Source organism: Bos indicus, chromosome 23, assembly GCF_029378745.1.
Source record: "Bos indicus isolate NIAB-ARS_2022 breed Sahiwal x Tharparkar chromosome 23, NIAB-ARS_B.indTharparkar_mat_pri_1.0, whole genome shotgun sequence".
Classification (NCBI taxonomy): Eukaryota; Metazoa; Chordata; class Mammalia; order Artiodactyla; family Bovidae; genus Bos; species Bos indicus.
Window position 1 is genome coordinate 23,393,218 of NC_091782.1, and position 114,077 is coordinate 23,507,294.

A 114,077-nucleotide genomic window follows, 5' to 3' on the forward strand; every position below is an offset into this window, starting at 1 on the left:
CATAATGTAATTCTGTATACACTTATAAATGTGAATATACAACACAAAATAATGACTCCCAAAATGTGGTTGTTTTATGGAATGTTAAAATGAATATTTGTCATTTTGGAGATATCTAATATGCAAACATTTTTTCTGTTTGAGGGGGATCTCAAAGTAGAGGTGGGATTCCATCTCTCATTTAAAAAAAAGGAAAAAACTGTCCTTCCCAGCCCTCTGGAAGTTGGGCATGGGTGTCAGACATAACCTTAGGCAGTACAAGTCCCAGCTGAATTTCTGAACCTTGAGAAAGTAATACAAAAAACTTCCGAGGAAATTAAGATCTCAGGTCATGTATGGATGTGAGAGTTGGACTGTGAAGAAGGCTGAGCACCAAAGAATTGATGCTTTTGAACTGTGGTGTTGAAGAAGACTCTTGAGAGTCCCTCGGACTGCAAGGAGATCCAACCAGTCCATTCTGAAGGAGATCAGCCCTGGGATTTCTTTGGAAGGAATGATGCTAAAGCTGAAACTCCAGTACTTTGGCCACCTCATGTGAAGAGTTGACTCACTGGAAAAGACTCTGATGCTGGGAGGGATTGGGGGCAGGAGGAGAAGGGGACGACAGAGGATGAGATGGCTGGATGGCTTCACTGATTCGATGGACATGAGTCTCAGTGAACTCCGGAAGTTGGTGATGGACAGGGAGGCCTGGCATGCTGCGATTTATGAGGTCGCAAAGAGTCGGACACAACTGAGCGACTGATCTGATCTGAAGACACTGGAAAAGAGAATCTACAATATATGAGAAGAATTGTACACCATTATCAACTAGCCTAACATCTGAAAATCAATCAGTGTAATACACCATATCAGTACAATAAAGGACAAAAGCCACATGATCATCCCAACAGTTGCATAATAGGAGTATTTCACAAAATCCAATACCACCTCATTAAAAAAAAAAAAAAACACTCCACAAACTAGGAATGGAAGGAAACTATATCAAGCTGATAAATGGAATCATGAAAAAACTGACCTAACCATGAAAGACTTAATTCCTTTCCCCTAAGAATCAGAAATAAGATGAAGATGTGCACTCTGGCCACTTCTATTCAACATCATACTGAGATTGTAGCCATGGTAAGTAGGCAAGAAAAATTAAATAAAGGGGAACAAGATTGGAAAAAAAAAAAAAACTGTCCCCTTTTCAAATAACATGATATTGCATATGTTGTTGTTCAGCAGCTAAGCAGGGTCTAACTCTTTGCAACCCCATGGACTGCAGCTCACTGGGCTCCTCTGTTCTCTACCATCTCTCAGAGTTTGCTCAAACTCATGCCCATTGAGTTGGGCATCTAACCATCTAACCATCTCATCCTCTGCCACCCCTTCTCCTTTTCTCTTCTATCTTTCCCAGCATCAGGGTTTTTCCAATGAGTCAGCTCTTCCCATCATGTGGCCAAAGTATTGGAGCTTCAGCTTCAGCATCAGTCCTTTCAGTGAATACTCAGGGTTGATTTCCTTTAGGACTGACTGGTTTGACCTCCTTGCAGTCCAAGGAACTCTCCAGCACCACAATTTGAAAGCATCAATTCTTCAGCACTCAGCTTTCTTTATGGTTCAACTCTCACATCCACATATAACTATGGAAATGACCATAGCTTTGTCTATGCAGATATTGTCAGCAAATCGATGTCTTTGTTTTTTAATGTGTTGTCCAGGTTTATCATAGCTTTCCTTCCAAGGAGCAAGTATCTTTTAATCTCATGTCCGTAGTCACCAATCCCAAAGATTTTGGGGCCCAAGAAAATAAAATCTGTCACTGCTTCCACTTTTTCTACTATTTGCCATTAAGTGATGGGACCAGATCTTAGATTTTGGAATGTTGAGTCTTAAGCCAGCTTTTTCACTCTCCTCTTTCACTTTCATCAAAAGGCTCTTTAGTTCTTCTTCACTTTCTGCCATAAGGGTGGTGTCATCTGCATATCTGAGGTTATTGACATCCTAGAGGTCAGTCCAGTGACAGCAGAACAAAGAATGCTCCTATGTGCAGGATGAAATTTTGGTTTTGACATAGTTTCAAATTTTGGTCCACTTTCTTAGTCTATTTCTTCAGTCCTCCCTGAAATCCAGTGATCTGTATTACCCTCTCAGTCAATCCCATGTAGGCAGAATTGGTGTCTATTTTTTGGTAACCAAGAATCCTGACTGGTACTGGTATTATTGCTGTTTACTTTTCCTCCTCTCCTAATGATTTTTGCTTAAGAAAGGAAAAGTCTTTATAATTCCTAAAATAAATACATATTTTTAACCATTTCTAAGTGCTACTGCTCTCCCAATGTTTAATTCATCTTCATAATTTAACCATATAACTTAATAATAACCTTAGAAGACACATATTGTTAATCCTATTTTTATATGTGATAAAAGTGTTAGTCACTCAGCCACGTCTGATTCTTTGCAACCTCATAAACTGTAGGCCACCAGGCTCCTCTGTCCATGGAATTCTCCAGGCAAGAATACTGGAGTGGGCAGCCTTTCCCTTCTCCATGGAATCTTCCTGACCCAGGGGTCAAACCTGGGCGTCCTGCATTGCAGGCAGATTCTTTACCATCTGAGTTAAAAGAAGTTAAATGATTGTCTAAGAGAGGATAGACCTCAGATGGAAATCTAGATCTGCTGAGCATGGACCCTGAGCAAGTTCTACTATAATAAGCTGTTTCCTTGATTTCCTGTCCTCAAAGCACAGGAAGTGTGTCAGCTTGCCTCTCCCTAAGGAGAATGGCACTGAGGTCAAGTAGAACCCACACTAAACAACATAAAAACTCAACAGTTAAAGAAATAGTTACATGAATTACTTACATGCAGTCAATGGAATAGGAAGCAGTCATCAACAGCTATGTTTTCAAAAGTATTTAATGACATGACAATATTAGTTGAAAATTTCAGAATAAACACTGTCAGAAACAAATCCAACTGCGATATATAGACATGCATGTGTCTCTTTATATATGTGTTATGTATTAGACAGATATAAAGTGCTAAACATTAATAGCAGAAAGATAAGAAGGGAAAACAGTATACATTTTGAGAAGAAATAGGAGTAGTAGGAGGTAGGCAATTATAAAGACAATAAATAGCTCCAATCTTGGGCCTTGAAACTACTGGAGCCATGCAGTGTCATCGTGCGATACTCACCAAAAACCTATTGTGTGCTCAAGTTCCTGAGAAAGCCAAACCTTTCCTTTCAGGGTCGGAGATTCCCATCACTTTTGAATTGCCTCTGGCTTCTCCAAATAGCTTCTGGCTTCTCCAAATAGCCAGATCCTCCTATAGCTTCCTGAATGCTGACCTCTTCTGGCCATTTTTGATATTGCACCTCTTCCCTTGGAGACACTTAACCGTCGAGATAGCAATCAACCTGTTGTCTCTTCACATGACGCAGATGAACTGAGACGACCAGAGGTGCCTGAGAGGCTAACGCTGCTAGAGACCCACCACCAATAATCCTCAGTGTCCTTAGTATCAGTCTTGCCAATATCCAAATCCAAGTTCACCATGCACAGGCATTCTCAAGAGCTCGTTCATCACCTAGCTGTGGGCACTGGAGGCTTCTCTGCTGTAGACATTTTTAGACTCAGGGAGTTTTTTTCCAGACAGGGTTTCCATCACTGATTTGAATTTTCTCACTCTCATCTGTGTTCCCTGGTTTTGTGCCTTTCTGTTCTCATCTCTGTCCCCTTTCTGCCTAATTGAACAGCACAGCTGGCTTTGATCATTATGAGTCTCCACACCAGATGAATTTGGCAGCAATATCAGTTATGAGAGAAGGAAGGCTGGGCCCTTGGATGACTGAAATTCCATCTGTCACTCCAGGGAGCTCTCAATGTAAGGGGGCTATGTCCTAACATCTAAAAGGAGGCTCCAAAGGTCTTCAGCTGTGGTGGGAAACAGAACCTTGCATTGGTCAGTCCTTATGGACATCACTCCACTACCAAGCAATTTCATGGGTAATAACACTATTGTAGCCACTAATGGCCAGCCAGCTTTCTTGCCAGCAACACAACCAGCCCAATACAATCACTTGATAAGGGCATTTGTCAGTCATACCAGCAGTATTTTCTCTTCATGCTGAGAGTTAATAGCTGGCTAGGATAGAATTAGAAAGCAAAGCTTTAACAGTGAAAACTATCCAACTGGTAAAATGCATCTGATGCCATTTATATTATGGTCATAGCCTGACAAACAATTTTGGATGGATTATTTTAGGTAGCACAGATATTCCGTGATTGCCTTGGGATTTTCTAAGGGTCACTCCCTTAGAAAGCGTGTACACGATTTTTGAGCATTCCTGAGCAAATTTATGGCCAGTCTTTCTGAATTTAAATTGTGATACAGCCCATTTAATGACAAACATTTCACCCCAGGAGTGAGAAAGAGGAGAAGGGAGAAGTGGAGAAGAAACAGGCATCAACATAATGAAGCAAGTGTGGGGCTGTTTAAGCAAGAAGCTGTGAAGCTTTGTGTTTCCAGTCTTGAGAGTCACAGTTGGAAGCACTGTCCTCGATCATGGTGTCCATTTCCACTGAATCTTTGTATCTTGCCTACGGCATGTCTGCTTTCAATTTAAGTCTAGTTTATTTCAGGCCTCTGGCCTGTGGAGTCCTGCTAATGACAGGGTTGTATAATCTGAACAATCTTTGTTTTCCTGGGGTGCAATTTCTTTGCCTTTGCAAGGAGCCTGGGAACACAAGTACCCATTATGCAAAAACATGTGATAAAGAGAAATATAATTATAATCAAACAGGAAGTATTTAAGAACCTAAACTTTCACAGATACAGAGAACAAACTAGTGGTTACCAGTGGGGAGCAGGAGGGGCAATACAGGATAGAGAATTCAGAGGTACAATTATTGTGTATAAAATAAGCCACCAAGGAGACTTCCCTGGTGGTTCAGTGGCTGAGACAGGGGTGTGGATTTAATCCCTAGGGCAGAAACTAGATCCCAGGTGCTGCACTAAGACCCATTGCAGCCAAAAATATAAATATTAAAAAAAAAATAAGCCACCAAGGATACATTGTACAGTACAAGAATTATCACCAATATTTTATAATAACTATAAATGGAATATAACCTTCAAAAATTGTGAATCACAATGTTATACACTTGGAATTTATATAACATTATATATCAATTATACCTCAATAAAAAAGTTTTTGAAAAAGAACCTAAACTTGGTCTTGGCACTATCAAAGATACAAGAGAAATATATCTTGGGTGAAATGTGTTTGGTGCAAGAAACAGAATATGCAGCTAAAACGGGTTTAATAGGTCAGAACAGTTATTCTTCCCCATAATGAAAGTCCTGGAGGCCAGGCAGTTCCAGGGTCAGTGTGGTCACTCGTCAATATAATAAGAGACCTGTGTTCCATACAGCTTTCCACTGTGCCACCCTTAAATTACTGACTCTCATTTTTGACATTTCTCCTTGGAGTGGCAGGATAACCATCAGAGATCCAGGCAGAAAACCGGAAATTTTATTTCCATGCATTTCTTGCAATCAGAGAGTTAAATATTGCCCAGGAACCACAGAGCTGATCTCCATTCAGGTCTTCAGTTCAGTTCAGTTCAGTTCAGTCGCTCAGTCGTGTCTGACTCTTTGTGACCCCATGAACCGCAGCACGCCAGGCCTCCCTGTCCATCACCAACTCCCAGAGTTTACCCAAACCCATGTCCATCAAGTCAGTGATGCCATCCAACCATCTCACCCTCTTTCATCCCCTTCTCCTCCTGCCCTCAATCTTTCCTAGCATCAGGGTCTTTTCCAATGAGTTAGCTCTTCACATAAGGTGGCCAAAGTATTGGAGTTTCAGCTTCAACATCAGTCCTTCCAATGAACACCCAGGACTGGTCTCCTTTAGGATGGACTGGTTGGATCTCCTTGCAGTCCAAGGGACTCTCAAGAGTCTTCTCCAACACCACAGTTCAAAAGCATCAATTCTTCGGTGCTCAGCCTTCTTCACAGTCCAATTCTCACATCCATACACGACCACAGGAAAAACCATAGCCTTGACTAGACGGAACTTTGTTGGCAAAGTAATGTCTCTGCTTTTCAATATGCTATCTAGGTTGGTCATAACTTTCCTTCCAAGGAGTAAGCATCTTTTAATTTCATGGCTGCAATCACCATCTGCAGTGATTTTGGAGCCCCCAAAAATAAAATCTGATACTGTTTCCACTTCTCCCCATCTATTTCCCATGAAGTGATGGGACCGGATGCCATGATCTTAGTTTTCTGAATGTTGAGTTTAAGCCAACTTTGTCACTCTCCTCCTTAATCAAGGCCTCTATAAATTTGGAAGACTCTGATAGATGCGTGTGAAGATCTACTTATCTTGCATTCTTCCAAGACAAGTCTCATATGTAAGTTCCTTACCTTATTAAAACTGCCACCTACCAATCTGAAGTGATCTACCTCTTTCTGCATTCTCTCTTTGCCCTCTGTGTATAAGAGCCAATTTCAGATTTCACCCACCAAGTTCCCAAGGTTGCAAACCAACATTATCTGACCTTCAAATAAATAAAGCAAATCCAGATTTGGGATCATGCGAACTCTGCCTTGCACATGGCCTTTCAAAAAATATTTCAGGGACCAGCCCTCCAACTGGCATTTAGTATTTTGTACAAGAGTGATGGCTTATTGTATATAAAGGTGAGAATTGTTGAGCAACGTGTACAGTTCATGGAGAATAAAAGCAGCCTTTTCAGAAGCTAATAAAAGGCCATCTGGAAACACCCTTCAACACTGATGTTACATTTCATTTTTTAATGCACTAGAGATTGCATGGAAAATTAGGTTTTGTGAAAGCTAGCATAGTGGCATGTTGTTGCCTTTCCCTCAAACTTTGTCACTTATATTCATAATATTGTTTCTAAACTGACAAGGAGACAAATCAAATCCAATTTTAGAACCTACTTCAGTTTAGTTGCTGTAGATTTCTATATATCACAAATCCACAGCTTGGAAACAGACTAAATAAATATCATAGCTTATGTAACAATGTCTTTTGATATCTTTAGTAGTCAAGATGAAGTAGAAAATCTGATTTTTTTTCCTTCCAGTCTTAATGAATGAAAAATTGTGTCCATTGTCTTCTTGGACAACCCACACTGTGCTTTCTCCCTCTCCCTGAAGAAAGTAAAACTGACATTCTTCAGTGTTTACTTTGAGACCTGTATTCATATACAAAACATTCAAAGAGGGCATTAAAGTATACAGAAAACTGAGGCTCAGCAGGACGAGTAGATGAAGTTACCTACCACCGGACATCGGGAACGACAATAAACTAGAACCTGGGTCAGTCTAATGTCCAAGTCCATGTTCTTTCCGCAGCTGGACATGATTAACTGAGCGTGATCTGAGACTACCTCCTGGGTACACAATCATAAAAGCCTCAAGAGGGTGTGTGTGTGTGTGTGTGTGTGTGTGTGTGTGTGTGTGTGTGTGTGATGGAATATTACTCAGTCATTAAAAAGGAATGAAATAATGCCATTTGCAGCAACATGGACAGACCTAAAGGTGACCATATGAAGTGCAGTAAGTCAGACAGAGAAATACAAATATTATATGATATCACTTATATGTGGAATCTAAAAAAATCATACAAGTGAATTTACAAAACAGAAATAGACAGACATAGAAAATAAACTTGTGATTACCAAAGGGGATGAGGGGAGGGATAAATTAGGAATTTGGGATTAACATATACATACTACTATATATTAGAGAAGGAAATGGCAACTCACTCCAGTGTTCTTGCCTGAAAAATCTCATGGACAGAGGAGCTAGTGGGCTACTGTTCATGAGATCACAAAGAATCAGGCACAACTGGGTGACTAAGCACAAGCACTGTACTATATATAAAGTAAATAAACTTTATATAGTATTAAGTAAATAAACTTTATATAGTATAAAGTAAATAAACTTTTTTATACTATATATAAAGTAAATAAACAATTAAGGACCTACTGTGTAACACAGGGACTATCTTCAATATCTTACAGTAACCTATAAGGGCTTCCCTGACAACTCAGTTGGTAAAGAATCTGCCTGTAATGCAGGAGACCCTGGTTTGATTCCTGGATTGGGAAGATCTGCTGGAGAAGGGAAAGGCTACCCACTCCAGTATTCTTGGGCTTCCCTTGTGGCTCAGCTGGTAAAGAATTCACCTGCAGTACAGGAGACCTGGGTTCGATCTCTGGGTTGGGAAGATCTCCTAGAGAAGGAAAAGGCTACCCACTCCAGTATTCTGGCCTAGAGAATTCCATGGACTGTATAGTCCATGGGGTTGCAAAAAGTCGGACACAGCTGAGCAACTTTCACTTTCACTTTCTTTCAGTAACCTTTAATGGAAAAAAATCTGAAAAAGAATTTATGTACACACACACACACACACACACACACACATATATATATAATCAGTTTACACCAGAAACTAACACAACATTGTCTGTCAACTACAGTTCAAAAAAAAGTAAATACTTTTTTTTTTAAATGCCACACATCTAGAGAAGCCCTTTGGTCATCAGAAGGAAAAGAAAAAAAGAAATGCATTTTCATATTGGAATCTGAATCTTAGAAACTGAGGACCCCAGATGGTGACCTCTGCCCTGGTGCCACCCCTCCCCAGCCCAAGTCCCCAGAGTGGGGTTGGGGAGCGCTTTCCCAGGCTCTAGTGGAGTCGCTGACTGCATCTGAGACAGAAAGACAAGAGCACAGATATTTGGGGAAAGCACCAGAAAAGATCGTGGGCAAAAGAGGCCTTGCAAGCTAAAGAATAAAGACGCTGGGGGGCTTGAGTCTCAGAGGAGGGAAAAACAGGCTTAAAAGATTAACTTTATCTCTGTTACACTAATGAGTATACCTAGCTGCCCCAAGACAAAAAGCTCAACCATAGATTTTAACCTTATCTCTTCCTGTGCTTTCTTGCAGAAAATTCTCCTGCATTTCTTTCCCCTCACAGAAGCACTCCCCATTCCTGATAGCCACCCTGGAGGCCCTTGAGGCTGATCAAAGAAGTATGATGATTTCTGGAAATTACCAGTGACTATGAGACAAATCCTTCCATGTGTTATAAAAGCAACTTGCCCTAAGGAGCTGGCACTTCTCTTCCCCCTGCTTTCTTCTCCCTTGTGCACAGGCTATCTCTTTTAATAAAATTCTGTGCTTGTATAAGAGCCTTGTGGAAGATTCTCATTTCTACCGTATTGCTGTCCAGGAATCTGGCAAGGTTTGAGCAACACAGGGAGGGATGCTCCAGGTTGGCAGGATAGGCTACAAAGATTCAGAAGTCCCCGCCGGCCCGCCTGGGACGGAGTGCCCAGATATGGGAAGGCGAGCTAAAGATTCCAAAAGGCAGCGGGAATCGAAGATGGAAAAGAGGGGAGACCAGGAGATGGAGAAGATGGCAGGCAGGTGGAATCTGGAAGGTGCCAGAAGTCGGAGCCAAAAGCGTGGAAGGCGCAGGGGCGGGGTGAGAGAGCTTCGGGGCTAGTGGCAGGAACCCCAACCCAGCTCACTCTCCTCAATCAGTCTTTTGAGCTGCGATGGCCCCGGGGAGAACACCAGGACATGGGTACAGCCTATTTTAGAGTCTCCTCCAGGCCTCCCGCACTACAGGTGGGGATTCCGGAAGCCCCGAGACGCGGTGGCCACGCCGGGTCTGTTTCCACCTGGCGGGGCGGGGCACTTCGATTCCCGCGCTTTTTCTGGAACCACGTGGAGAGCTCTACTTAGGGGCCCAGTGGAGACCCACACGGCCCTGACCTAACGTCCCGGGGCACACAAGGTCAAAGGAGCTTAGATTCTGTTCTCTTATCATCACCCATTTCCCAGGGACCCTGAAGAGACTGCAGGCACACCCAAGCTGCTCAATGTGTACTACTGAATCAAAAAAATTTTTTTAAACAGAAAGCTTTATACCCATCAGTACCCACAATTAGTTTGCTTCCACATTACCTGCACGTAGGTCAATACCATTTAGTGGACCCTCAGCAAAGATAAGAAGTACAAGAGGTTTTTTCACCCTTGTGTGTGCACGCACACACGTACACACACACACACACACGTATGCATGCACACATACATGTTAAAAATACTCAAACTATTTAATGAAAATAAAGAGTTTGACAGAGGAAATGTGTCTATATTGAGGAGATGTACATACAGCATTCTCTAGCATACATATTTTCTTTCTCTATGGAACACACAGTTCTTGTTGACATTCTCTTTAGGAAAGCATCCTTTTGGACATATATATGTTGGGGTCTCCTGGTTCTTGAATAAAATTTGGCCTCAGCAAACCCATTGGGAATAGTGGAATAGCAAAGTGGATGAGAGCGTAAGTTATACACAGGTAACTGAAAAAACAAAACAAAAAACTTTGCCAATTTCCCATTGTCTAGGGGAACCAATTGCAAGAATGTGGCTTGGGAATTCCCTGGTGGTCCAGTGATTAAGACTGCATTTTCACTGCTCCAAGCCTGAGTTTATTCTCTGGTGGAGACTGAGATTGAATTTGAAAAAAAAAAAAGGATGTGCCTCAATTTTCCCTTCTTCTCTGTCTACTCCCCGCATTCTACTACCCACACAAATACCCATTTTACTCTTAGTTTCTTTATAATCTCTCCCAGATCAAAATGCATGTGTGTAAAAGCATCTAATATGAATTATCAACACATTTCCCAGAGTTATTTACAGTTATTCTCAGTTCTAACTAGAATTAAAGATGTGGCCTACTTTTATAGGCATTTCTAGCACTACTAACCATGCAAGAAAGTGTATTTGGGGGTGGCATCTGTGAAATCATACTAGTTGATTATTTCTTCTCTTGGTCTACAAAGTAATTGTCCAACTGAATAGTGACTTTGATGAGAGTCAGAAATTTTGTGTTCTCAGACAAATGACGTGAGATCTCCTTGACATCATGCAGTTACAATCTTCCTATTAGTTTGTCTCCTGCAAACTGGCTACCATCTCCTTGAGAAGAGCCACGTCATATGTAGACATTATTTTTATTTCCAAGAGCTAGAACTGAGGCTAGCATAAAGTATAATAATTACTATAGAAAAACACTCATTGGTGTTTCACTGTGAGCTGCACAGTTCAAAGCACATTACGCGTATTATCTCATTTAATCCTTAAGACAAACATTTGACATGGGCTTTGCCATTATCGCCCCTTCAGGGTGGAAAACAGCAATACCAAGTATGCAAGGCTATGAAAACTCATGGCTACAAAGAAGCCTCTCCCTGGAGTTGGGCAGTGCCACAACCCATGCAGAATTAGTAGCAGTCTTCTCAGTCAATGCTTTCAGAAACAAATACAATGGTCAACTGAATATTAGGCTTTCGAGGATTGACCACAAGATGGCAGAGTAGAAAGACATGAGCTGACTCCTTACAAAAACACCAAAATCACAACCAACTGCTGAACAACCATCAACAACAACAAAAACCTGCCGGAACCTACCAAAAAAATACCCTACATCCAAAGACGACGAAGAAGCCACAAGACAATAGGAGGGGTGCTGCTGCTGCTGCTGCTGCTAAGTCGCTTCAGTCGTGTCCGACTCTGTGCGACCCCATAGACGGCAGCCCACCAGGCTCCCCCGTCCCTGGGATTCTCCAGGCAAGAACACTGGAGTGGGTTGCCATTTCCTTCTCCAATGCATGAAGGTGAAAAGTGAAAGTGAAGTTGCTCAGTCGTGTCCGACTCTTCACGACCCCATAGGACTGCAGCCTATCAGGCTCCTCCAGTCACAATAAAATGAATACAGAGGATCAGATGGCTGGATGGCATCACTGACTCGATGGACGTGAGTCTGAGTGAACTCCAGGAGTTGGTGATGGACAGGGAGGCCTGGCGTGCTGCGATTCATGGGGTCGCAAAGAGTCAGACACGACTGAGCGACTGATCTGATCTGACCTGATCTGATCAGATGTATTGGCAATTTTGAAGAATATTTTTAGAGGTCTTGATGCCTTGAACCAAAGAACATGTTATAGACAAAGACAGCCATCTGCTTAGTGTCCTTCAAAACTTATTGTCCAGGTAACCATTTAATCTGACAGAAAATTGTCACTAGCATTGCTCTGATGACCATATGGTCTAATGAGAATGAGAAAACTAAAGGAGACTAATAGGACAGGCTGTTTGAAGTAAAGATAGGCCAGAAAACCTGAGAATATCATCAGTTACTCTACTACACACTCGAGGCTATTTTAGTGCTTGATTATTTCACAGAAAATCTTGCACATTTTTTTTAAAGTAATATCATATTAGAACAATTGAAAGTCAACCAATAGAACCATACATTACACAAATTCACAGCATTTATCCAAATTGATATTTTGTCCATGATCTCAGAATCAAAAGGATATTCGAATAATCCTGAGAGAAGTTATTAAAGTCTGCATTTCTCTTTTTTAAAGGAATTTGTATACTCTGTTGTGTGTGAATGCTGTTATTATCATCACTCTCCTATCTCATGGTAAATAGTAAGAGAAGGTCAATATAACAATAAGAGGTTTGAATGCAGAGGGAGGAAACAGGTCATGAAGAATTAGTAACTTAAAATGAGTTAGTGTGAATTAGGGATGGATTTACTGAATAGAAGTCAATAATAATCTCATATTCAAGGTCGTATTCTAGCTTCTACTAATGAACTAATCATGTTAGCACAAATGCAGCACAGTTCATAAACGATCACCAACATTTAGTTTTATCACAGATCTCAATCACCAAGGATGACATTAGGTGTATCTAAATAGATAATCAAAGAGATTTTCTGAGAGTGTTTATAGCACCTATGGGTTGCCAGAATGGGCATCATTTCAAATATTGTTTCAGAGAAATAGAATAACCCTGAACTTAGGGAGACACCTACAGGCACAGTTGATAAAATAAAATAAAAAGGAGGATCCGAGAGTCAGAAAACAATATTTAATCAGGAAAACCAAAATAATCTTCTTTGAAAATACTTTTGAATGCTGAGAACATTTTTTATAATAAGCACAAATTAGACAAGAATATCTTAGTAACAAATGTGTGTATATATATTATCTCTCAACTTCAGGCTAGTTATAAAAATCAAACTTTGTCAAATGGTCTAAAGCATGGTCCATAATTGTTGAAAATGGGTCAGGATTTATTGATTGGTAGAAATAACATTAGTTGCTGTCATCATCATCATCTTCATCATTTTTATTGAGTATCTATCAAATAGCAACAAGTTTATTTAGGTATTCCTCACTTTGGTAAGTTTTTTCCCCTATTTAAAATAAAAATAATTCTGGTAGAACAAACATGGTCTATGCTAGCATATTTACGCTTTAACATAGGCTTCCCTGGTGGCTCAGTCAGTAAAGAATCCACCTGCAATGCTGGAGACATGGGTTCAATCCCTGGGTTGGGAAAATTCTCTGGAGAAGGAAAAGGCAACCACGCCAGTATTCTTGCCTGGGAAATCCCATGGAGAGGAGTCTAGTGGGCAATAGTTCACGGGATCGCAGAGTCAGATATGACTTACCAACTAAACCACCAGCCACCAGGACCTGTTTTTTAAAAAGGATTGTTTAATAGTATAAAGTGGATAGGAATGTACAGATACTAGTGGAGGGTGGTAGTTACATCTAACATAGTCTTGTCTGTGAATATAGAACTGTTAACAACCCTCCCCCCTACCTCCATTACAAAACTCCCCACTCCCTGAAACAGAAATCAGAGGGGGAATTCATCCTTTGTTCATGTTACTTTATCTCTCCTGATTCCATGCAGGTTTTAATCAGAAAGTTTGAAGGTTTCCTCTTCAAACCTCTCCTCCGCTTGATATTACTACTATAATATTTATATAACACAAATTTCCATTAAATTGCAGGGAAAGAATTTAGACATCATTCTAAAGCCCGACACACTTCCAAAGAAAGAAAAGCTTCTAAAGCTCTGATATTGACCCAAAAAATCATTAGAAAACAAATCCTATAATTCAACCTTTTCCTAATGTTGACATTAGGTCTGTGTATCCAGTTGTGAAATCATTGCACATTAAAAAAGAGCCCACAAAAGAACAACTAAAATGAGTGATGGAACAGCAGATTCCACACAGCAAATACCTAAGGATCAAGAGCCTACCTTTTTTTTTTTTTAGATAAAAGTCAGATTCTGTCAATTCAATATTCCAATATAAGATCATAGCCTCTCCATCTTTCCCATCTCCAAACAGCACCTAAGCAGATAAGCTTAGATACTTAGAATTTCTCTGGTATATTATTGTAACAGTCTCTTATCTCCAGTCTTACCTCCATTAAAAGGCATCCTTCACACAGCTGCTGTGCTAAAATTCAAATCTCATCAGATTATTTCCCTGGTAAAAATCCTTATATGATTATCTTTATCTTCAGGATAAAGTCTGAAACCCTTAACTGTACAAGCCGCTGTATGAGTTCAGCCCCTGCCTATCTTTCCAGTTGCATGCCTTAGCATTCATTCCTTTTAAAATAATAACCCTAACATTTATAAAACAGATGCCATATGCCAGGGTTATCCTAAATATTTTTAATGGTGGTAAAAACATACCACATAAGCACTTCCCAGGTAGCACTAGCGGTAAAGATCCCACCTATCAATGTGGGTTTGATCCCGGGGCTGGGAAGATCCCCTGGAGGAGGGCATGGCAACCCACTCCAGTATTCCTGCCTGGAAAACCCCAGGGAGAGAGGAGCCTGGTGGGCTACAGCCCATAGGGTCACAGAGTTGGACATGACTGAAGCAACTTAGCATGCAGCACACATACACAATATAAAGTTTACCATGTTAACCATTTTTAAGCATATATTTCTGTGGCTTTAAATACATTTATATTGTGCAATTATCACAATTCATCTCTGGAACTTTTTTATCTTCCCTAACTGAACCTCTATACTCATTAAACATTAATTCCCCATTCCCTGTTCTCTCCAGGCCCTAGCAAGTACCATTCTACTTTCTGGCTGTATGTATTTGACTCTTCTAGGTATAATACCTCATATAAGTGAAATTGGGCTTCCCAGGTGGCGCTAGTGGTAAAGAACCTGCCTGCCAATGCAGGAGATATAAGAGACACAGGTTCAATCCCTGGGTCGGGAAGATCCCTTGAAAGAGGGCATGGCAACCCACTCCAGTATTCTTGCCTGGAGAATCCCATGGACAGGGGAGCCTGGCAGGCTATAGTCCATAGAGTTGCAAAGATTTGGACAGGACTGAAGTGATTTAGCATGCATGCATACGTAAATGAAATCATTCAATATTTGTCCTTTTGTGACTGAAGTATTTCATTTAGCATAATGTTTTCAAGATTCATCTGCTATGTGTCAGAATTCCCTTTTTAAGGTTGAATAGTATTCTATTGTATGTATTTATCACATTTTGCTTATTCATTCATCTGTCAGTGGTCACTTGGTTGCTTCTACCTTTTGGCTCCTGTAAATAATGCTGCCATGAACATTAATACACACATATTAATGTACAAGTATCTGTTTGAGTCCCTGCTCTGAATTCTTTTGGATATATACCCAGAAGCAGAACTGCTGGGTGATATGGTAATTCTGTTTAATTTTTTTGAGCACTGTCATCTTCGATGGTGGTGGTTAGTTGCTAAGTTGTGTCTAACTCTTAGCAACCCCATGGACTGTAGCCCAACAGGCTCCTCTGTCCATGGGATTCTCCAGGCAAAAATACTGGAGTGATCTGCCATTTCCTCCTCCATAGTAGCTGCATAATTGTGCATCTCCCTCAGCAGTGTCAAAGAGCTCTGTGATAGTTAATTTTACATGTTAACTCAATGTGGTACCCAGATTAAACATTACTTCTAGGTGTGTCTGTGAGTGTGTTTCTAGATAAGATTAGCATTTGAGTTAGTGGACTTGGCAAAGTAGACTGCCCTCCCCAATGTGAGTAAGCACCATGAAATCTGCTAAAGGCCTGAACAAAAACAAAAGGTAGGGAAAGAAGGAATTCACCACTTTTTTCCCATCTTACTAATTTGAGCTGAGACATTGCATACACAATAGCCCTTCTACACTCTTAGCTCATATCATCATTCTGGAGGAAGTCATCCTAAGAGCCTAAGAACTTTCATTTTAGATCAAGAAGATCCACTCTCCTGGGTCTTAAGCCAAGCCCAGAAATAACAGGGTCACATGTTCATGTCTAAGATAAAAGCAAAGTCACCTAAAGAATTTCTGCCATTTCTTTTCTGCCTCCCCATTCCAACTTTGGGTCTGACTTAATACCTGTATCAAAGTAATTCTGGTAGAATTTGACTGAGGGCCACAATCACAATATATTCCCATCATAAATATTCCTACTATTTTTGCCAAGAATAGGTATAATTACTGTATTTACATATGGATTATATATTCTGGTTTTTAAGTCAGTTAAAACTAAATTAAAGAATATGACTAGTCAAGGCTATGGTTTTTCCAGTAGTCATGTATGCATGTGAGAGTTGGACTATAAAGAAAGCTGAGCGCCCAAGAATTGATGCTTTTGAACTGTGGTGTTGAGTAGACTCTTACGAGTCCCTTGGAGTGCAAGGAGATCCAACCAGTCCATCCTAAAGGAGATCAGTCCTGGGTGTTCACTGGAAGGACTGATGTTGAAGCTGAAACTCCAATACTTTGGCCACCTGATGTGAAGTGCTGACTCCTTGGAAAAGACCCTGATGCTAGGAAAGATTGAAGGTGGGAGGAGAAGGGGATGACAGAGGATGAGATGGTTGGATGGCATCACCGACTCAATGGACATGAGTCTGGGTGGACTCCGGGAGTTGGTGATGGACAGGGAGGCCCGGCATGCTGCGGTTCATGGGGTCGCAAAGAGTCGGACATGACTCAGCGACTAAACTGAACTACACTGAAAGAATAGGACTAGTCAGATTGCTTCAGGTATTGTTTAATTCTTAAAATAGAAAGTAAGCAGATTTATAAGAAATATTCCAAAGAAATATCACAACTGTTAAAAATAATACCTTTCTTTCAAGTGTCTGACAAAGTACTCAGCATGTATTACAGAGTTTTTAAGGATAATTTTAATTTTTAAAATTAAAATGAAACTATACACATACACATAGCATGACAGCATTCTTATAAGTCAGGTATTTTCATGTAAAGCTTTCAGGAAAGCACATATTAGGTGTTGAATAATTTGAAGAACATGGCCTCTTTGATCATTACTGAAAGAATAGATCAGAAAAAAGCTAACCCCAAAACAGGATGTTATATAGACTGTTGCTTCTTTTCCAAACACTTTTCAATATCATCAAGCACTTGAACGGCAGCCTTTGGAATTCGAGTCCCAGGACCAAATACATTGGAAACACCAACTTCAAACAGAAATTCATAATCCTGTTGAAAGAATTTATTTTATTAATAGAAGAGACAATATTTCTATTTCAAGAAAGTGAAACAAAAGGACAATGAATGCTGTCCTTTCTTCTTTATCCTCAGTGCCTCAAACTTTGTTATGTGATACACTACTGGCATTTGGGGCTGAAAAATCCTCCATGACTGGGCCTGCCTAACCCTGACCCTTACCCTCCAAGACATTAAAAGAATAAAAGACATTCTGCTCATTTTCCAAAACCTCAGTGTTTTGTTCGTGGTGGGAAGCTGCATGGTCCACCAGGTGAAAACTTCTGGACCCTACACCATATTACCTTACCTAAATTTTTACCACTTGCCATTATTTGTGTTAAATTCAGTATCACATTATAGGTTCAGATTTACAAGGCTACTTATTTCCTCCAAGGTGCTTTGTCTGCAGTTAGGGAATGGCAGTACTTTGAATTTGGCTTCATGCTGGAATTAGATTTTCTATAAATGAAAATTGTTGTTGTTGTTCAGTCACTCAGCTGTGTCCAACTCTTTGTGACCCCATGGGCTGCAGCACGTCAGGCTTCCCTATCCTTGACTATCTCCTGGAGTTTGTTCAAACTCATGTTAACTCATTTGAAAAAAATTCTCTGTTGTTGTTGCTGCTGTTTGTTTGTTTTAAAGACAAAGTTTGAGTGAAAAGATTCCCAGGGCACAAGTACTGTTCCAGGCTTTAGACTGTTTCAACATCAGAGTATTTGTAGCTATAATATCAAGTTGAGGAGATGCTTTAAAGCCCCAATCCTCATTCACTAGGGTGATCATATTTCCAGGACATCCTGGCTTGTGCTTTCTATTGCAATACCTTTTTTCCATGAGTTTTTTTTCTGTTGTTTTTTGTGGTTTTTTTTTTAGCTATAATGGACATTAGTTTCAGGTGTACAATCTAATGATTCAGTATGTGCATACACTGTAAGATGATCACCGTGGTAGATCTAGTTAACATCTATTACCATAAATAAGTAAAAAAATTTTGTGTGTGCACATATGAGTTCAGAACTTTTAAGATTTACTGAAAACCGTGTAACACTGTGAGCTCTTAGTAACTCTCTTCGTTTCTTAGTACTATGTCCTTAAGCGTTTCCCTGGTGGCTCAGTGGTAAAGAATCTCTCTGCCAATGCAAGAGACGTGGGTTCAATCCCTGGGTTGGGAAGATCTCTTGGAGAAGGAAATGGCAACCCACTCCAGTATTCCTGCCTGAGAAATCTCATGGACAGAGGAGCCTGGAAGTCTAAAGTCATGGGGTAGCAAAAGAATCGGACGCTACCTAGCAACCAAACAACAACAATGTCCTTAGTCCTTGGTCTCTAAGTTACTACTTAGTTACATACTACTTTCTTAGTAACTTTCAAATATGCAGTACAGTACTATTAACCCGAAGAAGGAAGTGGCACCCCACTCCAGTGCTCTTGCCTGGAAAATCCCATGAACGGAGGAGCCTGGAAGGCTGTAGTCCACGGGGTCGCTGAGGGTCGGACACGACTGAGCGACTTCACTTTCACTTTTCACTTTCACGCATTGGAGAAGGAAATGGCAACCCACTCCAGTGCTCTTGCCTGGAGAATCCCAGGGACGGGGAGCCTGGTGGGCTGCCGTCTATGGGGTCGCACAGAGTCGGACACGACTGAAGTGACTTAGTAGTACTATTAACCATGGTCACCACACTGTACATATATTCCCAGAACTTATTTATTTTATAACTGAAAGTCTGTAATTTTGGCCCCCTTTGCTCGTTTCACCCACCCTCTACCTGCTGCCTCTAGCAACTGTTCTTTCATATAAGATCATGCCGTATTTGTATTTCTCTGTCTGACTTATTTGACTTAGTATAAAGCCCTCAAGGTCCACCCACGTTGTCATAAATGGCAAGAATTCTTTTATGGCTGAATGATATTCCTCTGTGTATGTGTATGTGTCACATTTTCTTTACTTATTCATCCACTGATGGACATTTAGGTTATTTCCATGTCTTGGCTACTGTAAATAATGCTGCTATGAACATGGGAGGGGGTGAATATATATCAAGCTAGTGTTTTTGTTTTCTTCAGATAAATATCCAGCATTAGGATTGCTGGATCATATGTAGCTCTATTTTTAACTTTTTGAAAAATCTCTGTACTGTTCACCATAGTGGCTGCACCAATTTACATTCCCACCAACAGTGCATAAGAGTTCCCTTTTCTACATATCCTTGACAACACCTGTTATTTCTTGTCTTTTTTATGACAGCTATTCTAATAGATATGAGGTGATATCTCATTGTGGTTTTGATTTGCACATCCTTGATAATTAGTAATGCTGAGCATCTTTTCATGTACCTGTTGACCATTTGTCTTCTTTGAAAAAATGTCTATTCAGATTCTCTGCCCAGTTTTTAATTGAATTATTTGTTTTTGCAACACCCTTTTCAGTAGTATCCATTTTTCATTCTCAAAATTGATCACATGAGATGATAGATTACATGGTCATGCCAATTATCCCCTAACTACTTCTTTTCTGTCTCTATTATTTCCTTGTAATATTCTTATAATACTATAAGTCTGCATTGGCACTTTACATGTCTTATTGCTATAAGCTCCACAATGGCAATGGTTAAATCATTTTGATTAACAGCCATACATTAGTGCTCTCTAATTTAAAAGCTAAGAGACTTTCAGCTGAATAATAGCAACATTTTATATATTTACTGAAAACAAGTAATGAGAAAAATGCATGGGTGTTAACTGATATCATTATATTAAAAAAAGATGCCCATATTAACACACAAGTGTGTCATTATAAAAAATGATCCTTCGTCTTTAAACTCAAGAGGAAAAAGCATGGCAAACACCTACAGATGTTCTGCTACTGCTGCTGCTAAGTCGCGTCAGTCGTGTCCAACTCTGTGTGACCCCATAGACAGCAGCCCGCTAAGGCTCCTCTGTCCCTGGGATTCTCCAGGCAAGAATAATGGAGTGAGTTGCCATTTCCTTCTCCAATGCATGAAAGTGGAAAGTGAAAGGGAAGTCGCTCGGTTGTGCCCGACTCTTATCGACCTCATGGACTGCAGCCTACCAGGCTCCTCTGTCCATGGGATTTTCCAGGCAAGAGTACTGGAGTGAGGTGCCATTACCTTCTCCACAGATGTTCTAGGTAATTTAAATATCCAGAGACTTCTATGATATATACGTCTTGAAAGTGTCAGCCCCTTGTATTACAGGCCTGCATTTCTTCTCAATTTGTTTTTTTTAACATCAAAAACGTTTTGTATTTGGGGTATAACCAATTAAGAATGTTGTGGTAGCTTCAGATGAATAGCAAAGGGACTCAGCCATGCATATACATATATCCATTCTCCCCCCAAACCCCTACCATCCAGGCTGGCATAAATTTGTATTTCAATGCCACTACTTTGTACTGCCTAATTATTTTGAGTCTTACATTTTAATATCATGCCTAAGAGCTTAGGTATTAATATTATGGGCTCTAAAACTGCAATACAGATCAAGTGTTCCATAGTCAGACAGTAATAAAGAATTAAAGCCCTTTATATTCTCAAATAATAAACTATACTTATCAAAATAAGAGGCAAAGGTGCTAACAAAAATAGTTTTGTGTTGACTAATAAAAATTAAATAGTCACTCAGTCGTATCTGACTCTGTGACCCCATGGACTGTACCCACCAGGCTCGTCTGTCCATGGAATTCTCAAGAATACTAGAGAGGGTAGGCATTCTCTTCTCCAGAAATACTAGAGTGGGTAGGCATTCTCTTCTCCAGGGGATCTTCCCCATCCAGGGACTAAACCTGGGTGGGTCTCCTGCACTGGAGGCAGATCCTTTACCATCTGAGCCACCAGGGAACAAAATCACTTTTGTGGTGACTATACCACATTAAGTACTGTGTTGTTAGAAAGAAGTAATATACAGCTGGGTTGCCAGTCCCACATTATAACCAACCTCACAAGCTCATACATATGTATTTTCTCATTTCATAAGTAGTATATACATTCATTATTTTATATTCTGAATTGTAACAGAAGGAGAAAAACTGAAAACATGGGCACAAGGTCACACTTCACTGACAGATTCCTGCTATATAATAGTGGGGTCTTTGTAGTACGTATGGTCATTTACTTAGGAGCAATCTCATTTATAGTTCTTGTAACTCAATATTTTTTCCATTCTCGGTAAAAACACAATTTGATATCATTAAAAACTGGATTGGAAATAGACCCAGGTTATATCTTAACTATTTTAACTGATTGGTAAGGTCATATATTTGGGTCGGGAAGATCCCCTGGAAAAGGGATAGGCTACCCACTCCAGTATTCACAGGCTTCCCTGGTGACTCAGATGGTGAAGAAATCTACCTGCAATGTGGGAGACCTGGGTTTGATCCCTGGGTTGGGAAGATCCCCGGAAGGAGGACATGGCAACTCACTCCAGTATTCTTGCCTGGAGAATCCCCATGGACAGAGGAGTCTGGTGGGCTACAGTCCATTGGGTCACAAAGAGTGGGACATGACTAAGCAACGAAGACCTCACAGCACAAGGTCATATATGGACAGAGTCCCTGTCTCCTTAATAAATTAATTAACATTATTGTTACCTAGCATCCATTTATCTTTTCCTAAGAGGATCCACATTCTTGTTCTAGAATCCACATCTCCATTCAGCCATAATTTTCAGGACAGGCTGATTCCATTTATTTCTGAATTAGGTGTTTTTGGCTCTCAGAAAACTATATCCCAATTGAATTAGCTTCATGAAAAGGGGGGTTTTATAGGACCATGTAACTGATACAGTGCTAAGTTAGGGCAGCATTCAGGGATGGGGATGTGGAGGAAAAGAACAAGGTAGCAACTCTGAAACAACAGAAGCTAGTGCTACAGACTGATCAACTAAGGGACTGACTCCACTGCCAGGACGAGGGGTGTTCACTCCTTCCCTGGGGAGGGCTGATATCCTCACTGTGTGTTCACCATTCTTCTCTATTCCCAGTTGTGAGATGTTATTACTTTCAGCCTGTTCCTTTTCCATCGGTGCTTACTGAATATGAAGAAGACAGATCTCTATCTAGGTGACTAATTTGTAGGGAGGCAACTCTCTCATAGAAGCATTATATATTATTAAATTATGCATACTGAGGGCTTCCCAGGTGATGCTAGTGGTGAAGAACCCGCCTGCCAATGCAGGTAGACCTAAGAGACGCAGGTTCGATCCCTGGGTCGGGAAGATTCCCTGAAGGAGGTAATGGCAACCACTCCAGTGTTCTTGCCTAGAGAATCCCATAGACAGAGGACGGACTACAGTCCATGGGGTCACAAAGAGTTGGACACGACTGAAGCAACTTAGCATGCATGCATGCATACTGAATTATAATACAGTCTAAAGAGAAAACAACATTGACCACTTTTATAGAATTTACTTAGTAGAAGCACTAGGAAATAATTTGGTTCAAATTTGGCTCTAACTCTGCAACACATTTTTAGAGAAAATATACAGTAAATTAAATAATTACATACAAACTACTGTTACTCAGCAGTCCCAGTACAGTACCAGAAAATGTAGGAGATGAAAATACCTGCGGTGGTATCACTCCCCCACACATGACAAGAATATCTGGCCGTCCAAGGGCGTTGAGTTCCTTGATGAGCTCAGGAACTAGGGTCTTGTGCCCAGCAGCGAGGGTGCTCACACCCACAGTGTGCACATCTGCATCCACAGCCTGCTGGGCCACCTCCCGGGGAGTCTGAACAGTTACAAAGTAAAGACGCAAATCATTATTAATCCCAAAAAGTGTTTCTAAAGTGTTACAACTACTTCGGTGGACATTCCAAAATTGTGCTCATTAAAAATCTTGATGTGAAGATAACTTCATATTTCACCATTCTCAAATACCACCTCATCCCATTGTTGTATAAACACCAGTGCTGTGTCTGCTTCCAGCTCTACCATTTACCAGTTAAGCTATATCAAGATGAAGTTCCCTGCAAAATCTTTAAGATAAAGGGGAGATATAGGCAAACTATATTATCTCGTCATCATAATTTTTTAAAAAATACATCTGTTGTCTTCATTACCAACATTAAAGAGAGGTAACATGTGATAGGATCTAAAGAATTAAAGACTGAACTTAAAATGCAACATAAAGAAGTGAACGTTAGGATTAAAACTGAATGAGAAGACAGAAGATGGTGGACTACGAAGCATCAGGACCTTGTTCTCCCATGGAAATATGAAATTAATGGTAATATATGGAGCAAAATAGGGCTTCCCTGGTGGCTCAGAGAGTAAAAGAATCTGCCTGCAATGCAGGAGATGCACATTCAATCCCTGGGTCAGGAAGATCTCCTGGAGAAGGGAATGGCTACTCACTCTAGTATTCTTGCCTGAAGAATTCCATGGACAGAGGAGCCAGGCAAGCTACAGTCCATGGGGTCAAAAAGAGTCAGACGCATCTGAGCAACTGACAATCTCATTTTCACTTCATGGAGCAAAATAACAGGAACTGTAGACATTAGTTAAGGAGCTATAGCAACCAGGGAAGTGCATAAACAAGAGAAGGGATGGTTCAGGTGAGGCCATGTCTCTTATTTATTATCTTAGTTTACTACTGGGATATAAAATTATAAAGGATGTTTTCAAACATTCAATTATGAATTAACAAAGATCATATCTCCTTTGTTATGAGTTCATCACATTGCTTTGATAATGTACATGAATTTAAATCATTTCATATTAAAAAAAAGTATCTACATGTCTCTCATGGTACATATAATGTAAATCAAGACAATTGGGAAGGATAAGGCCATCTGAGAAACCACTGCATAATTATAAGCAGAAAAAATACTATAAAAATTTGTGAATTTTCTTGGAGTTTGGCAAGATTTTAAGACTCGTAGTTTTAGTGCAAAAACAAACGATTCTATACTCATGAATGGAACTACATTTAAGAAGATCCCAAGGAAAGTCATATAGTGGTAAAACCTTGAGTCTGCAAAAAATATTAACATGAAATTAAAACCTTTTAAAAATGTGCATATTCTTGCTATTCATTTCTTAAAGATAAGGCATTTAATTTAAGCATGATTTGTTACTCATATCATCCATGCTTCCAAAATTTATTAGATTAAAACTCCATTTGAATAATTCAGTTCCATGCCTTATGTTTATATAAGTCAAACTGGAAATTATCAAATGTTGCAATTTTAAAAACATCAAATCTATTATTTTTATTAAATCAGTCATCAGAGTACTACATGATTGTACCTTCAGCCACAGATAACTATAACTATTTTTAAAAATGATGCAGAATTATGGTAACAAAGCTGATGGTACTAAAAGACAAATTAAATTTTTAGAGATGGTATTTAATGGGGAAATGAACTTTCAATTATTTGTAAAATTCCTTTAGGTTCCAATGGCTGACAACAATTTTTAAAAATTATTTTATTTTATGAAAAAAACATTTCCTAAAAGCTAACCACTAAATATTTGCATTATATTTGATCGCTATTTAAAATAAGCAAACAAACTAAAGCAAAGAGATAGCAAATTGTGAGTAAGAAAGTAGAATGGAAAAGTATTCAACTTAGAAGACTGAAAGCAAACTAAATACATTGTATACGATTCATTTAATCTTAAATATAGTTGAGATTCTTAACAAAACTCACCTTAAATGTGTGAGACTCTAAACACATTTACATATTTATCTAGCAATACAGTTTAAGAACACATACCCAGAAGTCTGGGCTAACTCTTTATTGTGAGAATTTTTCCTAGCTTTTCTGAGTAATATCTTAAAATCCCAAATGGGAAACTCTAATGGGAGACTTAAAGGCTGGGTCTCTTGAGTAAGGTGCATTTCTTTCCCAGTAAAAATTCAATGAATACTCTGTAGTCTTCATTCCAGTTGGCCTATCTGCAGCATATAACAACAGGACTTGAAACTCCTCCCAACAGTTTTCAATACCTGAAAAAGAGGACCAATATCCACATCAAAACCAAGATCAGCAAATCCTGTAGCAATAACTTTGGCTCCTCTATCATGTCCATCTTGTCCCATTTTTGCCACAAGAAGACGAGGTCTGCGACCTTCACGTTCCATGAACTTCTCAACCCTAAGGAACATTTTAAAATATATTTTAAGGCTTAAGAGTCCTAAAAAAAAAAAAAGAAAAGACAGTTTAGTGTTAGCAGGTGTGAGTATCACTTCTAGAAAGAAACCTTCAGGACAGGAAGTCAGTAAAGAAATAGCATCACAGACCTTCAAGATTATGATGTTGTAGAAGAGTTATATTTAAGGGGCTAGCAAATAAAAATGAGAATAAAGGCATTAGATACCAAAAAATTAAATAAAATAAAATATAACAGTTATATAATAATTGCCCAAAGGTAAGATATAAAACTATAATTTATTTTCAGCGTATCTTTCAAGTTTATATAAAAACAACTAATCTGTTTATTCATATTTTATTAATATCTTGTTTTACATCAAGAACTCAATTAAAGCCTGAGTATGTTTACCATCTCCCACCCTAGAAGAAAATTTGAAAGACTCTAAGCCTGTAACACTGAGAACATCACAGTGAAGCAATATGAGAAAACAACTTTACAACTTCTTAAGACAGTCTCCAGAGTACAATATGCAGAAATAGTAAAATATTAACTAAAAAACGCCTTCAGAATTATTTATACATATACTTGACTCACTAGCTGTTTTGGACTGTCCATATCTCACTTACCACTCACAAGTGTGAACTCCTCCAAGTGGCCTCAATGTGATATGTTATGATAATGTATAATCAAAATAGTTTCTTGCTTAAGTCAATAAATGTACACCCCAGATGAAAAAGCACTAAGAAACAAATTTACTTTTGTTAAAAGAAAAAAACACGTGCCATTTTGATGACTTTCACCTTGGTTGTTCTGATATTTACCTCATATATGAGTAGAGACATAATTGTGGAAAATTTATTACAGAGGTTGAGAAAACCAATCATCAGAAAGGTACTACTCACACTACAGAAACATGATCAATTTATATTAATTCATATTTCCAACTCATGTTGGACCATGTTACTTACTATCAGTTCAGTAATGACTGATTTTAACTTATTCATAGATGGCAACCAAATATTTACTTTCAAATAGGAAAAGTAAAGATTTTATAATTATTTGAGTGATTAAACAATATAAATAAAATTTAAGCAAATATAAAAGTGTACCATCTTAAGGAGATTGAAATCTAAGTCCCTGGAGGATGTGAAGCAATATCAACATTAAACAAACATTTGCTTTAAATGAGAAACTCTTAAAGGGGACTATGGTCAAAGTTTCAAAATATTATTATAGTAAAGCTACAGATTAAGGAGCAAAGTATAAGTCAAATACCAATATTTTCCAGTTGTATGTGAGAAAATTAAGCCCACAGTAGGTACATGAGGATTGTGTTAACAGAAAAGATGACATTCTAGTTTAAGAAATCTCACACATTACCTTTTGATAGCAAATGCTATCTCTTTACTTTCTCCAAATTCCTGGCGATAGGCTCCACTCACCATACGGTCATTAGCTTTATGTTCACCAAATACCTTTTTCATGGCATATGTGATTTCTCCAACTGTACATCTAAAATATTAAATGGAGGTTCTGATAACATCACTATTTGGGATATAATATTTATCTTAATATTCAATATACTTAGACATATTTTATTACCTCTGTCAAAAATAGGCTGTCAAAAACCTAAATCTGAATGCTCTTTACCGCATTCATGACTGCATCTTTCCTCAGAATACTTATTTAAAAAAAATACTCTGGATGCCTTTATACAATGTGATCTCTTTCAACATTTGTCAACTGAAAAATGACCAAATGACCTAAAAACTACTAATAGACAAGTATCTAAAGATTACTGAGCAATTCAGTGCTTAGCAATATAAATAGGCAAAGAGCAATATTCCCAGTGAGATTTTTTTGACAAAAAGTAAATCTTTTATTAATAGCATATTCCATTTTTGTTTATTAATTCATTCAACATGTACTGAGTACCTAATATGGGGCAAGCACTGGCAAGTGCTAGGATATAGTGATAAATACAACCAAAAAAAAAAAAAAAAACGCTGGATGGCATCACTGACTCGATGGACGTGAGTCTGAGTGAACTCCGGGAGTTGGTGATGGACAGGGAGGCCTGGCGTGCTGCGATTCATGGGGTCGCAGAGAGTTGAACATGACTGAGCGACTGAAATGACTGACTGACTGACTAACTGACTGACCCTTGCAGAGCATATCATCCAGTCAGAATATACACACAGTACACTAACAAACAAATAAATTAATTTTATATGGTAATAAGTACTATGAAGACATTAAAATAGGAAAAATAGAATGAGGTGCTTGGGAAAGCTGTTTTAAAGCAGTTGAAGACATGAAGATACAGCTTTTGAACTAAGATCTAAATGATGAGAAAGAGAAACTCAAGGGAACATAAGAGGGAAAAGTGTTTGAAAAAGGAAATGCCAAATGAATGACTCTGAGAAGTAGGAAAATATATTTTATGGGCTAAAAATAGAAAGAAGGTAATTGGGGACACTAATAAAGGAAGCAGGATAAGACAAGGTCAGAGAAGTAGGCAAGAGTTACATTCAGCCGTCTTACAAGTCATAGTAAGATTAGGTTTTAATTTAAAAGAAATGGGAGAACATTGAAGGATTTTAAGCAGAGAAGTCTTCTTATTTCTTTTAAGAAATTAAAACTGAAAAACAAACAAAAAAGTAACATACTATTCATTCTATCCCTTAAGCAGCTGAAACAACTTAAAAGTTCATTATATTAATTATATTAAGCAATAAACAATAAAAGCAAAACCAATTTCTTTAGTGACTTTATCATATATTGGGAGAAAAGATTTTGCGGGTCACTTGCTTTTCTGCATGTTCTATAAGGCAAAGATGTCTACATAGTACATAGCTCAGAAAGAAAGAGATACTGTCCACCTTTGACAAAGGGCAGGTTTGCTTACTGTGAGCATAATAATGTCTTCCTATACTTGAGAGAACATCAAATTTGAACCTGTAAATCAGTGATATTACAAGAGCTTCAAATGTCCTGAGCCACAGGGAAATACAGCTATTAATATACTCCATGCAAAATGGATGAATGTTTTTAAAGCACAGATATTTAAAAAAAAAAAAAAAAACAAGAATTAATTTTATTTTGGTTTCCAATTATTTTCTTTGAGGTTCACATGGTTTATAGAATCAATCTCTTATTTAAGACTGATTCTGAAAAACTAAACTGGTCAACTTTTAGTATTTGGAAAACTTCCAACTTATATATCCTTTACCTTGCTCGAGTTGCATCTACAGCAAGAGCGAGAATATTCCCATCTCCACTGGCAGCACATGCAGTCAGAGCATCCAGACACCGTTCAGCCAAAGCCTGATCCCTACTGGATTTGACCTTACAGAAACAGGTAAGGAAAGGGACAGTTTGTGTGATTATAAAATAAAATAGAGATCAGATTATACACACACACACACACACACACACACATATACACATATATATACACACACGTTTCATATGGAAACTGTTCCAAAATCCTAACTTTAAAAGCAAAAGAAAAAAAAGAGAAAGAGATAACATATATCCTACATTTGGTATTCATTTCATTTATTCACTCCTTCAACGTTTAAGAACTTCCTAAAGTAATGCCAAATTCTGTCTAACACTGATAATTCAGAAACAAGCAGGGCAATAATAAACAATAGTGCTGACCCTCCCAAGTACTTAAGAGATCAAACTTAGAAATATCTTAGTTATATAATACTTTATTAGCTCTGGACCCAACCACATGCCTAAACAAAGTTACCTAAAATTCAACTTTTTAAAAGTTTTCACATCTGTATGAGTCTAAAATATGATGCTGCTTAAGTATGCAGGTCAGGAAGCAACAGTTAGAACTGGACATGGAACAACAGACTGGTTCCAAATAGGAAAAGGAGTTCGTCAAGGCTGTATATTGTCACCCTGTTTATTTCACTTATATGCAGAGTACATCATGAGAGACGCTGGACTGGAAGAAACACAAGCGGGAATCAAGATTGCCAGGAGAAATATCAATAACCTCAGATATGCAGATGACACCACCCTTATGGCAGAAAGTGAAGAGGAACTCAAAAGCCTCTTGATGAAAGTGAAAGTGGAGAGTGAAAAAGTTGGCTTAAGGCTCAACATTCAGAAAACGAAGATCATGGCATCCGGTCCCACCACTTCATGGGAAATAGATGGGGAAACAGTGGAAACAGTGTCAGACTTTATTTTTCTGGGCTCCAAAATCACTACAGATGGTGACTGCAGCCATGAAATTAAAAGACGCTTACTCCTTGGAAGGAAAGTTATGCCCAACCTAGATGGCATATTCGAAAGCAGAGACATTACTTTGCCAACAAAGGTCCGCCTAGTCAAGGCTATGGTTTTTCCTGTGGTCATGTATGGATATGAGAGTTGGACTGTGAAGAAGGCTGAGCACCGAAGAATTGATGCTTTTGCACTGTGGTGTTGGAGAAGACTCTTGAGAGTCCCTTGGACTGCAAGGAGATCCAACCAGTCCATTCTGAAGGAGATCAGCCCTGGGATTTCTTTGGAAGGAATGATGCTAAAGCTGAAACTCCAGTACTTTGGCCACCTCATGCGAAGAGTTGACTCACTGGAAAAGACTCTGATGCTGGGAGGGATTGGGGGCAGGAGGAGAAGGGGACGACAGAGGATGAGATGGCTGGATGGCATCACTGACTCGATGGACGTGAGTCTGAGTGAACTCTGGGAGTTGGTGATGGACAGGGAGGCCTGGCGTGCTGCGATTCATGGGGTCGCAAAGAGCTGGACACGACTGAGCGACTGATCTGATCTGATCTGAAGATGCCACTAAAATTTTAACATATTTATAAGCAGAGGGGGATTAGGAAATTCATATTAAAGGCAAAGAACAAACCACATCCATTATCATTACTGAATTTCTCTCTTATCTAAAAATAAGTTATATTATCATTTATGGTAACTGTGTGCCCTCAAGCTGTAAGTTTAAGAAAGTTTAAGTAAAAGAGAGGAAACAAGGAGTTTTCCAAATATAATAAATATTGAGACTTTTGTGGTCACTAGAAATATAATGCTACATCCTAAATAAAACTCTTTTTAAAAAAAGGCAAAAATGTGGGAGAGGAACAATAAACTCCTGAATGAGGGTATAAAAAGAAATAATATCATTAAACATCTGCCATTAACTCTAATAGAAAAAACAAATGGAAGATGAATGTTGTGCATATACTCTAACTGGACAAAGTCTATTAGATTCTTAAAAGAATACTTAAACTAAGGGGGGGAAAGTCCTATCTTAATCACAAGGATAGTAAACAGAGAAAATCATTAAGGAACTTCAACTTTCCCACCTTAGAAATAGCAGTGATTACTAAAGCCAGAGATTATGAGACAAAGTAGCTCCATATAATAGAAATATATAGTTACAACAATAAGAATTAATATGTTTTATCTATTTTAGTACTTTGTATACTTTGGTTCCTCTCAGTAAGAAACTGGAAATAAAAAATTATACCAGTACTCTAGTTTCAATCAAAATAAACATCTTTCATTCTAAATTATATCTTACTGAAACACTATTCAAATATATTTGAATTAAAAAAAAAATGAAAGCAAATAATTATTTCATAGTAGTATCAGGAACACAAAAATAAATTACAGTGAGAAGACCTGGGTTCAAACATGGACTCTGAATTCAATCTTGTTTTCAACTTTGAGCTCAAATCAATAAATTATTGATTTGTTATTATTATGGAGCAGTTTCTAATAAGAACATACAAGTTTCACAGAGGCAGACATTATGATTAAAAGGGTGAATGTTTAATATCAACAGACTTAGATTTGAGTCTTGCTTAATTATTTATCCTGAGCAAGTTTCTCAATCTCCCTTATCTTTAGTTCCTTTCTCTCTAAAATGTTGGGAAATAATACATACCTCACATGGTTGTTGTAACAATAGAGCAGGACACATGAGGGCTTGGACAGCGCCCAGCATACCAAAAAAAACACTCAAATATGATACCTGTTATTACCTTCTTAAGTTTTTCAATCTGCTTATTACGCACTGAAGTATTATCAATTGCCAAAACATCCACAGATTCTTCTTTTTCCAACTGGTACTTATTTACTCCAACAATTACTTCAGAACCTGTCAATTTCCCAGAGGAAAATAATATGTATATTCTATTCACAAATAATTGTCTAACAGTAATGCTCTGATCACCACATACTTTTCTTATAAGTTTGATATTTTTAAGTAGTATTCTTAACTCCTAATAGACATCAATAAAGATCAGCAAATACCAATATGGAATAGGGGTAGAAGGGGAAAAGACAAGTATATATCAAAATATCTGAAAGGGAGGGCTTTTATTATTCTCTCAAACTTTCCCAGAGCTTCTGATAAACTCTCTTCTAACACTACAAAATTAAGACAGTAGCAGCAGCTACCATCTAAGATTTATAAGGTAGAAGACAAATGTGCAAGAGCTTTTCTGGTAGTTTAATTCCCTTACAGCCAACCACTTTTAAACAACAACAACAAAAAAGCCTTTAAAAATTCATAAATGATAAACTAGAATTACAAACTCTGCTTTATAATGCCTCCAAATATACTTTATACATGTTTTCCCATGTGTATCCAGGCATGCAAAAATACAACACAGAGATAGATACATATAGATTCATGAGAAACATTTTATCCAAGTTTCACTTATCCATAACTTTTGTTCTATTAACTATATGCGCTATCTTCAAATAGAAATTAATATTTCTTTTTAAATACTTCATTTCACATAAAACCTTTTCTACTTTGTCTTACCAGAATCTATTCTAGCTTGTCTTCGGGCAGCACATTCTTCAATTCGAAGCTTAGGTATTCCCTCCGCTACAGCTTTGGCCATTCCACCCATCTCCTCAATTTCATTAATGAGCTAATAAGAAAAATACATTAATAAAATTAGAAGAGAATATGAAAATATTTTAATAAATAGTACAAACATGTTATGCTATGTAAATACTAAAGTTAATAAAATTATAAATTATTTTAGTGGTAAATTTAATGTTTCTTGAGAAAAGAAGTAATAAGAGCATTGATTAGAAATTCTGCAGAGCTAACAATATTGTGTGATAGGTGGCTCAGACGGTAAAGAGTCTGTCTACAATCCAGGAGACCTGGGTTTAATCTCTGGGCCGGGAAGATTCCCTGGAGAAGGAAATGGCAACTCACTCTAGTACTCTTGCCTAGAAAATCACATGGATGGAGTAGCCTGGTGCAGGCTACTCCATCCATGGGGTCGCAAAGAGTCAGACATGACTGAGCGACTTCACTTCAGAAGAGCGTAAACCTTAAAAAGTTCTCATTACAAGCAAAACTATCTGTAACTATGTGTAGTAATGGATGTTAACCAAACTTATTCAGATAATTTTTTAACAATATATACAAATATTAAATCCTTACACTGTACACTTTAAACTAACACAATGTAAATATGCAAATTACATCAATTAAAAAGGACATTCTGTGTTTAAAATCATTTAAAAAGACAACAGAAGGGGAGAGACGACCTAAGATGGCGGAGGACGGGGAGGCCACTTGCTCCCCCACAAATTCATCAAAAGATCATTTGAACGCTGAGCAACTTCCACAGAACAACTTCTGAATGCTGGCAGAGGACACCAGGCACCCAGAAAGGCAGCCTGTTCTCTTCGAAAGGAGGCAGGACAAAATATAAAGGACAAAAAGTGAGACAAGAGTTAGGGACAGAGACCCGTCCTGGGGAGGTGGCGTGAAGGAGAAATTTCCAAACAGTAAGAAACTCTCTCACAGGTGGGTCTGTGGGGAGTTTTGGAATCTCAGAGGGCAACATAACAGGGAGAAGAAAAAAAAAGCCCACAGAATACACGCCTAACCGCAACTGCCAGTGGAGAAGTAGCCCAGACACTTGTATCTGCCACCAGCAAGTGGGGGCTGGACAGGGAGGCATGGGCTGCATAATTGGTGCTTAGGTTAAGGACAGGACATGAATGCCCTGAGGACAATCTGAGGGAGCTAACATGAGATAGCAACCCAAACTGTGGGATAGCCAGAGAGGAAAAAAAAAGAGAACTTTACTGCAAAAGGCTCTAACGTGCAGACTGGCCCGTTCACACAGCAAAGGATTGAGCGAATACCAAAGGATAGCTAGTCGGCTGCATACAGGCCCCTATCCCTTGCCGGAGGCAGAGAGGCAGGCCTGTGACAGCCTGAACCAAAAGGCAAGGGGCTGCTGCAATCTCGGCCCCAGAGACCGGCATTCTCCACCAAACTGTGAGCAGGCTCCCAGCTGCTAACCACATCTTCCTGGGATCCTGGAACAGTTGACATCGGCCAGGAGGGTCACAGCCTGAGATCAGCTCCCCAGGGAGACACCCGGCACACCTGAGATAATGCTCTCGTGGCGCACCCAGGAAACCAAGCAGCCAAGACCAGGGAGATGATTAAGACGCACAGCCCACCTGGGACAGTGCACTCACCAAGCACCTGGTCGCCTGATCTGCTCAGACCTGGGAAGGGCACAAAACGCATGCCTAACCAAGTCTGTGCACTTGCAGAGTACCCCAGAACCTGAGCAGCTTAGCCCTGGGAAGCACACACTGCCTTGAGCTGGAGCAAACCCAGTGTGGTCCATCCACAGCAAGCACTCCCCACACATGCCAGCGATGTCTGTTTGCAGTACCCTGCCTCCCCATAACACAACTGAACAAGTGAGCCTAAACAAGTGACCACCTTTGCACCCTTGTGTCAGGATGGAATTTAGACACTGAAGAAACTTGCAAACAGAGGAAGCCAAAATAAACAAGAGGGAACCACTCTGAAGTGACAGGTGAAACAGATTAAAACCCTGTCATTAACATTTACTAAGCACTGGAGGCAGCCTATAGAACTTGAGAACAAGTACAAGCTGGAACAAGGAACTATCTGAAACTGAAATGACCCCACACTGCTCTCAACAGCTCCAAAGAAATTCCTAGATATATTTTTACTATGATCACTTTTTAATTTTTTTAATTAAGTTATTAATTACTCCTCTAATTTTCATTTTTATAACCTACAATTACCTTGCAAAAAAATAAAAAGACCCTATTTTTAAAGCAAATTTCATATATATATATTTTATAACGATTGGTTTTGTATTTTTAATATGTATTTTTGAGAATCTAACCTCTACTCTAGAGTTTTAATCTTTGCTTTTTGGTATTTGTTATCAGTTTTGTACCTTTAAGAATCTAATCCTCAAAAAAAAAAAAGAATCTAATCTTCAGTACCCATTTTCACTTAGGGGTGTGATTACTGGCTTGATTGCTCTCTCCCCTTTTAACTCTACACCTTTTCTCCCCCAGGTCACCTCTATCTCCTCCGTTCCCCTTCTCTTCTCTACTTAACTCCATGAATCTCTCTAGGTGTTCTGGGCTGTGGAGAACACTTAGGGAACTGCTTACTGGCTAGATTGCTCTCTCCTCTTTTGACTCCCCCTTTCTCCTCCAGATCACCTCCATCTCCCTCCTCCCTCTTCTCTTCTCTATGTAACTCTGTGAATCTCTCCAGGTGCTCCAGACTGTGGAGAACACTTAGGGAACTGATTATTGGCTAGCTTGCTCTCTCCCCTTTTGACTCCCCCTTTCTCCTCCTGGTCACCTCTATCTCCCTCCTCCCTCCTCTCTTCTCCACGTAGCTCTGTGAATCTCTCTGGGTGTCCCTCACTGTGGAGAATTGTTTCACCATCAACGAAGATGTTTTATCATCTAGGATGTTTTATCATGTGCTGTATGGATAGAGACATCTTGAGGCTACTGTAAGAATAAGACTGAAAGCCAGAGGCAGGAGGCTTAAATCCAAAACTGACAACATCAGAGAACTTCCGACTCCAGGGAATACTAATAGACAAGAACTCACCCAAAAGCCTCCATACCTACACTGAAACCAAACTCCACCCAAGAGCCAACAATTCCAGAGCAAGACATACCACACTAATTCTCCAGCAATGCAGGAACATAGCCCTGAGCATTAATATACAGGCTGCCCAAAGTCACACCAAACCCATAGACACTCCAAAACTCACTACTGGACACTTCATTGCACTTCAGAGAGAAGAGATCCAGCTCCACCCACCAGAACACAGACACAAGCTCTCCTAACCAGGAAACCTTGACAAGCCACTAGTCCAACCCCACCCACAGGGAGCAGGCTCCACAATAAAAAGGAACCACACACTTCCAGCCTACAGAAAGGGCACCGCAAACACAGCAATCTAAACAAAATGAAAAGGCAGAGAAATATTCAGCAGGTAAAGGAACATGACAACTGCCCACCAAACCAAACCAAAGAGGAGACAGGGAGTCTACCTGAAAAATAATTCAGAATAATGATAGTAAAGATGATGGAAAGTCTTGAAAACAAAATGGAGTTACAGATAAACAGACTAGAGACAAGGATTGAGAAGATGCAAGAAATGTTTAACAAGGACCTAGAAGAAATAAAGAAGAGTCAATTGATAAGGAATAATGCAATAACTGAGATCAAAAGCAGTCTGGCGGGAACCAACAGTAGAATAACTGAGGCAGAAGATAGGATAAGTGAGGTGGAAGATACAATGTTGGAAATAAATGAAGGAGAGAGGGAAAAAGAAAAGAAGAATTAAAAGAAGTGAGAACAACCTCAGAGACCTCTGGGACAATGTTAAATGCCCCAGTATTCGAATCATAGGAGTCCCAGAAGAAATAGACAAAAAGAAAGGGCATGAGAAAATACCTGAGGAGATAATAGTTGAAAATGTCCCTAAAATGGCGAAGGAAATAGCCACCTAAGTCCAAGAAACCCATAGAGTCCCAAACAGGATAAACCCAAGGTGAAGCACCCCAAGACACACATTAATCAAACTAACGAAGATCAAACAGAAAGAGCAAATATTAAAAGCAGCAAAGGAAAAAAGCACAATAACACACAAGAGGATCCCCATAAGGATAACAGCTGATCTCTCAATAGAAACTCTTCAGGCCATAAGGGAATGGCAGGACATATTTAAAGTAATGAAAGAGAAAAATCTACAACCCAGATTACTATACTCAGCAATGATCCCATTCAAATATAAAGGAGAAATCAAAAGCTTTACAGACAAGCAAAAGCTGAGAGAATGCAGCACCACCAAACCAATTCTTCAACAAATGCTAAAGGACCTTCTCTAGACAGAAAACACAGAAAAGGATAAACTTGAACCCAAAACAACAAAGTAAATGGCAATGGGATCTACTTATCAATAATTACCTTGAACGTAAATGGGTTGAATGCCCCAACCAAAAGACAAAGACTGGCTGAATGGATACAAAAACAAGACCCCTATATATGCTGTCTACAAGAGACCCACCTGAAACCAAGGGACACATACAGACTGAAAGTGAAGGGCTGGAAAAAGATATTTAATGCAAATGGAGACCAAAAGAAAGCAGGAGTAGCAATACTCATATCAGATAAAACAGACTTTGAAATAAAGGCCATGAAAAGAAGGACACTACATAATGATCAAAGGATCAATCCAAGAAGATATAACAATTATAAATATATATGCATCCAACATAGGAGTACCTCAATATGTAAGGCAAATGTTAACAAGTATGAAAGAGGAAATTAACAGTAACACAATAATAATGGGAGACTATATCCCACTCACACTGAAGGATAGATCAACCAAACATAAAATGAGCAAGGAAACATAAACTTTAAATGATATAATGGGCCAGTTAGACCTAATTGATATCTATAGGACATTTCACCCCAAAACAATAAATTTCACCTTTTTCTCAAGTACACACAAAACATTCTCCAGTATAGACCACATCCTGGCCTATAAATCTAGCCTTGGTAAATTCAAAAAAATTGAAATCATTTCAAGCATCTTTTCTGATCACAATGTGGTAAGATTAGATATCAACTACAGGAAAAAAAAAAAAAAAACTATTAAAAATACAAACATATGGAGGCTAAACAACATGCTTCTGAATAACCAATAAATCACGGAAGAAATAAAAAAGGAAATCAAAATATGCATAGAAACAAACAAAAATGAAAACACGGCAACCCAAAACCTATGGGATTCAGTAAAAGCAGTGCTAAGGGGAAGGTTCATGGCAATACAAGCTTACTTCAAGAAACAAAAGAAAAATCAAATAAATAACCTAACTTTACACCTAAAGCAAATAGAAAAAGAAGAAATGAAGAACCCCAGGGTTAGTAGAAGGAAAGGAATCATAAAAATTAGAGCAGAAATAAATGAAAAAGAAACAAAGGAGGCTTTAGCAAAAATCAACAAAACTAAAAGCTGGTTCTTTGAAAAGATAAATAAAATAAACAAACCATTAGCCAGATTCATCAAGAAACAAAGGGAGAAGAATCAAATCAACAAAATTAGAAATGAAAATGGAGAAATCACAACAGACAACACAGAAATACAAAGGATCCTAAGAGACTACTATCACAACTATATGCCAATAAAATGGACAACTTGGAAGAAATGGACGAATTCTTAGAAAAGTAAAACCTTCCAAAACTGAACCAGGAAGAAACAGAAAATCTTAACAGACCCATCACAAATACGGAAATTGAAACTAATCAAAAATCTTCCAACAAACAAAAGCCCAGGACCAGATGGCTTCACAGGTGAATTCTACCAAAAATTTAAAGAAGAGCTAACACCCATCCTACTTAAACTCTTCCAGAAAATTGCAGAGAAAGATGAACTCCCAAACTCATTCTATGAGGCCACCATCACCCTAATACCAAAATCAGAAAAGATGCCACAAAAAAAGAAAACTATAGGCCAATATCACTGACGAAGATAGATGCAAAAATCCTCAACAAAATTCTAGCAAATAGAATCCAACAACATATTAAAAAGATCATACATCATGACCAAGTGGGCTTTATCCCAGGGATGCAAGGTTTCTTCAATATTTGCAAATCAATCAATGTGATACACCACATTAACAAATTGAAAGATAAAAACCATATGATTATCTCAATATATGCAGAGAAAGCCTTTGACAAAATTCAATACCCATTTATGATACAAAAAACTCTTCAGAAAGCAGGCATAGAAGGAACATACCTCAACATAATAAAAGCCATATATGATAAACCACAGCAAATATTATCCACAATGGTGAAAAACTGAAAGCATTTCCCCTCAAGTCAGGAACAAGACAAGGGTGCCCACTTTCACTACTATTCAACACAGTTTTGGAAGTCCTAGCTATAGCAATCAGAGAAGAAAAAGAAATAAAAGGAATCCAGATGGAAAAAAAAGAAGTAAAACTCTGTTTGCAGATGACATGATCCTCTACATAGAAAATCCTAAAGACACCACCAGAAAATTACTAGAGATAATCAATGAATATAGTAAAGTTGCAGGATATGAAATTAATACACAGAAATCCCTTGCACTCCTATACACTAACAATGAAAAAACAGAAAGAGAAATTAAGGAAACAATCCCATTCACCATTGCAATAAAAAGAATAAAATACTTAGGAATAAACCTACCTAAAGAAACAAAAGACCTATATATAAAAAACTACAAAACACTGATGAAAGAAATCAAAGATGACACAAATAGATGGAGAAATATACCATGTTCATGGATCAGAAGAATCAACATAATGAAAACGAGCATACTATCCAAAGCAATCTATCGATTCAGTGCAATCCCTATCAAGCTACCAATGGTATTTTTCACAGAACTAGAACAAATAATTTCACAATTTGTATGGAAATACAAAAAAAAATCTCAAATAGCCAAAGCAATTTTGAGAATGAAGAATGGAACTGGAGGAATCAACCTGCCTGACTTCAGGCTCTACTACAAAGCCACAGTCATCAAGATAGTATGGTACTGGCACAAAGACAGAAATATAGACCAATGGAACAAAATAGAAAGCCCAGAAATAAATCCACGCACCTATGGACACCTTATCTTTGACAAAGGAAGCAAAAACATACAATGGAGAAAAGATAATCTCTTTAACAAGTGGTGCTGGGAAAACTGGTCAACCACCTGTAAAAGAATGAAACTAGAACACTTTCTAACACCATACACAAAAATTAACTCAAAATGTTAAGTTAATTAACACAAAAATTAACTTAAAGACCTAAATGTAAGACCAGAAACTATAAAACTCCTAGAAGAAAACATAGGCAAAACACTCTCTGACATAAATCACAGGAAGATCCTCTATGACCCACCTCCCAAAGTAATGAAAATAAACGCAAAAATAAACAAATGAGACCTAATTAAACTTAAAAGCTTTTGCATAATGAAGGAAACTATAAGCAAGGTGAAAAGACAGCCTTCAGAATGGGAGAAAATAATAGCAAATGAAGCAACTGACAAGAACTAATCGCAAAAGCAGCTCATGCAGCTCAATACCAGAAAAATAAATGACCCAATCAAAAAATGGGCCAAAGAACTAAACAGATATTTGTCCAAAGAAGACATATAGATGGCTAACAAACACATGAAAAGATGCTCAACATCATTCCTTATCAGAGAAATGCAAATCAAAACCACAATGAGGTACCATCTCATGCCAGTCAGCAATGGCTGCTATCAAAGTCTACAAACAATAAACACTGGAGAGGGTGTGGAGAAAAGGGAACCCTCTTACACTGTTGGTGAGAATGCAAACTAGTACAGCCACTATGGAGAACAGTGTGGAGATTCCTTAAAAAACTGCAAACAGAACTGCCATACAACCCAGCCATCCTACTGCTGGGCATACACACTGAGGAAACCAGAACTGAAAGAGACACGTATACCCCAATGTTCATCGCAGCAATGTTTACAATAGCTAGGACATGGAAGCCAGACACGCCTGAAGCAACTTAGCATCAGCAGCAGCAGCAGCAGGACACGGAAGCAACCTAGATGTCCATCGGCAGACAAATGGTTAAGAAATCTGTGGTACATATACAAAATGGAATATTACTCAGCTATTAAAAAGAATGCATGTGAATCAGTTCTAATGAGGTGGATAAAACTGGAGCCTATTATACAGAGTGAAGTAAGTCAGAAAGAAAAACACCAATACAGTATTAGCATATACATATATGATATTTAGAAAGATGGTAACAATAACCCTATACGTGAGACAGCAAAAGAGACACAGATATAAAGAACAGACTTTTGGACCTTTTGGGAGAAGGAGAGGGTGGGATGATTTGAGAGAATAACATTGAAACATGTATATTACCATACGTGAAATAGATGACCAGTCCAAGTTTGATGTGTGAAACAGGGTACTCAAAGCTGGTGCACTGGGACAACCCAGAGAGATGGGATGGGGAAGGAGATGGGAGGGGGTTTAGGATGGGGACACATGTACAACAGTGGCTGAGTCATGTCAATGTATGGCAAAAACCACCACAATATTGTAATTAGCCTTCAATTAAAATAAATTAATTAATTTAAAAAACCAAAACAAAAACAAAATCAAGAAAACAACAAAACAAAAAAGACAACAAAGAACTAACAAGTCCATTTTGGAAAACACAACACCTCTCACTTGTTTTAGAAGCCAACTAAAGATAACACTAACTGTGTAGTCTTTAATTTTAGTTATATAAATAAAATCTCCTTGGTTACATAAATAAAGACTCTAAAAAACAATTTCAAAATGCCATTTTATTTTTGATTTGAGAAATAGAGTAATGATACAACTCTATCTTTACTGACATCAAGAAACATCTACACCTTCAATCACAGCCTCATATATACATGAGATAGTAGAAGATGGATGGTGGAATGGGATATGACTTTTCAGAAAGGAGCAAGGTCAAACTGGCTTTCCCCTGACGAATTTAAGAAAGAGAAACCTACACTAGATTCAACAGAAGCCGAGAATCTTTTAGGAAGCTAAAAAGATGGAAACTACTTGAGAGTTTGTAACTACCTTTTCCGTTTCTGTCAGGAAAACCAAAACTTACTAGACTAGAGAAGCACTGGACTGTGAAACCTCAAGTGCCGGAAGAGGCAAGGATAAGATGTGTATGAAACGAAACCCTGCATTCTGAATAAAACTCAAACAAAACGGTGCACTGAGGAAACAGTGACAACACAGGATATATGAGAAGACTCCAAAAGATATAATTATCCTCAGAAAAAGAAGAAGAGATTCTGTATTAATGAAACAAATAGTATGATATGCAAGCAGAAAAAGCAGGATATAAAAGTGACCTCTTAGAAATTAAAAACATATGTGAATTTTAAAGTATGTAAGTAGAAAGATAAAGCTGAGGACTCTTAAAAAAAAAAAAAAAAAAACAGGAAAAAACCCCTCAAAGATGCATTATAAGAATGTCAGAACATGATCTCTAAAGTTCTAAAAAAGAGAAACCACAGAAAAATGACAGGAAAGAAATTACCAAAGAAATAATATATGACAATTTCCCAGAGCCAAGAAAACATGAAAAAGCGGCCAGGTGAAAAAATGTCCACCAAAGGTCAAGGACAATGTAGGGAAAAATACACATACCAAAGATATATCAATACAAAAATAAAGAAGAGATCCTAAAGCTTTCAGAAAGAAAGAGCCTGGGTGAGAATGACATCAGATTTCTGAGCAGAAATACTGGAAGCTGGAATAAAAAGTAGGTGAAAACTTACATATTTGCTTACAAACTCTCAAATGAAAAATTCCAAACCCAGACTATCAAATATGAAAGTAGAATAAAGACATTTCAAGCGTCCAAAGTTTCAAATAATTCATTTCCCATGCACCATTTTTAGGAGGTTCTCATAAGATGTGCTTCAGAACAACAAGGGATAATCAACAAAGAGACAGGACTCAGGATACAGATTCAACATAGCAGAGGTGAAAAGAATTCCCAGAGTAATGACAAAGGGAAGTCCAAGGATAGTAATGGTCCAGAGAGAAACCAGTCTAAATTGAATGAGAATTTAGGGGGCTTCAGGAAGGTTTTACACTGAGATATAATTATAATACATGAGTACTATGGTATGATGGGAAAGAAGGGGCAAGATCCAGCTAAAATACCACACCACCACACTAGCAGAGCAATAGATAAGGTCTAAAACGGACTGAGTCAGGACAAACAGTACACACGTGTAATTTTAAAATATGGAGACAGAAACAAACAAAAAATGTAGCTCACTCAAGGAAGCATGAAAACAAGCAAGTGGAGGACGAAGGACTGCTTATTTTATTATAGCCTTTTAACCTTAGTTGTTTTTATAACTCTTTGAATAATATAAATAAAAATATATTTTTAAATTAAATTTCAGTTCTAAATAAAGTCAAATCTAAAATTCCCCTTTTCTCTCACTTTATAAATTCTGATACAAATCTATAAATGATCTCATTTATAAATCAAAAATCTATAAATCTTCATAAATCTGTAAATCTTGACAGCAAAGTTTCAAAGAGGAGAAACTCACCTTCAAGGCAGCATCATAAATATCATTTGTGAGAGATTCCATCATATATGAACCTCCCCAAGGATCAGCCACTTTGGGAATCCCAGATTCTTCTTGAATAATGATTTGTGTGTTCCTGGCAATTCGAGCACTTTTCACAGTTGGCAAACCCAGGGCTTCATCAAAAGAATTTGTGTGCAAAGACTGAGTACCTCCAAACACTGCTGCCATTGCTTCTATTGTGGTACGAATGATGTTATTGTAAGGGTCCTAAAACATTTAGTAAAAAGCAAAACAAGCCAATTGATATATACTGCAGCTGTAAATGATGATACGATTAGGAGTGCCTGATGCATACTTTCTTTGCCAAAATCTGCCTTAGTCTTCAGACTATCAAATAAACAAATAAGGAAACAAACTAGACTTAGAATTAAGAGCCCAGGTGCCTAGTCTGTGCTTAAGCAATAAAACATTGCCTCTTATAATCATTTGAAATACTAAATATTTGTTGTGCTTATTTTTTATCACCTAAATAATCTTCTATATGAGCATCATGAATGCAATACATTGTCTACTTAGATTATTAATATCCTTCATCTCATAATTCACTATTTCCTAATTACCTTAAGTATCTACTCTAATGAGGTGGCCAAAACTGGTGATGATTTATTAATAAAACAGATAAAGAATGGACTATGAGACAGGAAATATGACTTCTAGTTTATTCTGTTCCTAACTGTGATCTTGGCAAGTCACTAGACCTTTCTGAACTTTAGTTTGCTGCTGCTGCTGCTAAGTCTCTTCAGTCGTGTCCGACTCTGTGCGACCCCATAGACAGCAGCCCACCAGGCTCCCCCGTCCCTGGGATTCTCCAGGCAAGAACACTGGAGTGGGTTGCCATTTCCTTCTCCAACGCATGAAAGTGAAAAGTGAAAGGGAAGTCACTCAGTCGTGTCCGACTCTTCACGACCCCATGGACTGCAGCCTACCAGGCTCCTCCGCCCATGGGATTTTCCAGGCAAGAGGACTGGAGTGGGTTGCCATTGCCTTCTCCAGAACTTTAGTTTACTTAGCTGTAAAAATGAGGGGATTAAGCAAAAAAGATTACTGAAATTCCTTCCAAAACTGAAATCTGTATTTTTCCATTTATAAGTACCTGAAGTCATATGTAATATGGATACTTCTAGTTTTTATTTGCTTTTAAATGTATAAAAGCAATGTAACTTTAAAGTTATAACTTATTTTTGATATATCAAAATAATTCAATATATTAAGAAAATGCATGTTAAAAAGATCACCACTATATAATTTTTTAATTAAGTGAAATGAAAATAGATTATCCAAGTGACAATAGTTTTTAAGTGGTTTATTTGCATGGATGCTTACTTAAACATATAACACATACATAAAAAGTATGTATAACACCAACTTTAATGAGGAAGTTTTGTGTTAAGAATTTTAATCATTAAAATTACTTAAGATGATATTAAATTATAACTGTACTTCTTCCTCATCATCACTTATTTTTTACTGTTAAAAAAGTAAAACACACAGCCATACAAGCTAAGATTTAAATGATTTTATATTGTTAACCACTAGAGGGAGCAAATTTTATTATAATTTGTATAAAACATTAAATATGCATTATGCTTCAGAAAAACTCAGAGAAGGCAATGGCACACCACTCCAGCACTCTTGCCTGGAAAATCCCATGAACGGAGGAGCCTGGTAGGCTGCAGTCCATGGGGTGATGAAGAGTTGGACACTACTGAGTGATTTCACTTTCACTTTCATGCATTGGAGAAGGAAATGGCAACCTACTCCAGTGTTCTTGCCTGGAGAATCCCAGGGACGGGGGAGCCTGGTGGGCTGCCGTCTATGGGGTCGCACAGAGTTGGACACGACTGAAACGACTTAGCAGCAGCAGCAGCATGATGTCTGCACAGGGAGGTGTCACCTTCTCAACTTTAGTCAGACACTTAACAAATTGTGACCAGTTTTTAGTTACTGCACTTTTTTTATTTAGCTAGCTGTGCTGGGTCTTATGGAGAAGGCAATGGCACCCCACTCCAGTATTCTTGCCTGGAAAATCATGGACAGAGGACCCTGGTAGGCTGCAGTCCATGGGGTTGCTAAGAGTTGGACACAACTGAGCGACTTCACTTTCACTTCAGAACAATTGTGATTTTCAAATATTAGCAGAAAAGTTCTTAAATGCATTTCTTGCCTAGGCCAAGTTGCTTAGAAGAAAATAAATGACTTCTTAAAATTCATACATACTTGCTCAGTAAGTGACCATCCTGACGTCTGACAATGTGCTCTTAGGAGAAGAGATTTAGAGTTTTTAGGCTGAAACATTTTCTCTATTAAGTGAGCCCAGAGTCTTCTCCCAGCTCTCATTTTTGCTATTTCCATATAAAAGTTCATTCCAATTCCCCAGAAGAAAGACAACCTAAAATAGTAATGTTAAGTCCAAAATCTGATTATAAAATGGAAAATAAAACTAAATGCATCACACAGACATACACAAAAGCTCAGATTTTAATTTCAAATAACTTAATTTGAATTAAAATCAAAGCATATATACTTCAATAACCTTAAACCTATAATAGAAGACTTGTCTTTTAAAAGAAAAAAGACAAATCTGTCTTGAAAATTATATTTACATTTTTGAATTATTTTTCAAAATGTGTCAGTTAATTATTTTCAGAATAGCAGAGAACGAAATTCCTCTAATTTACAAAGAAGTATGGCACCCCACTCCAGTACTTTTGCCTAGAAAATCCCATGGACGGACGAGCCTGGTAGGCTGCAGTCCATGGGGTCTCGAAGAGTAGGACACGACTGAGCGACTTCACTTTCACTTTTCACTTTCATGTACTGGAGAAGGCAATGGCACCCCGATCCAGTACTCTTGCCTGGAGAATCCCAGGGACGGGGAAGGCTGGTGGGCTGCTGTCTATGGGGTCACACAGAGTCGGACACGACTGAAGCGACTTAGCAGCAGCAGCAGCATGGTCAAGCTTAACTCTGCATTTTATTAATAATTATAAAGACTACTGGCTTATTCCCTAAAAGAATCTGGTATATTTATACACACAAATTCATTTTATCAATATATTTTGCTATACACTCATAAAATAGTCCTATAAACTTTTTAACGTTGAGGTAATATTTGAGTTTAATTTACTCACCTTGGTGCAAATTCATCAATGGTCAAGCCAGCTTGGAGTCCAGTTCTGCAGTACTCCAAACCATCTGCTATAGTATAGGCCAGTTCCAGAATGGCATCAGCCCCTGCTTCCTGCATATGGTATCCACTAATTGAAATTGAATTAAATTTTGGCATGTGCTATATAAAATAATAAAAAACACAACTTTAAATAAAAATATAAAAAAGGTTCTATTAAATTTATTTTGTATGAGACAATACTACTTGAAAATGATGTTCAATTCAGATATAATATTAACTGAAAATATTTAATGTTTAGTTACATTCATTTTTCAATTTAAATGGCTCATCCAATGAACCACAAAGGACTACATGTACCTGTTTTATTTCCTAGTGAAAAGGAATCATCAACCATTGATCAGCACCAAAAGTTAAACATTGAATTAGTTGGCTGAGATTAGGAATGTAACCTTTGGCTCAAGAACTGAATGATAACATCTTTAATTAGAAATTGATGCCTCTGACCTCATATGAGGTCCTAAGACTTCAAGTCTTTGGGCATATGTGCTGAAGATGTATAAATTTAATTATTGTTAACTAGTTATTAATTATCCGAACATGAATAAGTACACAGTGGGGGGAAAAAAGAAAACGATTCAGTGCTAGTACTGTATGTGAAAACTAAACAGGAAAAACGCATGACTTAAAATTCAAAGATTTCAGTTTGATTTACTATGACATTTAATGCTTAGGATATCTCAGACAGGTTCCTTCTATCACAATCACTAATCCACTATTCCCCTAAAATGTCATGTTAGATAGGGTACATATCACACAGGACCTGCAGAACCAAAAAAAAAAACAAAAACTATTATCCTTCCAAGAATTAATCAAAAATAAATAATAAATACTAAATCACAGACACTCATTACAGTGGGTTCAGAATATGAACTCAAGTCAGAGTACTCAAATTCTAGTCATATCACTTAACTAGCCAGGGGACTGTAAGCTAGTTTCTCAACCTTGTTATCCTGTGCCTTCCCAAAGTATAAAACAGATATCATAATTCTACCTTTCTCATGGAGTTGTAGGATTAAAAGAAATGACTCACCAAAACCACTTAGTATTATGCCTATATATAAAGTATTGAAAAAAAAGTTAGTTGTTGGTATGGTATGGATTATCTGTATTTTATACTTGCAAATACTTTTTATAACCAACAGCTCTTGAAAAAACGTTCATCACAAAGTAATAAGGGGACTGAATTACATGGCCTTGACAGACTACTTGAGTATACTTAGAGTTACAAAGAAAGCAGCAAGGAAACCAACAGGTGCTTCCCTACTGAGAGCAGTTTAATAGAATTTCTTTAAGAATAACAGAAATATTAGAATACCGGAATAGTATTCAGTCTTAAAAAGGAAGCAAATTCTGACACAAGCTACAATGTAGATGAACCTGAAGGACAGTATGCTAAGTGAAATAAGCCAGACACAAAAAGATACTCTATGATTCCACTTACAAGTACAAACAGAAAGTAGAATGGTATTTGCCAGGGGCCGAAGGGAGGGCAGAATGGAAAGTATTTAACAGACAGAGATTCACTTTTGCAAGATGAAAACAATCCTGGAGATAGATGATGGTGATGGTTACACAACAAAGTGAATGGAGTTAAAGCCACTGAATGGTTTATTTGGAAATGACTCAGATGGTAAATTTTATGTTATATGTGTCTTGCCACAAGTAAATTTTTTTAAAGGAATAACATAAAAGTTTACAAAGTACTTCAATATAACATATTTCATCAATATCTGAAACTAGCACATTTATCACTTACATGAAGAATTATATAAAGCAATCTTGAACTTGCAGGTGACATTAGAATCTTTCACAAGGTTAAAAGTCCAAGTCCATGATAGCAGATTGCTACTATCTACCCCAAGAACCATTCTCCACTTTCCTCTTGTATATGAACCATGCAGTCAGAGTGCCAATGTGTTCTACATTTCCAATCTCCTCTCTGTGTGTCCACTGAGATGTAAATAGAAGTTTGGTTTTTTCCTTCTGGAAGTTCACCTTTAACCAGAGGGGTGGAGTCCCTCTCCTCAAACAAAGTCCACCTCCCTACTTCCTTAATCATGAGTTGGCACACTAAAAATAGAGGAGAAAGCCAAATGAAAGGATACAGGAATCCTTATGGCTGTGGAGCTTCCATATAACCAAGACCTTGACAGCCTACCTTCCAACTTCTCTTAGATGAAAGAGAACTTCTCTTAGTATCTTCATTTACTTAAAGGTACTACTATTTGTGTGTGTGTTTGTCATATACTGCTCAACTAAATCCTCCTATGCATGTCTGTGAAATTGAAAAAGGTGATAGGCATGTATAATTCTAAACAATTCACATGGGCAGATGGAATCTATGAAAAAAAAAACAAAATGGAAAAGTGTAAAGGCTAAATATCAAATGAGAGTAGGCAATACTAGCAAGGGTACTGAGAGAATGGCAATTATAAGAAGTAAAGAGATTTAAATAAAAAACATTTGATGACATAATAATTTGCCCTTTACTGTGAAATAATGGTCTAATTTTAAGGTAGATAAGAAAAGAGCACTGTCACCAAAAAGTAAAGTGTGAATGACGGGGGAAAGTATAAATGAATTACTTAGAAGAAATGAAGCTTTATGTTTCCCTGTGGAAGGATTGCTGCTAATATAGAAATACTATAAGAACCTTCTTTTCCTACCACTCTGGGGAAAATGAACCTACTTCAGGGGTGAAATATTAGGGATCTTATTGTGGTTGCAGATACAAGTGATATCTTCTAATCCCGTTTTCTTGCAGAAACAAAGTTGCTATTTTGATTCTCATCTATCTGACACCAGTGTCTATTCACAATTCTGAAATCTGGAGAGAAATAAAGAAGTGTAAATAATGAGCCCTCCCTGATTCTAACAATTATCAGAGAATAAAAATTTTAACAATAAAGAAACTACAATAAAGGCCTACTGTTCAGACTCCTATAGGTAATGACAGACCATAAAACTAGTACATTAAAGACTAAAAAATAAAAACTAACAATATACATACAAACACAAATCCCACATCCTGACTATACTATAACTACTACTCAGACTCAATTACCAAATTCAAATTAGGTTATGGCATTTTATAAAAATTCCTACATTCTAAGAACTATAGTAAAACCTATAATAACAAAGGATACCTTTGCTGTATATTGGAAGATGTCAGCAATAATTTTCATGGATGGTTCTGGAGGAAAAATATAAGTATTTCTGACCATAAATTCCTTTAGTATATCATTTTGGATTGTACCAGTAAGTTTCTCTTTAGGTACGCCTTGCTCTTCTCCAGTTACTATAAAAGTTGCAAGAACTGGAATAACTGCTCCATTCATGGTCATGGAAACTGACATTTTTTCTAAAGGAATTCCATCAAAAAGAATTTTGGTGTCTTCCACAGTGTCAATAGCAACTCCAGCCATTCCAACATCACCACGAACTCGAGGGTTGTCTGAATCATAGCCACGATGTGTTGCCAGATCAAAGGCAACTGATAATCCTTGTTGACCAGCTAAATATATAAGGAAAAATAAGGTAGGATTAAACAGTCTGGCATCAAAGTAAACTGATTTTAACACTACTAAAAGTCCTGACTCATCTCATCACAGTCTACTTTGATAATAAACAATCTTTATGCTCAAAACAAACTTACATAAAGAGACTTTAGCTCCTAAGAGTCTGTTGTTTCCCATGTACTAAAAAACACACAAAGTGAATTCCAGACTTCACTATAATAAAGAATAGAAGGAATAAAACAGATTGATCTCATGTCCATCTGAGGATTTTTTTATCTTAACAATTCGTGATAGAAATATTTTTAAGATTCATGGGAAGATATGGCTGTTTATATACAGTTAACATTATTTAGTACTTGTATGCTCATTTAGTTTTGCTCTTGTCTTGGCCGTTGAAACTTAATGGGAAATAGAATTATAAAAACCACTCAAAAAACTAAAATCTGTACCACATTATTTGTTTATTCCTTTCTTTGGTCATCTCATAAACCATTTTCCCCTCCCACTCCTATCCTGACAGTTTTAATTAAAAGCTTTTCAAAGGCAAAGCCAATGTCTCAGAATTTTCTTCATATAACTTCACCTAATTCCTTTTATACAACGTGCATTTAGGTATTGTTTTCTTTCAAGAATTGAGCACTTTATTCCGGGTTATCTATTTTTTTGACCATGTAAATTGAAAAACATTTTTTCTTTGAGAGTATAGCCTTGACCTCTAGATTATAAAGTGATTATTAGCTCTATAGAGATTAACTAGCCTCCCTCCAAAAAGCCAAGATGAGGAAGTGTTATGTTTGACCATAAATACTACGTCTCAAATTAAAATCTCACCCTTGATATTGTCCTTATAGAACTTGTTGCTCTCTTCCACAGTACTGAAACCAGCATACTGGCGGATGGTCCAGGGCCTGAAAGTGTACATGGTGGGATACGGTCCGCGTGTGAACGGCTTCATGCCTGGAAGTTCTTCAGGGAAGTCCTTGGTATCCCGGCTGGAATATAAGGGCTTTATGGAGATCCCCTCTGGGGTGTGCCATATTAGTTCTTCTGGGTTTTTGCCTTTCAACTGCTTTTTAGCCAGGGCAGCCCATTCTGGATGAAGGGGCTGTTGCTGATGCAGAAGTCGTTGCCAGATAAGCCTGGAGCCTGATGACCCTTTCAGCTGCCTCAGGTGATTAGGTGAAAGCAAAAAAAGCCGAGTCTTAGCCCTCAACATGATGGAACATGGAACACGCCAAACAAGAACAAGAACTGACCTAGAAAAAGAAGCACAGTGCATATGTATTTGCAAGACTGGCAAAACAGGAGCTTACTGGTGAGAAAGAAAAAGAGAAAAAAGAGTATATGAGTATGATTTCATCTCTTCTCCTTTTCTGTTCCCTACACGTAATATTTTATAACTTTGGTCCCTCATGTCCACAACTACTATCATTGTTCTGGTCTAGTCCTCTTCCTCAAGAGCCTCTCCGGTGGTTGTGTTGACCAGGCTTAGGCCCCTCTCATCCATTCTGCACACTGACACCAATGCAGAGATGATCATGTCACACTTCTCTGAACATTTTCCAAAGATTTTCCATCATGTAGAGGATGCAGCATAGCCTCCTAATTAATTTTTCACTCAGAAGGTTTTTATTTAACATCTATATTATGACAGACATTGTACTGGATGCTGGAGAAAAAAGGGGTGAATAAAACAGACATTTAAGCCCCCTATGCCCTGATCCCTGCTTATCTTTCAGAATTACCTCTGCCTTTGACCCACTCCAGTACTCTTGCCTAGAAAATTCCATGGATGGAGGAGCCTGGTGGGCTACAGTCCATGGGGTCACAAAGAGTCAGACACAACTGAGTGACTTCACTTCACTTCTTTGACCTCTACACATTTTGTTTTCTAGAATTTCTGGATTACCTACAGTGCCCTGCATGTGTCAAAGTTCCGTGACTTGCCCCTGCTCTTCCATTGACCTAGAATGCACTACTTTGGCTAAGGCATAACCTCTGGTATGCAGGGCTTTCTATGTGACAGGTACTGTTTAAGGACTTCATGTAGAGCAGCAATTTTAATCCTCAAAACACCACCAAGAAATAGGAATTTATACTAATATTATCCCCATTTTACAGATGAGGAAACTCAGGCACAGAAGAGCTAGTATTTAATCCTGGAAAGCAAAGTATTTGACTAATACATTCACAGCCTGTCCTTGAAACTACAAGCTGGATTAAATGGCCTCTTCAGTATTCCATACCACAGAGCTCTGTTTCCCTCTTTATAAATCTACCATCTCCCACAGTTCAATAGATTAGAACACTGCTTTTTATGTTCATATAAGATATAGTTCTATGTTTTGTTTCATACAAAATATATGTATATAAAATTTCATATATATATATATATTCTCTTCTATTCCATAAACTGATCTAATATCAGAGCTATATATTCCTGATAATTACCCAGAGTCTTACACTACATAACTAAGTCCAATTTCATCATTTTACAGACGTAGAAATTAAAGTCCAAAGAAATACAGAAATAAAGTAGCTTATCAAAATTCCATACAGAAAAGCAGTACTGAAATTTCTGAATTATTTAATGCTTATCAGAGTCATACAGTCTCAACATGCAGAGCCTAGTATTTAAAAGGATTTTGAGTGGAAATTTTTATTAATATATTCATGATTCCCTACAATACATAAAACAAGTAAAGTGAGTTCAAAATTCTATTTTCCATACCATTTTTCATCTATCAATTTAGTGAATTTTAAACAAAAATAGGAATACCCAACATTTGTTAGGGAATTATAAAACAAAAAGGAATCCAATTGGTGGGAGTATTAACTGAGATAAACTATGTAAAAAAGCAAATTGGTAACATGCACAATCTCTGAATGATCATGCCATTCCACTGAGGATCATTACTCCTGGGAAAATTATTAGACAAAATACACATTCCCTAGTGGTTTTACTTATAGTTAGGAAAACTAAGAAACATTATCAATGAAGAAATAAATAAATTCAGTATTTAAAAATTATAGAATTTTATGTAGCTGTAAAAATATGTTTAGGAATTGGGCAAAACTAATCTTTGATGTCAGAAGAGTGGTTATGTGTGGTGACTAGTTAAGACAGGAAGAAAGAAAGGAGCTCTAGGGTGATGGTCTTGATCTGAATTCCTATTACATAGATGTGTTCAGTTTGTGGAAATTCATCAAATTTTACAAATATGATACGTGCATTTACCTATAAGTATATTATACATAACATATTATACATAAGTTAAAATGTAAAATGTTATGCATAGTGTCTTTAAAAAGGAGATAGGCTCAAGAAGCATTAAAAGATGTGTCCTAGGTAAAAATTGCAAATACAACAAAAACAATTCCTATTTTTTTAAACTAGTATGCCTTTTATTCTATTAAACTCATGGGATCCTAGACCTCCATCTTCTTCTGAGCCATAAACTACAGGTACTAGCTTAAAAGGCCGATGAGAAGAAATAACTTATAACTGAACTACTAGGGTAGTAATGTTATAAAAAGTAATCTAATAAAATGGATAAAAAACAAGCTCCTACTGTATAGCATGTGGGACTATATTCAATATTCTGTGATAAACCATAATGAAAAGAACATGAAAAAATGTACATATATGTATAACTGAGAGGCTTCACTGTACAGCAGTAATTAACACTCAGGGTAACTCTAGTGGTAAAAAATCTGCCTGCCAATGCGGGAGACACAGAAATGTGGGTTTGATCCCTGGAGAAGGAAATGGAACCCACTCCAGTATTCTTGTCTGGGAAATCCCATGGACAGAGGAGCCTAGTGGGCAACAGTCCATGGCATCCCAAATAGTAGGATATGACTGAGCACACATGCAGAGTACACAGTAATTAACATAACATTGTAATTCAACTATACTTCAATAAAAAATACATTTTTAAAAAAGTAATCTGAAAACTGCCTGAGAGTACGTTGCAGAAGATAATATCACAATCATTTCATGCAAAGTGCAGGTTCAGTTCAGTCGCTTAGTCGTGTCCAACTCTTTGCGACCCCATGGACTACAGCACTCCAGGACTCCCTGTCCATCACCAACTCCCAGAGTTTACTCAAACTCATGTCCATTGAGTCAGTGATGCCATCCAATCTCATCCTCTGTCGTCTCCTTCTCCTCTGGCCTTCAATCTTTCCCAGCATCAGGGTCTCTTCAAATGAGTCAGTTCTTCGCAACAGGTGGCCAAAGTATTGAAATTTCAGATTCAGCATCAGTCCTTCCAATGAATATTCAGGACTGATTTCCCTTAGGATGGACTGGTTGGATCTCCTTGTTGTCCAAGGGACTCTCAAGAGTCTTCTCCAACACCACAGTTCAAAAGCATCAATTCTTCGATGCTCAGCTTTCTTTATAGTCCAACTCTCACATCCATACATGACTACTGGAAAAACCATTGCTTTGACTAGACAGACCTTTGTTGGCAAAGTAATGTCTTGCTTTTTAAAAGCTGTCTAGGTTGGTCATAACTTTTCTTCCAAGGAGCAAGCGTCTCTAAATTTCATGGCTGAAGTCACCATCTGCAGTGATTTTGGAGCCCAAAAAAATAAAGTCTGTCACTGTTTCCACTGTTGCCCCATCTATTTGTCATGAAGTGATGGGACTGAATGCCATGATCTTAGTTTTCTGAATGTTGAGCTTTAAGCCAACTTTTTCACTCTTCTCTTCCACTTTCATCAAGAGGCTCTTTAGTTCTTCTTCACTTTCTGCCTTAAGGGTGATATCATCTGCATATCTGTGGTTATTGATATTTCTCCCAGCAATCTTGATTCCAGCTTGTACTTCTTCCAGCCCAGTGTTTCTCATGATGTATTCTGCATATAAGTTAAATAAGCAGGGTGACAATATACAGCATCGACATACTCCTTTCCTGATTTGGAACCAGTCTGTTGTCCTATGTCCAGTTCTAACTGTTACTTCCTGACCTGCATATAGATTACTCAGGAGGCAGATCAGGTGGTCTGGTATTCCCATCTCTTGAAGAATTGTCCACCGTTTGTTGTGATCCACACAGTTAAAGGCTTTGGCATAGTCAATAAAGCAGAGGCAGATGTTTTTCTGGAACTCTCTTGCTTTTTCGATGATCCAGTGGATGTTGGCAATTTGATACCTGGCTCCTCTGCCTTTTCTCAATCCAGCTTGAATATATGGAAGTTCACAGTTCACATACTAAAGCCTGGCTTGGAGAATTTTGAGCATTACTTTGCATGCATGTGAGATGAGTGCAATTGTGCAGTAGTTTGAGCATTCTTTGGCATTGCCTTTCTTTGGGATTGGAATGAAAACTGACCTTTTCCAGTCCTGTGGCCACTGCTGAGTTTTCCAAATTTGCTGGCATATTGAGTGCAGCACTTTCACAGCATCATCTTTCAGGATTGGAATAGCTCAACTGGAATTCCATCACCTCCACTAGCTTTGTTCGTAGTGATGCTTTCTAAGGCCCACTTGACTTCACATTCCTGGATGTCTGGCTCTAAGTGAGTGATCACACCATTGTGGTTATCTGGGTCAAGAAGATCTGTTTTGTGTAGTTCTGTGTATTCTTGCCACCTCTTCTTAATATCTTCTGCTTCTGTTAGGTCCCTACCATTTCTGTCCTTTATTGTGCCCACCTTTGCATGAAATGTTTCCTTGGTATCTCTAATTTTCTTGAAGAGATCTCTAGTCTTTCCCATTCTATTGTTTTCCTCTATTTCTTTGCATTGATCACTTGAGGAAGGCTTTCTTATCTCTCCTTGCTATTCTTTGGAACTCTGCATTCAAATGAGTATATCTTTCCTTTTCTCCTTTGCCTTTAGCTTCTCTTCTTTTCATAGCTGTTTGTAAGCCCTCCTCAGACAACCATTTTGCATTTTTGCATTTCTTTTTTGGGGAGATGGTCTTGATCACTGTCTCCTGCACAATGTCACAAACCTCCGAACCTCCGGCCATAGTCCTTCAGGCAACTCTTTGTCTATCAGATCTAATCCCTTGAATCTATTTGTTACTTCCACTGTAAGGGATTTGATTTAGGTCATACCTGAATGGTCTAATGGTTTTCCCTACTTTCTTCAATTTAACTCTGAATTTGGCAATAAGGAGTTCATGATTTGAGCTACAGTCAGCTCCCGGTCTTGTTTTTGCTGACTGTATAGAGCTTCTCCATCTTTGGCTGCAAAGAATATAATCAACCTAATTTCAGTGTTGACCATCTGGTGATGTCCATGTGTAGAGTCATCCCTTATATTGTTGGAAGAGGGTGTTTGCTATGACCAGTGCGTTCTCTTGGCAAAACTCTGTTAGCCTTTGCCCTGCTTCATTCTGTACTCCAGGGCCAAATTTGCCCGTTACTCCAGGTATTTCTTGACTTCCTACTTTTGCATTCCAGTTCCCTATAATGAAAAGGACATCTTTTGGGGGTGTTAGTTCTAGAAGGTCTTATAGGTCTTCATAGAACCGTTCAGCTTCACCTTCTTCAGCTTATTGGTTGGAGCATAGACTTGGATCACTGTGATACTGAATGGTTTGCCTTGGAAACAAATAACAGATCATTCTGTCGTTTTTGAGATTGCATCCAAGTACTGAATTTCAGACTCTTTTGTTGACGATGATGGCTACTCCATTTCTTCTAAGGGATTCTTGCCCACAGTAGTAGATACAGTGGTCATCTGAGTTAAATTCACCCATTCCAGTCCATTTTAGTTCGCTGATTCCTAAAATGTTGATGTTCACTCTTGCCATCTCCTTTTTGACCACTTCCAATTTACAACCAGTCCATCCTAAAGGAAATCAGTCCTGGGTGTTCATTGGAAGGACTAATGCTAAAGCTGAAACTCCAATACGTTGGCCACCTCATGCGAAGAGTTGACTCATTGGAAAAGACCTTGATGCTAGGAAAGATTGAAGGCGGAAGGAGAAGGGGACAACAGAGGATGAGATGGCTGGATGGCATCACCGACTTGATGGACACGAGTTTGAGTAAACTCCGGGAGTTGGTGATGGACAGGGAGGCCTGGCATGCTGCAATTCATGGGGTCACAAGGAGTCGGACACGACTGAGTGGCTGAACCGAACAGAGATGAATTTACCTTGATTCATGGACCTAACATTCCAGGTTTCTATGCAATATTGCTCTTTACACTGTTGCAGGTAGAGCTTTACAAAATGCAGGTAGGGCTTTCCTAAACCTGGATAAATGATAGGAAACAGCCCTATGTAGGTGAGTTCCTGAAAATCGCATGGCAAATTGGTAAAGACTGGAAATAGACATCATTTTTAGATAAGAACACAACTTTGGCTGATGGAAACAGGATTTCTGAAATTTTCTCAAAAGATCCATCAACAGACACTTTAAGCAACCAAAGAAATAATATGCAAAGCAAATATAATAAGTTACAAGTGATTAAAATGTGTGAAAGAGCAACAGTGAAGCAACATTTGCCCTAATGATGAAGCAACATCTGCCACACCCTCAAAAAAATACGGGTAAAACACCTACATACAGTTCTGAATCAAATCCCTTTCAAATTTGTTTACACGGGATTCTACTTTAACAGCTAGCCGCCTCCAATGTTCGGCCAACTTAGGTGAGAGAGGACAACACAGAGCATGCAAATTAAATTTAGTATCAGCATAAATAAGTCTTTAAACATAAAATACTGGGAGAAAAATCAACAAGTGACTTAAAATTTAACACACACAAATATATTACTCAGAGTTTGGTGCGTATAAAAGATTGCTCTCTTTCCAGATAAAAACGAGAACAAGTTAGCAATTTACACTTTCGTGTACGTTTAGACCTGTCTTTCCACTTCTCCCCATCACCTACATCTGTACACTGAAAGAAACTTCCAATTCCGCCACCTCTCACAAAAAAAAAAAAAAAAAAAAAAAAACCCTCACAACCACCGCGGCCTCGAAGGAGGCAGCTCTGGAGAGAGCATATCCCTCTAGAACCCTATAATCGCTCTCTGCCCAGAGGAACTCCGGGGTTCCTGGGTAACCAGGGAAGACGGCAATATGGCCTCTGGGACATTAAAAGCACCTTCTTTTCTGCAGTACCTCCGAACTTTCACGGACCTCACTGAAAGAGAGAGGACAGTGGAGCATCTAAACCTAAGAAGAGGGTAGAGCAGCGTGGGATCCCTTCTCAGCAGTAAAGAAGGAGGAAGTTGGGAGTTGGGAAGAGAGAAAGGACAACTTTCTCCGGGGACAACTAAGGGTGGGGAGGAGCCTGAAAAATGGAGGGATCTGAAAGGCAGACGTGCCTCAAGGTGCACGGTCTTACTCACGGGTCGGCCTGTCTCAGACCGAAGCCTTGGAAGAAGACGGCTGGACCTAGGCACCCCGAGCTCTGCAAATCAAAAGTCCCCAAAGCAGGGTCCAGGACCAAGCAAGTGCAAAGGCCAACGGGATGGGATGGGATGGGGGCGTCGGCCGACCGCCCTCTTTCCAACCAATCCCGTCACGCTCTCGTGGGCGCGCTCCTGATGACGTTGGGGGCGTGGACAGATGCCCGCCGCTCCCCCCAGGCGTTTCCGGTTTCTATGTGCTCACTTCCGGGCTTCCGCAGGTTTGGATGGTTTGGGCGCGAAATTCTCTGAGCACAGCTCCTGAAAGGATTCAAGGATCAGTTTTTGGTGAGTAGTCAAAGCGCTTCGCTCGCCGGTGGCTCCAGTTTGGGAGATAAGTTTTGCGGCCAACACGTTTGTGGCAAACTTGGCGGGTTGTGTTTGAGGAGTTTCAGGTGTTTCAAAAGGAGAGGGGGAGACCCGAACAGGTTTGCCTTTCGCAGCCAGGGATAAACAAAGTACTGTTTGATTCGCAAACAGGGAATGAAGCCACCCATGTTTCCACCCTCCCTTCCCCGAATCATCCTCATCTTCGTCCTGCTTCCTTACTCTTGCCCGCAGTCAGTCTTGGAGCGAAGTGCAGCGTTAGTGATGAGTGCCTTTGCGCCTTAAGGAAACTGCGGTTGGCAGCGTCGCTACCCCGAGGCATCAGTTGCAAAAAGTAAACACTGCGTATTTGCAAGTTTTGGCAGATGTCGTGTTCACCTATTGTACCTTAGAGAATTAGGTTGGTGGTTTCCACGAGTTTCAGCAAGCTGACAAAGAAAAACAAGACAACCTAGAATGCTTCCCTGTTTCCTACAGGGTAAAGAATACATTCTTTACTGCAGTACGTAGTCTGGCCGCAAACTACAGTTCGAGTCTTTCTTCTGCCCGTTGCCTCTGCACATGTCAAAGCCTCTCTGAATTTTCCCTGAACAGACTGACTTCTTTTGACCTGCCAATGGGCCTTTTTTCCTCTCAGCTACTTTACTTCCCTTTCTTCTGGCTAAATATTTCAAAGTGTAATTCATATACTATTTTTTTTCTCTGAGTACTGTATATCCCCCCATGCACACACCAGTTTGAGATATGCACTCGTCTAACATTTATTGCACTGTGTATAATTGACTATACACGGAAACTGTTTTCATATCTGTCTCTGCCTACTACCACTTGTGGTTGTTATTAGGTCACTAAGTCGTGACCATCCAATTCTTTGATGCCCCGTGGACTGCAGCACACCAGGCTCCCCTGTCCTTCACTGTCTCCTGGAGTTTGCTCAAATTTGTGTCTGTTGAGTCAGTGATGCTATCCAGCCGTCTCATCCTCTGCCTCCCCCTTCTTCTTTTGCCTTCAGTCTTGCCCAGCATCAGGGTCTTTTCCAGTGAATCAGCTCTTGACATCAGTTGGCCAAAGTACTGGAGCTTTAGCTTCAGCATCAGTCCTTCCAATGAATATTGGGGTTGATTTTCTTTAGCATTGACTGGTTTGACCTCCTTGCAGTTCAAGGGACTCTCAAAAGTCTTCTCCAACACCACAGTTCAAAAGCATCAATTCTAAAGAGCTCAACCTTTTTTATGGTCCAACTCTCACATCCATATGTGACTACCAGAAAAACCATAGCTTGACTGTATGGACCTTTGTCAGCAAAGTGATGTCTCTGCTTTTTAATAGGCTGTTTATCATAGCTTTTCTTCCAAGGAGCAAGCATCTTTTAATGTCGTGGCTGGAGACATCATCCTCAGTGATTTTGAAGCCCAAAAAAATAAAATCTGTCACTGCTTCCATTTTTTTCCCTCTGTTTGCCATAAAGTGATGGGACTGGAAGCCATGATCTTAGTTTTTTGTATGTTGAGTTTCAAACCAACTTTTTCACTCTCCTCTTTTATCCTCATCAGGAACCTCTTTAGTTTCTTTGCTATATGGCTTATTGCTTCAAGTATGTATCAATGAAAATAGAGCTTTCCAGATGGTCTGTGGTAAATGACCAATTTTTTTGTTATTGTTGCTTTAATTTTTAATCCGTCACCACAACTGCTACTTTTGTAAAATACAATAAAAAAAAATTACTAGTCAAATCCATGAAACATACAAGGAAGAACCCCAGTGTAAGCCATAAATTTGGGGTGATATGTATCATTGTTGGTTCATGGATTGTAGTAAATGCACCGCTCTGGTAAGGGATTAGATAGTAGGGAAGGTGGGGTGGATATATTCAAATTTTATATTCAAATTCTGCTTAGTTTCTCTAAAACTTATCTTAAAAAGTCTCTCTTTAAATGAATTACCAGAAAAATTAAACTTTAAAAAAATAAAGCCAGTTATTTTTTGACCAGACCGAACATTCTTAAAATTGTTGTCAAGTTGCTATAAAAGTTTCTAAATAAACATTTTTAATTTCTGTACTTAAAAGGACTGTAGCACTGAATTACATGTTATTGAATAAAGAATATCAAGAAAAATGATTAACAAAACCAAACTATAAATAAGTGCCAAATGAGAGAGACCATAAGAGCCTACAGACTTTTAGAGAGCAATGAGGGAAAGTGGTTAGGAAGGTTTTCAGAAGCAGATGGCCCACAGTCTGAGAGGAGGGTGGGCACAGACAAGAGAGTGGAGCTCAGGTAGAACTAGTGCATTATTCACAGTGTGTTCAGAAAATCAAGTCTAGCTGGAGAGGGAGATTCATTTGAGGAGTCGTGGGAGAGAAGTATGGAAAGCTTGGCAAGGCTAGGTTGTTGAGGACTGCAAATGTCATGGTAAAGAGTTTGGGTATTATGAGGTGGGTATTATTTAAGGGTTTTTATTTTTTTTAAAAAGAAATCACTTATTTTCTTACTGAATTTAGAATTGGAAACAGCTAGTAGGGTTGATTTTTTACTTTTCCATGCAGTATCAGCTGCAGCCTGTTGGCTCAGGTACATGCACGAGGCTGGCAAGTTGATGCTAGCTATTGGTTGGAAATTTAGCTGGGGCTTTTGGCTAGGTCCTCAGTTCCTCTCTATGTTGACTTTCCTCATAGAGTGTTAGCTGGGTTTCAAGAGCAAATATTCCAAGCAAGGGGTAGTGGCAGCTACTAATCTGTTCATGTTTGGCCGGGAAACTGGTACAGCATCATTTCCACCATATTCTACCACTTAAACTACTGCAGGGTCTATGAGATTTAAGACAAGGAGACATAGACTACACCTCTCAATAACAGGAGTGAGAAGGAATTTGTACCATTTTTAGTCTCCTGAATGGAATGGAATGAGGAGTAAATCTTTGCCCTCAATGGTTCCTTCACCTGGATGCTTTTCTCTAGTGAACAGCCTGAACTCCTGTACATGGCAGCCCTTCCAGGAGAGGTCCTGGAGCAAATATAGATTGGTTTCCAAGTAGGGGAAGTAAAGGGCATGAGTGTTCAGTTAAGAGAATTAGACATTTCAAGAATGAAGCAGAGGAGACTGGTATAGTATAAGGTACCACATTGTTCAAGAGCAGAGTAAAGTGTATTTTAGCTTCCACTGTGTTTTGTGAATGTGAGAGTTGGACCATAAAGAAGGCTGAGCACTGAAGTGTTGATGCTTTTGAACTGTGGTGTTGTAGAAGACTCTTGAGAGTCCCTTGGACTGCAGGGAGATCAAACCAGTCAATCCTAAAGGAAATCAATCCTGAATATTCATTGGAGAGACTGATGCTGAGTCTGAAGCTCTGATACTTTGATCACTTGATGCAAAGAGCTGACTCATTGTATAAGACCTGATACTGGGAAAGATTGAAGGTAGAAGGAGAAGGGCACAGCAGAGGACTAGATGCTTGGATGGCATCACCAACTCAATGGACATGAGTTTCAGCAAGCTCCGGGAGATGGTGAAGGACAGGGAAGCCTGGCGTTCTGCAGTCCATGGGGTCGCAAAGAGTCAGACACGACTGAGCAACTGAAGAACTGTATTTTGTAACTGATTTGATATGTAGTCCCTAAGTATAGTTCATGATCTTTCAGTTGATTCTTTCCCACCATTTTGAGGGTGGGGGGAAAGCTTGAACTTTTCCTTTTAAAATTTGAGGGAATAGATTTATTCAGAGTACCTTCTTTGTCTGTCTCTAAATCTGCATATATAACTGTGTTAATGTAATTAACTTTGAATTTTTAGAAAAGAAATTGTGACTGATTTATTTATATATCTAATTGTGTGTGTGTGTGTGTGTAATGTACATACCGCACATATTTGGGGGGGGGATGTGTGTGCATGTCCACATACTGTACCTAACTCTAAACTGTCTACTCCTTATGGTCTAATGCAGAAATGAGTATTTTATTCTTCTGTTTCTTTTAGCAGAGATGAGTTTGGTGTGAAGAATCTTTGTTATAATTCTTGCAACCTAGCAAGAATTATAGCCTAAATCCTTAAGAGGGAATTTACCACATGAATTTCTACAGTGTAGACTCATGGTATAATCCTACAAGTTACCTCCTCCCATCTTTGGCAAAAATCTGTCTGTGTGTGTGCTGAGTCACGTAGAATGATGAATCCGTTAAGCCTAAAGTAAGACCTAAATGTTACTCTGAGTTGACATAATCTGTGACCAGAAAAAAACAATTCAGCACTTTATATTTCCCTTTTCTTGGATTTCAGCATGGAGATAACATTATTGTATGGGGGAGTATAAAGAAATGTGAAAGTGGTTTTATATGACTTTTTAAGGCCATACAAATGGCAGAAATTTTTTAATGAAATTGAATTAGACATCTTTAATGAGAACCAGCATTATTTATTTTAAAATATGTTTAAATGCTTTAAAAACACACAATACTATCCCAAAACTTTCATTCTGATTTTTTAAAGGCAAACTTGGAACATTTATAGGTAGTCCTTTTAACAAAATATTTGTAATAAAACAAGTCTTAAGCATTTTTCTGTGTCCTTTTCATCTTTACAGATTTGAAAAACTGTTACATTTGTTCTGTTTAAATCAAGATGTCTAGCAAAGCAAATAATTCCAAGAAAAAGTCTCAACAGTTAAAAAGAAATCCAAAAAGAAAAACTGATGATGAAGAAGCAGAATTACCAGGGAAAAAGGTAATCATTCAGGACTTATTCAAAGAGTTTATCATTCAGGACTCTGGTAAAAATATCATCTGTTCTGTATAAAGGAGAATGTGAAGACTAAAGGTCAGCTTTACTACAAATTATATATATACTATATATATTATACTACAAATTCCATATATATGGTTATGTGGGAGCTGCTGCAACATGATTTATAAAAACTTGCAGATAAAGATTTTTTACTTCTTTTCTAAAATATTAATCAGAAAATTCTTTGGGGAAGATGCTATGGGACATCGCTAAGGTGTTCAAATGGGAATACTGGTAATAAAGTGTAATAAAGTGAATATGGCATTCATATATTAAAAGACAAGAGAATCTGTCAGTAGGTGGAAGAGATTTTTATTAACATAGAGAAAAATTAGTCAGAGAGGAATTAGCTTCTTCCTGCCATAATTTTGTCCCTCTCTTATAAAAGAAATAATCAGCATTTTTTTCTCTGTATTAGGTAATGCCTATATTTTTCTGTTTTGCAGGAAACGTATTTAACACTATTTCCCAGGCAAAATAAGTAATGATTTCTTTAAAACATTCTTTAGCACCATATGAAATTCTGTTATACATTATCACCATTGTTCAGAAGTTGCTTTAGTATATCCTCCACTTGTGATAAATGCACACCTTTTGCTGTAGAAATAGCAATATACTTTTTTTCATCTTTCCAGAAGGTGTATGAATTCCCTCCAACATGCATGACAAATCTATTGCAAAAGCAGTATCTTTTTATCTAGTGCTTAATTGTGCGTGCATGTTTGTGTGTTTTTCTCTCTAGGTTAGAAACACAGTGAAAAAAAATAAAAATCATCCAAAACATCTCTCTTCTGAAGGTATTTCTTTTCTATGTTTTGTTTCACCATATCTTTCTCAAGCTATACCTATTTATGAAAAAGTTCTCAGCATCTTGCTTATGAATTCTGCATAAGCGAAACATAGTAATAAATGGTAGCATTCTCATTTTTGCAAGAATACGTAGTGCTGGTTAGTCAGATACCTAGGTCAGCTAAAATTTTACTTGCCACCACTAGCAAAATACTGTGTGGGTTTCTAAATTGAAAGGAACTAGAGAAATTCAAAGTATACAACAGTCTGACTTACTCTGATTTGTGATATAGAGACACACCTACTGATTTCTCTTTGAGACAAATACCCTGTTCTGCTACCACTGTTTAGATTAGATTGGAGCTAAGTTTGTCTAGAGTAAATTAGTTTGGAGTGAACATCTTTACTTAAATATCACTTCATCATGGAAGAATTTTCTACCTCCTCACCCAGGAACAGGTTAGGTCCTCTGGTTTTGTACTTACATAATGAACAGTGTTTTTTCTTTTGTAATGCTTTGCATACCTGTAACTGTAATTATTTAATCTCCCTTCTCTCCAAAGTGAATTTTCATGTAAGCCAATAGTGTATCTCTTTTGTTTATTTATTACAAGCAGAACAATGTCAGTAACCTACCAGACACTCAGTATCTGTTCTTGGTTTAGTTAATTTCCTTTGTTCCAGTTGCCATCCAACATATGACAAAAAGCGTTTTCCTAGTCTTCTCAATAAGTCCTTTGCTGCTACTGCTGCTAAGTCACTTTAGTCGTGTCTGACTCTGTGCGACCCATAGACAGCAGCCCACCAGGCTTCCCCGTCCCTGGGATTCTCCAGGCAAGAACACTGGAGTGGGTTGCCATTTCCTTCTCCAATGCATGAAAGGGAAAAGTGAAAGTGAAGTCACTCAGTTGTGTCCGACTCTATGCGACCCCATGGACTGCCGCCTACCAGGCTCCTCCATCCATGGGATTCTCCAGGCAAGAGTACTGGAGTGGGGTGCCATTGCCTTCTCCGAATAAGTCCTTTAATTCAGGTCATTTCTGAGAACCAGACTTTTATGCTGAATCCTAATAATTGCAGCTTGGTTCTTCATTTAAAATTGTCTTGGCATTTCTGTCTGCAGTATCAGCTAATAGTATTTAAGTTAACACAATAACAACATATTCAACACCTGGCATTTTATGACTATGCAGTAAAAAAAGAAATTAAACAGCTAATACAGCTTTATAGTATTGTGGTTCTCACAATTCCATTGGCTCTTTTTAGATAAACTTGTCCTTGAATAACTTTATAAATAAAAATATACACATTTCTAGATTAACCACAGTCTCTTCTTTGACCAGTGACAAGACAAACAAAGCATACTACTCTAAAACAGGTAAAGATAGCATCCAACAAGAGACAAACCTGGCAGCCTCTTTCGAAGAGTAGCAGAGAGCATTTGCAAACTATGATGGAATCTGTAGTAATGTGAGTATGAAATATTTTCCATTTCACTGTTTTCATTTCTACTTATGTTTCCTACAAACAGTATCCTTTTAAATATTGTTGTCTACTTTATGGTGATACGGTGTTTTTCTCTTTCGCGAGAAGGTTTTTTTAATGTCTTTTGATGGCCTTAGCCTTCAGTTAAAAAAAGCCTTTATTAATGTCAGAAACTTGGAATTTTATCGCTGAAATAAAAATGAAATCTACATGGCCTAATCTGCTGTCTGTAAACTTAAAACTTTTTTCTGTCAAAAGGGATACTTCAGGAAGAAGTTTGCTCAAATTGAACTTTATATGGAAGCAGTGCTAGCAGGAATACAGAGATAAGACTCGGGCATCAAGGCACTGAAATCCATGAGAAGAGGCATATAAATTAGTTACAATGATATAATGTGATAAAAAGAACTTAGATTATTCAATTCAGTTCAGTTGCTCAGTCGTGTATGACTCTTTGCAACCCCATGAACTGTAGCACACCAGGCCTCCCTGTCCATCACCAGCTCCCAGAGTTCACCCAAACCCATGTCCATCGAGTTGGTGATGCCATCCAGCCATCTCATTTTCTGTCATCCCCTTCTCCTCCTGCCCTCAATCCTTCCCAGCATCACGGTTTTTTCAAATGAGTCAGCTCTTCATATCAGGTGGTCAAAGTATTGGAGTTTCAGCTTCAACATCAGCCCTTCCAATGAACACCCAGGACTGATCTCCTTTAGGATGGACTAGTTGGATCTCCTTGCAGTCCAAGGGACTCTCAAGAGTCTTCTCCAACACCACAGTTCAAAAGCATCGATTCTTCGGCGCTTAGCTTTCTTTATAGTCCAATTCTCACATCCATACACGATCACTGGAAAAACCGTAGCCTTGACTAGATGGACCTTTGTAGGCAAAGCAATGTCTCTACTTTTCAATATGCTATCTAGGTTGGTCATAACTTTCCTTCCAAGGAGTAAGCATCCTTTAATTTCATGGCTGCAGTCACCATCTGCAGTGATTTTGAAGCCCAGAAAAATAAAGTCAGCCACTTTTTCCACTGTCTCCCAACTATTTGCCATGAAGTGATGGGACTGGATGCCATGATCTTAGTTTTCTGAATGTTGAGCTTTGAGCCAACTTTTTCACTCTCCTCTTTCATTTTCCTCAAGAGGCTCTTTAGTTCTTTTTCACTTTTTGCCATAAGGGTGGTGTTATCTGCATATCTTAGGTTATTGATATTTCTCCTGGCAACCTTAATTATAGCTTGTGCTTCCTCCAGCCCAGTGTTTCTGATGATTTACTCTACATATAAGTTAAATAAGCAGGGTGACAATATACAGCCTTGATGTACTCCTTTTCCTATTTGGAACCAGTCTGTTGTTCCATGTCCAGTTGTAACTGTTGCTTCCTGACCTGCATACAGATTTCTCAAGAGGCAGATCAGGTGGTCTGGTATTCCCATCTGTTTCAGAAGTTTCCACAGTTTATTGTGATCGACACAGTCAAAGGCTTTGGCATAGTCAATAAAGCAGAAATAGATGTTTTTCTGGAACTCTCTTGCTTTTTCCATGATCCAGGGGATGTTGGCAATTTGATCTCTGGTTCCTTGGCCTTGTCTAAAAACAGCTTGAACATCTGAAGTTCACGGTTCACATATTGCTGAAGCCTAGCTTGGAGAATTTGAAGCATTACTTTAATAGCATGTGAGATGAGTGCAAGTGTGAGGTAGTTTGAGCATTCTTTGGCATTGCCTTTCTTTGGGATTAGAATGAAAACTGACCTTTTTCAGTCCTGTGGCCACTGCTGAGTTTTCCAAATTTGCTGGCATATTGAGTGCAGCACTTTCACAGCATCATCTTTCAGGATTTGAAATAGCTCAACTGGAATTCCATCACCTCCACTAGCTTTGTTTGTAATGATGCTTCCTAAGGCCCACTTGACTTCTCATTCCAGGATGTCTGGCTCCGGGTGAGTGATCACACCATCGTGATTATCTTGGTTGTGAAGATCTTTTTTGTATAGTTCTTCTGTGTATTCTTGATACCTCTTCTTAATATCTTCTGCTTCTGTTAGGTCCATACCATTTCTGTCTTTATCGAGCCCATCTTTGCATGAAATGTTCCCTTGGTATCTCTAATTTTGTTGAAGAGATCTCTAGTCTTTCCCATTCTATTATTTTCCTCTATTTCTTTGCTTTGATCACTTGAGGAAAGCTTTCTTATCTCTCCTTGCTATTCTTTGGAACTCTGCATTCAAATGGGTATATCTTTCCTTTTCTCCTTTGCTTTTCACTTCCCTTCTTTTCACAGCTATTCGTAGGCCTCCTGAGACAGCCATTTTGCTTTTTTGCATTTCTTTTTCTTGAGGATGGTCTTGATCACTGTCTCCTGTACAATGTCACAAACCTCTGTCCATAGTTCATCAGGCACTCTATCAGATCTAGTCCCTTAAATCTATTTCTCACTTCTACTATATAATCATAAGAGATTTGATTTAGACCATACCTGAATGGTCTAGTGGTTTTCCCTACTTTCTTCAATTTAACTCTGAATTTGGCAATAATGAATTCATGATCCAAGCCACGGTCAGCTCCCGGTCTTGTTTTTGCTGACTATATAGAGCTTCTCCATCTTTGGCTACAAAGAATGTAATCAATCTGATTTCGGTGTTGCCCATCTGGTAATGTCTATGTGTAGTGTCTTCTCTTGTGTTGTTGGAAGAGGGTGTTTGTTATGACCAGTGCATTCTCCTGGCAAAACTCTATTAGCCTTTGCCCTGCTTCATTCTGTACTCCCAGGCCAGATATGCCTATTACTCCAGGTGTATCTTGACTTCCTACTTTTGCATTCCAGTCCCCTATAATGAAAAGGACGTTTTTTGGGGGATGTTAGGTCTAGAAGGTCTTGTAGGTCTTCATAGAACCGTTCAGCTTCAGCTTCTTCAGCGTTACCGGTCGGGGCATAGACTTGGATTACCATGATATTGAATGGTTTGCTTGGAAACGAAGAGATCATTTTGTCATTTTTGAGATTGCATCCAAGTACTACATTTCGGACTCTTTTGTTGACTATGATGGCTACTCCATTTCTTCTAAGGGATTCCTGCTCACGGTAGTAGATATAATGGTCATGAGTTAAATTCACCCGTTCCAGTCCATCTTAGTTCACTTAGATTATTCCTCTGCTTTAAATGCCCTTGACATAAAATAAAGTGATTGCTTCTGCCTGGTTAGTAAGAAGGGGCACTTGAAAGAAATTAGAAAAAGTAAACAGATTATATTAGTAATTTTCAAACTAATATTTATTCAATCCCAATATTTATTCAATCCCTATTTTTTCTTTTCTAGATCAATTCTGAGTAACAGTATTAGAGAAAATAAACAAATTCAATATCATCTGAATTTCCTAAAGAAAAGGTAATATAGTCACACAATTAAAAAAAACAGTTGAAACATAATTGGTTAAAATCCAGTCTGTTCTTGTGTTACCAAAACAGATATTTATGGAATATAAAAGTTTTTTATTTGGGGTTTTCATTCTTTTGTTGTTGTCATTTTAAGAAGATGAATGGTTTGGGAATATGTATTCTACCCTAAGCTGCTGCTGCATGGAATTCTGGAGTGGGTTGCCATTTCCTTCTCCAGAGATCTTCCCAACCTAGCATCTTCCAAGTTAGTGTTTACCACAGGAACTCTTTATTTTGTAATTAGTCTCGTCTCTGCTTCTGTCTGCATGTTGTCTTCATTCTTTTAGACAAGTTGTCCTCAGTAGATTAGAACTGTATATATAGATATCTTCCTGTTTAGAAAGAGGCAAAAGAAAGCTCTTAGCCTCTTAGCTTCAGTTAGAATATTCTGGGTGATGGATTCTGATTGGCTTGGGTGATTTGCTTCTTGTACTGATTTTGTGACAAGAGCTGTTATGATTGATATAGATTGAATCATATATGCTTTTCCTTGTCATGAAACAATAGAGTTGCTAGTCAATAAAAATTAGCCACTACACTTTCTAAAGGAACATATTTTGGGGAATTCTGACTTATAGATATACAATGTTGTAAATGGTGCTTAGATGTTGTTGACATAGTATTATGATAGGTATATTGTAACATGATAAACACTGGTTATATTTTTAGTTTAATAAGATTTTGTAGAATAACCTACAAATTTAGAACATTTGGAATGGTAAATGACCTTTATGCAAAACAGGTTTGATAAAGTTTTAGAAAAAAACTGTTTATAAAGGGAATCTTTATTTTACTTAAACCAAACATTCAGACAGGTTTTGTTCTTATGGGCTAATGATGATTTGGGGAATAGCTGAAGTTTATCCTGACAGTTTAGTGAAAAGTATGATTGATAGAGTTTAAACAACCTACTTTTTTCTTTATAAAAATTAATATTTTGAGTAAGATACCTGGAAGACAAATCTTGGGTTCCACTATTCTTCTAATTGCCTGCAAATCTCAAGTAGTAGGATTTTTTTTAGGATCCAGATACACTGTTACTAGACAGAAGGAACCAAATTTAGATTTTGCTTCTTGATTTCTTCCTCATGGAACTCAAGAATCAAACCTGGGAAAGCTGTATTGCTGTCTGCTGGAAGTGAGGTTAGTCATAAGATTTGAAGGGGATTTTTTTTTAGTTAGGAAAAAATCACTAGAGTAACTAATACAGGCATTCTCTTTTATTGGTCACATTCTGTGAAACAACTGAGATTTAAAGTTCAGAGTCATAGTTAAGACTAACAGAATAATGTTTCATCTCTTACCAGAAATTCACATTAAATGATAGACTTATGTACTGTAATAGTCCAGGAAACATATTCAGAAGATACAAGGAAATTTTTAGTATATTTTAAACTGTGTATAAATAATCAATTGTTAAATGTGTAAAATAGAAACTTTTCCTTTTATAAAGCAACCTAGGTACCCCATGATTTGTGGTAAATGTTAATCAATCAAAAGACTTAATGAGGATTTGTCAGGGCTTTTGGTGGGGTGGGGGGGGGCTTACTGCTAAGATTAGCTGCTGTTAATAAAAGAATATTTCAGCCTTTAGAAATATGAGGGAAAGAAAAAGGGGACTACAGTATTTTAAATCAGAAACAATACTAATGGTACTCAAAAATAAGCAGTTATGTTTTTATTCTGTCCCAAAGATTGCTGCAACTGTGTGAAACCCTGAAAGTCCCTCCCAAAAAGCTGCAAGATTTATCTCGTGTGTCAAGTCTACTGAAAATGGAAAGGGCACAGCACAGAGCTAATGAGGAAGGTCTGGCATCATTGCAGGTATGAAGTTTGAAAAGGGAATTCATTATTAGGGGAAAGGGGAAGAGATTTAATTTAAAGTTTTAAAAATTATGTAATTCTTCTAGTAACTAGTACTACATCTTGGACAAGGTTTTTTATTAACTTTTTTTTTTTTTAATCAAAGCAAAACCTTTCAATTTTGGTCCTCTAAAGTTAAGACTATGTCTAATATATTTGTAATTAAGTAGCAGCCTTATTTTTTTTATCAGACTTTAAATATAGTGAACTGTCTTATTTTTGATTAGCAAGTTATAGGAATTCATCACTAAATGCTATAGAATTTCAAAACATGAGTTTTTCTGTCCTTCAGTGCTATTTATTGACAAGAAGAACACAATCATCATCATTATTTTTATAATCATTATAGATAACATGTAAGAAGAGCCTTCTGTGTTCTTCTAGTCACTGTTCTAAGCACTTTTCAGTTATAGCCATTAATGACTTAAAGAGGCTTGCACTATATTTCATGTTTTATAAATGTGAAAAAGAGAAATATTGGCACTTTTAGCTGAACCTTAGACAAACTGCTCACAGCTGTGATGCAGTCCTATTAGTCCAACTTTAGGGCATGTGATTTTTTATCTTTATCCTGTGGAAGGTAGTGAGAGATAATATTTGCTGTTAGGATAAACAACAGGCTTTTAATTAGTGGATACTTTAGCAATTAAGAAAAGCAATCTTAAGGGGCTTATTAAATAATTACTAAAACTAAAACAGATTGGACCATATATCCCTTTGCTGTTTTGAAGTAGATTGTAGATCTGGTCTTTGTCAGCAGTTCAACTTTGTAAAGTAATAAGTCTGTTAATCTGTTACAAGGTGGTGGTAGTTTAAACAGGGGTTGCATCCCCAATGAGTCAGCATTCACAAATAGGTCATTCCAGCTTTTCCATGTGATTGAGAATAAAAATGGAAGGGTTTATTTTTAAGCAGCAGATCTACTTGTAGATCTATAAATTACAGATTTATAAATTTGTAATTTATATACTGTAAATATATTGTAAACTTAATATATTTTGTAAATTTATATATACTGTAAATTTACGTTGTTGTTGTTCAGTCGCCAAGTCATGTCTGACTCTTAGAGACCTCATGGACTGTAGCACGCCAGGCTTCCCTGTCCCTCACCATCTCCCGGAATTTGCCCGGTGATACCATCAACCATCTCATTCCTCTCCTTCTGCCTTCAGTCTTTCCCAGCACCACAGTCTTTTCCAGTGAGTCAGCTGTTTGCGTCAGACAGCCAAATACTGGAGCTTCAGTTTCAGCATCAGTCCTTCCAAAGAGTATTCAGGGTTGATTTCGTTTGATCTCCTTGCTTTCCAAGGGACTTTCAAGAGTCTTCTCCAACACCACAGTTCAAAAGCTCTGCCTTCTTTATTGCCCACTTTCACATCCATACATGACTACTGTAAATTTATAGAGTGGTATTTTTTAGTGGTTTTCTCACTTTCTTCATAGTGTGAGATTATATTTAACTTTCATTACAGTGTTACTTTGCAAGAGTATATTTCAGTACTGTCACTAGCTCCCCCACTTAATGAACAGTTGGGCAGCATAATATGGCTTTTTTTTTTTTAATTTCAGCTTTGTTTGAGATATAAGTAGCAAAATGGTAAGATATCTAAAGTGTACATCATGGTGATTTAATATATATATACATTGTGAAAGGATTTCCCCCATCTTATTAATTAATGCATCTGTCACCTCACTGTTTTGTTTTTTTTGGTAAGGACATTTAAGTTCTACTTTCAGTTATATAATACAGATTTCAGTTATATAATACATTGTTCTCCATGTTTTGTGTCAGATCCTGTGACCTTGTTTGGCCTAGTAAATTGAGCTCACAGACCTAGGGTTTTGGGTACTCAGGAATCAGCACCTTTCTGAAGGGTCAGATGATAAACATCTTGCTCTGTATAAGTCACATTGGTTTTCATTGCACGATCTTTTTTGTTTTTTTTTAACATCTTTTAGAAATGTAAAAATCATTCATAGCTCTTGAACCAATCAAAAACAGCCCATGAGCAGTTGCAGACCTCTGCAGGTACCCTTTCTAATGGTTTCTAGAAGCCATAATATATTTGTTAAGGAAGATTACTATAATTGACAGTAACAGCTCTGCTTTCAGTATTTGGAAAATGATGTTAAATGTAAATACCAACCATATTGCTCATCAGGATTTCAGAGTTATTACTTCATTACTTTCGTGTGGCTTCTGTGTGGCTTCTTTACTTGTTCCCTGATCCCCAGAGGCTGCCCTGTCCTTTGCTGTTGCTAGGACTAGATTTGAAAGCAATGCAGTATTTAATACCATTTAGAAACCCAGAAGCTGGCTAACTCCATATGTGGCCTGCAGTCAGTACACCCCTGGTATTCCCGTATTTATTTCATTCACTTATTTTCTCTTTTGCTTTCCTCAGTACGTTTTATGTTCTTTCTATGTGAGAAACTGCCACTCATTTTCTGTTATTATCTTTGCCCTAATGTTCAGCACTTCTTCTTTTGGCAAATGAAAATAGCACTCAGATGTTCCTAAATTAGAGTTTCTCTGCTATTACATACTGCTTAAGGAATGCTGCTATACCTGCTGCTGTGAATCCTTGGGTTCTGCTAAATTCACATAGGTCTTCCAGGATCTCTGATACCAGCAGCTTTAGTAAGTTTTTGAGGAAAGGTTCATGTACATCTTTGTTCCATTGGTAAATCAATCTCTAGGGAGACTTTTTTGAAAGAAAAATGAAAATTACCAGTTTCTTCCAGAAGTGTTTCAATATGTAAGATGTTTTTAAAAATGTTTGGGTTTCACTTAATAGTATATTTAATTTAAAAGATTAGCTTTCTCTTTCTGATGCAGGAAGAAATAGATAAAATGGTAGCGACCATAGAATCAATGACTGGGGATATTCACAGCCTAAAGAACAAAGTTCATGTTCTGACAAGTGAGGTAGAAGAAGAAGAAAAGAAGATAAAACAGGTAATTGTTCCAAAAAAAATAAAAACAGTTATTACTAGAATATGGATATAATTTTTCATTATTAGATTTTACCCAGACAGCTTTTGAGTGTAATAAGAGAAATCAACTTTTTGAAACAGTCTAGCTTTACAAAATAATCTATAGCTTTATTTTTCTACTTTAGATGTTTCAAATAGATAATGGGGTACTCTCTCTTCCTGAACTTTCTCAAAAGAGTCTCAGAGCACCCATCCTTCAGGTAAGTACTTACAGTTTACCATATTAATTGCATCACCAGTTATAAATTTCATATATGTAAAAACATTATATGCTACTTCTTTTAAACAAATGAAATCTATGATATACACTGTAAGGGAAAATTATGTTTCTCATATGATGGTATAGTTTGAACATCTCATGCTTGTCAGTTGCTGTATAACATCCCATTATATAGATGTGCCATAATATAATTTGTGGAGATTTTGGAAATAAATAATTTTTCTAGTACAGGTAATGCTATGTACACCTTTGTATATGCATTATTACACGTTTGTATAGTCAATGGCTGTAGGGTAGATTTCTGGAAGTAAATTCTGACAGTTGCTTTGTTTATGCTTCTAATAATTGCATGTAACCTTTCCTAAAATAGTATACTATGTCCTATTTGTAGTAGGCCGCACACTGATAACTTATCTTTTTTCAAAGGACCCCAATAGATACTGTAGTGTCATTGTTTACCCTAGTAGAAAGTCTGTATGTTTTCTCAAAAAGTAACAAAAATTTTCCTATCTAAAATCTACGTAGGGTGAGAGGAATGGGAATGGGCAGAGAGGAAACAGAATAATATAGATTTAAAAGAAGAATGGCAATTAGTTGATGATTGCAGTTGAGTGACTATATAAGATTATTATTATATCATTCTCTCTAAATAACATATCAATACATATAACATTTTTCATAGTGAAAGGTTAAAAACTAATTACATGGGTAAAGTCAAAAGGTACACACTTCCAGTTACTTATAAATAAGTAATGGGGAGGTAATGTATAAGCTGGTGACTAGAGTTAATACTGTATTGTATATTTGGAAGTTGCTAAGAAAGTAGATCTAAAAGTTCTCATCACAAGGAAAAAAAAATTTGTAACATGTTTGGTGATAGATGTTAACTAGACTTAACTGTGGTGATCATTTGCAGTGTATACAAATATCAAATCATTATGTTGTATGCCTGAATACATGTTCATGTATTCATATTGTATTCATGAATACATATTCATGAATAATGTTCATGTCAGTTACATATCAATAAAAAAAATAAAATTTAAAAAATGAATTATTCTATCATGCCCACAGGGAGAAATTCTGACGCTAATTCCAAATCAAAACAGTCTTCTGAAGGACTTGGAAGTTCTCCATAATTCATCCCAGATGAAGCACATGTTCACCTTCATTGAAGAAGTCTATAAAAGACTGGATGCCTCTTAAAGAGCTGTTTTTGTTTTTGTTTTTTTGTAGATTGTCCCATATTAATTTAATGTTTATGAACTTGTAAAAATATTAATCTATGTGATATTGCAGAGGCTGAGGCTTCTTCAGATACGCACTTTAAAATTAACCTCTATAGATCTACCGTTAGCATCTAATGTAGGCCTTAAAGACTGTTTTTATTAGTTCACCAGTCTAGGAACTCACATTTATGTTACTGTATCTCCAGTTATGTGCCCATAACCATAAAGTGAGAATAGCCACAATCTGATGGTTTTTAATGGTTGGATAGAGCTTGTTTATTGTTTAATGCAAAGCAAGTATGATACTATGATTTAATATATATAAATTGTTTATAGTGCCTAGCACATAAAAACATAAGCATTTGCTATCCTTATTGTTCTTTAGCTGATGACTTGCATTTTCTGTCTGGTCATGTGGAACTCGCAACATCCCCAAATGCCTTTGCTCTTTTACACAACACTCTAGAATTTTTGTGGCATCATTATCACTTGTCAGGTGTGTTTAACTTTAAAGGCAGCATGAAAGTTTTGTTTCTTTGTTTAGGTTAGTGAATAGATGCTGAAAATTTATTTTCTACTCTCATCAGAGCGTAACTTTACTTCACAAAATTGTTAAAAAGAAACCCAAGCTCATTTACTCCCTTAAAATAAATGCCAAAACAAACAACAACAACAAAAAATCCATTCTTTCTAAACCTTTCCTCATGATAATATGCATATACATGTGAAGAAATTATCACTTAAATACATTAAAAATCATTTTTAACCAATCACAGGATATCGTCTGGGTTGCTTTTAAGTATTTGTAGAATAAAATAACTCATTTAATTACCTTTCTGTCTAACCTAGGATGTTTAGTTAGTTAATTTAGAAGGTGCAATAATTCTGGTAATGCCCTCCAGGCTGAGACCACCAGGAAGACAGCTTGGGTTAAACAAGTTGGATTTAGTGCTCCCTGTAGTCATTGGGAACCTTGGACAGCTCAGCAAAAGGGTCAGAAGCGATATCCTCTTAGGAAATAATGGTCAGGAAGGACATTAATAGATTTTAAGGGAAGGAAGGTCTTCGAGAAAGGAAACCTGTAGTGCAGCATTTAAAGAGAACATGGTTGTATATGCTTTGGACGGTCTACTACGTGCTAGGAAAAGCAACCAAAAGAAAAAGATTTTACAAAATGTCTTAAAATTTCAAAAACCTGGGAAATAATCTTGTGTTTCTTAGAATGCTAGGAGAGCCCCAACTCACTGATTTTTGTCATTAGTCGTGATGTTTATAATAGTTTTTGGTGGGATGAAGGAGTTACTAAGTCTACTGTTCTGTCAGAATGTCTGTTTAACCGGTGATTGAAAGTCAACAAGAATTTCAGTTCACCATTGTTGCTAAGGGGTAGTTCTTTATCACACATAAACTGGTCATCAGTCAGTTCAGTTCAGTTCAGTCACTCAGTCGTGTCCGACTCTTTGCGACCCCATGAATCACAGCACTCCAGGCCTCCCTGTCTATCACCAACTCCCAGAATTCACCCAAAATCATGTCCATTGAGTCCGTGATGCCATCGAGCCATCTCATCCTCTGTCATCCCCTTCTCCTTCTGCCCCCAATCCCTCCCAGCATCAGAGTCTTTTCCAGTGAGTCAGCTCTTCGCATGAGATGGCCAAAGTACTGGAGTTTCAGCTTTAGAATCAGTCCTTCCAAAGAACACTCAGGACTGATCTCCTTTAGAATGGACTGGTTGTATCTCTTTGCAGTCCAAGGGACTCTCAAGAGTCTTCTCCATCACCACAGTTCAAAAGCATCAATTCTTCGACGCTCAGCCTTCTTCACAGTCCAACTCTCACATCCATACATGACCACAGGAAAAACCATAGCCTTGACTAGATTACCCTCTTATAGCTTAGAAATGGAGAAGGAAATGGCAACTCACTCCAGTATTCTTGGCTAGAGAATCCTGTGGACAGAGGAACCTGGTGGGCTGCCGTCCATGGTGTCGCACAGGGTCGGACATGACTGAGGCGACTTAGCATGCATGCATGCATTGGAGAAGGAAATGGCCACCCACTCCAGTATTCTTCCCTGGAGAATCCCAGGGACAGAGGAGCATGGTGGGCTGCGATCTATGGGGTCGCACAGGGCCAGACATGACTGAAGCTATTTTGCGTGCATGCATGCATAGCTTAAAAAAGTACATGATCTAATTTTGAGATATCTACAATATCTTCTGGCAGGTAGGCAAAATATACAGTATTTTCTTCAAAGGCTGAATTTTGGTGTGTACTCTTGTGAAGAATTTAAGAGTTAGTAACAGACCCAAGTAAAATTGAAATTCAGCTACACAAGGTCCCAGTAATGCAGATGGTCATCCTCTTGAAATATTATCTGTCTAAATTCTCACATACAAAGGCCATGCCAACTATGATACACGTTCTCTTCAGTGACTGATGAGTACCAATGGCAGAAACTTTAAATTCTAAAAGATAAATATTTTGGAACAAAGGATATATGGTATAAAAATATAGCCTGTGACAAAGATAGCATATCAAATAAAATGTAGAGAAAATATTCAGTAAATGATCTTGAAGAAACTAGCTAACTCCACTGGGGAGAGAGCTGGAGCACGGGTACATACGTACTAAGTCACTTCAGTTGTGTCTGACTGTGCAACATATGGACTGTAGCCCATCAGACTCCTCTGTCAAAGGATTCTTCAGGCAAGAATACCGGAGTGGTTTCCTTGCCCTCCTTCAGGGGATCTTCTCAACCCAGGGATCGAACGCATGTCTCTTTACATCCCCTGCATTGACGGGGGGGTCGGGGATTCTTTACCACTAGCACCACCTGGAAAGCCCAGGGGGTGGAGGGGTGGTGGTGGTAAATATTCCTACTTTATGACAGGATAGATTCAAAGTAAATAAAATTAAATGACAAAAATAGAAACTAAAAAGGATTTATGAATGAATAACTGATGTTAGTGTGTCTAAACCCCTATAGGCATACTCCTCTTATAGTACTTTATTGCATTTTGCAGATACTGCATTTTTTACAAACGTTTGTGGCCATCCTGTATCGAGCAATATTGATGCCATTTTCCGAATACCGTTATTTTTAAATTAAGGTGTCTACATTGTTTTTTAAGATATAATACTGTTGTACAGTTAATAGACTTATAGTATACTGCAAATGGAACTTTTATATTCGCTGTAAAGTAAATTGGTGTGACTTTGTGGTGAAATTTGCTTTATTGTAGTGATCTGGAACTGGGCTTGCAGAATCTATGAGTTATGCCTGTATTATGCACGGAGAAGACAATGGCACCCCACTCCAGTATTCTTGCCTGGAAAATCCCATGGGTGGAGGAGCCTGGTAGGCTGCAGTCCATGGGTTCGCTAAGAGTCAGACACGACTGAGCGACTTCACTTTTACTTTTCACTTTCCTGCATTGGAGAAGGAAATGGCAACCCACTCCAGTACTCTTGCCTGGAGAATCCCAGGGACGGGGGAGCCTGGTGGGCTACTGTCTTTGGGGTCGCACAGAGTCAGACACGACTGAAGTGACTTAGCGGCTTAGCAGCAGCTGTATTATACATATAAACAAAGATAAAACCATAAAGGAAAAAAAATCAGTAGATCACTACATAAGACTGAACTTTTTAAGATAAAATTTTTTTAAAAATAAGCCAAAGGGACAACACAGACTGAAAAATATCTGCAACATATATAAAACATAGTATTTTTAGTCATAAAGCTCTAAAATCCAGTAACAGGTTAAATACCAATAGGAAAATGGGCAATTCTCAAAGGAAATAAGTAGTCAATAAGTATCAATACTTGGAAGATTTTTCAACCTTAAAAATCATGTAAATGCAAATGAAGACAAAACTTTTCAACTATTGGGTTGGAAAAGATTGAAAAAGACTGAAAAGGAAAGTTGCCAAACATATAGGAAAATGGGTACCCAGTATTGCTGCTGAAGGAAGGAGGGCAAATGATGTCATTTGGTGGGGGCCAGGGGGAGTGCAACCTGTACAGATACGTTAACAGAAACACAGTTTACTGTCAGTCATTTAAAGTCATTATTTTATATTAATTCATCCATTCTTACAACTTTCAGTGGGGCATATGTTTAACAAACAGGTTTTGCCTAAATATGAGACACCTGCTCAGTGACCTAAAATTAAAGTATTTGCTTTCTTTTATTTGGTTGGATAGAATATCTTGGCATTGTTTGCTGAAAATAAATGCAGGTGCACCTGTCAAAATTAATACTTGAGTCATTCAAATTGGCGTGGTTTCCAAACAGAAGTCTCCTAAATCCTCTCAGATTTCATTCACTGTCAAGAAATATTCAGCTTTAAGGAAGAAAGAAGGAAAGCAAAAACAGAGAAATTCACAGTTCCCATGTGCACTGTATTCTTTCTAAAGTGACTGATAGATTTTTCTGTCCTAACTAGTTTTCTTCTTAAGAGTTGCTGCCCTTTCTTTCTGAGTAACTTCACTCTGTAGGACAGTCTCTGGGTCCATCCACATCTTTACAAATGACCCAATTTCGTTCCTTTTTGTGGTTGAGTGATATTCCATTGTATATATGTATGACATCTTCTTTACCCATTCTTCTGTTGATGGATGTTCAGATTGCTTCCATGTTCTGGCTATTGTAAATAGTAATGCAGTGAACTTTGGGGTGTGCTCTGTGGTGACCAAAATGGGAAGGAAATGCAGAAGAGAGGGGATATATGTATACATATACCTGATTGATTCAGTTTATCATACAGGAAAAACTAACAGAACATTGCAAAGCAACTATACCCTAATAAAAATTAAAACATCAAAAAGTTGCTGTCCTTGAATATATTTCTTGCCATTCACCACCACACAACCACTTTCATTAAAGTGGCTGCTGCTTGTAGAAACCATATCCAAACACTGGTCATATTTGTTAAAATTGGACAAAGAGGAACATAAAGGAGGGACATTTTCCAAATACAACAAAGTGGGAATTCCTTGGTAGTCCAGTGGTTAAGACTTGGTGCTTTCACAGCCGAGGGCCCAGATTCCATTCCACGTCTCAGGGGTTTAAGCTACCACAAGCTGCATGGCGAGGCCAAAAAATAAACAATAAAACTATTATTTTTTTTTAATGAACTTTTTCTTAACTAATAGAAACAAATGTGCCTTAAAATCAGTTTTAATCATTTCCACCCCTAAGGAGTTCCTTAAAATTAAGGTAGATTTTCAAATGGAATGAAAGCTATATAACAAAAATAACAGTGATAAAGTGGCTGATATTTATTGATCTGTACTGCATGCCAGGCACTGTTTTAAGCCCATTACATGTATACATGTATTTATACCAATATTGTCACCCTGTTTATTTAACTTATATGCAGAGCACACCATGAGAAATGCTGGACTGGAAGAAACACAAGCTGGAATCAAGATTGCCGGGAGAAATATCAATAATCTCAGATACGCAGATGACACCACCCTTATGGCAGAAAGTGAAGAGGAACTCAAAAGCCTCTTGATGAAAGTGAAAGTGAAGAGTGAAAAAGTTGGCTTAAAGCTCAATATTCAGAAAACGAAGATCATGGCTTCCGGTCCCATCACTTCATGGGAAATAGATGTGGAAACAGTGTCAGACTTTATTTTTCTGGGCTCCAAAATCACTGCAGATGGTGACTGCAGCCATGAAATTAAAAGACGCTTACTCCTTGGAAGGAAAGTTATGACCAACCTAGATAGCATATTAAAAAGCAGAGACATTACTTTGCCAACAAAGGTTTGTCTAGTCAAGGCTATGGTTTTTCCTGTGGTCATGTATGGATGTGAGAGTTGGACTGTGAAGAAAGCTGAGTGCTGAAGAATTGATGCTTTTGAACTGTGGTGTTGGAGAAGACTCTTGAGAGTCCCTTGGACTGCAAGGAGATCAGCCCTGGGATTTCTTTGGAAGGAATGATGCTAAAGCTGAAACTCCAGTACTTTGGCTACCTCGTGCGAAGAGTTGACTCATTGGAAAAGACTCTGATGCTGGGAGGGATTGGGGGCAAGAGGAGAAGGGGACAACAGAGGATGAAATGGCTGGATGGCATCACTGACTCGATGGATATGAGTCTGAGTGAACTCTGGGAGTTGGTGATGGACAGGAAGGCCTGGCGTGCTGCGATTCATGGGGTCGCAAAGAGTCAGACATGACTGAGTGACTGATCTGATTTAATGTGATCTGATGGGGATCAAACCCCATAGTAATCAGCATTATTCACATCCTGCATAATCTGAGGCAAAGGAAGCTAAGTAACTGAGATCACTCAAATAGTAAGTGATAGAGCTAGAACGTGAAAAAAATATATAATTTTGACTTCTTAGGAATTTGCTGATAAGCTACAAATAAAAGGTAGTTCTGAAGCTAGTGAGTGAATCCCAATACAGCAATGTACAAATATTTGATAATATGTATTATGAATTTGTTCAGTTGGATTTCTAGAAGAAAATCTTAAATTTACATTAGAAACCTTTTGCCCCCTTTTTTTCTTTTTTTCCTTTTAATTTCAAGAGTCAAAAGTTTAGGTTAGGGTGGGTCAGGGTTTCAGGATGGGGGGACACATGTGTACCCATGACTGATTTCATGTCAATGTATGGCAAGAACCATTACAATATTGTAAAGTAATTAGCCTCCAATTAATCTAAAAAAATTTATTTCACTTGGCAATGGATATATGGTAACCTATCATTCCACTGTAGAATTAAATGTATTTGAAAAAAATTTTCTTTACATCCAAATATATATATATATATATACACACATATATATATATTTACCCAAATTCTCACATTTTGTGGGATTTTATGATCAATGTTTCATTTTTATTTTTTTTTATCTTGTTTTACCCATTCTTGTTTCTGATTGCATCACTTAGCTTCTGCTTCAGATAACCTGCATTAAAATTTGTCTTTAATGTTCTACTTGTTTAATGACTGTACAGAAATAAAGTAAAAAAAAAAAAAGTTTAGATTAACTTGATGAACCTATTTCAGGTTTAATTATCTTCATCCAATGCAGTTTTCCTGGAAAAGATATATTTTTCCTTTTTAGCTATTTTTCCTATGGCAAAAAGCTACTATTCTAGTTAGTTCATATGTTTAATAGAGAGCAAAGAACTTTGTAAAAAGAATAGAAGTTTCTGTTCTGGAACATGTACTCTAAACCTGGGAAGACAGGTATATGTCCCTCCAAGTCCATAAATAACTTGGCCCCTGACTTTTTAAGGTTTTCTCTGATACTATACTTCATACCTAAATTGGTTTCTGTTCTATAACAGCTTCTGTTCATTTTTTAAAATCCATTTTCCTCGAATAATGTACAGGAAAGATTAGATTTATATAGGTCCCTTAGGACCATGCATGGGTATAGGTTGCCCTGGGTAACATTGTTTTTTAAAGTTATCAGTATAGTAGGATCAAAAATGCTCTTACTTTGACATCCAGGAATTGTCCTCTAAAACAATTTCCTCCGGTCACTTTCAACTACCAACTACCCATTGTATTACTTAAACCAACATCTTCAAATAAGAATGCCCTAACGTCTCTAGGTTTGATCTTGACCTTGTCAGACTTAAACATGGTAAACAGTATCCTCCCAAGCGACCACATTGACGTTCTCTCTCTAAACCACTGAGACATTCGTACTGTTTATTATCCTAAGGCTCAGGTATTGTGTGCTGAGATGCCCATGGTGCTTGAAATTGCAGCCAATGGAGCCAAGTAAATTCTGAATGAATTTTCATTTGAAAGACCAAGGCAAAGGAATTAAAATTCTCAAAAAACACTCTGTTCCATGAGGGGCCTCCTTAGAGATCACGCTCTTTCGGACTTGGAAGTTGAGAGCTGCAAAATAATTTTCTTCAGAATAGATAAAAATATATAAAGTCAGTACTGTCTTCCTATTGTATCCTATTTGTCTGGGTCCCATTCCTTTTTATTCTTTTCCATTGTATCCGATATGTCAGAAAGATAGGTTTTGTGTCTAGAAAACATCCATCTCTCAATCAAGATGAGTATTCAGTGCCTTTCACACCATAAAACTAAATGTGGTAGAAAGAGGAGGAATGAAAACACTCGTGGTGATTTTTTTCACCTGACGTCATAAACTCCTCCCTTCCTCCTGTTGTGGATACCCTGTCTTCCTCTTGCCCTCCTCTTTCCGCGTAGAACTAATTAGGGAAGATAGGGTTGAAGAATTAACCAGCCTTGGACGGAGAAGGAGACACTGCACTGCCACACAGTTTAAGACTTCAGTTGCAGACTGAACTCTCAACATTAGGTAAGCATTTATTCATTAAAACAACAAGTATCAAGTCACTGGTTATAACTACAAGCAGAAATGGGAGACATAGAAAGAGGAGAGATGAAATTCAACATTGTATAGGAAGACCAAACTATATTTAAGTTTACAGGAAAAGATAATTTCTTGCTGTTGTTTTGGGGTTTGGGGGTGCTTTTGTTTCTTTGCTCTCTTAAGTTTTGCTATGGAGGAAAAAAAGCCCTACAAAATATAAAAGTATTTGCATTTTGACATGGGCACACTAGAGAAACAGACAAGCCTAAACAGAAAACCTATCATCTGAAAAATAATCAGTATATTGGATTACAAGTACTGTAAAAAGTTCTTTATTTCCTCCTTAACAAACAAACATTCACTATTGTATTATAAATGGTGTGTGCTGTGCTAGCCGCTCAGTCATGTCCGACTCTTTGTGACCCCACGGACTGTAGCATCCCAGGATCCTCTGTCCATAGGATTCTCCAGGTAAGAATACTAGAGTGGGTTGCCATTCCCTTCTCCAGATCTTCCCAACCCAGGGATCAAACCCAGTCTCCCGCATTGCGGGCAGATTCTTTACCGTCTGAGCCACCAGGGAAGCCCATAAATGGCATATTACATCATAAAAACAGAGACCTTATGTTTTATTTATTGATAAGAATGAATTCTAGGAGCGTGTCATGCCTTCCTTGTCTGATTAATACTAATAACATATTTTAGCTGCTTGCTGTGTCCTGATGGGCACCTAAATGCCTTAAGAAACCTCAGTTCCTAAAACTTATGTGAGTATAATTATTTTCCTTGAGACAGTGACTCTGCTAGTGATAAAATTTTGGCTACAGGAGGTACAAACCTTTACTTTCCTATTCAAGAACAGGTGTTTATTCAGAAACAAACTCACAAACATAGAGAACAGACTTGTGATTGCCAAGAGGTGGCGGTGGGAGGGATGGATTGGTAGTTGGGGATTAGTAGATGCAAGCTATCGTATATAGAACAGATAAAAATCCTGCTGTATAGCACAGGGAACTATACTGAACATCCTGTGATAAACTATAGTGAAAAATACTGTACATATATGTATAATGAATCACTTTGCTGTACAGCAGAATTTAGCACATTATAAATCAACTATACTTCAATAAAATAATTTTTTAAAGAACATTTGCTTATTATAGGGAATTTATAATTGAGTCATGAGGATATAACATTCTGATCTTACACTTTTCAGAGTTAATAGTTGTCATTATGACTTTCTAATGGGATTCCAAATGTTAAAAAATATTTTATGAGACTATTTTTCATTCTCATTCTCTGAGAATTTCTGTTTTCTTTTTTGTGAGCCTTAAAATTTATCTTCGTCTTTAACAAAAGGAAGATCCTTATGAAATTTATCACTGTTTTCACTAAAGGATATTGTCTAGTGTTGTATATTAATTACAGCATCCTCGTTGTGTGAACCTATGGGAGAACTGTCTCTCTGATTTTAATGTCACCAATCTGTGACCCTGCAAAATTTGTGAATCAAAAGAGCTGCTTAGCCTAGAAAGACAAACTGAAGCCAGATCAAGGTAGGTTTTGATTATATAGAAGTTAGAGAACTGGACTTAATTTAGAAATGAATAAGTGAAATTTGAGCAAATGCTCTGGTAAAAAGTATAAGGATGATTTTATGGGCAGTCTGAATCATGTAACTAATCATGTTGATTTCTCTTTGTGTTAGCTGCTAGAAAGCTTAGAGTACGATACGGACCCATACCTGCAAGTATAGTTGATTTTCATTGTTCGTGGTAAGGTTCAAAAAGTCACCTGTCTTAATTATTTTTGAACCATTACTCCTAAGGAAAATTCAAGATTATTTTCCTGCAAGCCTCTGGTCACAAGGTTTTTATCGGCAGATCAATACATAACCTTGTTATACGTGTATTTTCATTTAGACACATTGCTTAATGTATCTTGTAGATTATCACTGAACATACAATCAAGAGCATTATAACCCATACCTAAAAGAAACTTATCCAATACGTGTTTTCTTTAGGAAGGCACATGACTGCCTTTTTGCACTTAGGAACACTAAACAGCACTTAAGCACTATGCCTGGGGGCCACTCTAAACAATGAAATGGCCAACAAAAAGCAAAAAATGCAAAAGAACTCGGCACTGGGACTTCCCTGGTGGTCCAATGGTTAAGATTCCATGCTTCCAATGCAGGGGGTTGCAGCTTCCATCCCTGGTGCGGGAACTAAATCCCAACTAAGACTAACTGGAAAAAAAAACAAAAAACAAAAAACAAAAAACGACACTAACTAGACGTATAAAGGACTTGTTTGCAGTAGGAGAGCTTGAGCAAGAAGTCAGCTTCTTCAGCTCCAACTGATTGAAAATGTGGGCATTCAGATCAGATCAGATCAGATCAGTCACTTAGTCATGTCGACTCCTTGCGACCCCATGAATCGCAGCACGCCAGGCCTCCCTGTCCATCACCAACTCCCGGAGTTCACTCAGACTCACGTCCATCGAGTCAGTGATGCTATCCAGCCATCTCATCCTCTGTCATCCCCTTCTCCTCCTGCCCCCAATCCCTCCCAGCATCAGAGTCTTTTCCAATGAAAGTATATTGGGCACCTACTGACCTGGGGAGTTTCTCTTTCAGTATCCTATCATTTTGCCTTTTCTTACTGTTCATGGGGTTCTCAAGGCAAGAATACTGAAGTGGTTTGCCATTCCCTTCTCCAGTGGACCACATTCTGTCAGATCTTTCCACCATGACCCGCCCATCTTGGGTTGCCCCACGGGCATGGCTTAGTTTCATTGAGTTAGACAAGGCTGTGGTCCTAGTGTGATTAGATTGACTAGATTTCTGTGAGTATGGTTTCAGTGTGTTTGCCCTCTGATGCCCTCTTGCAACACCTACCGTCTTACTTAGGTTTCTCTTACCTTGGGCGTGGGGTATCTCTTCACGGCTGCATTGGGAGACTCCAATTTTTCACTGCCCTGTCCATGCCCACAAATGACTTCAGGATCACTGTCAGTACGGATTTGAAGTTACAAATAAATTTTAACAAGTAGGTGAATTCACAAATATGAAACCCATGAATAAAGAGGATCAACCCTACATGCAAGACTGTACTCTATATGCCTTGCCTGCCTACTTCACTTGTAACTCCATACTTCTTTTGTATCTTTGTGTTTCCGGTAGCCTGAATTTTTATTTTATTTTAATTTTTTATGTGTTTTTCCTGTGTGTATAAGTGGTTTTGAATCCTTCGGGAAACAAACCAAGCAATTAATAAGCAAATCAGCTACAAATATTTAGAATTCCTCTTCTTTGCACTAGCGACCTTACTACATATTTGTATACAAAAAGATCTCTGAACATCAAACCTAGTGAGAGAAATATGATCAACTTCCTTTTAAAATCATTTCATTTTCTCGCAAAAGACACTGAATTAGAAATAGTGAATGTGTTTAACCTAAGGATTTACTAAGAACTTAAGATTGCATTTAGAGATGAGGTGAGTGAATGAAAAGTCAAGCAGATACAAGGATGAGATAGTGGCTATACTTCTTGCTCTGTTCAACCTCAACTCTGAAAACTTCCTCTTTTCAGTTTCTAATATTGGCTCAGACTACGAGTATTAAGGCCCAGAAGCCTGATTTGCTGACTGCATTGAAGTGAAGTGAAGTGAAATGAATTGGCTCAGTCGTATCCGACTCTTTGAGACCCCATGGACTGCAGCCTACCAGGCTCCTCTGTCCATGCGATTTTCCAGGCAATAGTACTGGAGTGGATTCTCATTTCCTTCTCCAGGGGATCTTCCCAACCCAGGGATCAAACCCAGGTCTCCCGCATTGCAGGCAGACGCTTTACCGTCTGAGCCACCAGGGAAGTCTAATCCTTCATATCTCTTCCGACTCTTGCTGGGAATGCAAACACTTCAGACATACCACTCAGTGGACTGGAGCCCAGGGGGCTGGACTATAAGAAACATGCTTCTTAGAAGTTCAGACTCACATAAACTATATGACAGAGTTTTATGACAATGGATTTTAAATAAATCCACAATCATACATTCTGAGTATCTCATAGCCACACAGAGATGCCACATAGAGAAGTCAAGTAGCTTTCTCTGTCTGGAAAATGTAAAGACATAATCCAGCAGAAGCCCAGGTTCTCAATGTTTATTTATCTTTGCATCCAAGTGCCTGGCTGCTCAGGGTAGGGAACAAGAATAAGTTGGATAAGCTCTATCACACTATTTTTAAATTTTAAAAATTAAAATTAAAAATTTTTTTTTTCTCTAATTCAGTCAAGACCTGACTGTAAATATGGGGGGTGGGAAATTTCTTGGAAACAAAAAGCCATGGGACAGAGCCCTCAAAATCTACAAAATGCAATTATATAAGAATGCATGGAGTTGCATACATTACGTTTAGGCCCTTTACATCTCTTAATTTTATCGGACTAAAATGAGCCTCAGCCTTTGCTCACATCTGATTCATCTTTAAGCTAGGTATTTCTCTCCTCTTAACCACCTGACCCACTCAAGTTTTTCTCTTGTCTTTGCCCCACATTGTGAAAAGAAGTTTCCCTACTTAACCTAAGACTTTCCTCTGAGCTTCATACCATGCATTCAACAACTACTTTCAGTGACCCTTACTGTATGCCAGGCCCTGTGGTAGGTGCTGGGGATACAGTGGAGCACAGAGCAGACATGGGCCTTTCTTCATGCAGCTCACAGGCTACTTAAGACAGGCTTATACCAAAGAAAACACAAATAAATATAAAGTTACAACTGCTGGCATGTCCTGAAGGAAGAATTCAGAGTACAGTGAACATGTGTAATGGAGGGCTTAACCCAGTGTAGACACTCACATCTCCCCAGGATCCAGTTTTGTGAACTTCCCATTTCCAGTGGTTCTGATTGACACATTCCAGGGCCTCCTTCTCTCTTTCTTTCTTCCCTCTTCAGGGGAAGTTGGCATTCAGAATTAATCTTAAAAAGGAACAATGGTACAGATGAGCCTGTTTGCAGGGCAGGACTAGTGACCCAAAGGTAGAAAAAAGACATGGGGACACAGTGCGGGGAAGGGAAGGATGAGATGATTTGGAAGATTAGGATTGACACATATACACTGTGCTGTGCTTAGTTGCTCAGTGGTGTCTGACTCTTTGTGACCCCATGGACTGTAGGCCGCCAGGCTCCTCTGTCTCTGGGGATTTTTTAGGCAAGAATACTGGAGTGGGTTGCCATGCCCTCCCTCAGAGGATCTTCCCAACCCAGGGATTGAACCCAGATCTCCCACATTGCAGGCAAATGCTTTACCATCTGAGCCACCAGGGAAGCCCAAGAATACTGGGATGGGTAGCCTATCCCTTCTCCAGGGGATCTTCCTGACCTAAGAATAGAACTGGGGTCTCCTGCAGTTGCAGGCGGATTCTTTACCAGCTGAGCTACCAGAGAAGCCCAACATATATACACTACCATATGTAAATAGATAACTACTGGGAACCTGAGGTAGGGCAGAGGGAGCTCAGCTTGGTGCTGTGTGACGACCCAAATGGGTGCGATTGAGGGGGTGGGTGGGAGGTCCAAGAGGGAGGGGATAATGTATACATACAGCTGATTCACTTCATTATATGGCAGAAGCTAACACAACATTGTAAACCAATTACACTCTAATTAAAAAAAAAAAAAAGAATTACACCCTTATCCCTATGCAGTGAGGCTACTGGGGAGACTGACAAGCCCCATACCCAACCCTTGCAAGGTGACTGGCTGCTCTGGCTTTGTCCTGGAGCGCCACATCCCTGTCTCCAATGGCACTAACATCATCCCAGCCCCTGTATCTAAGAAGTTACTGACAATAGCTTGAACTGGTGACTTTCTGTACCTCTGCCAGGGGCTGTACTGCCTCCATGGGCAACTTTCCCTTTTTTTTTTTTTTTTTTTTGGATGCACTTGCTGAGTCATATTTATCTGACCAAAGATTGAACCCATGTCCTTGGCAGTGAAAGCAGGGAGTCCTAACCACTAAATAACTTTTGATGCCATTTCCAAGACCTACAGCTAGCTCACTCCTGAAAGAGATGGTATTCACCAAGTCTTCATATTAGGAATTCACCGACCATCTTAAGACCCACACTAGACTTTCTCTGCAGAAGACCCGGGCTCCAGTTGTAGCCACCACATCATTTTATATGAGAAAAAATGAATGAAGCCCAGTTTAAACAAACAAACAAACGAACCAAAAAGACAAACAAAAAGCTTCAAGGATCTTTCTGGGTAGATTTAAATATTAACAGACAAAAATTAAATACATCCTTTCATGTTTTTAAATAGGTGTGGAGTTACTAGCTCTCCACTCTCCAGAGAAGATGCAGGTTCTTAACTGTTCTACCAAATTACTGCTCCTGGAAAAAATGCTGAAGAGTCACTTTCCTGAATCACTCAAGGTATGAAACATTGAGTTCTATCTTCATTTTATTAATCTGTGAAATAACATCAGACTTATAGCTGTTTCCCAAATTTTCCTAATGGTAAGACCCTGGGAATACTGGGTAAACATAGTTTCCCAATCCTCTCCTTCTAGAGACTGATTCAATGGATCGGGGATACAATGCAGTTAGTTATATTTTTGAGAGTCTTGCTAGATACCTTCTAGGAAAATTCATGCTGTGCTGGACTGGACTATTTATGAAATAAATTTCAGTTCTAAATTTTATTAAATGGCAGAAGGGACTTCTAAATTCAGATTAGTTGACTTGGCCTGAATAATTTTTTTTAAATATCTTTCACATTATCTCATTTGAGCTTCAAAAACACCTAATCAATCCCCCTCTAAAATTAATTCCTCTGTAATATTAAAACCTCTGAATAGGCATATATTTATATTAAAATTTTATAGATAATATTACTAAATAACTTCCCCATTTCCAGGTGCTAGAATTCAGATTTAAATCCAGATTATCACGTTTCAAATTGAGTGTTTTTTTGGAAATGCTTGCCTCTCACAGCACCATCTGAAGTAAGAATTAAGGAAATGAACCGTATAGGCACAGATAGATGCCTTTCTGAGAAATCTCCTCTTTCATAGCTGCTGAGCTCTTTGCTCCTGATTTCTTATTTCTCCTACCCTGAGTCTTTTTATCCCTAAATCTCTTTATCCTCCTTTAATGATTTCTTTGTTATATAATGCCTGGCTTTGTTCTTTGACCATAGTTTCAAAATACCCTTTAAGTAAACACTAAGTCCTTTAGTGAATAAAAAAGATAAAGAAAAGATAGTCTCAGTTGTTTCCTCTTCCTCCATCCACTGGAATTTATAGCTGCGTATTTTATAATCTCACTTTAGGCTTAAAATTTAGTTTAGTCACTCAGTTGTGTCTGACTCTGCGACCCTGTGGATTGTAGGCTACCAGGCTCCTCTGTCCACAGGATTTTCCAGGCAAGAGTACTGGAGTGGGTTGCCATTTCCTTCTCTAGAGGATCTTCCCGACCCAGGGATCGAACCCAGGTCTCCCACATTGTAGGCAGACACTTTACTGTCTGAGCCACCAGGGAAGTCTTTAGGCTTAAGTGTTTAAATAACCTTTCAGATTTCCTTCACACGCTCTACCTGCTCATTCCTCTAGCATTTTTACTCCCTCCTAGCCACTTTGCATCCCCTCTGAACACTCACTCTTTGGATGAATAAATTATTGAAAGGATTTGTTTGTTTTCTTATTGGAGGACAATTGCTTTACAATGTTGTGCTGGTGTCTGCCATACAACAACACGAACCAGTCATAATATAGACTGATTCTATATTATATAGACTGATTCTTTAGCGGCCCTCTCTGTAAAGTCTTCCTCCCCCATCCCATCCCACACCTCTAGGTTGTCACAGAGCACCAATCTGGGCTCCCTGTGTTATATTGCAGCTTCCCTTTAATTATCTGTTTTACACATGATAACATATATATGTCAATGCTAGTTTCTCAATTTATCTCACCCTCTCCTTCCCCCTGTGGTTTCAACCAATGCCAAAGCTTTCAGTTGGTTCTGATCTTTTACAAACTAGTTATTTTTTCAGAATCTGAATGTTGTAAAGAGGTCTCTTTTTTCTTCTAAACTTGTGAACATTTCAATCATGTTTAAGTTACATTCTTGAATACAGATTATGCTTTCCTCATGTGAAACCATTTTAATAAGTGTATTACTCTGTACACGTAAGATCATCAATTCCAGAATTTAATCTTGAAGAGAACAAGCATGACCCTTCCAGGTTACTTTAGTTTGTGGATTTTCACTAAGTGTGATCCATGTTGCTCATTAGTATTAGACTACATTTGGAAAGATATAGTCTATGCGAAAATTTGAGTGAGGTCTCAGTTTGGGTAAGACAGAGGAGAGTTGGATCATCTTCTAGGCATTGAGATGAGGTGAGTGATTTGAATTAAGATAGTGATAAAGGAGGTAAAATGTAGGCTCCAAAGCCCTTACTATTTAACTTTTTCATTGAAGTATAACACTAGCAGGAGTTTGCCAAGTGATGCTAGTGGTAAAGGAACTGCCAGCCAACGCAGGAGACATAAGAGACACTGGGTTGGGAAGATCCCCTGGAGGATTTCTTCACTCCTGGAGAATCCCATGGACAGAGGAGCCTGGAGAGCTATGTCCATAGGGTCACAAAGAGTCAGATAGGACTGAAGCAACTTGGCACACACCCACATAACACTAGAAAGTGCACAAAACATAATGATACAGCTCAGTGAATTTTCTCAGAGTGAATATCTATGTAACTTCTACTCCATTCAAGAAAGAACAGTACATCAAACGCCATTCTTCCCCCACTCCATACTCTTTTCCCGTCAATATCTTTCCCTGCTCTCCCACAGTAACCACTATCAATTTCTAAAGTCATCATTTAATTCTGCCTGTCTTTGAATGTAACATAAATGGGATCACACAGTAAGTATCTCTTTGAACTTAGCTTCTTTGGCTGGACAAGCTCGATACCATGTTGCTCTTTTGTAATCCATGGTAGGAATATGCCACAATTTATTTATTTATTCCACTGTTGCTGGATATTGTTTCCAGTTTCTGTCTACAGTATTACAAAAACGCTGCTGTGAACACTGGCCTATAGCTTAGCTCTTGTCCTTACCACTACAACTTTGTCTTCTCTAGAAGCACAGAGATAACATATTAAAGTTGCTTTGTGGGACAGATATCTTTGATTCTTAGTGGAAAAAAAATGTGAAAAATCACAGAACAGAATTCTAACGATAATTCAGTATTGTTTAGTCAATAAGAATTTGGTCAGCTCTGTCAGACTCCATGGATATAACAGTGAATAAGACATAGTTACAACTCTCAGGGAATGCTTATACAGACCTGCTCTATCAAATCTAAAATGCAGGGTATGCTTTTTGGCTTTTCTCTGGGGGATAGTATCTCAGTCTCAAGAGATATTTAATTGTAATTCAGGGTTAAAAGAGTAGTTGTACTTCACATATGATTTTAAGATAGTGTAGTAAACTTCAAAAGCAGCTGCACATCAAAATTATCCATAGAACTTTTAAAAGGCATATGAACTCTAAATCTACATATCAGACACTGATTCATTAAGTATTACTGACCTATGTTCCAAGTCCCTGTCTGGTAAGCCTTTTGATTTGGTACCTCTCACCATTGTGCTAAAAAAAACACTAAGTTTTGGGAACATTTTCATAGACTGTCATAGACATTTTAACAGTTTCCATGTGCACTGATGAAATAACAAGGGAGAAGTCTATATGTGTGTGGGTTATGAATATATGTGTGTATATTTATAATTTCCCCTCATGGCCATAACTTTGCAGTAGTACAAGAAATGAAAAGAGCAATAAGCATCTGAAATGGTTAATAATACGACTAGCTTTTCCTCTGGGTTCTCTGCCTCAGGTTTATGGAGCAGTCATGAACATAAATCGTGGGAATCCCTTTCAAAAGGAAGTGGTGTTGGATTCATGGCCTGACTTCAAAGCCATCATCACACGGCGGCAGAAAGAGGTACAGTTTTAAAAGGCAAAAAGAATTGGTACCAACTGAAATGAAAGATGAAGTAAAGGGGAAATCGTAACCACCATAGCTTAACAAGCTCACCATTAGCTTCTAATTTGACTGGCTTTGGAGTATCAGACATATGGAAACCTCCAGTATAAATGTGTTCACTAGGATGATTTCTCTAGTGTTTGATAATCCCTAGAAGCATGAAGCAGATACACTTACACACTAGCTTTCTCACTGGGTTGATGATTCCTTATGATCATTGACTTTGGTCATATGGATAAATATGAAAGAAGATTGAAAAAGACAGCATCCTCCCCATTCTGCCTCTGAGACAAAGGAGAGGCTCACGTGATCAAAGGTGGTGTGCTTTATGTGTTTGTGATCATGTCTTCTGTCCTAGGCTGAGACAGACAACTTGGACCATTATACTAATGCCTATGCTGTGTTCTACAAAGATGTCAATGCTTACCGACAGCTGTTGGAAGAACATGGTGTTATCAACTGGGACCAAGTCTTTCAAATACAGGGTGAGTCAAGTATAAGACACTAGACAGGCGTTTTTTTTTTCTTCTTTTTGTCATATCTCTCAGATATATAAATATGACACGCTTTCCACACATATAAGCACACATATGTACAAATACACTTACATACATTTTATATATTAACAGCTTATGTATTACAGTCTTATAGCAATACTTTTTTTGAATTATTTTTACTGAGGTTTGGATTAGGCTGTTTTTAAGCGATTTTTTTTTTTCTTTCAAAAAATGGTATCACTGAATATCACAGAATATTTCTCCTATTACTTCTAACCCTTTCCTGTCATAATCTTTTAAAGTAAATCTAATTTAAGTCTAAGCCAATAGGTAAGCCTTTCTTCTTTCTACAGCAAATGATTCTTGAAAAAGATAATCAACTGGTCTGCACAGGATAAACTGAAATGATTTTATAAGGAAAGAGTATATGTGGGCTCCAAGGAGATAACTGCATAGCCATCAACGCTTCTGGAAGAACTTTAGGCCAAGACTGAAACAGATTAAGACTTTTGATTATTTGGATGGATAGCTTTGGCTTCAATGTATCACTTGCTCTCTCAACTTTTTATAATGATTGGGAGTTGATATAGGCAATGAAGTTACTGTGCGTAGCTCTTCCAGTGAAATGAGTTCCTTGATCATTTGACAAGAAGGTAGGAACCCCCATTTAGATATATAAATTCTGGTAATTTTTATCAGCCAGAAGTAGCTGAAGCCCTCTACAAGAAAAGTTTCTGTCCACCTATAATGATTTATGTAAATTCATAATCTAAAAACTTGGAATGTTGTGTATATATATATATAAAATCCCCTGGCAAATGCTCAAAAAGAGTTTATAGAGGCAGTTCTAAACTCTCTCACACATTTACAGATTTACCCCTGTTAAGCTGGTTAGAAGTGAGGCATAATTCAACCACTTGCTTATCTAATTAATTCAGAAAAATCTCACCAGGATTACTTTAATATGGATATGAGTATATCTCCCCCTTGATGTGAAAAGTCATGGCAGTAACTGGATGGATTTTGGTATTATTGCTTAATATCCTCAAATCCCCTGAATTTATCATCCCTCTGATTGCCAATACTTTTTTTTAGAAGGCTGAGCTATTAGTTGTGAGTTACACTCATTTTAATTGATAGTCATCTTTCCTGAGGGTTTGGTGGGGAGAGATGTGAATTATAGCACCTAGTATAGCTGGAATGGTAAAACCCCTCATTTACCAGGAGACCTGGGTTCAATCCCTGGGTTGGCAATCCACTCCAGTACTATTGCCTGGAAAATCCCATGGACAGAGGAGCCTGGTAGGCTACAGTCCATGCGGTCTCAAAGAGTTGGACACAACTGAGCAATTTCACTTTCACCGTGTAGAGCAATACCGGCTCTTGACTTCTGATGTGGTCTCAACTGTAGGTTTCTGTGGTAAGAACTGTAATCTCTTTAGGACACTGAATAACTTCTAAGAAGTCATCAGGGTCTTTACTATTGTTATTCAGAGAACCTAAAAAGGTGCCATTTCTATAACATCTCTAAATCATGAGCCTCCCTAAAAGCCTATCAGCTACATATAAATAGCCTTTTACCTACTTCTTAAGTGCAGGCTAGGTCAAAACTACTAGTTGGGTTGGTGGATACATCAGGATTTAGGCAGTGAAGCTGCTTCAGTACTGGGTGTTTAGAGCAAGAACACACCCTGCATAGGAATGCCTTTGTCATTTTTAATCTAAGAACCATCCATAACAATGTTAAATCAGGGTTAATCCTCTAATGGACTCAGAGGAGCCAAACTCCTTGTGTTTGCCATATACAGGAAACAAAAACATGCATAATTGCCCAGACAGGCCCTGCTTGCTGCTCACTGCTAGTTGCATGGACGAGAGAGCTTGTCTATATATATGAGCACCAGCCTGAAAGTTTCAAAGGCCTGCTCACTGGTAACTATGAACCAAAAAACTGTCCCAAGTTCTGGCTTATTCAGTTAGCAACCCTTCCCCTTCTAAGGAGGTGGAGTGCTCAATAGCAGAACGAGAAGTGGAGATTCCTTTCTCAAGGAGAAAGGAGAAAATCATTTGTTAAAAATGATACCCTCTCAACAGATAGAAGGACATGATCCACAGCACTATGGAGAGATGAGCGGCAAAATCTAAACAACAAATCCTGTTGTTTGGTGATTAGAGGGCCCTAACCATCAGGATTCTCCAACAAAAGAAGTTTTTAAAGTAGGGAGAGAGGAGTTTAGCGGGAATTGAAAGAAGGTCTGTTTATGAAAAGACTCACAAGACAAAAAGTAGGCAAAATCAAACTACAGTGTTTAAGGATGCAGGCTTAGATAATAAAACTGTAAAGAAAACAAGAAAATGGTTATCTTAAAAATTATTATAATGATTATTTTTGGAAGAGAGAGAAGGAATTGTGATTAAAAGATTGGGAGAGTGATACATAGAAGGGAGCTCATCAAATTCTATTCTGTGGCTTCAGAAGTAGTCAAAATGTATGTAATTATTTCTAATTAAACTGTCCCTTTTATGCAGTTTTTGTTACCTGTTACATCTGAAAAGTCTAAAAGGTTTTGTTTCAATGTTAGGATGACCTTTAGAAAGAATTGACTCAGTCTAACTTAGAAGAAAAAAATTCTGTTGGAACTACCATCCACACCTCGAGTCAGCACGGCTCACTACCACTTAGATGTAATTCAGTGTTTTAATATGGAGTGCTAGCTACAGCATCTATGATTTTAATAGCATTATCTTAAGACTTGCTTATCTTTTCTTAGACTTAACTCCCTGATGGAGAAGCCGAGGCTCAGAGCGCAGTCTATGTTCACCAGGACCTGCCATTCATGTTTTCTTCAAGAGAAAGTGATTTCCTAGGAGAAGGAAACAAGCAATTAGATATGAAAGGAAGTGGGAAAGTCAATTTCCAGAGCATTCAAGCAATCAGCAGCCAGAATGGAAAGGACAGAGCAGATTAGGATTTGGAGAAGCAGACAGTCAGTTCTAAGTAAACAAGCACCTTGTCATGCTGTAATTACTATCAGAACAGAGACCATGCCATTCTTGTGTCCTGATCTGAAGCTATGCCCAGCACAGTACTTTACTTACAACAAGTACTGAATAAAGGTTTATAGAGAATACAATATAGCTACCACAAATGAGTAAGTGCTGGGTAAGTTAAGTTCAGAATAAACCTCACCAGTCTAAGTTTATATATTGACGTTGCTGTGATGGGTGTTTAGGCAGGAGACTGAAAGACAGTCTTTAAAGTAAGATTGCCCTGCCAAATAAATTGAAGCTCTTTCACACTTCCAGAGCATCCCTTTACCCTCAGGGGCTTAAGATCAATCTGAGAAGTCAGGAAAATAAAAAGTTCCCATAAAGCATTACAAATTCTTAAGGGATAGTCCCATCAGAAATTCCCATGGAAGATCATGATCAACATGGAAATTTGAAAATCTCATACAAGACTTGAAAATCAGACAAAGGAGTAGCTCTGATAACATATGTATGAATACAAAGTGGTTAGGATAATACAAGGTGGGAAGCTGGTGGTATTGATGATACCAAGTATAGAAATCCTAAAACAAATTTCCTTTTGTCATTTTCAGATAAAGTGTCCACATTTTTTTTTTCATTGTGTGTTTCCACATACAGGGCTGCAGAGTGAATTATATGATGTTTCCAAAGCTGTTGCTGACTCAAAGCAGGTGGATGTAAAGCTAGCTTCCTTCAAGGCCGCTTGCTTACCTCCGATTTCAACTGTAGACACCAGTTTCTTGTATGTAAACCAAGCTTCTTCTGGGGGAGAACTTATGCTATGGCAGTACAAACTGCAGTACCTGGAGTACTTAATACCATTAAGGAATATTGGATTTAGGTGACTGAATCTAAATGTGTGTATGTGTTTACTCTTTTCCTTTTTGCTGTGCTTGACTGCTCATAATTTCCTGCAAAATCAAATCTGTGTCTCTCTCCATAGTAATTAACTATGGACAGTTTTTTCACAGAATACACAAAAAAGTCATTTCTTGGGCATCCTCCTCCTTCAAATAATTCTAAATAACTTCTGCTGTCTGCACCCAAGGTGGTTATAATTGTTTTTTGTTGTTTCAGGGATGAAGGTGTTTAACTGACTTATGTGTCTTCTATTCCAGGCACTAAATGTTTTCAAGTTTTAAATACATTGCCTCTTGAATCCTTTCCACAACCCTATAAAGCAGTACCATTATTATTCCCTTTTTGACCAGAATTGAAATAACACACAGGAGCAAACTATAGAGCCAGAAACAATCAAAAGAAGTCTAATTCCAGGATCCAGCCCTTCAGAACATGTGTTAGTTTATATCTGCATTCTTTTACTTTGTGGTCCCTGATCTGTCATGCTCTAGTTACTTTCCATTTTGCCTTACCTTTCTCTGTGTGTGTGTGTGTGTGTGTGTGTGTGTGTTAGTCGCTCAGTGTGTCTGACTCTTTGCAACCCCGTGGACTCTAGCCTGCCAGCCTCCTCTGTCCATGGGATTCTCCAGGCAAGAATAGTGGAGAGAGTTGCCGGTTTCTTCTCCAGGTTACCTTTCTGAGCCTCAATCAATTCTTCCTAAAAACTGGTGTATAATATCCTCTTTGTATGTTTCTTGTACGCAAATGAAACTTGATACCTGGAAAGTAACCACTTCAGTGAATGTTACTTTCTCCACTTCTGTGGTGTATGTTGAAGTAATTATTGAGCAAAACAAGACTAAACCTAGAAAAGAAGGGACACTTTAAGTCACATAAAGCAACTGGATTTTATTACTTTTTCAGTCATGAAAATTTTCAAACACAAGAGTTGAGAAACTAGTGTAATTAACCTCCAAAACCAAAATACTTAAAAAAAAAATCTTAAACCCCTGCCTCTTTCAATCACAAAATAATGCAGTTCTCAATTTTGTTTGTCCTTTGTTCAATTCCAACTGTAACCTTTTCAACAATACATTTTCCTATTAATTGAATTTAAAAAATATAACCAAGCTTGTGCTCATTAAATATACATGTATATTTTTAAAATGTACAAAAAGTACAAGATTTATTAGGAATCTTTTATCCAGACCTCTACCCTTCCCACCCCCTGATTTATTCTAAAGGAAATATCTTATATATTATTCCATTATACTTAAATATTATACCTCCAAAAGAATTATTATTATTATTATTGGCCAGGCCTCATGGCTTGTGGGATCTTATTAATCCCTGGTGGTTCAGATGGTAAAGAATCCACCTGCAATGTGGGAAACCTGGGTTCGATCCCTGGGTTGGGAGATCCCCTGGAGGAGTGCATGGCAACCCACTCCAGTATTCTTGCCTGGAGAATCCCCATGGACAGAGGAGCCTGGTGGTCTACAGTCCATGTGGTCACAAAGAATCAGACATGACTGAGCAACTAAGCATAGCATAGTATGGCTTGTGGGATCTTATTAATAGCTCCTCCATCAGGCATCAAACCCTGGCCCCAAAAGTGAACACACTGAATTCACTCAGGGAATTCCCAAGAATTTTTTTTTTAAAGTGCTATAGTAACATCACCTCTGTGTCAGGGGTCCCCCAGACCACCCACAAGTTCAGTGATTGGCTAAGAGGACTCACAGGACTCAACATATTTAGTCGTGGCTATGACTAATTATAATGAAAAGATACAAAGCAAAATCAGCACAGGGGAAAAAGGTGCCTTGGCAAAGTCCAGAGGAAACCAGGCACAAGCTTCCCAGAGGCCTCCCTGAGCAGAGTCACGCAGTATGCGTTTGATTCCCAGCAATGAGTTGTGACAACACATAAGATTTTTTTACTGGAGGTACCCTCTGCCAAGCACGCACCAATTTCCTAGACTCCCAGGAGGAAAACAGGTGTTCAGCATAAATTACATCGCTTGTACAAAGAGGCCAAGCTAACCACTCTTACCAATTCTGAGAATGGCAGGACTCCCCCAGAAATCCAAATTACTAGACACTTAGCCAAAGGCCAACCTGGCAAGCAGGTTCTCTAAAAACAGTGGCCTCGAGCCTGCTTTGTTAGCTCTTTCCTTAAAATTTTGTGAACATTATTTCCTAAATATAAAATGACCTGTTAGTAGTCACATTTCTCCAATAATCAAAACTTTGAGCACCTTATTTGTTTTGAATAAGCACCTGGTTATTATATGCAACTGGTTAACATCTCTCTTAAGTTTCTTTTGACAGACAGGTACCCCTTTCATCTTTTTTTATTTCTTATGTTATTTTTGGTTGAAAAAAAAAAAATCACGCTATTTGTCCTTTAGAGTTTCCCACAGTCTGTCCAATTCAATAGACATGAGTTTGAGCAAATTCCAGGAGATAGTAAAGGACAGGGAGGCCTGATATGCTGCAGTCCATGCGGTTGCAAAGAGCCGCTCACGACTGAGCTACTCAACAGCAAGTCTGTTTGCTGTCGTATCCCTGAGATGTTATTTAAAATTTTCTTCAATCCCCCGTCAGACTTTTTTAAATCAAATTTTTACTTGAATTGTTCCTTTCTGCGTAGGAAGTTAGACAATTTGTCTTTAAAACCTAAATCATTATCCAAATTTGTACACTTTATTTTGGATACCCACCCTTCACAGGTCATTGTCTCGAACGTCCCTCCTGAAACACACGGTTTAGTGTTTTTATTTATAGTGACATCACTACCCGAAGCTTCCTTGACTTTGTTTGAAAGTTTATTTTCGAGAATTAAATGAAAAAATCCTGTTAAGCCAGTTATTGCTTGCATTTATTTATATTCTTTCCCTCTGCTTAGTGGTTAGGCGAATGGCCCAGCTCCAGGTCTCACAGAATACCTGAAATATGAGCTAACATTGCATGACCACTAATAAAAGAAAACACAAACTTTTACTTCATAAAGAGGGACATGGTACAGGACCTCCCTGGTGGTCCAGTGGCTAAGACTTCATGCTCCCAGTTCAGGGTGCCCAGGTTCAATCCCTGCTCAGGAACTAGATCTCACCTGCTGCAACTGAAAGATCCAACATGCTGAAACTAAGACCTGGAGCAGTCAAACAAATATTTTAAAAAAGGACATAGTGAGAAAGACATCAGTAGCCTCTTAACTGGGGATGATCTTTGGATATTGATAACTTCAAGCACGAAAGAAAATTCAAAACACAACCAGCCCCCAGAGACTTGCAACTAAGTAACCTGTCTCAGTTCTTAGAAACTGCAATAATTTCTGTCCTTTTTTTTTTTTTAATCTTAATGCCCATGGATCTTGAAATCTTTTTCCAGAATGTTTAGGGAAAGGTCTGAAAGCTAGCATTTCTTAAGCACCTACAAATGCCTAGAACATTATGCACTTTATATTTATTTTGTGGACATGGTTGCATAAATGTAGGAGTCCTATCCTAAAACATTTATTATTATCAAGAAAAAGATTAGAGGCTCAAGTATCTGGACTTGTTCAAGGCCTCAGAGAGGGTGTCAGCAGACTCAGGACTTAATAAGAACAAGTCTGAGGTTTGTTTTCCAGAAAAATGAAATCCTTGCCTTCATCTATTCTGAAGACAATAACAAGTGGGCATAAAATTTGAAGGAAAGACTTAGACTCAATATAATGAGTGTTTCATCCTGTTAGAAATGAAATCCTAAAAGATGTTTGTAAGTGGTAAGTTATGGATTCTTATTTATTGAAAATATTCTAGTATTTGCTAGGCACTATCTCCAGGATGCTTTCTCAGTTTGAATCAATGTAAAAAGAGAAGTAGTTGGGGAATTCCCTGGAGGTCTGGTGGTTGGGATGGGGTGCTTTCACTGCTGGGGCCAGGTTTGATCCCTGGTGGGAGAACTTAGGATCCCCCAAGGTTTGAAGTGAATAAAAAAGAAATACTTGTTTGTCATCTTATGATCCCAAGTTCATATTTCTTCCCATGTCATTTTCTTCAAGAATGAATTCTTCCGTACAACTAACCTACCTGAGTATTGCTGATGTTGACTTACTCAACCAGACTTGGTCTCGGGGCGGCAATGAACAATGTCGCCGGTACATCGCCAACCTCATCTCCTGCTTCCCCAGTGTGTGTGTCCGTGATGATAAGGGGAACCCCATGTCTTGGTCTATGACGGACCAGTTTGCCACCATGTGCCATGGCTACACCATGCCTGAGCATCGCAGGAAAGGTTATAATCGGCTGGTGATCCTCATGTTGGCCAGAAAGTTGCAAAGCCGGGGATTCCCCTGTCAAGGCAACATCCTGGATGACAACACTACATCCATTAACCTCACAAAGAGCATCCACAGTGACTTCTTGCCTTGTCGGTTCCATAGGCTGATTCTCACCCCTCCAGCTTTCTCTGGGCAAGTTCACCCCTAGCCCATTGGAACTCCAGGAGTTCTCTTCCTTTTTCTGAATATACACACACTCCTTAGCTGCCAATGAGGGAAAAATTAAAACTAGAATCAGGGGGACTTTAAATTGTTGAAAAAGGCCAGAAGACAAACAGGCTTAGGCTGGGAAGCCCTAACTCTCCCTGTCTCAAATTTCTATGGTAGTGATGATACAGGTCAGAAACAGCTGTGACTAGAAACAGGATAACTATCTTCCTTTAGGATCCACTGCAGGAAGAAGGTTCTAAAGCCATCAGTCTTAGCACAGGAGCAGAAATGACTGCATGAGAACAAATGACTAACATGGGAGTACCTGGATACTGCATTATTATTTCCCTTGGGCTTATGCCCGCTTTTCTACAACCACACCGGCGTCCTACAACCATAAATAACCCTCTCCTGTGCCTGCCACTGCTCTGTCTCCCCAAACCTCTTCCTACCACCCGTGGCTCAGGATCTCTGTAGACTATCCTGCCTTCCCCCCTCCCCGCTTTAATTCCTGTCTCTCCTCTAGCCTATAGTTCTTCCCTGGGAATGTTTAAATGTAGTGGTTCTCACATTTTAGTGCACTTCAGAATCACCTGGAGGGCAGGTTGCAACAAAGCTAGCTGAGTCTCTCCCCACAGCCCCTGATTCAGTTAAGTTTGAGGATGGGTTTGAGGTCGAGCCTGAAAATTTGTACTTCCAGCAAGTTTTCATTTCTCAGTTGCCTTGGATGGAGGAATAAACACACAAGCATTTTAAAAGCTAGAAGCAGATGCTATCAGCATAAGACTGGACACTGCCTATCACCTATTCCAGCCCCCTTGTTCATTATCAGCTTTCTCATGAAAAACTAAGAGGCCTGTTTATGTAGGTGTGCATTTGGTATGCAAATATAAACATACATACACATATATTTTCACTTCTTTCTTACTTCTGTATGCATACGTAATACTCAGAGAATTGTGGTAAGATAATAAACTTTAGTTTATTCTCATTACATATGAATATTTGTGGACAAAAGAAAACAAATGACTTCTTCAAGATTATATAACCGGTGCTAGAGGTTGAGCCCAAATGGTGTTATGTTGATTTCAAGCTTTTCACTAGACCATGTATCTTTTTAGGAAATGTAAAAGAAATTTAAATGATTAATAAAATCAACATCTCCTTCGTCTTTTATTCTTGTCAGTATTTTTTTTTTTTAATTTGGGTTCCAATTGCTTCTGTCTGTGTATCTTTCAAGGACAGTAAAGGAAGAGATAAACATCACAGGCTGTGTTCTTCTATCTGCAATAAAAGCTGACACAAACAATGGTTGGATTTGTCTAGTCTGGATAAAGTTGACTTAGCCATATAGAAAATATATGGCTTATATGGTTTCTTATTGTGCAGAGGTCACACAAATCTCAACTACAAAGATAAGAGGAAATCTAAATTTTAGGTGTTTATTCTGAGAAACATAATGGAGAAGGAAATGGCAGCCCAGTCAAGTACTCTTGCCTGGAAAATCCCATGGACAGAGGAGCCTGGTAGGCTACCGTCCATGGGGTCACAAAGAGTCAGACACGACTGGGTGACTTCACTTTCACTTTTCTGAGAAAAAAGTTTAGTCTGAAGGAGAGCTTCAGTTATAATGAAAACAATTCCTTGGGAGTGAATATATGCTTAGGTCATCCTGAGCCAATGGTTACCTAGAGACTTATCCTTGGGGCTGGAGGGACGAGTTCTAAGGAACTGGAGTCCATAAGTCTCTCAGGAGAATGTGGTCTAATTTTCGCCCCAGGGACATGCAGTATCTATAGCACTAATGAACAGAGAGTTACTCCCACCTGGTATATGGTCTCATTAATACAGCCTTGTGCCTTATTTCTTACTAATGATAATGTGCCTACTGTTTACTTAACACTTAACTGCATGCTGATAATTGTGCCAAATTTTATATATGCTTATGTGTAATAAACATATGTGTGTGTTTATTTTATTATGGGGAGTCTGGCTCCGGGGTTTAATGACTCGTTAAGATTTATGGAGATTTTAAGTCATGATCAGAGCCTGGTTTGTCAGATTCTGAAGCCTGTACTTTTTTTGTGTGTGTGGCCATGACAGGTTTTAGTAGCAGCATGTGAGATCGGGTTTCCCAACCAGGGATTGAACCTGTGCCCCCTGCTTTGGAAGCATGGAGTCTTAACCATTGGACCACCAGGGAAGTCCCATGAGGCCTGGACTTTCAATTATTATTGGCCTCTTGAGCAGCTTGGAACTCTTTGGGGACTCAGTAGAGACAACATCCTCAGCTACTGTGAGATGTGTGCTTGTCTGCTCAGGGTGCTGACTGGGTTTTGCAATTGTCTTTGCATTGAGTGAGGATAAGAGTTCTCTCTGCATCAGACCCACTGAGAAGAAATACAGAGGAGGAACGGGTGAATTAAGTCTGCTCAAACTTTGGGAGCAGGATAAGACAGGGCAGTTCAGAAGACATTTACACATCCTCTAGAACAGAATCTCATCCAACAACACAAGCTTTGTTTCTACTCACTTTGCAATTCTGTCACAAATTTTTGTTTGGTGATTTAAATTTTGACAAAAACATGAAAGAACTATAAATTACCTGTCTTTCAGTTGTCTGTGATAATACCTAGTTTTCCCTTACTGCATTAAACTCTAATGTAACTGAGCAGGACCCCATGGGGCCTTTGCGGGGAGGGCAACAGGCCTTTCCCCACATCCTCTACTTTAGCTCCTCTCTGAAGTACCTTGATAACAGTACTTGCTGTACATTTCCTGAGTTGTTTTGCAGATATGAAACCACTCCCCTCCCTTACCAAATGGAAGATGTTAACTACAAACAACTGTGAGTACACAGCTCCAGGCCTCCTAGAGCCTAAGGATTGATGTTAACCCATGTGACACCACCCTGTTCCCTCACCATCAGCCAATCAAAGAATTGTGCACGAGCTGACCCTGCAACCCACCCCACTTCACCTTGCTTTTCAAAGTGTTTTGCTGAAACACTTCAGGGAGTTGGGACCTTTTTAAGGTATGAACCACCTTGCATGGCCCTGCAGTAAGCTTTTCTCTCCTACAAACTCCCACATGTCAATTTGTTTGATCTCACTAGGAGCAGAGGAAAATTAAAACTGAAAGTAAAACACAACTGATGGAATCACACCGCACCACCTTCAAAGATGATTTCTCCCTTCTAGCTGGGATGTTAGCATTGAAATTATTTTGTGCTGTGCTGTGCTTAGTCTTGTCCAACTCTTCATGCCCCCATGGACTGCAGCCTGCAAGGCTCCTCTGTCCATGGTGTTCTCCAGGCAAGAATACTGCAATGGGTAGCCATTCCCTTCCCCAGGGGATCTTCCCAACCCAGGGATTGAGCCCAGGTCCCCTGCAGTGCAGGATTCTTTCGGACAGAGCTGCCAGGGAAGCCCTAAAAAAAAAAATACAGTCTAACTAGCATCAACAGCCTAGTACCCTTTCCCCAGGTTTCTAGTCACCCATGTTTTTCAATCTCTGGCAGAAATATTGGCTCCAACTATAAAACCCAATTGCTAACAGCACTTTACTTTTTCTGACCTTACTGTACCTGGCAATGAGAGGAAAAGGAGACGGAAGCCACTCCCAGCCTCTCCTTTTTTCCTTTAGCCCCTCCAGCCTCAGCAGTGCTGGCGGCATGTATGTTCCCAACCCTGTTCCAAGTTTATTTACTTCTTGAGTGAACTTTTGCTCACTCCCCCTTATTCAGGCTCTTGTGATTTTAAAAGTTACAAACAAGAATAGCTAACATTAACTTACCCTTCTTACTAATTGATGTGGAGCTTTCTCTCCCTCTAACAGATCTATGCATTTACAAGGCTGCTTGAGTATACAGTACTCAATTGAAAACTGTTGCTGCTGCTGCTGCCGCTAAGTCGCTTCAGTCGTGTCCGACTCTGTGCGACCCCATAGACGGCAGCCCACCAGGCTGCCCCATCCCTGGGATTCTCCAGGCAAGAACACTGCAGTGGGTTGCCATTTCCTTCTCCAATGCATGAAAGTGAAAAGTCAAAGTGAAGTCGCTCAATCGTGTCCGACTCCTAGTGACCTCATGGACTGCAGCCTACCAGGCTCCTCCATCCATGGGATTTTCCAGGCAAGAATTCTGGAGTGGGGTGCCATTGAAAACTGTTATAAGGCATTAATTGCAATAGGACTGTCAGACATTAGTTAGTACCATGCAGTTACTGCACTGAACACTAGGTGTCAGATTTTAGTTCTAGATTATTTCTCAAAGAGCTAGCACTTGTTTCTATTTCTTTAGAATTTTTTTACATTTTGGACTATTTCCTTTCAGCAGATTCCTGGGACTAGGAACATGGAAAATAAATATACAAAAATAACAATCAGATCAGTCGCTCAGTCGTGTCTGACTCTTTGCGACCCCATGAATCACAGCACGCCAGGCCTCCCTGTCCATCACCAACTCCCGGAGTTCACTGAGACTCATGTCCATCGAGTCAGTGATGCCATCCAGCCATCTCACCCTCTGTCGTCCCCTTCTCCTCCTGCCTCCAATCCCTCCCAGCATCAGAGTCTTTTCCAATGAGTCAACTCTTCGCATGAGGTGGCCAAAGTACTGGAGTTTCAGCTTTAGCATCATTCCTTCCAAAGAAATCCCAGGGCTGATCTCCTTGCAGTCCAAGGGACTCTCAAGAGTCTTCTCCAACACCACAGTTCAAAAGCATCAATTCTTCAGTGCTCAGCCTTCTTCACAGTCCAACTCTCACATCCATACATGACCACAGGAAAAACCATAGCCTTGACTAGACAGACCTTTGTTGGCAAAGTAATGTCTCTGCTTTTGAAAAATAACAATACGAATTTTGAAAAAATAGGTTAAAAGGGGAGATTAACCCCACTAATATTAAAACATATTATAAAACTCATGTAAAGTGTAGTAATGGTACATAATTATGCACAACAATGAGTTGGGGTGGGAAGGGGAATGCTCAGAAATTAACAAGTACGTAAGAAAGCTTAAAATAAGATCAAAGTGACATCTCAAGTCACTCAGATAAAGATGGAATTTTAAATAAGTGTCAGTGAGGCAAATGGCAGAAAGTGAAGAGGAACTAAAAAGCCTCTTGATGAAAGTGAAAGTGGAGAGTGAAGAAGTTGGCTTAAAGCTCAACATTCAGAAAACGAAGATCATGGCATCCGGTCCCATCACTTCATGGGAAATAGACGGGGAAACAGTGGAAACAGTGTCAGCCTTTATTTTTCTGGGCTCCAAAATCACTACAGATGGTGACTGCAGCCATGAAATTAAAAGACGCTTACTCCTTGGAAGGAAAGTTATGATCAACCTAGATAGCATATTCAAAAGCAGAGACATTATTTTGCCAACAAAGGTTTGTCAGTCAAGGCTATGGTTTTTCCTATGGTCATGTATGGATGTGAGAATTGGACTGTGAAGAAGGCTGAGCACCGAAGAATTGATGCTTTTGCACTGTGGTGTTGGAGAAGACTCTTGAGAGTCCCTTGGACTGCAAGGAGATCCAACCAGTCCATTCTGAAGGAGATCAGCCCTGGGATTTCTTTGGAAGGAATGATGCTAAAGCTGAAACTCCAGTACTTTGGCCACCTCATGCGAAGAGTTGACTCATTGGAAAAACTCTGATGCTGGGAGGGATTGGAGGCAGGAGGAGAAGGGGACGACAGAGGGTGAGATGGCTGGATGGCATCACTGACTCGATGGACACAAGTCTCAGTGAACTCCGGGAGTTGGTGATGGACAGGGAGGCCTGGTGTGCTGCGATTCATGGGGTCTCGAAGAGTCGGACACGACTGAGCAACTGATCTGATCTGAGGCAAATGGATAGCAATCTGAAAAAAAAGTAAAATAAAGTTGTACTCATTCTTCATATCTATACAAGAGTAAATTCCAAACTGATCCAAGATACAAATAAATAAATAAATAAGTCATACAAATACTAGAAGAAAACATTGGTTGGTTCCTTTATTATCCAGATAAAAGAAAAATCTTTCCAAATTCAGAAGTAATAAAACTGTTAAGTTGGATAAATAAAATACATATGTATATGTGCGTGTGTGTGATTCCTCAATGGCAAAAGACCAAATCTAATGTCAAAATACAAATTACAAACTAGGAGAAACTATTTGCAATTTATATTACAAATAGAAAATTATTTTCAGTAAAATATAAAGAGCCCTTAACAGTGAGAGGAAAAAGTACTCAAACCCAATAGAAAAATGAGCAAAAGGCATGATTAATTTACAGAAAAACAAAACGGTCCTAATGCTTTTTTGTTCAGTTGCTCAGTCATGTCCGACTCTTTGTGACTCCATGAAGTGCAGCACACCAGGCCTCCCTGTCCTTCACTATCTCCCAGAATTTGCTTTAACTCATGGCCATTGAGTCGATGTTACCATCCAACCCTCTCATCCTCTGTCGCTCCCTTCTCCTCATGCCCCCGATCTTTCCCAGCAATGGGGTCTTTTCCAGTGAATTGGCTCTTCGCATCAGGCAGCCAAAGGATTGGAGCTTAAGCTTTAGCACTAGTCCTTCCAATGAATATTCAGGCTTGATTTCCTTTAGGATTAACTGGTTTGATCTCCTTGCTGTCCAAGGGACTCTCAAGAGTCTTGTCCAGCATCACAGTTCAAAAGCATCAATTCATCAGTGCTCAGCTTTCTTTATGGTCCAGCTCTCATATCCATACACTATTACTGGAAAAACCATAGCCTTGACTATACGAAAAAGATGCTTAACTTCACATAAATGAAAAATGCAATTAAACTATCATGTGATATCTTTTCCTACCTATCAGATTGGCAAAAATAAAAAAAATATTGAGAACACAGATTTGAAGTTATAAAAAATAGGCATATTCATAAACTGATAGTAGGGGTGCTGCTGCTGCTGCTAAGTCGCTTCAGTCGTGTCTGACTCTGTGCGACCCCATAGACGGCAGCCCACCAGGCTCTCCTGTCCCTGGGATTCTCCAGGCAAGAACACTGGAGTGGGTTGCCATTTCCTTCTCCAATGCATGAAAGTGAAAAGTGAAAGTAAAGTCACTCAGTTGTGTCTGACTCTTCACGACCCCATGGACTGCAGCCTACCAGGCTCCTCCATCCATAGGATTTTCCAGGCAAGAGTACTGGAGTGGGATGCCATTGCCTTCTCCGGACAGTAGGGGTAGGAAAGCTGTAACTCCACTGAGGGGAATTCAGTAACATCTAATAAAACACATGTGCATTTCTACGATTCAACTTCCAGAAATTTAGACTGAGGATTCCTCCAGAAATCTAAAGCCAGTGTTTGCACTGGGTTATTCACTCCCATATTATTCTTCGTAATATCAAGCTTTTAGAGACAACCTAAATTTCCATCCTTCAAAGTCAATTTGAATGAATTATGAGACATCTACACAATGAAGTGTTTGTAATCATGAGGAAGTGCTCTGTGATATAACCTGAGGTAATTTCCATGATATGTTTTTAAATGGAAAAAGAAAACTACGTGTACAAAAGTCTTTAAGAAAGAATGAGAGAATTAGTGTGATCTCTGCTAATTTTTCTTACTTTTGCTAACAAAAATACAGGAAAATTAAATCAGAAACTAATTTTTAAATGACTTGTAAACGGTGGAGGAAGGCATTGCAGAGTCAAACAGTGCTATGTGACTGAACACAAGTAGTGGAGTTAAGGATGGGAGTAAGACTTCCGGAATATACCCCATTCATATTGTTTTGACTTTTGAACAATGTATGAAACTGGGTACGTGTGTGTGTTAGTTGCACAGTCGTGTCTGACTCTTTTCAACCCCATGCACTGCAGCTTACCAGGTTCCTCTGTCCCTGGAATTCTCCAGACAAGAATACTGGAGTGAGTTGTCATTCCCTTCTCCAGGAGATCTTCCCAAAGCAGGGATTGAACCCCGGATTTCCTGTATTGTAGGCAGATTCTTTACCATCTGAGTCACCAGGGAAACCCCCATAAAACTGAGATTAAAGATACAATCTTTTAATTGTGTTGACTGAAAGGGCAACAAGTGACCATACTCAATGATAATCCCTGATTGTCAGATCTTTGTAAATATCTTTCAGGGAGACTAGAGCTCTTAGAGAAAAAGGCTGAAGAACAGGAAAAAGGGAAGGAGAAAAAGAAAGAATACCTTGAGCCAGAAAAAATGATATCCTCAAGACTAATTTATGCAGCTAGTAGATGGCAGGGATAGGAATTATATACAGGGAGTTTAGCTCCATCAGTCTCTCCCAAATTCTGCACTGTATCACAATAGAAAGGAAGGAAGGAACTGCTTAAAAGACAAAAAAAAAAAAAAAAAAAATAGGAGGAGAAAGGGCAGAGGAGAGGTAAAAGAGACACAAAGCGTAGTCAGAGGAAAGCAGGAAAGGGTACATATCAGAAGTTTTAAACTGCAGGAGGGCTAAATCCTATGCCTTTCTTAATGAATTTATGGCATTGAAAATGACATGATTGGCCTTAATAAAAGAGGTGAGAAAGAAGGGGTAGTAGAGAAAAGAAACTCATTAATTCACCCATATTGACTGAAAAATTGAGTTGAGTTGATCAACTCAACTTACTATACCATTCTACCCAAGCCCTGCCCTGGAGGGGTGAATTATGAAGTATGAATAAGAGATAATGAGGGATTATTACTAACAGTTTCTCTGAGTTCCTGGACATTCCAGGTCAACTCGTTTCAGACTTGGTTAACGAGAGACTCAGTGTTTTCTATCCATTCTTGATATAACGTAGCACATTATAACAGATATTTGGGGAATGACATCTCTCCAGGTGTAAAATATGACTGAGGATTTTTACAACTGTTATATCCCTTACCTGATTACTTGCACATTGGTTAATAAAATAACAATTGCCCCATTAAAAATGTTTGACTATAAATGAATCATGATTGGATACATTAAATCATCACCTTTATTTTACTAATCTAAGTAATTATTTTATTTTAAATATTTCATAAATATTGATTCACCCATATTGAGTCAAAATTGAATTATCTCTGGAATAATACTACAGGCTGCCATAGGTGGCTTGGTAGTAAAGAATCCACCTACCAGTGCCAGAGACACAAGAGATCCTTGGGGCTGAGAAAATCCCCTGGAGGAGGAAATGGCAACCTACTCCAATATTCTTGCCTGGAGAATCCCATGGATGGAGGAGCCTGGTGGGCTACAGTCCATGGGATCGCAAAGAGTCAGACACAGCTTAGCAACTGAGCATGCATACACTGTTGAACAGGTCAAATTTTGTTTACGCTCAAGATGAATGTAGGGTATAGAACATTGGTTCTTTAATATCATCATAAAATGCCAATTCAATTACTAATAACACAATTTCCTGTTTAATAAATTGTTTATTCACACTCAATAATAGAGCCTGGTCTTAAATCCTAATCTTTGACAGGAGAGGATGATGATGAATATACTTTAAAACTTTGGATAATGTAGGCAGCTGACAATGAATTATAGTTTAAAAATCCCCTTTAAACAGCTACTACTTAGAGTGCTACATGCATCATCTCCTGCAGCTAACTGGTGCACCTAGCATTCTTTGTCTTTTCAAAGTGCCAAGCAGACGTCTTTTAAGGGTCACCACCTCTCTATTGGGCTTCCCTGACAACTCAGCTGGTAAAGAATCCGCCTGCAGTGTGGGAGACCTGGGTTCGATCCCTGGGATGAGAAGATCCCCGGGAGAAGGGAACAGCTACCCACTTCCAGTATCCTGGCCTAGAGAATTCCATGGACTGTATAGTCTACAGGGTCGCAAAAAGCTGGACATAACCTAGAGACTTTCACTTTCTTTCTCCTCGCTACAGAGTGAAAAGACAATGTGTTTAAATGTTTCATTCAAAACACATCATGCATATATAGCAAATTAGTCTCAGGGCCACATGTTAGGTAAACTAAGTCTCTTTTCTCCTAGGAACACAATTTTTGGTAATACAAAATACAAAAAAAACAAAGATTGCTTTTTTTTTTTTAATTGCCTTCAGTTTCTATTTTATTTCAGACCTCTGGGCGAAACTGCTTGATATCCCCAAAATTGCCATGTTCCCCCTCTTCCTCTTTTTCCCTTCAGTTTACAGCTAGTAACATTAGCTCCTTTATTCTAAAATTATAAGTCTGGTACTTATTCTCTGGCTCTAGGCTTTTGCACCTTTCCTTTAGGACTTCATTAAAAAACAGTTTGAAGAGTTCCCTGGTGGCTCAGTGATTAGTATTCAACACTTTCATTGCCAAGGGGCTGGGTTCAACCCCTGGTCAGGGAAATGAGATCCTGTAAGTCACACAGAGTGATCAAAAATAGAAAAACAGACAAATAAACAAATGAAAACAAAAGCATGCTTTGGGTTCCCAGTTCTAAAAAAGTCAATAATTACTTTTTAAAAATAAATTTAAAATATTTTGCAAGTGTCATAGTTTTCCAAGTGCTCCTAGAAGAATGGTCTCATCTGTTCTCCACCACAACCCCGGGAAGCACACAGGACAGGTGTAAATAACATCTTGCAGATGAGAACATGGGCTTGGCGACATTGGGAGACTTGCTCAAGATAACATGGCCCATCGAAGTCTCCTGACAGTCCAGTGTAGGTTTTCTTTGCACAGTCTGAGTTGTCCGAGTCATGAGAATATTAGTTGTCAAAGGAAATATGGTTAGAATCTCTTCTAAAAGGCTCGTGGTTTTCAAGGTCCATTCATAATCAGACTGGGTTTTATTTATACACGATAACCTCACCCTGGTCTCAAATCTCATTCTGTGTTCATTTAGGTGGCTTGTTTCTTCTTTTATTTATTCATTCAACCGTAAACAGTGACAGGCTGGAGTAGGATTATGAAAATATTTTATGTCATGTCTAAGAGTCTGACTTTATTTTTGAGGCTGTGAGGATTGGAGATGGAGGGACAGACACACACACACAAAACAACACTTGGTTAAATATTAGACATGTACAGTGGGTGTAGCCTCTTAGGGAAAGGAAAGATATTAGAATTGTCAGTTATGCTAACCCTTGAGATAAGGAACACTTGAAAGAGGGGACTGATTTAAAAGAATAAATGATGAGCTCAAGTTTAGACATTTGGGGTTTAGAGTGAGTTGGCTGAAAAAAAAAAACAACACAGAACCTAAAAGATGAGAGTCATGTTTTATTCAGTGGACGTTCTTAGAACTTCAAGTCTGGGAGATAGCATCTCAAATACATTGAAAGACTGCCCTAAAGAGGAAGGGGGAAGCCAGGACATATAGGAGTTTTTTGCAACATAATCAGGTAGTTGAAACATCAAAAATTACTGTTAATAAAAGAAAACTGAATGTCTCAAGTGAAGGAATTTAGTGCTTTTCTACGTTTGGGAAGATGTAAGAGTCTGGGCTCACTTCAGTCATTCCTTTGATATGCTCCTCAGCTATCTAGGGCCAGTATCCTGTATTTTCTCATCCTGAATTTTCTCAGGTGCACAGTCTGATGTGGCTGTAGCAGCTGACTGCTAGATGAGCTTGGAAATGGGCA

General features: G+C 38.5%; 3 protein-coding genes across 6 annotated transcripts; 2 read left to right on the forward strand and 1 right to left on the reverse strand.

The window, feature by feature from the left end:
* Positions 1 to 16,958: 16,958 nt before the first annotated feature.
* MMUT (methylmalonyl-CoA mutase) lies at positions 16,959 to 58,253 on the reverse strand. Of its 3 annotated transcripts, none has more exons than XM_019986008.2 (13): positions 58,097 to 58,253; positions 50,606 to 51,030; positions 49,403 to 49,770; positions 46,198 to 46,355; positions 45,284 to 45,455; positions 43,025 to 43,273; positions 32,362 to 32,473; positions 31,574 to 31,689; positions 28,789 to 28,904; positions 26,937 to 27,068; positions 25,411 to 25,558; positions 23,020 to 23,187; positions 16,959 to 17,426 (listed from the first exon to the last, which is right to left on the reverse strand). In XM_019986008.2, exons 2-13 carry the CDS (start codon positions 50,988 to 50,990, stop codon positions 17,298 to 17,300), a joined length of 2,253 nt encoding a protein of 750 aa, XP_019841567.1. In that variant the 5' UTR covers positions 50,991 to 51,030; positions 58,097 to 58,253; the 3' UTR covers positions 16,959 to 17,297. The 3 variants fall into 3 exon arrangements, with proteins under 3 accessions (XP_019841567.1, XP_019841569.1, XP_019841568.1); XM_019986010.2 differs by having other exon boundaries at positions 58,093 to 58,246; XM_019986009.2 differs by having other exon boundaries at positions 58,073 to 58,246.
* Positions 58,254 to 58,342: 89 nt separating this feature from the next.
* CENPQ (centromere protein Q) lies at positions 58,343 to 78,272 on the forward strand. Of its 2 annotated transcripts, XM_019986332.2 has the most exons (9): positions 58,343 to 58,444; positions 63,062 to 63,201; positions 64,004 to 64,058; positions 65,394 to 65,520; positions 68,858 to 68,926; positions 70,671 to 70,800; positions 73,679 to 73,798; positions 73,962 to 74,036; positions 75,131 to 78,272. In XM_019986332.2, exons 2-9 carry the CDS (start codon positions 63,100 to 63,102, stop codon positions 75,260 to 75,262), a joined length of 810 nt encoding a protein of 269 aa, XP_019841891.2. In that variant the 5' UTR covers positions 58,343 to 58,444; positions 63,062 to 63,099; the 3' UTR covers positions 75,263 to 78,272. The 2 variants fall into 2 exon arrangements, with proteins under 2 accessions (XP_019841891.2, XP_070634182.1); XM_070778081.1 differs by lacking the exon at positions 64,004 to 64,058 and having other exon boundaries at positions 65,429 to 65,520.
* Positions 78,273 to 83,481: 5,209 nt separating this feature from the next.
* Positions 83,482 to 103,699, forward strand: GLYATL3 (glycine-N-acyltransferase like 3). Its single transcript, XM_019986268.2, has 6 exons — positions 83,482 to 83,599; positions 89,944 to 90,056; positions 93,528 to 93,635; positions 94,036 to 94,162; positions 97,823 to 97,946; positions 102,095 to 103,699. Exons 2-6 carry the CDS (start codon positions 89,979 to 89,981, stop codon positions 102,519 to 102,521), a joined length of 864 nt encoding a protein of 287 aa, XP_019841827.1. The 5' UTR covers positions 83,482 to 83,599; positions 89,944 to 89,978; the 3' UTR covers positions 102,522 to 103,699.
* The last annotated feature ends 10,378 nt before the right edge of the window (positions 103,700 to 114,077 follow it).

Excerpts from the sequence above, each read along its gene's own strand:
- MMUT (XM_019986008.2), bottom strand. The coding sequence starts at position 50,990 with ATGTTGAGGGCTAAGACTCGGCTTTTTTTGCTTTCACCTAATCACCTG. Across the intron at positions 46,356-49,402 it reads TCTTCCAATATACAGCAAAG|CACATGCCAAAATTTAATTC; the intron begins GTATCCTTTGTT and ends TATTTTATATAG. Across the intron at positions 27,069-28,788 it reads GTAGATGCAACTCGAGCAAG|ATGTACAGTTGGAGAAATCA; the intron begins GTAAAGGATATA and ends TTAATATTTTAG.
- CENPQ (XM_019986332.2), top strand. The coding sequence starts at position 63,100 with ATGTCTAGCAAAGCAAATAATTCCAAGAAAAAGTCTCAACAGTTAAAA. Across the intron at positions 65,521-68,857 it reads ATGATGGAATCTGTAGTAAT|ATCAATTCTGAGTAACAGTA; the intron begins GTGAGTATGAAA and ends TTTCTTTTCTAG. Across the intron at positions 74,037-75,130 it reads TCAGAGCACCCATCCTTCAG|GGAGAAATTCTGACGCTAAT; the intron begins GTAAGTACTTAC and ends TCATGCCCACAG.
- GLYATL3 (XM_019986268.2), top strand. The coding sequence starts at position 89,979 with ATGCAGGTTCTTAACTGTTCTACCAAATTACTGCTCCTGGAAAAAATG. Across the intron at positions 90,057-93,527 it reads ACTTTCCTGAATCACTCAAG|GTTTATGGAGCAGTCATGAA; the intron begins GTATGAAACATT and ends TCTCTGCCTCAG. Across the intron at positions 97,947-102,094 it reads ACTGTAGACACCAGTTTCTT|AATGAATTCTTCCGTACAAC; the intron begins GTATGTAAACCA and ends ATTTTCTTCAAG.